General features: G+C 44.0%; 6 protein-coding genes and 1 long non-coding RNA gene across 11 annotated transcripts; 4 read left to right on the plus strand and 3 right to left on the minus strand.

Annotated features, from left to right (window-relative positions):
• Window positions 1–13,388: 13,388 nt before the first annotated feature.
• mast4 (microtubule associated serine/threonine kinase family member 4) lies at window positions 13,389–84,733 on the minus strand (the record flags this gene model as incomplete). Its single annotated transcript, XM_079289667.1, is given in 30 exon segments — window positions 13,389–19,190; window positions 19,281–19,465; window positions 19,680–19,816; window positions 20,226–20,348; window positions 20,608–20,834; window positions 21,272–21,472; window positions 21,878–22,092; window positions 22,298–22,419; window positions 23,029–23,138; window positions 23,684–23,806; window positions 24,256–24,357; window positions 26,178–26,343; window positions 26,431–26,563; window positions 26,663–26,801; window positions 26,917–27,125; window positions 27,344–27,435; window positions 27,563–27,624; window positions 33,682–33,814; window positions 34,525–34,539; window positions 34,541–34,627; window positions 35,153–35,362; window positions 35,455–35,530; window positions 35,613–35,767; window positions 37,198–37,276; window positions 37,896–37,965; window positions 40,051–40,139; window positions 53,666–53,697; window positions 69,129–69,256; window positions 73,397–73,550; window positions 84,527–84,733. Coding segments are annotated over 30 exon segments (7,356 nt in total). The 3' UTR covers window positions 13,389–15,615.
• Window positions 30,474–32,480, plus strand: LOC306792492. Its single transcript, XR_013772819.1, has 3 exons — window positions 30,474–30,614; window positions 31,147–31,240; window positions 32,170–32,480. It is a non-coding gene; the product is annotated as an uncharacterized lncRNA (long non-coding RNA).
• Window positions 84,734–90,736: 6,003 nt separating the features above from the next.
• Window positions 90,737–95,995, plus strand: LOC306792280 (leukemia inhibitory factor receptor; the record flags this gene model as incomplete). The annotated part of the gene is made up of 13 exons (XM_079289353.1): window positions 90,737–90,818; window positions 91,452–91,508; window positions 91,602–91,728; window positions 91,855–92,003; window positions 92,095–92,240; window positions 93,082–93,289; window positions 93,397–93,582; window positions 93,881–94,012; window positions 94,387–94,548; window positions 94,877–95,020; window positions 95,114–95,195; window positions 95,278–95,359; window positions 95,497–95,995. The coding sequence occupies 13 exons, from the start codon at window positions 90,737–90,739 to the stop codon at window positions 95,953–95,955; spliced, it is 2,016 nt and encodes a 671-aa protein (XP_079145479.1). The 3' UTR covers window positions 95,956–95,995.
• A 2,914-nt stretch (window positions 95,996–98,909) lies between these two features.
• srek1 (splicing regulatory glutamine/lysine-rich protein 1) lies at window positions 98,910–106,340 on the minus strand. Of its 4 annotated transcripts, none has more exons than XM_079289012.1 (11): window positions 106,099–106,340; window positions 105,825–105,958; window positions 103,707–103,822; window positions 102,868–103,017; window positions 102,160–102,338; window positions 101,892–102,022; window positions 101,704–101,800; window positions 101,478–101,582; window positions 101,056–101,127; window positions 100,792–100,906; window positions 98,910–100,104 (listed from the first exon to the last, which is right to left on the minus strand). In XM_079289012.1, exons 1-11 carry the CDS (start codon window positions 106,224–106,226, stop codon window positions 99,949–99,951), a joined length of 1,383 nt encoding a protein of 460 aa, XP_079145138.1. In that variant the 5' UTR covers window positions 106,227–106,340; the 3' UTR covers window positions 98,910–99,948. The 4 variants fall into 4 exon arrangements, with proteins under 4 accessions (XP_079145138.1, XP_079145137.1, XP_079145140.1 ...); XM_079289011.1 differs by having other exon boundaries at window positions 101,478–101,585; XM_079289014.1 differs by lacking the exon at window positions 106,099–106,340 and adding an exon at window positions 104,170–104,291 and having other exon boundaries at window positions 101,478–101,585; window positions 105,825–105,841.
• A 298-nt stretch (window positions 106,341–106,638) lies between these two features.
• On the plus strand, window positions 106,639–109,728 carry ankra2 (ankyrin repeat, family A (RFXANK-like), 2). The gene is made up of 9 exons (XM_079289126.1): window positions 106,639–106,730; window positions 106,995–107,329; window positions 107,399–107,557; window positions 107,647–107,712; window positions 108,138–108,235; window positions 108,333–108,458; window positions 108,628–108,694; window positions 108,851–108,931; window positions 109,149–109,728. The coding sequence occupies exons 2-9, from the start codon at window positions 107,050–107,052 to the stop codon at window positions 109,202–109,204; spliced, it is 933 nt and encodes a 310-aa protein (XP_079145252.1). The 5' UTR covers window positions 106,639–106,730; window positions 106,995–107,049; the 3' UTR covers window positions 109,205–109,728.
• Window positions 109,729–110,292: 564 nt separating this feature from the next.
• On the minus strand, window positions 110,293–114,269 carry btf3 (basic transcription factor 3). 2 transcript variants are annotated; one of them, XM_079289507.1, is made up of 6 exons: window positions 114,230–114,269; window positions 113,084–113,152; window positions 112,753–112,866; window positions 112,459–112,660; window positions 112,218–112,280; window positions 110,293–110,795 (listed from the first exon to the last, which is right to left on the minus strand). In XM_079289507.1, exons 2-6 carry the CDS (start codon window positions 113,150–113,152, stop codon window positions 110,749–110,751), a joined length of 495 nt encoding a protein of 164 aa, XP_079145633.1. In that variant the 5' UTR covers window positions 114,230–114,269; the 3' UTR covers window positions 110,293–110,748. The 2 variants fall into 2 exon arrangements, with proteins under 2 accessions (XP_079145633.1, XP_079145632.1); XM_079289506.1 differs by having other exon boundaries at window positions 114,167–114,266.
• Window positions 114,270–119,378: 5,109 nt separating this feature from the next.
• foxd1 (forkhead box D1) lies at window positions 119,379–120,796 on the plus strand (the record flags this gene model as incomplete). Its single annotated transcript, XM_079289537.1, has 1 exon — window positions 119,379–120,796. One exon carries the CDS (start codon window positions 119,379–119,381, stop codon window positions 120,405–120,407), a length of 1,029 nt encoding a protein of 342 aa, XP_079145663.1. The 3' UTR covers window positions 120,408–120,796.
• Window positions 120,797–144,179: the final 23,383 nt, after the last annotated feature.

Consider the following 144,179-nt stretch of genomic DNA (forward strand, 5'->3'; position numbering starts at 1 on the left):
CCACTCCACTCACACAGTACACACACACACACACACACACACACACACTTCCTCTCTCAGTTCTTGCCTCTCCCCCTCCCTTGTTAACCCTTGTCTGGCTGGAGCACTGTTGAGTCCACGTCTCCCCCATCCTGACACTTACAGCCTGCTGTTGAAGCGAGAGGCGGAAACATGTCACACGAAGCAAAAGAGGCCAAAAAAGAAACAGGAAATAAAATGGGCCACATCATGTGGAGGTACAGCACAGACAACAAAACAACAAACCAGTGGCGGTGCAAGCTCGTGTTGCACTGGAGGGCCCCACCGTTTGATGTGCGCGCACAGAGAACGGTGACCTAGTTCGGCAGTGACGTGTTTATGGCTGATGAGCACAGGCCAGTGATTTCGCCAGCAGAGATTGAGACCTCGCTCCAGGGCCCTCTCATTTGGAGCACTTGAGCTTCAAACCACTCCGAGAGACGAGACACGATTCTCGTTTTGGTGGAACCTGAATACTCCTCCTTTCTCGCCAGCCCCCTGTCTTCTCTTGCTTTCTCTGCGTCCATGTCTCTTTCTTTTACCTCTCTTACATTTTCAGCCATGCTGAGCGGCATGACTCAAGTCTGTCTGTCTGTCTGTCTGTCTGTGTCTGTCTGTCTGTCTGTGTGTCTGTCTGTCTGTGTCTGTCTGTCTGTCTGTCTGTGTGTCTGTGTGTCTGTCTGTGTCTGTGTCTGTGTCTGTGTGTCTGTGTGTCTGTGTGTCTGTCTGTCTGTGTGTCTGTCTGTCTGTATCTTTGTGTCTGTCTGTCTGTCTGTCTGTCTGTTTGTCTGTCTGTATCTTTGTGTCTGTCTGTCTGTCTGTCTGTCTGTCTGTCTGTCTGTCTGTCTGTATCTTTGTGTCTGTCTGTCTGTCTGTCTGTCTGTCTGTCTGTCTGTATCTTTGTGTCTGTCTGTCTGTCTGTCTGTCTGTCTGTCTGTTTGTGTGTGTGTGTGTCTGTCTGTCTGTCTGTGTCTTTGTGTCTGTCTGTCTGTGTGTCTGTCTGTGTCTGTCTTTGTGTCTGTGTGTCTGTCTGTCTGTTTGTGTGTCTGTGTGTCTGTCTGTCTGTGTGTCTGTGTGTCTGTCTGTCTGTCTGTCTGTTTGTGTAGCGCCATCATCAGGTCAAAATGTCACCCTGTCGAACAACTTTGGTTTATGACCAAATACTTGTAAAACGAATGACAATCCCGTCAGTCTGAGCTTTGTGTTTAGTGTTCACACACTGATGGTGAACATGGTGAACATTATAGAGTGCTTCAGAAATTACACAGAAGTGAGTCAGAATGTTTCCTCTTCTTTAAATCAATGTTTTTTTGAATGGGGTTTTGGGTCGACGTCTGAATTAAGGATTGTGTTGAACACAAGCTTGAGAGATTTTACCGTCGTGTTCGACAATATGAAGTACGACGACTAAACGTCTCTCGGACTCGTGCGCCCGTGTTGTAGTTCGTTTGTAGCTCAACGTTAGCTTTTTACTTCTGACGATTGCGTTCACGCCTCAAGAATCATAAAAGTGGTGTTTATTTGTGAAGATTATCTTGCGGAACAAAACTTGTAAGTCATTTTATTTTCTGCAATAACAGCATTTTTCGTCGAGGGAACCAGCACGATGCTAACGTCAAGGTTGGCCGACAAAAATACGTCAGCCCTGCAGCACTGTATACCTGCTTAGCATTAGCATGTTAGCATTGTCCTTGTGAGCATGTTAGCATGTTGACTTTAGCGTCGGTCCATCCCAATGTCCACAAAATGATTCTTTCTGGGAGGTCATTCACATAACTTGTATCTCTGAAATGACTTTTCTCAGATTACTGTCTGCGGGCTCAGTACTCCTTGTTCATCTCTATATGCGGTTTCTTCGTGGTAGTTTTCTTTTCTTGTGCAGGGAATGCCTTCGCTGGCTTGAATTATTAACCTTCCCTCCAACATGAGACAAATGCATTTGGCTCACTCACACTACATTTAAATCATATTTAATGCTGAATTTATAAGTTCACGGGTTCAAGAGCTGGAAGGAGTCCTTATTCCTCTGGCTGCTGTTTCCTGGTGTCCAAGGCCATGTGCGAGTTGCCACAGGGTGAGTTGCCACAGGGCGAGTTGCCACAGGGCCCGACAGCCTGAGCGCATTCATTTTTTTCAGATTTAAAGCCTCCGATGAAGAGGCCTGTTCTGTAATTACAGGCAACGCCACAGCCACTCTTTGTGAGATTCACGTTACCGGGGCAACAAGGCAGAGGAGAGTAAATATACCCTTGCGCTGTAAGTGTAATCTCGTTTGAAGTGCTTGCCACGACGCTCTCGCTGTGAGGGAGGAAATCATTCACAGAGATTGGATGAATAAAAGGGCAGAGAGGAGAGCGAGCCCACGGTGTCGTACCATCACTCAGAGGACGGGGAAGACGCCTTCGGTCCCCGTAGGAGCTTTTCCTTTTGACATTGAAAACACGGTGTACCAAACCACAACGGATGATAGTTTCATGTGGTCGACTTGGCCTCAAGATCCATTTCCACTGCTGTTGTTTCTTTCTGGTCAGTGGGCATTTATTTTGCCAGCAGTCGCAGGGTTGAATTCTGTCCGCTGCCACGAGAGAACCGGCCGACACAGTGAACCCTGCTGTTCAACCGCAGCTGTTATTGTTCAGTCGGCTGGTCAGGACTGAGATCTACCAACAACTCGGGTAAGATGAACGTTTGTACAGACGTTCACGATCACCAGAGGTTGAATGACTTTGTGGTCATCTTCTCACTTTTCCTCCAGAGCCACCATGAGGTTGACGTTGTACATTATGTTCACTTTAGTCCAGACAAAAATATCTCAGCAACTACAGCTGGGACGGGCATGATGAACACCAAGCTTAGCATTGTCACTGTTAGCATGCTGGCCTGCTGACTTCACCATCAGGTCAAAGCAAGTGTAGCCTCACAGAGCCGCTAGCATGGAGACTCCTTTATCAATATATTTTACAGCTACATTCATTTCTTTCATCGCTTGTTGGCCTTGGGACAAGCGTTGAAAGCCTGACACGACTGGAAACATGTGGCGACGGGATTTGACCCTTTAGCTCCAAGTTAAAATATGCATGCCATGTAATATTCCAACACTGCTCATAAGCATTGAAGCGTTGCTGTAGATAGTCCCAGCATGTCAGCACAGGCAACACATTGTTCTGCTCCTCTCTCCACACCAGCACCAGGGATCCGGACAGCTATTTCTCACCTACTTTTCAAATTCGTCATCAACACACAGCGAGGGTTTCAAAGTGTCGATTTGAATGACATGAGGTCAGATCTGGCTGCAAATTGAATTTCCCGGTAGATACTCAGCCATTACTCTGTCGCTGGCGCTGCAGGTCCGCTGTTACATTTTCAGTCAGATCGTGAGAGACGTTGTTGGAGAGACTCAGTGATCCGGTCCTGTGAGCTCAGCTATGTGAATAAATGTGTTAAGTTCTGTGAATATTAAACACTAGAAGTTATAATGCATCATGACATCAGAGCGTGCTAGTCTAATATCTTGAAGAATATTAAAAAGGGGACTTATGGTCGCAAAAGACACATTTATTGTAGGTGTGAAAATAGCACGATTGTGGTGTAATCGTGTACATGGGTCTGTTGCATTGTCATGTATGATATTACTGGCTTAGTTCGAGGCTGTTTCGAAGAGGATTTAAAGGGAATATTAATGTAAGAGTCACACACAACATTTAAACAATAAGAAAAGAAAAAATAGAGACAAATGCTGACAAGGGGAAATGAAGATGAGTAAATCTCTTGTAGTCCTGTAGTACACACACTGAATACACAGTGAGAGGTTCATCAGAAACATTCGTGTGACACAAACGTAAGCAGCCGTTTGCACATAACGGATATATGGAGATATCTGATGAAGGTGACACTCAGTGGTCTCATGATCTTATCGTGGTCGGTATGAACTCGTTGCTGCTTGAGCGGAGAGCTTCAGGAAACAGGCAGGAAAGAAAGGTGCAAGATATGCTGTACTGTGAGATTCCTGCATGTGGGAACAAGCGCAGTGTTGTGATTTGAGTCTGGAGATAACCTCGACACTATCGACTGTATAACCTCTAGTGTCCCCCGTTTAAAGGAACACAGCCCCCTTCACTGTACCAGCCTACATTTTATGGCACGAGAAGACAGAAAAAAGGGTCTCGAACGTACATTTGGCCCAAATCTGACAGCAGATGGCAAGAGAATCAAAACACCTGGAGAAGATGGCAGAAGAGCGACGGCGCAGCGAGGCTTTCAGTGCAGCGCTGACAGGGAGGTTCTGGGCTCTGGAGACCAGTCAAAGCAACGGTCTGAGCAATGACCTGCGACGTTCATCTGGACGGCAGAGAGGCCGCTGCATTGTGTGCAAGGCCGACCATCTGGCGTCATAAACAGAAGCCGGCAGCGGAGAGAGGCCCCACAGAGCGTCCATCGCACGTCGAATGTCTGTCACGTTTGACTTGTGGGTTTGTTTCAACGGCAATTTCTGTCAGAAGAAGTAGACATTCCTGAAATATTGGCTTTTTATTTCCGTATTTTAGCACTTGTTGACATGAACTGTGTAGAAATAGTTTGGGAACAATATGCTAATTAGAGTTAGACGAGAGGATTGATAACAGTCTCATATTTGTCCCTTAAACATGAAGATAGTCAGTTACATTAGCTTAGCTTAGCATAAAGAAAAAAAGCTCACTGAATAACACTTTAAATCGCAACTAAGCCTTTTGAGACGAGCAGACGGTTGTTTAGTTGATCAGTTGGAACGGAAAATTAACCGGCAACAATTTTAACAATCAATCAATCATTCAGGTCGTTTATCAAGATGACGAAAAACGCGCCATCTTTCTCTGATTCCAGCTTCTAAAGTGTGAGGAGATGCTGCTTGTCTCTGCTCTATGTTGTTGTAAATTGAATATATTTGGGTTTTGGGCTGTTTGGACCAAACAAACAATGTGAAAACATCACATGCTTTATGGGAAATTGCAAGAGTCATTTTTCTGCAGAATGAACTGCAGATTAATCAATAATAATTGTAGTTGCAGCCCTAAACGTGATTATCATCTTTATTATTTTATCATATTATGGAATTTCCAATGAGATCCTACACTTGAACTTCAAACGTTTATTTGCAAAGAAGTTGGTTTTATTACATTTGAAGAGGATTTTTTTTGCTGACCTCTCCTTGTAAGAGTAGCTCCTCTGAGCTTCCTAACTGTAGCCGGAGAAACGACAGAAGAAGCCACTGAAATGTTTTAGAATTCTTCTGACTAACAGAACCATTGTGCTCTCTAGGAATGCCCTCCATTAAACCTCCTTCTGAAAGGAACTGAATGTACTGAAGCTGTCGTCTGGCTTCAGCAGGCCGGGACACGTCGACGTGACTGGAGGCTCAGACTGAGTGAAACCCACACAACTGGTTCGGCTTTGTTTGACATGTAATATGAATCCAGAAGCGCGGTCGTCTGCCGGGCGCATGACTGACATTTCAGAACATCGCTCGGAGGCATTTCATCGTTCTAGGAAGATATCATTCTAGGAAAAATATTGCAGCTCGCACTGCGACTTTCATCACGACGGCAATTTCACATCTCCTCAGGAGAGTTGAGGCCTCGAGGGCCGCTGCAGGGCACCAGATATATATGTGCTAAGACCTCCAACACGATGAGAAAGAATCCATCGCTTTATCCATGGGAACGAAAAAGAAGATGAAGATGATATCACAAGTCGCTTGTCCGCTCGCATTTAAATTAGCCGGGAATGGCTTTGATACAGTCGGCCAAACTAAACATGAAATACTCTTTCCCAATGTTCAAGTCATCCTTTCCTTTTATATGGCTGGGTTTGATGTTTATGTAAGGAGCCTCAGTGTTTACGAACACATTTGGGGCTTTTAAAGAGCCGTGGCCATGCTCATGCCTGTGATCCGGTCCTCTCTTGGGACCGTCCCATGTCAGCTCTAATGCACTGAGGGTTCGTCAGAGGGTCACAGTCCCTGTTTACGATCAGACATCCTGTCTCTTCAGCCCTCTGGCTCCAAACGCATCGGCAAAATGTCCTTTCTGATATTACGGCCTCCCCAACTCAACATGACTCTGACTTCTCTCTCCTCAACATTCAGCACAGCATACAGTATTTTTAAACGGTGCTCGTTAACGTTGAACGGTGCATGTAAACACACAAATAACACCGTTACTGTTCTGGTTCACTCTCACCGGTCTCATCGGTGTCCGTTCCAGATGCTGCAGGCATGTTTTCAGCACCGTATACTGTCCGCTCAGCACCAAACGACCAGTTAGAGGCCAGCTGGTGAACGGCGTGGAGCACAAACCAGAGCTACAAAGAGAGGGAATATTAAGATTATTCAGATATTGCAACATTCATCAGATGACCAGAAACACGACATCAAACGAAGAAGGTTTCTCCATAACTGCTGCATGTGTAAATACCAGCTATAAGGTCATCTAAGGTCATCTAATATAAGGTCATATAAGGTGATAATATGTCAGCGCTGTGTGCAGCTTGTTACTGCTGCTCCAAAAATCTATCTGTGCAGGTTGAACCTTCAAGATTGTCGAAATGTTTTACGATCATATCTGTTTCTGGATTAATATTCCTGCTGCATTAATGTGTATGTTGCATGTTAACTCCTTCTTATCCTGTTGTCCAGTTTAATCGACATCAATGCATCATATTCTATAAGATCATCTGTGTGCTCTGTCCTGTGCCTATAATCTCTACTTCCTCCTTGAATAAATGTACTTAATGACCCGACTAGTGTTTGGAGACTTTGTTTGAAGTACAGAGTGACAGATATGAATAAATGTGACCCGAGATGAAGCGGAGCTGTGAGATCAACAGCATCAGATCGACACAGACGCTCTTTGTGGTCGCACACTGAAACAACTGCTGCTTCTATTGACAGCTGACATGAGCAGATCAACACAAGCAACCGCTTGTTGCTGACTTCTTGCATTCATCCGACTACAACGCTTCATTGTTGCTGTTTTTATAGTCTTGCATCTCTTTACAGATTTGTATTTTTCATCACATGATCTGCTGGCAATAACACGTGTGACCACACACGTGTGGTCTTTGTATCCAGGCTTTGCACAAATATCTACGATAAGACGCAACAAAAAGAGCGAGTTTGCTGGAGGGTGAGTTTGGCATTTACATCATTTGATTACCTGGACCTTTATTGAGCCCCAGCGTGGTTAATGCGAGTGAGGAGCTTTGCAGTCCGCCTCCTCTGGGAACACTGCAGCATGTTCTTGTCAACAAGTAGCAGCATGAGTCATCCATTAAAGAGAAGTGCTTCCTGCCATCTGAGCGCTACAGATGTTGGCGTGTTGAATGAATCGCTTGCTATCTGAACAAACATCTTCCTGCCATAGATGAGCCGTCTCCTTCTAAGAGATGGATGGATATCGGGTTGTATATATCGAGGATGTCGATGTCCACACCGGGATGAAAGGACTGGAATATGTTTATGTGTTAATCTGTTCCACATAAAATCACCGATTGAATGCTTTTGTTCCCTGCTCTCCAACAAGAGCTCAGGAAACCATGAAGCATTTAAATATGTCTCCAGCTCATTTGGACCACGCTTTGCTCTACGTAGAGCGCAGCCGCCAACATTTTTGGATGTATTCCAGCATCACATGCTCGGTCATGAATTCACCATCTGTTGGTAGTCATACTCCTCTTGAGGGGTTGTAAAACTTCATCTTCAGGGGGGATGAGAACTCTTTTTACAGCATCACTCTGCACTCAACACTGCGTTGGTGCAGCTCCGTTTCTGGTGAGTCATCGCAGTTTTCAATGCCATGGCGAGTAGCACCTGTCTCCTTTGGCCTTGCGAAGACGTGAGCCTGCACCTCGTGGTCCAATATTGCTTTCTTCGGGTTCTGCCTTGGTGAATTATTGAGCTGTTGACTCCGTCTAAGCACAAGCGGCTTCCTGGGAGGACTCCTCCGATATGTGGCCTTCATGTGCTTCTTCCAGCAGAGGTTCCCTGCCGTCTATTTGAGATTCAAAGAACTGCTCTGGCTCTCACTTGTGACCAGCTTGCCTTTGATTCTACAAGCGTGAGATGTGTGCAAGTGATCCATTGGAAACGGCTCCATCTTTGCTTTTATCTGTTCACAAAACATCACTCATATTCCTTGAATGTGCTTGGTTTTTCCCCTCATGATTTAAAAAAACTAATTTGCACAGTTTCCAAAGAATAAGGACAAAGATCTTTGCATCCGTGTCACAGTGGGACACTTGTAATGAGAGAGTGGACACATCTCCACCGAGCGGATTATTGCACAAGCCTGTAATCTGAGCACATCTGCAGCTTGAGTGGTCCGTCGCCGCTGCTCTCCACAGTGTGAGAAACCTGCCAGAAGCTTGAAAGAATGAGCTCAGTCTGGATTCGTTTGACAAAGGCTTGAATGCAAAGGATGCATTTACATGTGAAAGTCCTGCACTCCAGCTTTAAGTCTCTCAGACGCTCATTAATGCGGTCGCTGTGGGGCCACACCGGAGACGTGTCACTCTCCTGAGCCCAGACCCATGCCCTGTTTGACCGAGGGATCTTCTCCTCCCCCATCCTCCTCCTCCTCCTCCTCCTCCTCCTCCACCTTTTGGCCTCCGACACTCTTCACCCCTCCTCAGGTGCCTGTAGATACAGCAGCAGGATTGCACAACCGATCATTCAGTTGTACATTGACGTCTTTGCTCACACAGAGAAACAGTTTGATGTTGTGCATAACTTAAAGTACACTCGCATTCATATTAGTCATTCACTTTGTTCAGTTCTGGAGGAGAAAAGCACAACTTTTACTGTAAATCTGTTAATTATTGCATGTATAACACCTCTTATTGCTCAGGACACTCTCAGGCCTCAAAGTGTCGTCAGAGTTATGCTTTGCATCGCTGAGAACTTCATGAAAAACGCTTCTGTGGTCGGCTGCGCGAGGGACAAGACTGGAAACAGATTGTGAAGTTTGTATCGTGTATTATCCCCGCGTGTCCTCGAGGGTCGCACACAAGCATGCAATTTGGATTCTTTTCATTTGCAATCACTCATTGCAGTAATTTGACATGACCCAGTGACTCAATGACTCAGGAGTGTTTAGAAGAGTAGCGAATGGACAAAACAGAACCAGAATATTCTCAATGATTGCCGTGTGTGTGTGTGTGTGTGTGTGTGTGTGTCTCTTCTTTCCATTTCAAACCATGATGTTCTGGGTCTGACACTGTGTTGTGCAAGAAGCAAAGTTCACATCTCATCACGATGAATGAGTGACAGAAATAAAGCAGCAAGTGATGATTGGCAGAGTCAAAGCTGGAACAGTTGATCATCCGACAGCCATCTGTCGGCCGAGTCTGGTTGTATTTCTGCTTCACTGAATGCTTATGAAGTTTGATCAAGAAGACTCCTGTGTAGAATTGAACAGATTGAATGTCAATTAAAGGTGCAATTCCCTACAGATTTGGGAAAAGGTTCTATTTAAAGTAGTGTTACTCATCGAGGCCCTCTCAGACGCTCGTTAATGCGGTCGCTGTGGATCCGAACCAGGGACGTGTCGCTCTCCTGAGCCCGGACCTTTGCCCCGGGTTTGACCGAGGGATCTCACCCTCATCATCCTCTTCCACCTTTTGGCCCATCACACTCCCGAACCCCGAGGTACCCGTCAATACAGCAGCAGGAGCTGAACATCCAGTTGCACATTGACGTCTCAGCTCACACGGAGAAACAGTTCGATGTCGTGCATCACTTGTACGCTCACATTCGTCTGACTGTATCCTTCTGCGACAGATCGACCGTCATTCATTCTGTGCCGGTGATCTTTGAAGAGTAACAGTTCAGTGACATGGAGGCCGTACTCAGTCTGTCTGAAGACCAACATGAAGTCATTGCATCATAATACAAGCGGTGACACGAGCACATCCACAGAGCAGATCAACTTACAATGCGCAGTGACTTTGATGACCCGGCACCGTCTCTATATACACTTTAGCACAACCGCCAGTTAGCAGCCTGACACAAAAACCACCACATCATGCAGCCACGCACCATCATCCTCTCATTCCACTGTAACTACACAGGCCGAGAAGAAGGTTCTAATCGACGCGCTCTTTGTTTCTCTGCCACACAAGAAGTCTCCAAAGAAGCTTTTCAATTCCCAGAATCTATTTAAAAACTGGGCATTTCATCACAGCCGCACGTGATTCCGTTATAATCGAGTGTTTGTTTATTTTACATGTTGCAGCACAAGCATTTCCATGAATCTCTCAAAATAATGTTCTGTTATTGGTGTTCCACGCTGTTGACAATCTCCATATTGTGTACCTGAGCGTTCACTCGCCCACACAGAAACCACACGCCACCCAGCTAGACAAACACACACTTTTACTTGTGCTAGAGTTGCAGGAAGGCCTTTGTCAACACAGTGAACGATGTCGGATGAGGGACTCGGCTCCAGAACATACATGACAGTTGAACAGTTGCATAATCGTCAAGGATGTTTTCACTGCAAGTCCGTCACTCCTACTGAAGTACAGGATCACTGCAGCTTTAATGTGCAAAGAGGAATCCATGTCTTGCAGAGAAGAAGAAGAAGTAGGAACACAGAAAGTGAAAAGCACAGCACCACAGCAGAGGTTTTGAACATGAGATTGAACCCTGGCCTACACAAGGAGCTCGCCTCTCCCTGTGTGCGTGACGGGCCTGTGGCTGAGGACCAGAGCTCGGCAACAAGCCATCAGTTGCAACATGAGATATGAGAGCTGGGCTGGAGTTCTGGCTTCCCCCCAAGTCACAGAATGTACTTGAACAAATTCCAGCAACAAGAATTAATACAGGCCAGTGTGGATTCAGCTATCTGTGTCTCAGATTGCGTGTGTCTACATGAACAAGCACTCTTCCCACCGCTGGTTCCAACGTCTCGACTTCTTTGTTCACAAGAGTCGCTTTTCTCTGCTGTGGTCTAAATGAGCACAAACTCCTTCAAGAGGACCGCGGGATGTTTCGGGAGATTTTACCACGGCTACAGTGCATTGTCAACATTGTTGATCCCCCATTTTGCTCCAGAATTAAATACAATATCTTAACTATGAGGTTGATTGCCATGCAATTTGTTAAAGGCATTCATGGTACCCAGAGGATTCATCTCAATTCTTTTGTTGATCCCTTATTTTCCCTTATAGTGCCACTATGTGAGAAAATAATAATCTACAACACAGATATGGACACATTTTTATCATGGTCCCCAGACCCGGGTTCCCCTACATTTTCTCTCAAGCCAACTTGATGCTAGCTTCGTGAAATATCTCGGAAATCGTGGAAGATCATGAACATTTGGTGCAATTGTGGCGTTCACGAGGAAAGTCACGAGGATCATCCCTCTGGAAGTCCCCGAGCCTTTTCTCTTGCACCACCTTGAACTGAATATTTTAGATTTAGAGTTCAACAGATTGACAATCACGGAAATTCTTGGAAATTTGGTACAGACATTCATGGTACCCAGAGGATGAATCCTACGGACTTTGGCGACCTCGTGACTTTTCATTAGGTGCCACCAGCAGGTGTTTTCACTTATACGCGATATTATTTCAACAATTGTCTGTAAATGATTTCAGATTGTCATATTTGGCATTTCTTGTTCCCCACGAGGTGAATTATATGATGTTTGGTGATCTCTTAACTTCTCATCTAGCGCCACTATCAGGTCAAAATTGTAATTTGTCCATCAAACAAATACCTGCAAAATGAATGACATTCATCAGCCTCAGCTGCACTCGATGTTCAGCGCTCACAAGCAAATATTAGCACGTTAGGTTCAAATGAACCTCGACATTAAACCTTCCGAACATCAGATGTAGACCTTTTGTTTTGTGTCTCTCTACAATGTGTGTGTTTACACACACATATGCACACACCCTATTGATTACAATGCACACAGTTGGTCACATCATTAGTATTGATCAGTCGTTGTAAACGGATGACAAACCAGCAGCCCTCACTCGCTGGAAGCAGACGGGCGAAGAAGATTCATTTTATTATCCTCTCGATCCATCGTCTCTGCATGTTGCACCATTTGTTTTATTTAGTATGTGAAATTAAAAGCGGGTGAACGCTGACAACGGGATGGTTTTGTGCTGCGAGGATTGTGTTTAACTTCCTTCTATAACATAATAAAATATAAAAAGTCATATAGGAAAGTGTTCTCTGTATTTTAATGACAGTAAATGAGTCATCACAATGTTCTTCTCGCTGCAGCAACACCCTCTCCTCCTGACGGTTAACTCCATTCCTAAGAGGATTGTCTCCCCCAGTCAGTCCTCTGTTCAATGTGTGCTCAGTAACCACTGTGTGGACACTGATGCATCTGTGTCATTAACACTGTAATCCTGTAATCCTGTATGAAACGACAGTGATTGAACATCAAGAGGGACTTCTGCTCAAACCAAACATATTGGAGCCAATTTAGATGGAACAGAAATCACCTGGAATGCATCATAAACATATTCCAGGAATATAAATTCTACTCCATTGACAACATGTCAGGATGTTTGGAATTTTATTTTGAATACAGATGAACGTCCTACTGTTTGGAGGTGACAACTATTCGCTGTAAACATAATCTGTTTATCTTTGTCAGATTCATTCTGATCTTGGGAGGATCCTCTGTACTGAATGTTGCATTGAAGAGCAACAACCTCCGCAGCACACGGATGGCAGGATACTGCCCCCTGCTGGTGTTACACGATACCATGGTTCGGTATAAATAACTGAAGAGGAGTATGTGTGTATGAGAATAGATAAGCATATCTTTAAGATTTGTCATGTGCCGTTTGCAGATGATTCATCTATTGCACCTCTGGATCTTCTAGGAGTCTCAGACCTTCTATGTAAGGTTCATGGAGGAACTGAAGCTTGGAGACAACGGAATTGTTTTCAAGTCTTTGGGGGACAATGCATTTTAAGTGTCATTTCTTCATTTCCTGGGAAGTTTCCTAAAATGAATGTCTATTTTAGTATTAATTATTATTATTATTGGCAAAATAGGAATTCATATGACCCGAGTGACCCATAAACCCAATTAAATACATTAATATAAATAAACAAGTCATTTATTTACTCTTATTATTTATGAACTGGATTGGATGAAGTGGACCAATTGTACCACCGTCTAAACTGTTTAGTTAGTGAACTTCTAATTTTGCATAAAATTAGTGCAAATTATTTCAGTATTTTCAGGAAACGTTTTAGTGAATTATTATTCATAAATTATAGACTCGTAAGATAAAGTGTTCCCTTTGATCTTTCAATCTATGAACTCTGTCAAAAGAGGACCGAAAAGATGAATTCATAATTTCCATTTTATTTTCAGTATTACGCAACATTAGAAGTATAAATATCTGTTTTAATATACAACATCTATGACATCCATAGAGCTTTCCTTGGGCAAAATACAAAACTCAAAACACTTTTATTGCACATATTCTAAAAGACAAACCATCGTAAGCAAGTTCATCAAACACTAGTTCTGCACAGAGGACGAAAAGAAGAAGAGGAAACTGAGAAGACGAGCAGAGAAGGAAGCAGCTGACGTATGAACAGACTGATTACAGCACAAACACATGTTCTCATTGAACATCCTGGAGGCCGGGGAGCAACGTCTCACTACTGGAAACAACATCTCGCACACACAACACAGATTTGGCAAATCCACAATATACAAAATATACATCCACGATGCTTTGTGAACAAACATTGAATGTGCTTTGAGGATTGAAAAGTCAGTCACAGGAGGAAAGAGACACACGCGTGTTCAACGTGTTCAAATGAACACGTCAGTGAGTCACGAGAGGGGAACTCATAAACCAGTTCCATTTTCTTCTTCTCCCCCTCTGAACTGAATATTGTCAAACATTAAGGTGCATTTGTTCTCTCACACTACATTAGCAATACATTAACAATATCTAATGCAAAGTAAACCTCAGATTCATTTCACGCTAAAACCTCTGCAATCAATCTCTCGTGTCTCAGTTCCCGTCTGGGACACAGTGCGCCTGCTGTGAGGATGAACTCCACACCGCGTCACGTCTGACTCGTCAGCATGAGAGTACGCGGAGTGGACAAGGTTGTTTTTACAGCCAGCACAAGAGCGCAAACACTGCACGACATACTGAGTGTCCGAGGAGACTCCCTCGTTCTCATTTAGGGTTTGCAATTCATCTGCAGTATAGAAACGTGTGTGTGTGTGTGTGTGTGCAAGTTGCAGGCCTATACGTGTCGTACCAAGTATTTAACATCGAATGCATGTTGTGCACATGAAGTACGCGTGTGGAATCTTTACCCAGGTGAAGCTTTAATCCAGCTGCTGCTCACTACGAAGAGTCCTTTGAAACATCGAAACACTCACACACGACTTGAACAACACGAAGACCGAAACCCGACATTTAAATCTGTTGAAACCCCGACGGCGAAGCTCTCGGTGTACGTAATCTAATCTGATCTTCATCACGGGACCGGAGATGACGACCAAAGCCTTCAGAAACAAACTGCATCTCGTGAGTCAAACAGCAACAGTTCATAATGTACACTCAGCATCAACGGCAAAGACATTCCTGGGGAATGCCGACAGCCCTCACAGTTTTGTTATTTTATGCTACATTTTCAGAAATAGCCCGTCCACCCCCTCCTCTCTCTCTCTCGAGCTCATTCTGGAACATGTGGACACATGTTGAAAGTCACACAGAGGAGGATGCGTGTGATGAGACGCACCACGGTAGCTTACTTCAGACCACAGAGACATCCAGCTCTTAATACATACGAACAAATGACACCGCAAAATCTATACATATGGTACAAACGGCGATCATGTAAGCCCATGAATCCCAGTTTTACAGCGCTTTCATATTTACACCATATTGCATAAAAATCAAAAAAAAAATATATGTACAGATGTCAGAGGAATGTGAATAAACACCACACCTTGCTAAGAACAGCAAGTTTTTTTTACTTCCCATAATTCTAAGGCCCCCCCGCTAATTTAGGATTTGCAGAACCGTGAGATGGTTCTGTGTTTTTAGTTTTAGGTGAAAAGCACAGGGCACGGTGCGTTCCCTCTGTGTACCACTGCACGGAAACCCAACACACAAAGAACATCACTCCAGAGACACAATCGCGATACAAACTGCTGAATTGCTGAGCAAAAACTGCGCGTGGTCTACTGCATTTAAAGACTTCAGGCCCTCCGAGTCCAGAAGAGTGCAATTCAACATCATATCTACGGAGTCTACAGCGCGTCACACCTCGGGGAGGCTCCTCCTCCTCCGCTGCCCCGACACCGATTGCACAGAACCTCCAAACAATCAACTTGATGTAAAAAAAAAAAAAAGTAAAACACCAAAAATGATCAGCAAACGACTGCCTACACACACACACACACACACACACACCTCTCTACCAGCATGTAACAGCTCGCCGGTCCTCAAACTAAAATAAAAACAATAAGGCGGCATCATGACGTTTGCACAAACTATCTTCCGACGTTCTATCTGGATTCTCTGACGTCGGCTGCTATTTTTCCCTCTTTATTTTTTGTTGTTAGAACTTCGCGGCGACTCCTTCTGCTGCTTCCTGCCAGTATCTCTGTCGTAGGCGGCGGCTCTACAAGCGTCTCTTTTAGTGTTCTTCTGTGCAGACGCGACCTCTTGAACGGCCTCTTTTCTCTTCCTCTCAGCCTGCTCCCTCTTGCCGAAGGACACCTGTTTGTCGGGGGCGGTTGTCCGGGTATCCGGGCCCTTGGGACTGTCCGGTTTGAGCGTTTCAGCCTTGGGGCCTTCCTTGGACACCTTGACCGCACTCTCCCGGGGCGCACAGCCGGAGACCCGGCCCGGGTCGGCTTCGCTGCCCCGCGGTTCTCTTTTCGCCGGGGGATCGGGCTGGGAAGGAACATCTGAGGGCAGCTGATGAGGCGAAGCAACTTCTCTTGGTTTCGAGCCGTGATGGTTTCTCACGGCCGGGGCTTGTTTTTTGGGTGAGGGGTCTTTAAGTTTAGCATCAAGACCTTGTTTAATAACTGGTGTTGGAGCTACGGAAGTCTTCAGAGTTGCCGATGAAGGGACGGCTTTAGCAGGGACAGATTTTGGCTTCCGGTCGTTTTCTTTCACTGAAGTTGCTGCAGATATTTTGGGGTTCTGGGTTTCTCTTTGCTTCGCATCAGCAAGAGTTGGAGAACGCGTCGGCTGAAGCGATTCCTCCCGCTTGGATGGCGACGAGGCTTCTCTCCGTTTAGGGTCGTGGGTTATTTGAGCGTTTGACGTGGAGAGCACACATTCTTTCGGCGGATCTCTCCGTTTTGAACTCGGACTGCCCTTCGCCGCGGGGACGGGAGGAGCTGCACCGTGAGACTTCGTCTCCGTCCTCACGCCGGCGTGCGGTACAGGCTGCGGCTCGGGCCTCCACTTACTTTTGGCAACCAAAACACTTTCATTTGCAGTTGCCGAGGATGAACCTTTGAGCTCAGCAGCGGTTTCTTCTCTTTTAGAGGCGCAGCATTCTGAATCAGAAGATTTGTTTTGTGCTTTGCCAGCTGGATAGATTGTTGATATCTGCTCTGAATCCTTCACATTGACTATACTCTGTGTCTTTGGTGATGTGGGCTCCTCTGCTTTCTGCAGCAGTTTGCTGCTACTCTCTATTGCACCAACAGTGTTATCTTTCCTATTCAAGTTCAGTGTGACATTATTTAATGAGGCGGCCATGTTTACTTTAGAAACTTCTCTCTTTTGCTCCAATTTTGTGACGGCAGCACACTTCTTCGAGCCTGAGCTGCCTGCATCACCTGTATCAGCGACCGCTTTCACAGCAGATCCGTTACATTGTTCCTCACTAACAGACCCGACCCGACCGTCCGATTTCAAGCTGCAGGTTTCGTCTTCTTTCACAGAACCAGACGTTGTGATAGAAACCTGCGGTTCCGTATTTGACGAGCAGACGTTCGACCGCCGCTGCGTTGAAAGCACGCTCTCTGGAGCGCGCACAGATGAAGAGTTGTTCTGTACGGTCGCCTCAGAGCTCACGTTCGAGGTCCGTGCAGGAGTCCTTTCTTTCTCACAGCTCTGACCTCGATCCGAACCACAGTTTGTACTCCGCTTCAGCGACACGGCCGGCGGTTCACCGGCCGCTGCAGCCAAAGTTTTCATGCTTTCCTCCGGCTTTGCTGCAGTCAAAGAGCCCGCTGTGTCGGAGCGGTCGGTGTTCTGTGATGTGGCGTGTGGTGCGACTTCCTCCTGCTCCGCTTCATCCTCCTGATCTTCATTGCTGACTTCCCGTATGGAGGGTGTTTTTCCACAGGAGGAGAAGTGGGAGCTGTGTCGAGGGCCTCTGTGTTCATGAGCCAGTGATGAACTGGACTTCATACCCGTCCGGCTCTCTTGTTTAACACTGAAGCTCGGCGCCTCCACTTTGCTGGTTTGAGCCTTTAATGATTCACCGTGTCTGTCCTGTGCTTTCTCACCGCTTGTGCTTATTTTCACCTCCGCGGCTGCGTTATTCGACTGATCTTTGGAGGCCACGATGCTATTTAGGGAAGAAACCGCTTCGGGGCTTGTGGAACAAGTCAGGGGGCTCTTCAGCTTGTCTGTACTTTTCACTTGGGGGATGGTTATTTGTCTCTCAGTCGGGGTCTGGAGCCAAATTGGAGGACTCAAAGAAACACTGTCGCTTGTGTTCTCCGCCATCTTGGATAAACAGGTTTCTGTTTTAGAAACTCTGGGCCCTGAGAGCAGACCAATGTCCAGAGTGCCCTCCAGGGGTTTGAGAGAGGAGGCGTGGCGTCCTTCAAGTTTATATTCAGACGACGTCTTCCGAAGCGGAGACTCTGCGGAGGAGATGAGCTGGAGTTTTTCCACGGCGCTCTCTCCTCTGCCAGAGAAAAGCTTCGGGGACAGACCCTCGGGGCTGGAGTGAACACTTCCCAGCCCCGCCTTCATGTGCTCATGAGACATGGCCGTGTCCAGCTGGAGGCTCTTAGACCTGGTGGAGCCAAAGTGCAGGTTCTCGTGGATGCCGGGGGACAACCGACACATGCAGTCCTCTCGTTCTTCAAAGGACAGCCTCTTCCTGGTGAACTCGATGGTGGGAGCTTTGAAGTCCAGTCTGTCCGGCTTCATGTTATCTTTGCCCTGTCTGGAGTGCTGCCACTCGGGGAGAGCGGAGCAGAGAGTTGATCTGAGTCCTCCGTCACTTTCACAGCAGCCGCCAGACGTTTCGCCGATGCCCTCGGAGACACGTGTGCTGAGTTTCTTATACAGCACATCTTTCAGGGTTGTGCTTGCAGCTTTGGCCTCCAGGAGGCCAGAGTCTGGGCTGCTATGGGCTTTGATTTGGCTCCGGACCAGAAAACTCTCATCCCCGTCATCGCCACACACCGGGGACGACGAGTCAGCTTCACGCAGGGCGTCTTGCTTCTGTAGCGACTCCCTCCTCTCTGACCAGTCCTGCCTCTTTGCAACCATCTTGGACTTCAGCTTCTCCCTGTCGAGCTCCTCAACAGACTCCTGGCGGCCCATCTTGCGACCCACGGGCCTCTTCAAGCAGCCCTGCTCAACAGGTCGAACGCGGTTGACTGCCAGCGGCTCGCTGGTCGTTTCTTCCACACTGTGCAAGACGGTGTAATCCCGCTCCCCGGGCCTCAGATCCTCATCCTGCACCTCCTCTTGGGTCACCTCCAGGCTGTGCTTCCTGGGACACAGGTGCTTCTTATCTCCTGTGTAAGAGGGGGACAGCTTCTCCTCAGACTGGACACGTTTTAGGAGGGGCGAGCGCGGAGGCTCAGCACTTTTGGGGCGCACGATGTGGCGTACAATCGTGGGTGGGGAATGTATCTTGGCCGGGAAGGCTTGGCTCGTCTTGGAAACGGGATGCCCACTGAGAAGGGGAGAGGGAGAGCGCTGAGGAGACGTTGGCTGGGGGGTGGGCGAGGGCGTGCGAGCCAAAGGAGAAAGGGGAATGCTGCCGGCAGACTTGCGCCGCCCCTGTCGGAGCCTTTGACACGGCAGCTTGGGGCCGAGGCCATGGAGGGTGCTGGGACGAATGTGACCCGAGCCTGCGGGGGAGTTTGGAGCGCTGGAGCTGGGGGAGCTACTCTGGGACGAGTTGCCACCTGGAAGAGGACAGAAAAAAAGACGACATCAGTCATTTAACATACATGAAGTGAAAATAAACGGTACGATTTCTTAGACGAAATCTCCACCTGACTGGGTGAACTCTGGTGTGGGGCGGAAGGTGGCAGTAGGGGAACGAGGGGAGAGACTGTGGGTGGGGGAGCCGGGGAGACTCTCACCAGATGACAGCGAGTGGTTGAGGGAGGAGAAACTGCGGCTGGTGTGCAGGAGAGGAGACGGCTGCATGGCGAAGCGTCTGAACAGGGAGCGGCGCCTGGAACAAAGCAAAGGGAGACAAAGACAAATATTTGTTTTATTGTTTTGGGCAGTTTGAAAAAATGTACATACAAATAATAAAACAAAAACATGCAAAACACAAAAAAATATCGAACTGGTCACTTTCTTAACAAGGTGTTCATCCAATACGTATAGTTAGGACATTCACATCGACACTGATTGAAATGTAGGTTTCACTGGACGATTGGTACCTTTCGGGTGTCTTCTCCTTCTTGGGCTTCTTGGCACACCTCACCATCTTGCTCCGGTAGCTGTTCCTTCTGGCCGGACCAGTTTTTATCGAAGTGTTTTCGAACGGGGTTGTGGAGATGACCACTTTGCTGCCACTCTGAAAAGGCAAAGAGACGAGACTTTAGAATGTTTCGGGGTTAGATCAGTGTTGACGTTGTGTTTGGTGTACTCTCAGATTTTAACATTAATACTGTTCCTGTAAGTAGAGGATGTTTACAGAAGAAAATAACAGGATTATAGTAGTATAGTACAGTAATAAACTCAATCCAGCCACAGTGAAAACATTACTGCAGTCATATGAAATGGAAACCTCTACAATCATTTAATAAGCTGTTGTTTTTTATTATTATTTGTAATTGGTCCTACAGCCAATTTAACATTTATGAAATTAGAAAACTACATTTTTATTTCAAAATCAAGAAAAGCATCGTTATTAATCTGATTTGAAGATTATTTTCAAAAAAAAGTGACATCTGCAGTTTAAAGAAAGATATATTGTCAGTTACCTTGAGCAGGAGCTCCACCACTTCAGTGTGGACAAGACCGTGGACCGCTTCTCCGTTCACATGAGTAATGAGGTCTCCGGCTTTGAGTCCTGCTTTATGTGCAGCTCCACCGTCTTCTACATTCTGATTGACAGACGCAGAAGAGACATTTGATATCATCTATTTTGCCTTTTCAGGAAGTTTAACAGAAGTTCAGCTTTTGAATTCACGCTAACGTCGCATGTTTACTGTCATAAAATCCTGAACCAGACCACAATCCCTCCGGAAGCGACCCGCAGGCTTTGAGGCCGGTCCAAATGAACCGAACTAAATGTTGCTCAAACATGTCGAGTGTGAAAGCACCCCCACAGTCTCCTGCAGGCCGATACAGCCCCTCCCTTACCCAGACCATATGGTAGACGGTGTAGACGTCGCCGTCGCAAGCGTACACCCGGATCGCCCTCAGCGTGAAGCCGAACTTCTTCCCCGAGCTGTGGATGACGACGGGCTGCCGCGGGTTGGCGTTACAGAGGGAGGAGTCTCGGCTGGGAGAGGAGTCTCTCGAGGACGGGTCTGAGGAGAGGGAGTACGGAGACAGGGGGCTGGCCAGCGGAGACACCCCGAACATATCTGGAAAGAAACGAGAGCAGATTCTTCCATTTCATCAATCAGACGTCGGCCCCTCGAGTCAGCAGTGAGGTGTTCCTATAAAGCTCACGAGCCCGGCTCACTCGGCTCCCGCTGCGGGTGAAACTAATGCGATTTCCACTCTCCCGGCAGCGAAGACCTCTTGCTCCTGCCCTGCCTGCTTACTCTCATTAGCGGCTTGTGCTCGGCTACTTGCCCGCAGCCACTCTGATTAAATTGAACTCACGGCAGGTGTCACGCTGGGCCAATTTCACACAGATCTATACAGCGAGGCTTTCATCTCTTTCACGTTATTTGGACTAAAGGTGTGCTGCTCTTATTGCAATTCTTGGCACGCTGTTGCTCTGATATACTTCTAGAAACTGGTTGAGATGATATTTTTGTGTCGGCGCGTTGCACGTCTGCGTTCTTCGTCTTACCGCCGGGGATCATGAGGGAGAGGGCACCGGTTGAGACGGACTTTGGGACTTTAGCCACAGCTCCGGTCTTCTCTGCAGCGCTCTCGGGCCGCAGAGAGTTGGTGTGAGCGCCCTGGTCTGCGGCGGTATGGCCGGTGCCGTCGGGGCTCTCCACCTCTTCGCCTCTGGGTGTCAACTGGTCCAGATGTTCTGAGAAACTTCCTGATTATTAGAAAAGACGAGCATGGAGTGAGACACACAACTACGCGGCGCAAATGCTGACATTGTCAAATCATCCCGGTCATTTTTATTTGACTTTTTGAATGCATTTATTATGGATATAATTATTCTATTCTTAAAACAGAGAGGTATCAATCTTCTCATCTATCTTTCCCCAAAATGTCAAACTGTTCCTTTAACCAGGGCTGTCAAACCAGTAGCTTGGCTTAAAATGTGTAAAAATGCAACAAAGACAAACCTGCAAGTTATGAATATTATCATCTACACTATTCCACCAGAAAAAGCTTGGATCCCGTAGTTTCCTTTCAGGGACTTTACAACAAAGATGATCAAGCACATTTATTATAAAGTTGGGCACAATGAAACTGGAGACGGGTCATTTCCCACCAGAGAGCGTGGCTCCACTGTGCGTGCTGCCCGGAGTTGTGGCGTCCGGCTCGCCCTGCAGGAGCTCCCCAGTGGAGAAGGAGGTCTTGCTGGGGTCACCGAGGCCGGAGGTCTCGTCTCCTTCACCGTCTGCCGAGATGGCAAACTTTGGCAACAAGTTGGGGCGCTGGCCCGGATTCATTCCGTCCGTGTCCGTCGAGCGGGACAGCGAGGGCCTGGTGGAAGACGAGACGAGATTCTCATGAGACGAACAGATCCTCACTCCTCACAGGGATGATTGGAGTAGACCTCAACCGGTATAGATTTGTTTTTGTTACCATGATCTTCTCATCTTGTGTTTAATATGATTCAAGCCCTGAAGTGCATATTGGATCTCGGCTACATACTGCATGGTGTTTATGTTACAGGTTTAATGCATACATTTCAGCAAAGTCTGGCGTCCAGCTGAGGGAGTCAACAGTCAGCGGGCTCTCGCTCTTCTTGCCCTCGCTCTCGCCCTTCTCCTCCAGGAGCCCGCGGGACAGATCCAGGCTGCTGTAAACCTGACAACCACAGAGACGCAACGGTTCACTTTAGTGCACGCAGGCTGTGGAGGCAAGATGACGACACGCGCCGTCGCGCTCTGAATAAACTACACAGATTGATGAATAAATGCAGAGTATTCTGTACAGACAATAAGGAATGCTCAATACATCAGGGTTTCACAGTCAAACGCTGTGCTGTTAATGGGAGTTAATGCAGACTTCATCGTGTCTTACGAGCATGGAGCTTCAGTGCTGCTCAACACTTCCTCTGAGACGCTGCTCTTTGAGACAATGCGATGCTTTGATGTGAGCGGGGAGCATACTGCAATGCAGCACAACAATCGCTCCCAGCTGCTTTCACTGCGTTGTGTGTATTTGTGTTCCACATTAACAAAATACAGAAGAAGCAGAAAATATATGCAAAGCCGACATCTAGCTTTTAATACTGCAGGCGTAAAGGGACAGCGGGGTGTGCTTTCCAGACACACATTTCCATATGAAATACCGCTTCGCTTCCCGTGAGAAGAGGAGCAGGACGGACGAGGGCAGCAACTCATTTACATTACCAACACCTTCAGGCGCTAACGATGAGGTATTTTTGTGTCAGTGGGAGATTAAAGGACGCACCTTGGAGAATCTGTGAGAACAAGAGGAGAACTGCCGCAGCTCCACATTGAAGTCTTCATCGTTTGTGTCCTCTTCCTCTGTCTCCAGGTGATGGTACCTCTCAGAGCGAGCTGGGGATGATGGGAGATTCACTCAGTTATTAAAAGTGCCACAAGGTGATTTAAGTAGATGAAAATGGATCCTAATCAGTTTTCACTCCTTTTATTCATTTACAGCCTTGTATTGTTTTTTTTAATATGTGGGTTTGTCGTGTGATTTGTACTAAAATGTGTCTGTGTTTGGATGTTTTTTTTGCCGAAATGCTCTTTGGGAGTCGTAGTTAACATTTACTTTAATCTTTATAATCAAAGAACCAGATGTTTTCTAGCCCAGTTATTGTTTTGCGCTGCTGATTCATGTTTGACGGAGATCCAAGCCGTCGAAATGCTCCGTGTTACATTGTGTAAGACAAAAAACAATAAATGGGACTTTCACTTTCAGAACAAAGTCGCCCAAAATATCGAATAGAAAACACCAAAAGATTATGAGGCGAGATCCTAAGTTGTCAGGAGCGAATCTTTTCTATGTTTTATAAGCAAATCTATGGACACACGTAAAAAATAAGACATTGTGAACCTTTTTTGAGCAACAGCGATGCTTTGGGTAGATAACTCACTGTCGAAGTAGCTGGTGTCGTCTTCAGACTCCAGCTGAGGAATGAACTCGGCCTTCTGCCTCAGCAGGCTGTTCCAGTCCAGGTTGTGGAAGAACTGATGCTGCTTCACTTCGGCAGCTCCTCCTGCGGATGGAATAAATGCAAATTTAAAAAAACCAGCGTCAATACATTTCCTCAGAACAAATGTGAAAATTATTTGTGTAGAAAACGCTGACAACGAAATGGCTCAGTGAGACCCAGGAGGCGAAGAAACGCGTACGCTATGCATTTTTTCCCTGGTGGCTGCAGGCCAAACCGATATAACCATGAATTATGCAGGACAATGTCCTGGCCTTACTGCTTGATCATGCATGGACCTAGATTCATGGACCAGCAAAGGAAATAATTGCGATTGATCAAAGGTAAGAGGTGAAGAGGTCACAGGATAAACTGCCTTTCTTCCCCCGGCGACTTGGAATTATGAGCGCTGCTGAGGTGGCACTCGGGGTCACGTGATGATTTATGTTGGCCTGCTGAGCCTGTCCGGTCCTGACCGAGTTACCGGCCTTTTTGTCGCTCTTTGCCGTCTGTACCTGTGCCGATCCTCTCCAGAGGGTTCTGTCGGAGGAGCAAGGCGATGAGCTCTTGAGAATCAGGAGGCGGGGCATCTTCTCCCTCAGGCCAGTTGATCTCGTCTGGAAACAAACGATGCAAACGATCAGTATTTCAGACATGATGTTAAAACATTAAATATCCAGAAGGCTGTATTAGTAACTTGTGCAGAAGGTAACTTTGGGACACCTACAGGTATTTCTCGCTACCTGTAGAGCCGACTGTGTGCGTCTTGTTTTGCATTATCGCTGCTACTAGCCGCCATTTCTCACTAGAATTGTATTTGTCGCGTTAGGGAGCTCGAGCCGACAGATGTAATGAGTCTTCTACCGCCATGCTTCATGTGCATGTTTTATTGTTTGTCAACGGGAGACCTGTTCATAACAACAATAACATTAGCATTACAAGAATGAAGGAATGTGAGATTTTGTATTTTTTTTTATTCAATTGATTTAATGCCGTTACCTAATTGTCACCCCACTAAGGCCGACATTTACCAAGTGCTCTTTTTAAAATGGCTTCACCAGCGAATTCAGACAAAACAGAGTTCGTTCTGAGGCGTAAGCGTTACGTCGAATGAGACCATTTAAATGTGCTCCGGCTTTGAGTGAAAAGCCTCGTGGATAAGCACTGAAAAGGGAGAGCAAAGCCCGTCTGTGCCGTGCTGATTGTCTGCTCTGTGCACCATTTGTCCCCATTTTAATCAAATCTGGGATGGGAGCTATGAATATGTATGTGCGGCCTGAGGCCACGGTGGCACGCATTCAGTGTGTTCAGGCCCCTTTAATTAACAGTCGCTCTCGGAGGCTCGGTACGATTTGATTGAGAGCATAGCAAATCGGTCATGGCATGCCATTTATTTCCACGCCAAAGATAGAGGCTGTTCAACAACAACTCCAACAATTCATCCGAGCCACAACGCTGACAGGATAAAAGCCGTCGTTTGTATTTTTAAGAGTAGGATTTATCCCTGTGCGGCTGTCACCATGAGACTACAGGAAGAGGTCAAAGTAACATCATCAGAATTATTAAAACTTCACTTGTGGTCTAAAGTCAAGCTGAATCCGCCTCATGCCATCTGCTTTCCTACGGGCCCTCGGGGGAAATCTCCGTCTCCAATAAACTGAGAAATATGCACACGGACTAATTCCACGTGGTGACTATGTAAATGTGTAATTCATATCTGAATGAGTATTTGGGAATTCCTCCTCATTGTGCTCAACAGAATCTAAAAGCCAGATGCTGTGAAACCTGCGGAAAATGCGTCTCGTCAAATTATAGATTTGATAAACTGACCTCAGTTTATTTTCATCTTTAAATCCAAACATCAGAGGCAGTTAATGTTTCCTCTTGATTAACCGATGCCTCAGTGAAATTTCATGCTATGCATTGTAGTTAAAATACGACATGTTTTCATGAGGAGGGAGGATGTAAATATTGAAAGGACACTATTTAAACATTCATCCTTTAACACAACACTGTGGTACGGGTTTCATCTGACACATTTCACTTAATGCAACGTTAATGTGGTCATTTTAACTTTCCCTTAATTCAACGTTATTTAGCTATCGTCTAATTTCTTTTATTTATCATCAAGTATCAATCAAACCTCCTTTATTTAGTTTTTATTTTCAGATTTTATTAATATTTTCTTCATCAGTCTGCCGGTGTTTAAAGATTGTGTTGTTGGTTTTTTTATGATATACTTCTGTGTTGTTAAAACTTAGAAATTCCCCCAAAATGTGTGGTTTATTGTCCTAAATTAAGGATTAGAATGAAGGAAATATTCTGGACAGAGGATCAAACACCAGTAAGGTGTGAGCAGTAGTCTTTATTCGGCAGAAATATTACCAAAACAAAGCCTGTTTTTCACAATCTGAGGAGAAATAGATGCAACACTGACCACTGATGACCTGTCCGAACAGCTCCTCTGGTGTGTCTCCAAAGAACGGCACACAGCCCACGAGGAACTCGTAGAGGATGATGCCCATCGCCCACCAGTCCACCGGCTTCCCGTAGCCTTGTCTCAGGATCACCTCTGGTGCGATGTACTCTGGGGTTCCACACACCTAACGATCAAAACATAATCAATAACCAGAACACCGTGTGGTTCGTGGAACATGTTTGGTCCAAACTGTCGGTTGAACGAGATGCACCTGCTTATCAGAGAACTCCCTGGCATCTTTCTCGATGTGTCCCTCGTACAGGTTGGTGGTCATGTTCATCAGCCCGACTTTGGACAACCCGAAATCTGTCAGCTTGATGTGTCCCATTAACGTGACCAGCAAACTGTGAGGAAGAGGACAAGAGCCGGAGAACGGAAACATTACCATGAATTGGGATCATGAAAAACGACAGTTGGCTGCTATGACGTTCGGGAGGTCTCACTTGTCTGGTTTGAGGTCCCGGTGGACGATGCCATAGTTGTGGAGATACTCCAGAGCCAGCACTGTCTCTGCGAAGTACATCCTGGCCATGTCCACGGGCAGCGGACCCATGTTCTTCAAAAGGGTGGCACAGTCTCCACCTGTCAACACCAATGGAGTGATGTGATCGAGAGAAGCACACAGGAGACATTGTTCAAAGTGCTTTCAAGCTGCAGCACTGCGCACTAAAGAAAACAAAAGAAGCTAGCGGCTGACCTTCCACATACTCCATGACCATGCACAGGTGCCGCCGTGTCTCAAACGAGCAGTACATGGACACCACGAAAGGGTTCTCGGCAAAGGTAAGGATGTCTCTCTCCACAAAGGCCTGCTGTATCTGATTCCTCAAAATCAGGTTCTGCTTGTTGATCTTTTTCATGGCGAACCGCTGCTTCGTTTCCTTGTGACGGACCAGATAAACAGCTCTGTGGAATAAAAACGGTTTACCAGGACATGAACCGATCCATTGAATCATCAAATCTGTTTTAATGTCTATTGTTATTAACGTCTGGAGGAAAATGCGGAGGGAGATAACCTGAAAACAGGAAAAGAAAAGGTCAGTTCGACCTGAAATAGTTGGGGCTGTAACAAACCATCTATCATCGGAGATTAGACACTCAGATATAGATTAAGATGTCCTTACCCATAGGCACCATTGCTGATGAGTTTTGTCATCTCAAAGTCCAATTCACAGGGTTTACGCCGGCACCGCAGGGCCGTGCTGAGGCTCTGAGACTGAGGGCGAGAGGAGACACAAACGCCAGAGCAAATCAAAAAGATAACATCTGTACTTTGCAGATACACCTGCGGTGAAGATGGACGGAGTAGATCAATGCAGGAAAAACAATCCCCGAGCGCTCACAGAGTCGTCCGTTTCTGGTGTTTCTGCAATGCCGCTGTCACAGCTGGTCAGCTGAGCGATTTCTACAGGAAGAAATAAAGAGAAAACAAGCAGTTTATACGTTAAAAAAGGTTGTTGGCGTATCAAAAATCTATAACTTCATGTGAGGCCGACGACGACATTCTGCAGAGCAGTTTTTGAAACAAATGTAACGTAAATGCTGAGAAATCAGGACCCGTTCACGAAACGAACAGCAGCCTTTAGTGACCCATTAGGCTCGAGGTGCTGACTCCGAGATAATCTGAATTGAGAATAAATGGGGCGGAAATCAGTCGTGGCAACACAAACACATGTCTAACACCCATTTTGAAAATCACCACTCCAGAACAAGTGCTCATTATAAACCACCTTGCATCTTTTACATGTTGTTGTCCGTGTGTGTGTGTGTGTGTGTGTGTGTGCAGCCACGCCAAAGTCCATGTGTGTGTTTTTCTCGTCCTTCGAGAGCCCGTAAACACATTTCCACCGCTGTTTAACATCTGTCCTTCGTTGCCAGGTTTGCTGCGGGCACACGAGGCTCTGGGCAAAGCGAACCACGGGAGACTCTCGGGGGAAATGAAGGGAGAGGTTGGCTGATGAGCCAGCCTGTGCGGGTCTGTGGGGAGGCCATTCCTTTCTAATTAGTCATAATGGATGTTGTTTGTAAGTGACTCTGCACTCTAAAAAGCCCAACTTCAAATTTGTTGTACTAACACCTTTTTTAAAGTTGAGTCAACAAATCCCTTTGGAAAAAGTTGAGCTAACTCAAAATGTCAACTTTACTAATAAGGAGTGCAGTCCACTGAAACTTTTAAGTCGAGAAAACTCAGCATAGTGGTTTGGGCATCTGCTGAGGTAACTAAGGCCACTGTGCATGGGTAGATTTTAGTAAATATATACATGTACATATATGTATGTATGTGTGTATATATATATATATATACTATAATTATATATTTTAAATAATAAAATAAAATAAATAAAACATTATTTTCTTTAGCCCCTGTTAAGATACCATTATGTTTAAATACCTTATTTGTTTAGATTTTATTTGATTGACATTTACTTTTTATACCTAAATCTTATATGTGTAAGAATGTTCATGATCTGCTGAATGTCTGTTGACAATGTTCAATAAAGTTCAATCAAGAAAAAAAAAAAAAACCAACCGCCACAAATTCAGGAGAAGAAGAAGAAGCAGCAGCAGTAGCAGCAGAAGAAGAAGAAGAAGAGAGGGAAAAAAACGTCACTGCGCTACACCAGTGCCTTCGGTTAGAGATAACGTTAGCAAGTCCACGCTGGTCCACGTCAGCTCAAGTGTTGCTGCAGCATGCTGTCTACCTTGATCACAAATTAACAAGGTAAGGCTGTGTATGTTCTGGAGTGTGTTTGCTAACGGGCTGGTCAGCGAACATGTTATTTTTTTAATGCAAAAGTTAACATTAAGAAGTTTACAATGTGACGGACCCCACCCTATTTTTCACGTGTTCATAATGTCATGTGTAATTTAACGATAATGACCCGCGGCTTGCGGTTTTGCATGGTCGAGTGAATTTGCACATATTAAAGTTAACGTCTGTACTAGCTAAAGCTACTACGTTGTATGCACGTGCACAATGTTATAGCGCCGTATGCTAACGTTACATTGGTTGGTTTCTGTTAGCTAGCTGACATGTTGCTGCAAAGTGCTTCGCCGTTCGTTAGTGTTGGTGGCGTTGAAACACGAGGGCTTTAGCATGCTAGTTTAAGTTACTCGCGCGCGTGTACCATTGAGGTGCACTCGATACCTTCCAGGTAATGAAGTAGGCATAAAGCAACACGCCGTTCTTTTGTGCACCCAATTTATTTGTGTTACTCGTAAGACTCCTTGACCTATGCTTTTCCTTCCCTGATGATACAAAACAAATATGCATGAATACTCATTTAAAAATACTCAGCAAAAGGGGGGATGAAGGTTCTGTTGCTTTTCGTGGTCACCCCCTTCCTTCCATCACTCATAGTATTGTTTGTCATTATGATAAAACCATTTTAATGACTTGCAAATAGCTCCTTTACACACTTAAGGTAAACATAGTTAGAGGTTAGTGGAATCATCTTTTACATTCTCAGTTCTCAGTGTACATTTAATAAATCATGGCAAACTGCTTTTCTGTTTTAGTAAAAAATGTACCATTACTCCTTGGCAATAAATATTTCCCATCTTTGAGCAACTTTGAAAATAAGGGGATGTGAAGCTGTTAGGTTTGCATGGAGTTTTGACAACTATGCACATTGTTAACATGTTCTTATCTTTCCTTCATAGGATTTGGATGCAAGTTTTTCCACCCCAGTCAAGATGTCCTCTGAAAGCATTACAGACATTACCAGGCGTGACTCTAACCACTCCCGTGCCTGTATACAGCCTGCACCTGAACTTTCAAGACAACTGGTGCGTTAAAATCCCACCTTTCAAGAGTACATAAACAGTCTGGTAAACCTAAAGTGCAGGTCACATTTTGTTGTGAATTGTGTGACTGTAAGGTCCTCTGTGCTCCAGAAAAATGCATAGGCCATCTCAGGGCTCATTTGAAGCAGCATGTGACTGTTGTCCATTCAAAAACTGTGAATTTACAAGTAATGTCCTTCAGTAGTCATGTAAGCCGGTAACAAATCCGGTAAGTACAAATCTTACAGTGTTAATTATTTTAGATAATCTGTAATATCTCCAACAACTCCAACTGATCTACCAGAAGCAGATGATGAATTGCCTGCAGAGTGCAATGATCCACAGGCTACTGTTGGTTGTTCTGAAATAGAAAGCAGCATGTATCTAATGCCTTTGGACAATTGTACAATTGAACATAAACTTGCATCATTGTTTCTTTACATGCAAACTCTTTTGTGCAGCGTTCTACAGAATTACTCGAGTGGACCTGAAGAAGATCTTCCTGTCATCATTGGATGCACACTCATCGCAGCTTATTAAGCTGTACAGATCACGCCGCGGAACATTGGAAAGGACATGAGGATCCTTCTAGACACCTTTGATGAACAGGTAATCAATAAGTAGGAAGTGCATGTGGTATAGCAGGGGTCCTCAATTCGATTTGAACTGGGACCAAAAACTGGGGGACAGACGAGGGGCATTTTCACAATTATTTAGTCCGACACAAGACATAAATTATGAAACTATGCAAACCATAACATTGGAGCAGAGCATTTACCATCAGATCACCCTTTAATATTCCAGTTTGTCTTACAAAATAAATATGAAGACACGTTAATGTTCACAGGTGTATTGTATTGTTTGACTTAATTGACATTTCAAATTGGTGATTTCGGAGATGAAAAGCAAGAGAGCGTTACTGTGTTTTCACCCTTAAGCTGTGTCCAAAAACATGATGCCCATATATACAGTGGTAAAATATAGGTTAATTTAGTTAGTGAATACAGCCAACCTGAAATGCATGCGACAATGCTGGAAGCAGTTTGCCAAATGCCTTTGTCTTCTATAGTTTGCATTGAATTTTTTGAATTTTAATTATTATGAATATATACATTTTTAATCTTCATTTTGTATCTTTCAGACAACTGATGTGCTTGCCCACAGAAACTCTACAGCTCTATGGGGTCTACCGTTCTTTGATGGCGAAGCCGGACGGCTTTCTGAAGAAATATCTGGTAAGACTAATGTGTCAATGTCATTTAGGTTGCACATTGAGCAACAAAACACGAATGCAAACTTTCATCAAACCCTCATTTCTACTTCACTGTTACTTTGTTATTCCACCTAAATAGTTTAATAAGTGTAACTTTACAGTTTTTAACATTTCATTTCATACTGGCAATATTACTGTAGCATCAAGGTTACATGTGAGTGTGGTGCCTGCATCACATGCATTTTGTAACAGCAATTCTCCTTCAAATTTACTGGTAACATTTATAATTCCAAGCCCAAATTAGTCATGGGTTTTGAGACCTCGTATACAGTGCATTCAGAAAGTATTTAGACCTGTTGAAGATTTGTCTGACTTAAAAATGATGCATGTACATATTTGAGTGTTTTTAATTGTAAAGTCATTCTCTGTCAGTGCATTTTCAAAGTCAAAATACCTTTTTGGTTAGCTAATCTTTTTAAGAAAATAAAACTAAAAAAGTCCCTACACAACATTAGCACCCTTTGCTGCTACATGTCTTTAGAGTAAGAATCTGGCAGATTTGGAGTGATTTTGTCCATTGTTTTATGGCAGATTTGCTCCAGTTCCTTCAGGTTTTTGTCACTTATTGAATCGAAGGAAGCCTGTACAGTGAGCAAATGTTTCCCTGTATTCTGCTCTATCTATTTATTTATTTATTTAATGACAAGACACGACATTCAGAGTATGAATATTTAAATATTAAAATACTATAATACAAATGTGTAGGGGGTGAATATGGTATGAAAGTGGTATATTTTTGTTTTTAAAATCTGCAGAAAATTTACCAACCAAAAATGTATTTTGACTTTTCAAATGTATTGTTACAGAATGGGAACGAAAAAAAAGAGAATTTTAAAGAGGGGGTGAATATTTATGAAAGTCTCTCTATGCTTGTTTTTCTTTAAAATACAGACCCGGAGGAATTTTGCGTCAAGGGAGTTGAACTTGGAATATTCAGTTGTTGAAGATGGCGTTGGGGTGGTCCGCTCAAGTCCAACAACAATAAGCATCGCCCTGGTTATTGAGGAACGGATTGTCCTGGAGGATGTATGCGACTTCCCAACCGCATTTGCCCTTTTGTTTGGGCTCATCCAGGCTCTTAACCTGGACTATCCGAAGGACTTACGGTACACATTTTTTAAGTAATTCAAAAGGTGTTCATGAACCTTGGTACCCAGTGCTCTACCCGGGTTCAGGCCTTAAAGAACAGTTTGCTGAAGTAGCCTGCCATATGGTCTTGACTGGATTTTCATGAGGGACTGAAATGTCACCAATTTGACCAAATGCCGATGGTATGAGTTGACCAAATTGGTCAACACCCTTAAGTGTTAGATGTTTAACAAGTTTGTTATTTGTATATACTTTGTATATTACAGCTGAACTATCCACTGCTGGTCCTGCGCTTTAGGTGTATTATAATTTTAGTTTATTGTTGTTACTGCCACATAGCGCCATGCAGACACATATTTGCATTTATTTTTGTTTTGACTGAGTATTAGGACGGAACTTTAGTATGTGTCTTTGGGTTTAAATGGCATGAAGTAGAGATTATAAGGATGTTGACCCCCTGCTGTCTACTATTCAAGTGTTGAAATTGAAAGACAATATTGTTTTGCAAGCAAACAACTTATTGTTATTAAACATTTTGTGTTTTACGATGTTTTTCTTTTCTTTAACGGTGTACATTTCCAATTAATTAAAAATGAAGGCTGTAAAGAAAGAAAAGTTGAGTATACTTAAAAAGGTTAAGCAACCAGCTGCAAAGGCTTTTTTGAGTATGCTCAACTAAGTTGTGTCAACTTAGGATAAGAAGTTAACTCAAAGTGCTATTTTAAGTTTCTCAAACTTATTACTATTCAGACCTACTTATGTACTTAAGTTAACATAACTTAAAATATTGAGTTTGATCCTCACGTCTACTCATGTACTTAAGTAAAGAACACTTGAAATATCAAGTTTGAAAAACTTAAAATAGCACTTTGAGTTAACTTCTTATCCTAAGTTGACACAACTTAGTTGAGCATACTCAAAAAAGCCTTTGCAGCTGGTTGCTTAACCTTTTTAAGTATACTCAACTTTTTTTTTTTTAGAGTGTGGAGCGACAGAGGGTCATTAGAAAGACGGTCTGTTCAGTACAGGACATTAGTCAAGAGTATCTTTGCCTTTTAGTTCTTTCATTCCTTTACAGCCAGTTACTCTGTATTCTTATATACCACATCACCGACAACGGCAATACTCAGCAGTCCTGTGGAGTTATAGGAGAGAAGATGCGTTCTTCTTCACAAGCCTTTCTTATTCTAACGTTTTCTGTTGTTCTCTTTGATCAAACTCCTTATTTTAGTGTCTTGTTGACGGGTGCCAGCGGCTCTAACCACAGGTGTTTGTCTTGTATCATCACTGATGATGTCCATCGTCTGTCCCTACCTTCAAGAGGATCTCTGGTGAGTCCCAGCTGGCTGATGATGTAACGAGGGATGTCCGTTTTGATGCCCTGGCCCTCTTTAGCGTGTCCTTCAGCGGCCTCCAAAAGGTGGTAAAATTCTTCTGGGTCAAACTCCTGGAGACACACACAGCAGCACGCTTCAGCACATGAACAAAAAAAAACACACATCTGTAGTTTTTGTGCCAGGATCAGGTTTGTGGTTTTCACGTGTTTGAAGTTAGAAGTCTGAGTGTGAAGTTTGAAGGTTTGATGAATGGTGATAATGTTGTTAACTACAGGATGTCTGAGGGATTAAGTAGCAGCTCTGCTGAAGGTAGAGAAATACACATTCAGGCCCTAATCCGACAGAGCGTTTCTGCAGCCCGGGGCGGATTCTTGTAATTCTCTTAAAAGGAGAGTTGAGCGTTTTGCATGCTGCCTTTGCGCTGCTGAGCACCTGGAGCTGGAACATTTTGTTTTGCATGTTTTTCCTCACTGCTGTGATTTTTGCTAGATACGACTTTTCCAACTGCAGTTACCACGATCTGAACAGAAAAGAGCGGGAGGCAAATTAGTGCAGTGTTTGAATTTTCATTGATTTAAACTGTAGCAATACTTGTAAGGTAGAGCACAGTTCATGGTTTGTTCAGCACTCATAGCTGCCTCGCATCAAGAAGAAGCAACACACTATAAAAAGAAACGCTCGGTTTGATCGGCCGTGTGGTGCATCTCACGTTTCCCACCTGCAAAACACTCCTTTTCACATTACATAATCAATTGAACTCATTTAAAGATAAAACAACAGAAATACAAAGGTAAACATACGGTGTATTTTAGAAACATACCAGACATTCCAGCAGGGCGAGCGGGTCGGGCTATGATGATGAGGATCTTCTTCACCAGCTCTCTGATGACGTTCACATCCTCGCTTTCGGATCTCTCCGTGGACTAAAGAGCAAGACACAAGATTTCAGTTTTTCACACGCTGGACTGGGAAAATGCAGCATGGTTCTCCTTTATATCAGTGTGCGCCTCACAGTATCATCATCAAGCTTGAGCTCGAAACATCTCATTTTCCATCGATCTTTGAAAGACCCAGAAGGGCCGCTGTATTTCTTCAAGGAACTTTTCCCACACCAAGTTCTTGTTAACTTTCACAGAGGAGCAATAGAGAGCATCCGAACTGAAGACATTACAAACTGGGTTGGGATGTGCACGGCCCAGACCAGAAGTGCTCTGCAGCGGGTGATTAAAACCGCCCAGAGCATCACCGGTACCCATTCTACTGAGCATCGGTTATATTGGTGACGAGAGGCGCCCGCGCAGAGCCCAAAGGCCGTTAAAAGGCAATGCCCACTGCAGCCACAGCCTGTCCACCCCGCTGCCATCTGGCACGAGATACAGAAGTATCAGCTGCCTTCAGAGCTTCTCTCCTCAGGCTGGGCAACCCCTGACTCCTGAAGACGCGCTCACCTCTTGAACAAGCCTCTCCAGCTTGTCAGTGAGCTCGCAGAAGTAGCTGGAGGTGACGAGTCCGAGCCGGCTCTTCTCCAGACAGTCGCGGGCCAGTTCAATTATCTGGTGGTGGGCAAAGCCGAGCACGCCATCTGCCAACGGGAGGACGCTCTCTGGAGAGTTGCTGCGGATGATGTCCTGAATCCTCTCCTCCATCTGAGCCGTGGCCTGCAGGAAGAAGGGGAAGGTGTCAGTTTGTCAACGCTTAAGATGCTTAACGGCCAGACGTCGGCTGTAGCGAACATACTGCGAGCTCTTACTCTGGGAAACCGCTCCTTGTAGACGTGATTCATCATGATAATCTCATGGTCGTAACACGATGGAGATCTTCCAGGGCTGACAGAGACATTTGACAATCAGTACATGACGGTAAACGTTACCACGTGAGGACGACGTTCACGCGCAGAGGTAAATATACCTGAGGCTGCGTGAGCGGGGTCGCATGGCCGTCGCTCTGCGGCATTCGTCCCCGGAGATGCTCTCCGTGCAGAAGTGCCTGGAGAGGAAGTGCAGTTCGTCCGGCGTAGGCTGGAAGGGCAGCTGGTGCAGCTTCTCCTGTGATGAACAGGATGACTGGAAATGAAACACATATACATTCAACATGAAAAGAAAAAAAGAAAAAGGGTTTTTTTGTGTGGGGATAAAGAAAATACCAGAATAACAAAAGAATCACGTGTTTTGGCAATTTTCCCCTCAAATAACTGCAACATTTTAAGGAATAGTACATTTCAGTTTTTGTACATATTAAACTAACAATATAAAAATGCGTGAGTCAGTGAGCTTTAGAGGTGCAGCTGGTAGGCCAGGCTATCTGTTTCCCCCTGTTTCCAGTCTTTATGCTAAGCTAAGTTAGCCTGAAACTTTATATTATACCAGACACATGAGAAGGGTAATAATCTTCTCATCTAACGCTGAGCAAGAAACCAAATGTTTCATAGCAACACACGGGACAGATTACCCTGAAATACAACAAAATAATAATCAATTGTACAATAATTTATTAAAATACAAGGAGTATTGCATTTTCAGTATATTAAACATATCATAGTGTTGTACTCAACAACTCAAACAAGGAGCCTGACCCTTACCGCATACCAAAAGCTGTTTCTAGTCTGACTTGACTCATGACTGATGTTTAGAAACAAGGACGCGCTTCCTTCGATAGATGGCGTGAATAGCAGGAAATGTACGAGCTGACTAAACAACACACTAAACAAACACACTTCTAATCCCCTGACTCTGTAATTCCTGTGAATGTTAGTGTGCGTGCGTATGCACAAGCTGTCTGCTTCCTATAAACACGGATATGAATACAACTATGTCAGAGTGAAAGAAAGAGAGCGTTGAAGACGGAGGAACGACACAATGAGAGTGATAAATGTGTCTCGTTTCCTCCAGAAACAATCTCTCATACGATGTTTCACGACGAGTGAACAGAGAGAGCCTCAGGGGCGAATACCAAACTGAACATTAACTCACAATCATGTGTCAGCATTATGAACGTGGGTTTAATTAGTGCCGAGCGATTCAGGGTTTTTATATCAAAATAATTGAAAGAGTGTGATTTCCAAATGGCAAAAGCTGTTTTAATTAGAACTTTAACAATGAAAATATGCCACAACAACATGCAGAATCATCACCTTTACTGTTTCTGGTGAATTTACTCAGCTGGTGTACGTGAAAAGGTTTCCGTGTTCATATTTTCACTCTCTGCTTGTCGTGTGCCGTGTCTTTTGATGTGTTCATACGTTTCTCTCGAGTCAAGTTGACGCTTCACCTCAATTTAAGACCGACAGCTGAGAGGTGACTCTGAACCGAGTCTCTCCTGTCAATCTATCTGAATGTCATGAACATTTGAATATCATTTGTTAACGACTAGGTCTGTCACAGCACTGGTTCCTCTCATAGTACGACCGTACTTGTAACTACTCTGTTGTGTCGGTGTCTTTCGTTGTGCGTTGGGTTTTCTTTCTGGTCAGATTGGGTGAATGTTTGACGCTTACCGAGACGGTGGAGCTGGGCGTGTTGGTTCCATATCCAGAGGAGGGAAGGGAGGCCAACGACCAGCGGCGACCATCGGTCCTGTCACACAACAGCAAAGCCAACAAATTCAGATGCTCGTCAGTGAGAAGAATTAGTCAAATTGTTTTTGGAAACAATCCCAATGATCACAGCGTTTTGGATGAATGGGGAACTTTCATTGCTGTTGTTCAAAACGAAATTAGAGAAACAATAAGTGAATGTAGAAGTGAAACTTCAGAGTCACTACGAGACAAACTAATGAACGTGGGGGGGGAGGGGGTTATGAAAAATAATGTCTGCCAGCGACATATGTGGGGTTGTGAAAAGGGGAAAATGAAAGCCTGACATGGTGGTGTTACCTGTCTGCTCTGTGGCAATGACTGTGGATTATAATAAAAACACACCATTACATGATATTGTGTTGAGAAATGTCATAAAATAAACATATTCATGCTGTTTTTTAAAGCAGAAATAGACTTAACAAGCGGAATAGTCAGACTTGTTGTGGCAGAGAAAATATTAAGGTCTTAATTGGCTGACACTGTTGAATGGCTACAACTCTAAACACAGTATATTCTGTTTGTATATATTTTGATGTAACGGAGAAGCCTCCGGCTTGTCTTCACTGGTGGATTTGTTCAGCAGCAAATCAAGTAAATATGGACGGTTGTGTGAATACCTTCGTGCAAAGGAGAAATGAGCAGAGGCACTCGGAGAGAAATTTCGAGGACTGTCTTGAGGGCTCGTTCCTGCCAGAAAAACACAAAATACAAAACAGATTTAAGAAAGGAAAACAACTCAATAAGACTGGATTTCTATTTCACTTTGCAGACAAAACAAAGACTTATTATCTGCAATAAACCACCGGTGGCTGCTTTCTCACGGTTCACAGTCAACAGCACAAACATGTTTGATGTCTGGTCATTTTTCACTTTCTTGAACTCTTCCTCAAAAGGATAAAAACGTGTTAAAGTTGTGCTATGAGCTGGATGTTAAAGGGACTGTGACGAACACACATGCAGAAACCACTGTTCTCATTGCAGAAAAGTATCCACATAGTGGTGCGTTCTTCGTGAGTAGTTTTCCTAAAATGTTTACTCTTCTCACTGATCCTCAATGGTGAAACTTCTGAGGCACGTAGTGATCAACACTGCCTTGATGTTGCTCTACAAACTGCAGGTCTTTCATGTGGGCTGTACTGAAACGAAGCGACGTGAACATCAGCGTCTCTGCACGCGTTACAGGTTAATATACATTTAGTGTATTACTTTTCTACTCTGGACTGCAGCCGCAACATTCAGGAACGTTGTTCGCAGGCTACCGGCGCAGCAACAAGACAGCTCCCCCAAAAGTGAAGGCAAAACATCTGGATCGCCCCCTGAAGGCTGCTTGTTACTTCAGGAAGCACTCGACTTGATGTGCAACGGAGTTTTCCATGAGCAGAGCTCGCATTTTGACCGGCAATATCAAAGTCGATCGCGTTCATCTCATTCGCCACAATCGTCATCACGATTCTCATTTGATTAATTGTGCGGCCATATGCCGCACAGACCAAAAAGGGGAGCTTTAAGCACACACTTGAAAATGATAACGGAGTCGGCTTCCCAGATTTCCACGGGGAGTTTGTTCCAAAGAAGAGCAGCTCCATAAAAAGATCGAAGGTACATACTTGATATGTCATCTGTAAACGGTTTGAAGAGGATCACTTTGCACCTAAAGAGAGAAGTATCTCCACCAGTTCCTCCGACAGACATGCAGGACTCTCTCTCTCTCTTTAAATGCATCAGTAATACTGTACTACATTGCTGGTTACAGCAGCTCTGGGCCACTGAACACATCACACTGTAGGGACTTTCAGAAAGGCACCAATTAGCCGTCCTTATGGTCCGGCATTAATCAGAACATGTTCCATACTGGGCAACAGTGACAGCGCCACCGAGTCTTGTTAGTGACGAATGTCACCTATTTAATTGTCTCCTTAATCACAACCAATTAAAGATGAAAACCTCTTCCTTTGGGAGTTAGACTGCACCTGAAGACACAGATTATCTAGCGACTGTTCAGAACATTGTCTGAGAGAAATAACAAGGATTAAGGTTCAAGGGAAGGTCGATTATGAAACTGTTCATGATCTGGAACAAGAGTTTGATCTGCTACTTGACAGAAGTCAGAACAAAAACATTACTGCGGTAGAACCCTTCTTAATTATTGCGTGTACGTCAATGTTCTCAGTCATCTGCCTGCTGCAAAAAGGAACTGAAAGGATGTTCTTCTTACCTTTGGTACCAATATTACGGCTGAGCCACAGCGTCAGGTCGTCCCAGCGCTGAACACATTGATTAGCAATAACGTTGTGGTTTTGGGATTGCAGCTTAAAGACCGGGCCCCTTCGTTAGCGCCAAATACAGACCAAAATACAGAGCTGAGGCTCTCACTTTGCCGACCAATGGCAGGAAACAGACCGCCCTGTGGTACATGAGGCCTGCCCTCCCTCTGCCGGCCACCACTTCCTCACCCGGCACAATCGCTGCCCTTCAGCTCGTCACCGTACCGTCTGATTCTCAACAACAACACCACGGAACTGACCCGACAAGCATCTGCATCCTATGTTGTCAACACAAATGAATGTGTACATTGACTGTGTTTTTGTACATGTTATAATATCTATATCGTACGAAGGTGCCTGATAAGTGCTGGTTCAAAGCTACAGAGAGGATTATGCTTCTACTTGCATTTTCCAGTATTTTGCATGACAGCAAACATAACACTGGGGTGCAAAAACAGTGTTCACACATTAACTAATAGACACGCACATGTGCTAAACACACACTTACCCGTTAGAGATGAGAGAGGCGAGTGAGGGCGCGGTAAGCCTGAAGACTGACCGCTTCCTATCAGGCTTTTTCTGTTGCTCGTTCTGCAGCTGTGAAACCACAGAGTCAAATATTAGTCAGGACAACTGGACATTATCACATATTTACCAACATAATGTACTAAAACTACAGGAAAATATCAGCGAGGGACTTAAATGTTGGCTTATGTAATGTTTGCCTTAAGTACATTCGTTATTGTGGATCTAATGTCACTCTGACTTACAGAAACAGGTCTTTACACATCCAGTTACACATATCACAAACACTCAAATTGTACCAAAACCTTCCTTCTCTAACGTACTCGAGTGTTTACGGTCCTGGAGGTCATATCGGTGCATGCAGTGCTATGAAAAGAGACGGAACGTCCTGGTTCAGGCACCAGATTGAAGCCGGTTCTCTGCACAGCATTCAGGATGCTCTAATGTCGGTTGATCATGTTAATACACGACTGTGACTCACGAGGGACCGCCGTGATCAACAAGATGTGACTCATACATCGTAGCCCAGTTTTTAACCTTGAGAGAAAAATGAACTCTTTCAACGTTAAAAAAAAAGAAAGCATCTTCAGTGTTCAGCGTCCCGATTCGTCTCGTGTTTATGTTGAATTAGAGGCCGTCAGCGGAACACATTCGCTTCAAGGCCAGAGACTCAATGACTTCCTGTTACATAAGCTCCTCGGAGAACGCAACCATTTTTAAGTTGTTATTCAATAATAATTTCCATTCAGTGCATAACACCACAAAAGAAAGCATATTTTCTGTCAGTGTTTGAAGATTGAAGCTGGTGTGTGGCCGTGCTCCTGGACTTTACTGCAGCATTCGATGACCATCGTATTCTTATAGCCAAGCTTGACTGTTTTTCACCTTTAGTTCTTGTTTGGATGAAGAGTTTCCTCTCTGGCAGAGCACAGTGAGTTCATTACAACAGAAATAAAGCTGTTGTTTATACAACAAGTGTTGCTAGGATCTTATGTCACAGAGTCTCCATGCACCTTGGACAGAGGTGAAGTTGTGCCGGAAATCCCTGCTCTGCTTTTGCATGTATGTTTGCATGTGTGTGTGCATGCATGTGTGTGTGCATGTGTGTGTGCATGTATGTTTGCATGTGTGTGTGCATGCGTGTGTGCATGTATGTGTGCCGATGACTCAACTTTGTTCTGTGCTTTTGTGACATTTGGTATCAGGGCTGCACTTTGGATATTTGTTCGTTGGGTAGGTATTTGGTTTTCAATTTGGGGATTTTTGTATTTTTAATAACCAGGTTATATTGAGGTATATAACCTACCAAACTAAGAATAAAGAAGCTCAAAATATGAGAAGCAAAATCACAGTGATGCATGTCTACAGTGTGGAGTCCGTTACTGCAGTGATGGAGATGCAGAGTTGGTCACAGGTGCAGCTCGCCTGTCTGTGTGTTGCTGCATTAATTGCACAGAACGTTCAAACACACATGAGCTCCTGCAATGATGCAGACGTGTGAGCATGTAGCCTTCATCTCTTTGTCAACACAAATTCTCTTAGCTAATTCTAATTCGTCCCTTGGGTGATTGTTTCGTGCTCTTGGTGGAGATTAACTCACAGATTTGAATGATGACTCCAGATTGCTCAGCGGACGGAGGAAGAGGCCTCGCTCCGGCTTAATGTCTGAGCAATTAGCCGCACACTAATGTCTGACGTGTTGATGAATGTACGAACAAACAAATGATCAGAAGCTAAATATGAATCAATCAGTGGCTCAGTGCTCTCGTGATTAAAAACGTAGAGGATGCAAACTTTAAATGAAGTTTGAAGTTGCAGAGAAGATTTATGTCATTTTGGATACTCAAGAAAGCAATGAGGTCGGCCATTTATCAACAACAAGTCATTAAGGATGTGACCTGCTCGAAGAGGAGATGATTTCATATGCAAGATATTGCTCTTCCGACTATGATGTGCAATTGAGTAATATGAGGTGATTTTAAGCTGACAGACATTTGTCCTCATGCAAGAAAAGTCATAAAAACAGATCTGTATCGTACAAGACATTTGAGTCAATGTGCTCGTACTTTGAATTTTCTCCACTCGTATGTAGTGAATGAAACTGGAAGCCTTGATGGCGTTTGTCCTGTTAGGAGACTTTGGTGAAGCCGACTTGTACGAGTAAACCTTTCAGTGACGAGTAAGAGATTCAGGACAAGAAGACAGAAATGTTCTTGCATGCGCTTCAATAACTGGCAACAGAAGCACCCCAAGCTGCTTGCACGTTTGATGCCAGGCTGAGCTGTGGTGGAGGCACCTCTGTGGCCAAAAAGGGTGAGTGAGTGAGTGAGGGGAGGCCAAAGGAAATAAAACCGTGTCGCTGTAGCGAAGCTTTAAAGGAAGGATAAAGAAGCCCTGGGCGACGATGACAGGGAGGAAGTAGGCCAGTGTTGTATGCTGTACTGCAGATGTGTGAGATTCCTGGAACAGATCCATCGGAGCGTTTACCCGTCTCGCGTTATGCAAAACCCTCAACCTCGCCACACCATTGTGGAATTACACGTGAAATCTCCACACGCTACAAATAAAGGTGTTCATCAAAGTTGGAGAAACTTTACATATCATTGGTTAAAGTATTTAACAGTGCTCATCTTACCTTAACATTCACTTCATTTCTACGCTGACCTAAATTACTGAAGCTCCTTTATTGTTACAAAAGTAATCCCAATCTGTCAAAATAGATTTCTTAGACTTCAGCTCGCTTACTTATTTTGGGTCCAGGAAGAGGCAAAAATAGATAAAAGCCTTTGATTCACAACACTCGGATACATCTCAGCATGTCCGACCCACGGCAAACAAACAGAAAAAGCCACGATTCATCTTTTTCCACTTCTGTGAGTTTTGCTCCCTTGTCAGAGCTGTCAGGTGAGCTGACGAAGCAATGCCACATAAATCGCTGCTGACAAACCCGAATTCAAAGTCACTCGTATGACACACGAGGATATTAATAGTATTTTAAAAAAAAGCTCGTTTTTTTTTTGCCACTGAAGATTTTCTACATCTGAGGATGTACAGTGGGACTGGGATTTTTACACCACCAGACTTTTCTAGATCCACGAAATCCGACAGCGGTTATCAAATAGGAAATATTATTTATGCACAACGTCGGAAAAACTGCCAGTATTTCATGTTAAGCGGTTTTACCGTATAAAATGGGTCAGGACTGGGATTAATGATAAATATCAGTTATATCAGCTCCACCAAACCATACACAGACAAACTGGGATCAAGTCAACAACAATCAGTAGCGTAAATTTTAAAAAAACAATCTGCGTTTCCACTTTCCAGCTCTTAATTAACGGGGACGGCATACAGGAGAGTACACATCCTGTGCACGAAACATGAGACGGCCTACACAATACACTTTAAATTACCATTTGACTCACAAAGCAAAGAACACACAATAGGCTAGAAGGCAACACCCAGCGTCTTATTCACGCCGGCCTCATGAAACAGCTCCGCTGACGTACTGTAAACACTATACATGCAAAGTCACTCCTGTGGTCGGACAAGACACTTTTTGCTCGGACGCAATCATTTATGGATCCAACAAAGAAGCCCGTCTATAAAGCAACACACAACACTTCAAACTGGTGTGAAGGTTTACCTCTTGGACCGGCGCAGACGGGCTCCACTGAAGTAATGTGGCGTGTTAAAGTTGGACAGTACGGTCCACAGACTAGAATCAGACATCGTGTCCGAGTCATGCCAGAGAGGGAGGTGTAAAGGGGGCTTCTGAAGGCCGAGCGAGGAGAAGCGACGGCTTTCGGGGTTCGGGGGGATGCGACCCCCGCCGCAGTCCTGACAAGTGCCCCGACAGCAGCTCTCCATGGGTCCAAACTTCCTCTGCACAGGCACATCTGCAGCCAGCTGTGGCATGAACGCACCGGCAGAGAGGACGCCTTGTCCTCCTCGGTCCTCAAATGAAAGAGTAATCCAGGGAGGATCCTGAAAGGCACACAGAGCGTGTGCGTGTGTGTGTGTGTGTGTGTGTGTGTGTGATCCAGGTCAGGCGTCGACAGCCTCCACTGTTGCAGGGGAAACGACACCCAACACCGGCTGACTTTTTGTTTTCCCCGTCTCACTGCGACTGTGCTCCATTATCCCTGCTCCCTTTGCTCAACATGCTTCATATCATGTAACCGGCATCTACCACTTCGCATCCTGTGCAGGGGGGGGGGGGGGGGGGTTGCGAGGCAGTGGGGGCGCTGCATCATCAGCAGACGCTGCCGTGCACTTGCAGCTTTCGCAGACTGGCACCCCTCCAGACGGTCGGTGGGTCAGTGCATTAGGCAGGACCTATTTGAAATGGAAATGCTTCGCTTTTGCATGGATTTCATCTGCTGCTGCATAAATTATTCCCTCAGCCGTTCCCTGCGCAGGCTGTCCCACTCCATCCATTTCAACACAACCTCATCACCTTTGATCATCGGCTCGTGCTTTCTGGTCGGCAGACGAGCAGCCAAACACAAACGGCTACTGAAATATAATGCATATCTGAAGTTGAATCCTTGTTGATCCACTTATTGATTAACAAATTGCCAAATGAACCAACTTCAGGCACAAGGCATCGATTACCTCGATCCAATGAGCGTTCCCCACAGCAGAGAGCAAAGGTCAGCCCTGCAGACGGACACTCGGCTGTTCTGCAATAACAGAACTCAAGAGCTGCGATAAGAGCGTCGCCGTTAGTGTGTGTGTGTGTGTGCGCGTGCAGAGTGTGAGGTTGCTGCAATCACATGATTGATGGAGTAAGGTATACATGTCACTTTCTCGATCCAGCTTCAAAACATTTATCAGGGCTTATCGGGCTCAACAGAAATAGAAATAGACCTCGTGAGCAAATAAAAACAAAGATAAATGCATCTCACATCAAAAGATCTCAAATAACCCGGTCTTAGGTTTAATATTTATTATTTTAAATGCCTAAAAACAACTGGTTCCATATTTTCTTGTGTGAATATTTTCGAGTTTTCCTTTAACTCCTTTGTTCATGAACTTAATTGCCGAGTTCTGGACTGTTGGTGAGACAAAACAAGCTGTTAAAATATGTCAACTTAAAATTTATGAAACCAAGACAAACATATTTTCTTATTTTCTGACATTTTATGCACCAAAACCAAGCGATTAACCAAATAATTGAGAGAGTAAGTGTCAAATAACGGTCAATAATTATCATTTCTTGAAGCGCGAGTCCCAAATAATTGTCTCTACTTGACTCACTGGAGGTGCGTTTGTACAACATGTCTCTGCTACCGTGCCACATTGGCATGTCTAGCATGACCAATAACTGCCTCATTGGACAAAAGGAGGAACACGACCACGACCGGCACAAAACCGTTGGTTCTACCAACGAGATAAAATGTTACCGGAAGCCGTTTTGCCAGTGTTAAGTCCCTGTGTGTGTGTGTGTGTGTGTGTGTGTGTGTGTGTGTGTGTGTGTGTGTGTGTGTGTGTGTGCGTGTGTGTGTGTGGCTCAGTCCGGCTCCCCACAGGCCAGCGTGACAGCCTTCACTCTAATTATGGCTCTGCTCCGTTTCTGCGTTCCACATAAGAAACGACGGTTCAAAGTCAAACTTGCATGGAGCAGCATGAACAGGGAGGTCAGCGGCTGCACACACATCACAAGCACAACGATTTGGGTTTTCTGTCCTCTTGTCTGAAACAGTCTAACAATGACATTAGTTATGAAGTCACAGTGTGTGCAGTATGACATGTTTGCATACAGTGTTACTGTATTATCAGTCTGGAGAATTGTGTGAATGGTTTTACAAACATGATGAATGTGCTTCCTGGTAAAAAGATATGCATATTTTAAATTGTGCAATGTTTACAATCGTGCTAGCTTCTTCTTTGTTGGTGGCCCAAATGTAGATTAGGTTGCTGCAGAGTGCTGCTGTCAAACGGTCCAACACGGTGGCACGTTAAAGGCTCATGGCCTCGAGAGATTCAAGGTACTGCAGCAGTTTCTTGAACATCTCTCTGTACCTCGTGAATTGCTACATGATGGAATAAAAACTGAAATTGTCAACAGATAAAAACACCTCCACATTCTCGTATGGAGCTGACTCACTTATTAAATGCTCCACTTCATTCTCTGAGAAAGCTGAGCAGAGGAAGAGAGGGTCAGAGGTCACATGGGTGGGTGTTTCGCGCTATTCATTGACACTGAAAATTCTTCAATATTTCGGTGTTTTGAATGAGCTGGAGAGAAAGAAAATCAAAGTTTCATTCCAACTATTTGTCTGGACAACATCTCGTCAGAAGCAGCTCGAATAAAACCAGCGGACCTGCCAAAGAGTAGACTGTGACTCTCTTCAGTCCAACAAGCGTTGCATTCATTTTGATCCATTCGTCCAAAAAAAACACAGTAAAAGCACCAGTTAAGCAACACAGAGCCCCAACAAGATTTGGAAGTGAAACCCAAAATGAGGCTTTAGCATAAAAAAACGAAACAAAGACCTCCGAAGAGGACGTGCTGTCTCAGAAATCACTGATAAACACAAACCCTGTGGATTAAAGTCATAAAAAGGGTAAAAGTCACAAAATAATCCAAAGATACCACACAGATTTTTAAATACTGATCATAAAATGGTGGAGATACGAGCTTGCATAAGAAACCAGTGCAGAGAAATCCAAAACCAGCTTGTAACCGGTTTCAGTAAATGAATCAATCCAGCCGGGATTCAGACAGATTGAGACCATTCTTCACTTTGATGTATTAAATCCTACTTAGCACATGAAAGAGGAGCATAAACCTCAGAACAGAGAGGAGCAAGATGGGGGGGGGGGGGGGGGGGGGTACGACGACACTGTTAACATTACATAAGCAGCATCCTCTTTCAATGTCACTTCAATGGCACATGATTTTCGGGGGGGTAAACGGAACACGGATGCACGACGACTAGACCGACGATCGAACACGCACCAACAGGCCTCTTTAGACACAAGACGGGCTGAAGAGCTCTCGCTTACCTCCAGAAATGAAATGCGTGCAGCGGGCTGCACGGACTGCAGGGGCTAGTGGGAGTAGGACTCAAGCTCCGGGGAGTCAGGCTGGAAGTTAAATGGAGTGCAGTGAATAGTTGTCCTTTATCACACACATGACAGAAACACACACACACACACACACACGCACACGTCTGTCGCGCGCCCACATGAAGACAGCTGCATCATGAAGAGTAATGATCCCTGTCAGGTGAACCAAAATTGTGTTTAAAGAGCAGGTCCCCAAGGTGTTCTCCTGGTTCTTTTGTTTGACGTTGGGGATGCTTCAGTTCAGACTAAAATCAAAGAAGTATGAGTGTAGCTCAAAAGCTACAGATTATGACGAGAGTTACAGATTGACCTAATTTCACACACTGTATAGTTGTGATACGGTTCGCCGTATCTGAATCATACACAAAGACCTTCACTTCATCACGTGACGTGATGGATCGAGCCCTTTTATTAACAGTGGCACTGCAGAGCATGCGGTCACATAGAGGTGAGTAACTTTACTGCAGATGCAGTCAAAAACAGACTTCTTAAAGGATGAGTCTGGTGATTTTTCTCTTATTTTCAAGACATTCCCTGAAAAGACCGAACTACGACTGTATGACTGTATGACAAACACACACACACACACACACACGTACGCCTCTGTTGCCTAGCTGTGAAGACTAGACTTCCAGATGCTGCTGCTAATGCTAACACTGCACAAGCAACAGTGAAAGACAGCAACAAATATGACACAAAGATGAATCCACAGACTGCAGGGGAGCTGCCTCCCAAGGACGGATAACGGAGGAAAATACTCACTCGAGCGTCAGCCCTGGAATCCTCAGCCTCTCCCGCTGGGCTTTCATGGCTGAACTGTGCTCGTTTGCTCTATTGTGGTCATGATATGCATTCACGCTGCCTGCCGCCCTCCCACCCCCTGCACTGACAAAGAGCCAAAGCCAGCCACCACAGTGCGATGAGACGGATTGGTTTTCTCTCCCCCCGCTAAAAAAGGGAGGGGGTAAAATCTGAAAAAAGGGGGCTACGGTTCTTGTTTTGGTCTTTCTACTTCCCACCTTGAAGTTGTCAAATAAGATCCTCAGTAGCCTGCGGAGGGCATGGAGGCAGGACAATTCCCTGTCCTAAGCCACGCCCCCTGCTCCCTCACAAACGCATGCACATATCTGACCCTCTCCTCCGCCAGCTGGTAACTTGCTACGTAGCAGAAATGAATGCAATAAATAAAATCTACATTTTGCCTTCCCCCTCTGAACACGCAGCCACCTTGACAGGATGCTAACACGGGGCACGTGCCGCACGATGCAATGTCGCCACTGGCACGGGGATGATGTCATCCTGGATAGAAAAAAACATAATGCACCACGACCTGTCACTCCACGTCAGTCGGCGTACAGCAAGACAGAACGCACTCAGGTCCTTCTCACACAGGAAATCACACAGATACAATAAAGAAGAGCTGAAACATGCATCCTGCAGTGGAATCTGTTTGTAACATTGAACCTTTCAGGCAGCATGACGTGAGCGTGCTTCGCTCAGAGAGGCATGTTTGCTGTGATTGTGAAGTCAAAGACCGAAACCCAGAGTCATGAAGCACGATGACGCAGCAGAGTGTCCTCGCCCCTGCAGGGGTTCAGCAGACCCCAGAGGCTGCTGCTCATCAGTAAAACCTCCCATGAGGCATTTCATCCACAGTTATTGTTATTCGGACAATTCACACGACTACAGTAGCTGCTGTGTGACGAGGCTTTTTGTTTAAACTGGAATGATGGGAGAAGTGTAGAAAGCAGGACGGACGGACAAACACTCAGCTGCTGCACTCACTCACTCAGTCAGTACACCAATTAATTCTTTATTACTCTGAGCATGTTTGAGGAGCCAAGAGTCACTGCAGACGACACCAACCACTGCATTAACCGTAGACCTAGTAGCGCAGGCAGGACCTGGAGCATAACAAGATGTACAAAGCAGGTCAAGAGGAGACTGCAAACCTCCTTTTTTCCTCCTTTTAAAAATACATGGATTGAGCAGGCTGCTGTGGTAATGCATTCTGCCCTAATGTGTCTTGGGATATGCAGTGGATTCAAAAAGAGACGTACGGTATAATAAACTAAGGACTAGTGAGACAACTTGTTCAGAGACTGCACCCTGATGTACGATCAGAGACGAGAGTAGAGACGAGAGCAGAGACCTCCTACGATCCGTAAGAACAGGCGAGTATCAGCTCAGTTTGTGACATCAACCGCGCTCATCACACAGAGCCATTAGCACCATAGCATGTAGCATCTTGAGGCTACATCCACATGAATACGTTTTCATTTTAAAACTCAGAACTTTTGCTACATTTATGCCTAGCGTCCATGTTTCCGGACCCCTGAAACGAAGTCTTTTGAAAACACTTTATGAAAGCGGTGACGCAGACGACCACGTTAGGATTCCTGATTGGGTCTCATCGGTCACAAGGCATCCTCTGATTCGTCACAACCCGAAGCGTCACGTGACACTTTTCCACAAACAAAAAAAACAACAACATCATCATCCTTGACTACCAGTGGTTGACTAAACATAACAGCCAACAGCAGTTAAACTCTGCCTCCATGTGCAGGAGGGAAGCTGTTATTCAAGTGATTTGTGATAATTATCACGTCGAGCGGCGTTGCCGGCTTTTGGTGACTCGCCAAGGTCTTCATGACAATACACAACCGCTACTGTACCTGCCTCACAGCACAGAGCTTCTATTGTTCAGCTGGAATCCGTGGAAGAGCAGCAGACCTGCAGTCTGATCTTTAGGGATTCAGAAAGCCGCTCGTTTGCACGTCACTAAACACCATCTTCTTACTCATCTTTTGATCTGCAGTCAGTGTCACATGCGCCACGTTTACACCTTTTAATTAACGTCACAGCTCGCGTCTTAAGCTGCTGCAATTTCTTGCAACTTCTTGTAACCATATTGTTTAATTAGGGTCACACTCACAGAGCACATTGTTGGCGTATATCAGAAAAAAACTAAGCATTCTCATTATGAAAGCACATACTGCAGGAGACGATGAGGCAACTATTGCAAAGAACTTTGTGAAAACAAAGATGAAGAAGACTTGTTATAATTGGGGCTTGGAGAAATGTATTTCATGTTCGTTGTGGAGCAGCCACTTCTTCTCTTGAGCGTCTGTTTTGTGAACGCCGATCACGATGTGTTCAAAGATAACGATGCTCTAGTGTTGATGTTTAAACATTAAAACTAATAACCTCGTTGTCAAATGTTCCTCCTGGTCAATAAAATGATTGAAACACGATCACTTCAACTTGTATGAAGCCATTTCTGGCCAGGTGGGGGCAGTGCAACAAGAACCACAACAACAAAGTGTGGGCTGCAAAACCAAAACAATGAAGTGAGGAAATGCTGAGTCGGTGATATTTATCTTACAAGCGACACTTTCCCCACTGAGCATCGTCATGTGGTCCATTGCGAATACACCAATATTGATTTGGGGCATCTTTCTACAACAAATATCTTTAAGAGGTGAAAGAGTTGCTGTGGAGGCAAATCTGCCTTTGCAAAATCTGTGAACTGAGCTTATGATTGATTTCAATGCATGAAACATTATGAACATTGTTTTTTAAGAGAGAAATACCAAATATCTTGTTAGTCATCTGCTAAACTCAAAATCAGAAGTTACTCCAAGGACTAGATATTGTCCAACAAATAATTGCAATAAACAATAAAAAAAATTGAAACCGTTTTGCCACTGATATATTGATAATATATTAACATAATGACGCAAGCATACCTTTTCAAAGAGCAATGAACTTTTAATTTCTCAGAATATTCAGACATCTGAATTGGAGCGTGACAAAAATAAATAAATAAAAGTACACAAACAGATGATATAATATAATATATAATAAATAAATATATAATAATATATAATATAATATAATATAATAAAAACTTGCAATGTGTCCACAATGCCCAAGTCTTACAGAGGCGAGCAAAAACCCTGCTGTTAATTCTGACACCATGTTGGCTGAAAAGTCTGTGACATTCTTGTGTAAATGAACACAAATGATGGAGTTCATGTCCACACATTGTGCGATACAGTAACTATTGTGACAGGCCGAGTTTTGGTTGATTGGCTGATCAATTCAGCAACAGCAAGATATATTTCATGCTCAAAAAAAAGGAGGTATTGTGTGTAAATATAAAAAATAACACTCATAAACCTAAAGGGTGAACGTCCAACCTCTTTATCTGCAGCGATGAACAACATCTGTTGAATTCAATATCACCGTAAAAAGGCCGCGTAACAGAATCTCTGTTTGAGACAATTCCTCTTTGATATCCTGTTGCAGGGAAAGCAGCTCATGTGTTCGGACGGCACAACAGTCAAACCTGCAACCCGGCTGTGCTGCGCTTGAGAAATAAGAATCGAACAAAAATGGTCAACAACTCTATACGAGTGCGCTTCGAGTTGCCAATTGATAATATTTGACCCAGCGAAAGACTCCCAGTTATTAAGGTCAGCCTATAAACAGGTTCCAGTCATCACACAACCAGAGTGACTCACGCTGAAAACAACTCCACAGATGACATCATCCTAGAAGATGCAACCCAACTCTTCCTCGGGGCAGCGGAGAGGATAATTAAACAATAAATCCTGAGCCGTAACGAGCTTGTGGAAAAGGCTGACCGTGGTCATGTTGGCACCAGGCGGCACGCTAAGGACGCTGAGCCGAGGTGGCCGCAGAGTTAAGAGGAGTTAAGTTCTTCCCTCCTCTCCTCCTGCACCTGTCACTCCATCTCACACCTCGACATCAAGCGCACGAGCGGCACAGCAGGCACAGGACAAAGCGGGAACACCAAATCTGACAAAACACGGACGCTCACTTCATTATCAACTTGACAAATTTATTCCAAGAGATTTATCGTATCGAAACACCATTTCTATGGTTACCGAGGTCACCAGAGGCTCCGGCGCTCTAAATCTAAACGCGGTGCGGTTGGTGATCTCACTGCAGCCCGTTGGTAATTGCTCACCTCTATTACACCGGGTAACCCCTCTGGTGAGGTGCCAGCGGGAGCAGCAAGGTGGTAAATCTTTCTCTTCCGCCATTAAATGTTTCAAACTAAAGCAAAATCGATAACCAGGAAGTATATTATGGCTTCACCTGGCTGTAAACTATGTAGTTCATCATCTTTAATGTGCGGCGGCCCTGCGAGCTAAATGCACGGCAAATTAATAGGCATGCAAAGAGATGCAATAAGCAAATGAATAAACACCTTCACCATTCTTGAAACATAAACTTAATTCCTATCATCGCACACATAAAGCCTGATCTCTGCAGTGAACCCACGCTGAGCACTGAGGAGCAGTGGGCCGCTGTAAAGCACTCAGGGGAGCAACTTAGGGTTTAGTGCCTCGCTCAAGGACACTTCCACATGCGGACGGGCGGAGCTGGAAAAGGGCGAGGACGTCCTGCTCTGGCCTCTGAGCCGCAGACGACCAATCACATGCTCGGCATTTAGAAAAAAACATCCTCACCAACTTAACGACGTCATAATTTATGTACATTTTCCATTGTTATCAATCTACAGGAGGAATAAATACTACCTACATTATGATTCTAAAACCAAGTATGCATATTTAACAAATTCAATTATAGAATATAAATAGTATTTTGCTTCTTGAGACGCTGATTTACATCATTTTACAGCCAATTAAATGTCATTAATTGACAGCCAATTAAATGTCATTAATTGACAGCCAATTAAATTTCATTAATTGACAGCCTCGTGCATGATCATGAGTCAATCTCTGAAACTAAACATCGTGCAAACGTCATCGCTCCTGATTCAACAAACTGGATGAGTCACAACACGATCTGCATGCATGCTGCATATTAAAGTCATTCATCTGAGTGCTGTTCACAGAGAAACAACCATCAGCAGATATTTCATTGTTTTATGTCCTTTTTGATATATTATACTTTTGTAATACTTTGACAAATCTTCATTCACGTTAGAATATATCTGAGTTCTCTGAGAGACAAAAACAAGTTCCTTTATATATTTGAGGATTAATCGTTAAAAGAAGCAAAAAATAGTTCTGTAGAACTTTCACGTAGAATATAGAGAGGGTGTGTGTACTGAAATAATACTTTTATTTTGCTCAGTCTAGGGCGACAATAGTCCCATGTGGCTAAAGATGAATATGATAAGAAAATGGCACAAGTGTTTTGGTATCTATGAATCTTTTCGCGTTTTCAAAAATCCAGACCAAATATTGATAAAGATGCGATTTTACATGTGATCTAAAAATGTCAGTTTTATGTTTGTACCAAATTTAAAGACTTTAACCGGAACAGAACATATAATGTTGGTTATTTTTCTTTATCATACTAAATGTAGTCTTTGGGCTTAAATAGGTTAAAAAGGTAGAACTTTTACACATGAACCTTTATGCAAATATTAATTCAGCTAATTTGAGTATCTGCGCGAACAACATATCGTGACAACTGGATGAAAGCAGATGTCTGTGTGTGACACACATGTGGATACTTACAAACTGCCTCTTCTAGGAAGACTCAGCTCTTTCTGTGAAGGAGAAGAAAAGAGTTATGAGGACAAAAACCCAAAACAAAAATCAATCAATCAATGATACAAAGCTGGTGAATCTGCCAGATCTGATGAAACCCACATATATATATATATATATACACACACTCTAGGGCCAGGCGATATGGAGAAATGATCTGATAAATAATCATCTTTAATGTGTGTATGATGACTACGTGAGTAAAGGCAAATAAGAGAGCAGCTAGAACATTCTGGTAAGTGGATCACTGAACTGTAATGCAGCCTTAAAACCAGGAACCACCACAGTATTGATATAATATCGATGTATTGCCCAGCCATACCCACGTTTGTGTTTTTTTTCCCATTTATATAAATGACAGCCAGCAAGCTTGTTCCAGCTCCAGAAACACCACAAATCAATGAAGGACACTCAAACTACATTGAAATTCACAGAACAAGAGTCACTGGAAGGACAGAGTAACCTGACAGAGTAACCATACAAGGTTCTTACTAAAAAGGAGAATGCTGTTCAGCTTCACACAAAGTAAAATGAGAAAACCAATTAAGACACACCGAAGAAGAGATTTCTCTAAAAGCTGTCGGGAGCGAGTGAGTAACATACATCGGGGCTCATTGGCTGCTGCAGCATCTGTTGATTTGTGCAGCGTGGAAACATCAGCCACGGAGACGGACGATCACTTCGTCCCCCACAGAGTTAACACCAGCGCTTGTGTAATTACAGCGGGCTCTTGTGAAGAATCAAGTTGTTTTATCGGCCTCACGACATTTCCCTCCAAAGCCCTCCAGCTCTGATTACGTCTAATCTCTCCTCACCGGGTCTGTTCTCTTGCTGTAAAGAAGAGCACCGGTAAACACGCAGATTTGATCGTCGGACATTTCATTGTCTGATAACAAGCCGATAAGGGCGAGGTCCTTTGTCTCCACCAGCGTGGGACATTGAGTAGATGTGTATTGGCTGCTCCAGTCAGCAGAAAACAGTGCTAAGCCCCACTCTCCCTTTGCTATCAATTAGGGCTTAATGTCTGGCCTCCCCTGCCGAAGACCAAGGGCACAGCGCTGCCTTGGGAGACACGACCGCAGCTCACACAACACTAATTACCAGCAGGGAATGACCTACAGTTGTGGGATATCCACCAATCACAGCACCGAACAACGGAGGGAACTCTACAACAACGGCGATCTGAGATAAAAACAATCCGATGATAGTAAACCGACATATATTCAATGAATCAGATATTTACCAAGAGAGGAATACATGTCTTGCTTATTTACGCTTTCTGAGGAAGCAAAGCTCGTGTAGAGAAAGCGGAGAGAATGTGACATGGTTTTAATGAAACGGAGTGATGCGAACACGAGCCCTCCCGCTGACTGAACTTTGGGTTCGTCTTTCCCCGAGATTAGGTTTTCTGGTATGAATAAAACTGAAACTCTGAGCTTATAGATCTTCCCCCAAAACATGAAAGGAACGACGATAACTCGTTAACATTAAGGCCCACTACTGGACCTGCCACTCTAATCCTCAAACTCATTAAATCCATTTACTATTTTTTTAAATGTATTCACATTATGTAATTGCCTCTTGTACCCTTTAATTGTTACTGGCGGGGTCCACCACGTAAACCAGCATTACTTTTTGTATTTTTATCTCATTGAGCATCTCTGTCACACCTCTATCGCCGTATTAATGTGAACTGAACATTTCCTCGTGCCGACTAGTTCCACGAGGAGGCTTTAATTAAAGGCCGTGGTGTTTTGTGTGATGCATTTTTCTTTTTAAACAAGTTATTTAATTGGATTATTGTTGGTTCAGCATTTTCTCAAAGGATTCTAAGACTAAATAACAGTTTAAAATAAGACACAAACCTTACACTTTTCAATTAAGTCCTTCATCTAAAAGGTTGTAGTTTACTGATATCTAGCCAGCCTTGAGTTCTGTGCAAATAATTACAAACAAACAAAACTTTTGACGACATCCAAGATTGAAATAATGGCCCCAATGTGTGTTTTTCAAAGTCAGCACAATGCTTAGCATAAAGACAAGTATTTCCATTACATTTTATGATCCCTAAGAGGTTTAAAATCTGTCAAACAGGCGACACAAACTGAGTCATTGCGTGAAAAGCTTTCATCTTCAGAAGTTGTCCGTCAGGAGAACGAACCGGTGATGAAAGTGAACCTTGTATGTTAAATCATTGTTTATCCAGTAATCCTCGCAGCACCGGAGAGATAACAATTGTGACACGATGAACCTGAGATAGTTTATTGTTCCACGGGATAAATGTCAATTACTGGTTTCTAGCAACACCATTTCATCCCCGCGGCGGCGCATCAAAGCCGCAGCGCTGCTCTTGTAGAAAGGCCGATGTGTAATGGTTCATTCATTATTCCCTTTCATTTGTTTTGGATTTTCCTACATCTCAAGATCAAAAGGGTACTTGGTTCTACGGAGGTTTGCTGCTGACTGGCAGGAACACCTTTAAGACATGTCATCAAATCAACACCGAGCGGGACATCAGAGTACCAGAAGTTACTCTCATCATTTAGGATCGACTCACTGACATGTAATCAGAAGCTCATCCAACACGTAGCAAATGGCTAACTTGAGCTACATGTCATTTTGACGGCGAGAGAGAACGGAAGAAGTCCAACAACCCGTCAATTGATCAGCATTTTAGCACTTCCGGGTCCCTAATCTCAAATCAACGTTTTATTCAAATGTTCTTTGGTTAGACGTCTGAGATAATGTCTGTGATTCACACAAGTTCAAGAGATTTTAACGTTTTGTTCTACGGCATAAAACATGTCAGTAAATACCCCTCTGGTGAATTTTGACAAAAGGTTGACCGAATATGATAAGAACTAACTAGAACATTTGACACAGGACTAAGACTGAGTCTCAATAAAAATGAACACAAGATCCTAATTAGAGTCCTAAATTAAAATGAAATCGGAGCTTCATCTAATCGGTCATAGATGCTGCTTCAAAGTCATAGACCTCAAGTGTGTCTGGAGATCAGGAGAGGTCACGTAGATCAATGCGGCTGCTTATCTGCTTCCAACACATGTGCAGTACAGGAGTCAGACAGAATGCATTATAAACGGATTGAAGATTATCTCACAGTGCATTTATTGACCTCACGTAGCAAACTGGACATTTACAAACAGCCAATGAATGAATTTGGAGGGTACAGAATCTGACTTCTACTAACCATGACAACTACATCAGTAGATCCAAAACGACTGTCAGTCTGCAGTAATATTTCCCACCATTATGCCCGGCACTATGTGAAAGATATTGATTTCTGAGCCAGCAGGGGGAGATTCAACAGCAGAGCACACATTCAGCATTAGAAAGCTTTGCCGATTCAATCTGCCGGCATCCTCTCATCTATCCTCAGAGCAAGATGTTAGGCGTCATAAATGCTTAATCCACAGACTCATCCAGAGTTGTGAAAGGCGGAAACAATTCATTTTGAGGCTGGCAGGGAGCTTAATGTCCCGTTGACTCGATATGATCTCTCATTTTTAATGTCACGATAATGGACTCTTAAAGATGTTTACAACTGTAATCAGTCTTACACATGAATAATAATCATATTTTAATTGTTGTACTTTGTGAGTCAAATCTGAATCTGCGACGTAGCCACAAACATTTCTCTGTGAGGTAAATATATGAGAACAATGTTTTCCTCTGAAGCAGAGGCACGGCCGGTTTAATGCTCGGGCTTAACGGGACTGGATAAATCCTTGAAGGAGTCGTAGCCCCGGGGCCCACGGTGCTTTATGCAGCCTCGAGTAGAAGCACGCAGTAAGAACTACACATTTCAGCTGCATACGTTGACGTGGTTTTGGGGCCTTTTGTAAAATATGTTATGGGTACAATGAGTTAGAATAGTGAGATCATTCAATAATTGTAATATGTAATCATCATAATACATCTTTAGCCGTTTGGGGCCCCTGCAGTGTATTTCACGGTAGTACAGGATCCGTGCACGGCAGGTCTGTTGCTGAGGAAACGCAGCAGCGCCGTGTTGAGGCTGAAGTTGTTTGTTAGAAGCGTTCTAGAGAAATCTGCAACAGGTTCCGAACAGGCATGCTTCAAAAGCCAATGCATTCGTATCGACAAAGGAGTTGTCAAAAACGTGTTGTTTAACACTGTTGGATGATGCAACATGTTCATCCGTTTGATAATTGTGTTCATGAATGCATACGGTTACACGTTGAAGCATATTAGCAACTGGCGTTTGCGTCCAACCGATGTCTTCACTTCACTCGCTGGCATCTGTTGATGTTCCACAGAATGCAATTGACAGACGTGACGTACAAACCCAGGCGACAGACGGGACGAACAGCTGGAGACGACGAAAGACGTCTGTCCAGTTTGAACAGAAGGTGAGGACATCAGAAGGACGGGACGGGTACGACGGTGTAGTCACTGACGAGTTATGTGGTAGCAAATAAATTTGTAACAAAAAAGATGAAGCGCTTCTAAAACCATTAACAGGACTAACGCAACCTGATACAGCCAAGTCACCAGCTGGTGTCTCATTATTCGTCCTGCATGAGAAATATTCTACTTTTATGGACACATTTCACCAAGTATCCATAATATTAATGCATCAGATTGGGATTCATCCATTACTAGGAAGACTCTCTCCTCCTAGACATGGTCCATAGACAGACACAGAATATCTGGCATGTCAGGATGATAGTAAACGGTGAAGCAGAAATAGAGCTTCTTAGTCTTTATCTGCTGGAAGAGCAAACCAGACGTAGCTCCTAGGATCCTCACCAGAGGCTGCTATTGTACACACTTTAACCAAACAGTTCTGTGCACCTCATCTTTTTACTGGTAACTCATCGTGTTTGCCCACTGTAAGCATCCGGCTTTGTGCTCCATCAACCTTCATTTCCCAGTGACGACGGACATTTTTCTTTTGCGACCTTCCTTCCTCAAGGAGAACTTCTATTTCTTAATCCGACCGCCTTCTCTCGGCATCAATGAAGTGCTGCTGGAGCTGAAAGAAACTCACCGTTTTGCACAAGGACCCTTCAGCAGAGAGGCTGCTCAGCTTTGGCTGAAGAAAGGTCGTCCTATTCACTGGTCCCTCCCAGATGAGAGCCGTCCCCTTGTGCTTCAGTAGAGTTTCCTCGTCACATTTGCACACAAAAACAACATCTCAATGGCTCTGTCTTGGGATTATACATGTCTCTTCCTTACAGTTACGGCAATATGAACAGGATTTATGACCCAGCCTTAATAAAGTCACCAACCACGGGTAAGTAGACGGCCTTTGTGGTGCTGCACCATCATGTTTTGTCAGCCTGGGCTGTATCTCACCAGCTGGCTCACACCATTTCACACAAACGGCTCTTTGGAGGCACACAATGGCACCGCACTCGTCTGGATCGCTACCTTTTCTTTACTTGTTATTATGGCGGCAGCAGTGTTGGATGTCTGAAGTACAGTAATGCTCCTAATTAAGATGAAGGCCATGCTGTAGGCATCATTCAAATCTACAGAAAACCAACACATTTTATTTAATGAGGAAACATGGCGGCTATAAGCCCTCAGAACCAGAACCTAGTGAGACGCAACCATAAAATAAACGAACTAAAGGGAATTATCTTTTGTTCGACACAGGAGCGGTGATTGCAACACTTTTTTCAATACATTTTGTGACTCAGAAATATCGACGAAGTCGTACAACAAACGCAAACAAAGTCTCCTGACACGCTGCAAACATGGACGTTAAAGTAGCTACTTTAGCCATTTCTACAGGGCATCGCATGAATCTGTCAATTCTCTACTCACTTTTATTTACAACGATAAAATAAGAGTACATCAAGTGAAATGCAGAAACCCGGGAATCAACATTCTACAGCATTTACAAACAAAACAAGGAGCTCCTGTAACTCTCACTGCATCTCCAAACATCCAGACGAGCAAAGAGAAGCTGCTGACGATGCAGACAGACTGAGCAACACTTTAGCAGAGCGATGTATTTAAAGAACTCATTAATGCATCTGATGCTGAAGCGAGGATTCTCCTGCGTATTGTTGGTTATTCTGCTGTTCTTTTTTTCCAACAAGTTGAAAATAACTTCTGCACACGGTCACATTCATGAGGCTTCAACACGAACACTGAAGCTCTCTCTTCTGGTTCTTCGTGATCGAGGTTCGAGCCACACTGGGGACTTGTTTTTGCAGCATTTTTACAGCAACACAAGTTCCAGTGAACACAGTTAATGCTCGTTAGTTATTGTGGATATCTTCTCTACACTTTTCCATATCTTTGTAAATGTTGCTTTCCTCAAACTCAGAATGCAGACGTAAACACACCGTGAAGATAAACACCCGAGGGTGTTCTGCTGTTAAAGGAATAGTTCGATATTGTGGGAACGTTTGTTTGCTTTCTTGCAAACAGTTAAGAAGAGAAGATCGATACCACTCTCATGTTTGTCTGTTAAATAACAGCAAGCAGCCAATTAGCTTAGCTTAGCTTAGCACGAAGGCTGGAAGCACTGCTTCTGACCAAGAAATAGTCCGGCATGTAACAACAAAAATGTACAATTTGGGTTCAACAAACCAGATTTAACGTGTTAACTTGAGTTTTAGAGGTGCTGGCAGACACATTAAGCTACTTTTGGATAGAGACATGCTAGCTGTTTCCCCCTCCTTACAGTCTTTGTGCTAAGCTAAGCTAACCATCCGCCGATATTTAACAGTCTTGGAAGAAAGCAAGCAACAAGCCGCACTTTTTAAAATGTCAAACTATTTCTTTATTATTTCTGACTGTACGGATTCAGAAAATTATACCAAACTATTTTTAAGACCATGAAGTTTGACTGAGACCAAGTTGTTAATCTCGCAACATTTAAACTTTTACAAGCTTATTTATTCCTGAACAAAAGGGAAGCAGTGAGACGGGTGTCATGCAGAAACACGTCAACGTCTTTCCCTTGAAGCCAAAAGCACCGACACCCTCTGCAGTTCTTCACCTAAACAAAAACAAGGTCCGACTCGGATGATGTCATCTCTTCCTGGCCTGAGAATGAATGGGGGAAATTGTGGACGAACTAACTTCGGCGTTTCCTTTTGAATGCGAGAGTCAGAGCGCTGCAGCAGCCTGATCACAGGAGCGGCCGTTGTGTCGGGGTTTAGTTTGCGTGCGTTTGGGCGCATAAAGAAGTCTTGTGAGGGAGGAGAGAGGGAGCAAGGGAGGAGAGAGGGAGCAAGGGAGGAGAGAGGGAGCAAGGGAGGAGGTGGTGTCCAACAAAGGAAGAGAAAGATTCGGGCAACTGTGCACAAAATTACTGTTTGGAAGCTTTTGATCAACGTAATTACAAAAAAAAAAGTTATTGGTTTTTCCAGAGAAATCCATTAAGACCATCAAAACAAAGAATTCAAAGAGCATAAATTAAAAGTCAAGAGCTCAGCTGTCTGATTTTCAGAAAGATTAATAATCACAGAGGAACACATTGACTAAATCTGTGAACATGAAAGTAAAATGTTGCCAGGCTCCAATCTTTAAATTAGCTCGACAGCTAAATGAATAAAACATTACAGAGAAAGAACTGAGCTCTCAAACACGCAAACGTCACCTTTGTTTATAATGAAATGAACGTTTGAGCATAAAATCTGTTTTACTACTGCAGCCTAATTAAAACAAATGATGCATACTATGGATCACAGGAAGTTTGACACATGCAGCTGTTTGAGCCGAAGGTTTTTCTATAAGTATCCCCACGAGAGAAAGCGGCATTATCAATCCAATTTACACTTGACTGTAACACCTACTGCAGCGGATATGATTAACGTGTGAAACGGATTCCTACTCCCTTTCCACCTGCATTTCCACCTCGCGTTACGGCAGAGTGATGGCAGCAGTAATTTGATTGAGTGCGTCGTTCTTTAGGACCGTTGTGCCGAACGGAGGTTTTCTAAAGCTTTACAGTCCTGATAATCGATCATCATAACAGAAAGTAAGAAAGCCTGCATCGATCCAGCTCCATTAGTACACATCTCCCCGTCCTCCTGCCGACAACCAACACAAATTAAATGTGACAAATTATTTTAGGCTATTTAAAAAAAAGTAACAGTGTTTGGACACAAACCATTATTTCCAAATCCGTACAAGCGATAAAACATTTGCAGCCGGTTAACTATCCTAATCATCCTCTGAAAAAATGTCCTCACAGGTCTGCCAAAGGATTCTCTCTCATGAAGCACAAATCAACAGCAGAGTGTTGCTCCCTCTGTACTGCCAAGTGTTAACACACACACACACACAAAGGTCTCAAAGTCCTAACTGTGTTCTGTTAAAAGAGCAACACAGGAGCGTCACGAGCCGCGCATTCATACCGTACGGCACAAAGTCACCCTGCAGCTCAAACACACACACGGTACATTTGCTCGCTTACCTGTAGCCCCCGTCTCCTCAGAATGCTGGACTCGTCCATGGTACGGAGCCCCGACTTATCATGCCTCCCTACCGGCGCATAGCCATGCTGCACTGCCTCGCTCCAGCCTCCTGCTCTCCCTCTCTCCCTCCCTCCCACCCTCGGGCTAAATCTGATTTTAGCAGCTGCTAAACACTTCCATCAGAACTTATCCGATTGGAAGGAGGCAGTCAGCTGACGCCTCCTCTTGTTCCTCTCCTCTGTAACTTCAGGAGTGAAGGAGAGATGGAGCGAGCGAGAGAGGGAGAAGATAGGCAGTTCTAATTTAGCGTAGCGACGGGTGGGGGTGAGTGGGTGGGGTAGAAGGGGACAAGTGGGAGCCCCAAGACTCATTTCTCTGTGCAGCCACGCTTTTTTTGGGCACCCTAGATGACCATGAAAATGAGGATATCCTTCCAAGCATTGTTCTGCTCCGACCTCAAACAATGACTCTCTCTGGCATCCTGTCTGCGGCAGGCGGGCGAACCGACCTCACCGGCCTCATAGCAATCAATGAGTCACATGAAGACCACAAAATACACACTTGAAGGTGAAAGAGGCATGTGGCCGAGACAGCGGAGAGGGAGGGGGGGGGGGGGGGGGGGGGGAGAGAGAGAAATAAATAATAGCCAGGCATGTTGCTTGAATGAAAAATGTCGCTGCCCGAGACCTTTCAAACCTGCTGTGAAAATGTCACACAAACTGCTGTGGGCCAATTTGTTCGTGCCCTCATCCCAAAACAAGCCACCACTGAGTCATTATCATGCTGAAATCAACCGCACCTCCCTGCACAGCCTGCTCTGTATACAACTGCATATCCTGTGGCAATTCACAACAAATTTCACGTCTCCTACAGCTCTGCACGGAGATGAGTTTTGAGGCGAGTTGACCGCAGATCTTCACACTCACGAACTCGACGTCCCCGCACCCTTTCGGAATTATTAGGATGTGCAAAATAAGTTGCTTCCGATGCCGCGCTCTGCCAATTTCTATCCTGCAAATTTCGCATTCTGTTTCAGTCTGTTTTTCTTGCCCAACGCCCCCCCCTTCATTCACCCTCTCTTCTCTCACTCATTTCCATTCACTGTGGTTCTGCTCTGTGAATATTAAGCGGGCCCCCTTCCATTCTCCTCATCTCCAGCCAAGCTCAAATGATTTCTCTCAGAGAGAGTACGAGGCTCGGTAATGACAGGTCCTCACTAGCAGGCGGAGGTGGAGGAGATGCATGGGACTGTCAGACAGGTGGCCACCGCATCAACTTTTCTCATTTTGAAAGCTGTACAACAGAGAGCTGATGGAGTGTTGCTGGGAAATAAGAAAGCCGGGAGTAGACGGCTCAGGTCTGCACTCTCGTAATCAGACTGTTCAAATAAACCCTTAAAACCCTTCGAGGACGAGAATTACGGTCGTCCATTTTTTTTTTTTTCAGCTGGAACAATGCCTTCCAGATTACCTGAGAGGATTAAAGAACCCCGTAATGTTCAACAGTCGGGTCTCGAGTCAGTGCTCAGTCTGTGGCTGCTTAACGGAACAATTAAGTAAATTCCATATTGGACTGAGAATGAAGATGTGAAGCTGCAGGAACACAAGGGAGGGGTCATACGAAGAGATGAAGCTCATTTCTGGCTGTAACAAACAACATGCTAGCGCTGAAACAACAGTTCAACGAATCGATTCATCAGATCGAGAGAAAAGCATTTATCGAGGGTGTGCAGCCATGCTAGCAGCTCTGTGGCAGTGACACGCTCACGTTAGTGGTTCGAATGTTCACATCTTAGTTGAGCATGTTAGCACAAAACACAAAGTACAGAGGAGGCTGATTGGAGCGATATTTGCTTTTCCAGTTTTGGACGAATTTCAATTTTGACCATCGTCGTGTCCATTTTTGGGCCAACTGCAATGAGAGAATGTTGAGATATTTCACAGAACAAGTCAAAACTTTGGCCTGCTGGGGGCGCTAGAGGAAAAGTCAGGAGAGTCTTTAGGATTCTGGGCATCATCTGGGGGCGCTAAGAGATCAACTCCTGTTGATTTCCGCTCATTAGGTGCATACGGTCCTTTCAAAATAAACGTCCGTCTTCACAGGAAACTCTGTTGGCTTTAGGCAACAAAACTATTTCATTAGGTTTAGGAGGAGATCGTCGTTTGGGTTTAAAGTGTCGTGACTACATTGTGCAAGTTAAATCAACATTGACTTCTCGTCTCACGCGGGGAAAGATCTCTAATTTATATCATTATGAATTCAATACCTTTGGGTTCAGCACAACTGGTTGCTTTTATAGACTAAACTATGAACCATTTAAATAACAATTTAGTTTGTACTTCTAGTCCCATTGCAAAATAAAATATAGCAGATCAATAAAGAAGCTTTTAGAGAAACGCACAAAGCAGCGGCGCTGTGAGTCGGGTTCAGGGCAGCTCTGTAGCACAGCTCACAGAATAGCCTGAAGGGAAAAGTCCAGGGGTTGCCTGCGAGTCATTTCCTCCCAGCAGGTGGGCAGCTGAGGCGGTTTCCTCTGCCTTTGGAGAAAAAGAGGGAGCGCTGCCACTGAAAGCATGCAGCGAGTGCTGATTGAGTGACCCACAGCCTCTGCTCCGCCCGAGCTTATCGGACCAAGAGGCGACCTGCAGATGCGAGGCCGGCAGAGGATGGACCCGGGCCTGTGAAGGGAGCGCTGAGGGGAAAAGAAAGAATCAATTCCTTGCACACAAAGCAGTGCAAAGAATCCATCTGACCAAAGCCAAAGGAGTGAGAATATCCAGCCACGATAAAACCCTGTGGAGCAAACCTCCATACGGACGAGGCGAGGCTTTAACCTCGACAACAAGCAGGAAAGAGTCACCTACGACACCGCTCTCACTTCCTCTCTGGTTTTACAATTTGCTACAATCGCAATAGACATGCAAATGTAAGCATTCAGGAGATGAAAATGATGTCGGCTTGAGTCCACTTGGAAAATCCAATCGTCTTTCTTCACCAATTCATTTTCAAATAAACACAAAGTGAGTCTGAGCGCAACAGCGTCGCAGTTTGAGTCCGAGAGGAAATTGTATCTCAAGCAGAGCGGACGACAGGGGTTCAATGACTCAACCGCAATTACTTCATCCGGAGTGACAGTTTCATTTGAATATCACACCCGTATGTTTACAGGAACAAACCGCACGCGTGGCACATTTCTTGGAATGCGTTTCCAAAGCTATTCTGTGGAACACAAGAGGGCACGGAGAGAGGATAACACACGGGGATGGAAGCACCTCATCAACGCTTTTTGTTTATTTTTATAAGAATGTTGCTGAAATACAGACACAACCTCTTCTAACTAAATAATACTCCCTGCAGGGACGGGGAGGTTGATTCAGCTTTCATCTTTTCCTTCTCTACGTTTGTGTGTTTACAATCACAGCACCGCTCAACCTTTAGAAGTACGAGGAAGGAAAGATTCATTTCTCTCATCTCCATCGCTATTATGGGGCAAATTTAAACATGAAGCTGAAATCCTGAAGGGCACCACAAAACAAAGACAGATACCGCAGACAAACCGATCAATAAGGTGCATGTGAGTAACTTATTTCCACTCTCTTGTCTTCAGGCTGTTTATCAGGTGGGCTGATATAAAAAAAACTGAGATAATTTTGTTTTACTGCCCAAACAACACTATGTTTGTACAAATAAACTGCAGTTCCTTCCTTTGCAACAACGAGCTGCTGCGACATCAACGATATCAGTGAAGGACATCGCCGACCGCCATTATGAGGGAGAGCGAGGGTCCACAAAGGCACAACATCGGGATTATGACAGTCTTATCTCCATATCACGCCACAAGTGAAGTATTGATTTTCTGCCACAGAGCATCACAGTCAAGAGAGATGTGCCACGCTTGTAGAAGAGCCGTGCACACCCAGGGGCATGATGGGAGGCTTAAAGGACGGGGGGGGGGGGGGTCCTGAGAGGCGGAGGAGGGCAACGCAAGACTGACAACACCAGAGGAGTCTTAAACCTCCAATGAAGGTGAGACAGGAAGGAGACAAGGGGGTAAATAACTAATAGTTATATCACTACTCAACAATATCCAGAGGTAATATGGATAACAGGGGTTTGAACACATGAACACTTATGCGTGTCACTAAAGTGGAGCTGAAACAATTGATTCGTCACATGTGATAATTGTCATTATTCATACAATTATAAATTATTGGACAAAACAAGACATTCAACAACATTAATTTGGGGTTTTGGATGATTTTAAGACCCATTTTTACGGCCTTCTGGTGGTTTTCAGAGTGACCAACAGATGAATTGAGAACGAAGCACTAGAACATCCAAAGCAGTGAGGCCGTCACGGTCGAGCGGCTTTTCTCTCATTCTGGTTCTGAATAGAAATATTTGACAGCTTTGAGAAACGGAACCTTCAACACAGAGATGTAATCCGAACAAACCTCTGGCTTCTTTAGCGGTATTAGAAAAAATGTGACGCAATGGAAAGAGAGTTTTGCTCGGTTACATAACGATGAACAAAAGGCTGAATTAAGCTCTACGTGTTTCTAGAAGTCCTCGCATGCAGTCGTATAAGAATACTTTCACTTCTCTCGTAGAAACAAATAAATAATGAAAATGTAATACAGCCTGAATGTAAACCAACCACATTTTAAAGTTGCCTGTTTCAAATTCATGAACAGTAGCCAAATTCAACAGCCAATTCAATCTTTACACACATTAAAATGATTGCAATGCTTCGACAACAAATCTAAATGCTGGCAGCCGTCCATTCATTCATCGTCACCAAAGCCAGAAACTAGTGTAGGGTGCTTCCCATTCATACAACCATCAGCAGGACAAATGCCAGTCTGCCTGTATAACCGAGATGTTGTTTGGATCCCATGTATATTACACAATTGTCCCTCCGAAGCAGAGACAAACTTTTATGATTTTCGAGAATTAAAAATCCAAGAGGAAAACAGAGAAAAACAGCCTTCCATCTGGAGGCCATGAAGCTGCGGAGTCAACCAATGCAGCATCTCTGCTGAGCTCGTTGTGCAGGCGGGATAATTCAGCGGCTGCAGATGAACCCCCGAGGCGTCAGAGCAGCCGACTCCAAGAGAAACTGTTAAGATGGAGCGAAACACATCAGCCAGTCAGCTCCAATCGACGCAAGACAATATCCGAGCAGCGGTCACCGGTATCCAATTTTCTCGTGGTGCCCACCGCGGAGTCACCGGGGGGGCGTGCAAACAGCGTGGAGAATAAGAATAAGGATCAGACAGCATTGGAGCTGCACATTACACAAGATATTTCATTTGCTGATTTCATCCACACGACTGCAGGGAAGAGTGTGGGAATACTTCAAAGCAGAACAAATGTATAGAATGAATAAAAACACACGGCGATGGAGGGGAACCAGTGTAGCCGACTGACGACCGGACCGGTCCTCAGAAGAGCGTTTCAGTTTGGAATCTCCTGCAGTAAAGACGTGCAACGAATTATTTTCTCACATGCCAGTGGATGCACTAAATTCCAATCCGTCTCATTTCTTTCATTTTATTTCTCCCGGAGGTGGAGTGGCGCACAAAGTATAGAGGGCACGCGACGCACCGCAGGCATGCGTCGCACCCCGATGCCCTGCAATCGGCAAAAAGCCCAATTTCGAGCATCTATCTGCAGCCCCATTTGCTGACAAGACGTCTGACAAGAGGAAATGTCTCCCCTGGGTCCCCGTGACCTTACAGCCTCGTCTGAGAGGCGAGAGTAGAGTCCTCGCCATTCACGGCTCAGAGTACACCAAGAGCAGCACTTATATCAAACACTCCTTCTGCCAACAAGACCTGATGATTGTGACACAGGAGAAGTCCTCGTAGATACGTCTGGACAGAGAGTAAGGCGGCACAATTAATCAAATTGCTGTTGATTTAATTTTGGGTAAAAATGTTCGGTAATTTGTTCTATATCAGCATGGAATGTAGCACAACATGGAAGTGAAAGCAGTGCTCTCATTACTTAAATGTGAATGTGCAATCATAATAATTTCTCCTTGAAAATCAACGAGAAATCGTGATAAATAATCGTGATCCGAATATCGACCATGATTTTCCTTTTGACAGACGTCTTTGTCTCATTATTGCTGGGTAGGTGGAGGAATTTACTTGCAGCTTAGAGACCCTTCACCTCTCCTGCCGAAGTGTCCTTGAGCAAGACACTCGATGCAGTTCTGCTGTGCAGCTGAGCTCACGCTCTCACCTTCCTGCGAAGGCTGGCGAGTCCAATAAACGCCTCTCGGCGACCAGTGGAGCATTATTATTAAAACACAAAGACTCATTCAGGTCATCGAGTTATGAAACTTCGAATTGAATCAACACATCAGCTGGAGGACAGTTACGATCATGTATTAAATCACTAAATAACCAAAGGGACTTTCAAAAGCACAAGGACACACGTCTTACTTTTAAACACTGAAGATGCACCAGCGCCCCCCAGTGTACAGAGCTCGGTCAGATATATTTGATCACATACCGTGTTATTATTGTGTTGTTGTAAACAGGATCAGCATGATGTCATCTGAGCGAGAGCTCGAGTTCAGGCTACAGTGCCTTTTTCTGGTCACTAATGGTGTTTGCGTCAGTTACCAAAATACACAGTTTGCAGTAAAATCCCCCGCACAGATACACGTACTCATGCACACATGCCTTCTATTACGTTAACCTTTCCTCTGACTGATGGGGAGGACATTTTGGGAATGACTCATAGCTGCGCAGCATTGGATTAGCCGCTGCCTGCGATTGCATCTCACTCCTGAGACAACAAGATCTCCAGGAATCTGTTTCAGAAAGAAGTATCCTCTTGTAAGATAAGTATAATTACATGTATTCAGACAACGTTATGAGGAAGTGACCTGTTGGAAAAAGTCCCTTAAAACCGAACACAACTATTTGATGCGGTAATGGGAGCAGAAAGCAGAATGGCGAGGCGGGGTTAACGGTTGAGGAAGTACTCACCAGGCTGGAGGTGAGGGAGGGGTCCGACTTCCCGAGGTTCAGGGAACGCATACGGACCAGGTTCGAGGTGTCGGAGGACGGCTGCCATGCCGTCTGCTGGTGGTATGTGGGCAGGAGAAGGTACTTTCCTGCAGAGCAACAACAGGACAAGGTTCAGTTCATGTGTCACGCTTTTGGCAGTTTCTCCGAAGACAATTTAATTCATAAAGATAAGTTAAAGCAGAAAACTTTCAATTGCCACTTTAAGCAAAGGATCTGAACACTGTGCAGTCGTAAGGGAGTACAGGTGAAATGACAAAGCAGTAACACAAGACAGTCCCAGCCGTCTGCTCTTCTTCGGCGTTTAAAGATAAAGCCTCTGACCCTGTGCAGCCCGGGCAGGCTGTCATAACCTAAAATAAAATCTCCTGTTTCAGCTCCCAGGGCTGGCAGCTAGATGGCACTAAATGCTCCTTTCATGTGCTCTCTTTAATCCTAACGCCTCGGAGGAAACGCAAAGATTCAAACGCAGCATAAGGAGCCCGAGCGTCTGAATCAGCAGATCTTATTGCAGCGCTGGCACTCCGTGGATTGAGAAATCATTCGTGGAAGTCTTGTCATCCTTTATCTATGCGTGTATATTTCCATTTCCTGTTTGAGTAAAACAGTCGAGGAGACGGAGAGCAGGATTAACAATCAGCAAAACCTGACAGAAGAAGAGTTGCACATGATGCAAATCCATTTATTTCCTGAAACAATAACAATCTGAGAGAGCGATGTAAAACGCACGTCACTCAAAAACACCCATTTAGAATTTTGTACATTATAAATGTCTTGCACTGCAAACAGTTTCGTGACAAGTCCCCGGTTTGAGTCCAGCTGTAGACCCTTCTTGTATTTCAGTGCCTAGTCTGTCACTGCCCCCTTTTCTGTCAACCCTCTATTGTCGACTCAACTCGAGGCATGAAACGCCCCGAAAAACACTTAAAAATTGAATTAACAGCTTGGAGCTGCAGCAGTTTGCCTTTGTACTGTAACTGGAGAGGGATGAGTTGAACACTGCCCCCTTCTTCCTCACTCTCCACAGATGTTAAATCTCAAAGACAAAAACAAAACGCAGAACAAACTATGAATCTGACACATACTGTGCTACAGTTATTGCACTGTGCAGTAAAATCAAGAGAGTCGAAGAGAAACCAAACAGGATGAGGAGGCAAAGTTGCGGTCCTTCCTTCCTTACCGGCAAAAGCTTTCCTCACTAATGCCCATCACATCCCAGAATAAAGGAAATCTCTCTTCACCAGTCAACACTGTGTGAAAGGAAGGCTTCAGGACAGAGGAGGAGGAGGAGATTACTATCTTTCTACATTCGACGCAGGTATTCATGAGGTCAGACCGCTCTGTTCCCGGCCTTGTGCAGACGCCCCGGTTTCACGCAAACCCCTCCTGCATGAATCATGATGCGGAAAATAAACCGGCCAAATCAAAACTCTCCACGCGCGCCGTCGCTGCGTTTCATCCCAGAGGTATCAGAGCAGAGGTAATCTATTCTCACTCAGCCGGCCACATTCACCAACGAACAAGTTTCTGGCTCAAGGACGTAAAACATTTAAACTTTATTTTGCCACACTGTCGTCATCCCACAGAGAGAAAACTCTTCATTCCTCAGGGGGGTTAGAAACACAAGAGCTCTTTTATTTACTGTATTATGAGCTGAATGAAGCGCTTTTATTCCAACATATTGGAATTATGAGACAATTCATTTCCACCACGATTCTAAAGGAATAACGTTTGTAAAGTCTGGGGTTGAGCCTCACTTCTCTGCTACATGAGTGAATTCATAAGGAGGCTGAAATATAGGTTTGTCTAACTTTCACTTTTAAGTTGAACCTTTAAATAGTAAATGATTGTGTTTTTCGTGACGTTAAAGCATGTCTAAACCATTACAGTATTTGCCCTCCAGTGCTGTTCCAGCTGCAAGCACAGACTAGCTGCACTCAAACAACAATTAGGTTGTTGTGCTGAAATCCACAGCAGAGAGAAAACCCAATCTCACTCGCGTGGCTTTAACGGCACAATCAAGTTGATGGAAGTTGATTTGCCTTCGTCTGATGTTTGTTCATCCATCTTGTGTTTATGTGGGCCAGTTAGTGAAAGGGTAATGCATTCATTCAAAGCTGCAGCTGATGGAAACACAATCTTTCATCGACTGTGGAAAGGTCAACATTTTAATCAGCGAGGTGAAGGTCTTCAACGTCTACCTCACAAGGAGCCGTTCAAGGCCCCAAAGCGGTCTGAATGGAAGTGAACAAGGCTGCGGTCACATGAGCAGAGCAACACACCTCCAACTGTCCAGAGGGATTCATGGATCTATTCTCAGGTGAGCCACACTCACTGGACTTCACCCAGAGGCAGAATGAAACCATACAGTTATTCTAACATCAACTGGCTTTCCTCAACACAGATTTGTAAGATAAAATGATGAGGCTGCAGAAGAATGCTGAAGCACAGGCGTGTAGCACCAGTCTGCACGTGTGCAGTACGGATCGGCCAGTAGTTACGGATCGGGTAGCGACTCAAACGCGTTGTTGTTCCTGTATAGCATAAACGAGCTCATGGATGATATGAGAACGCACTCCCTGATACCCGATCCAGCATTTTAGGCAACATCGGAGGCATTTCTGATACTGGTACCTGTATCGGAACACCTCAGAGAGCAATGCGCTTCTCTATCCCCTTGTTCCTGAAACCTGGATGTAAATTGGATGTGCAGTATGTGCAGCAGGATTTACTACCGACTTAAACCTCAAACCATCACACAGTGAATTTTACAATTCCAAGGGGATAGCTCTCTGCTGACTTGACACATTCCTCATCACAGGGACGCAGTCTGCTTCATTGTGTGGGCAGCACACAGTAAAGTGATCAGCTTGTCGGTTCACGTATTCTTCCTCATATCCACAGACTCAGTGTTGCTGCAGAAACTCTAAACCCATTGGACATGTTTGTAACCCCCGGTGTTTCCACAGACCACACTTCAGCCAATCTGGTGATGCATTTACAGTTATAGGTCAATAATGTTGCTGCAACAACTTGGATTGTGCAGTTTGTTTCCCACTAACGTGAGATATTGATGGCTAAATAAACAAACAAGAGTCAAAGTTGAAGTTCAGGGTACATCTTTAGTTTTTATTTATCAAGAGTTTAACCCACAAAACTACAACCTCATAACTTCGATGCTCAAAACCCCACAATCTCAGTTTGTTTCAAATACGGCTAAATCCTGATTGGTGCTCTGACGTATGCGACGTCACCTTTTGTCCAACTGTGTCCCGCCCCCTTTCAAACCAGCAAAGGCAGCTTTGACAAACCAGCATGAGGAGAAAAGTATACGTTCTTTTGGTGCACAGAGAGATGCTGATTGAGATGATGCTCTACAGGCCTGGAGGGCGTCCAGTTAGGTGACATCTGTCCTCGTCTCTGCCGTTTGCAGATGATGATGTAATCCTATTTGGCTTTGTCAAACTTATCTCTGATGCACTTTTCAATTGTGGACTGCCAAGTGTGACACTGCCATTGCTGCTTTCTCCTCGGAGCCAGTTGTAAGTGACAGATGACAAGTGCTCATCACTACCAGCTGCAACTGCAAACAGTCGTACATTTGAAGTGCAGTTTTACTTCAAAGCATGTCCTGAGGGAACTATTTCCTCCACGAAAAGGTAAGAAACACGAACAAATGTTCACTGTGGATTATCATTTCGGGGATTTAATTCCCCATTAAGGTGCATCCATGTGGATTTGTGGCCATTCATGTTATGAAGATTAACACAAACAACTTGTATCACAAATAATCACGATAGATGACATTTACAAAGTAAAAGGATAACATTAAGAACTTCACCGAGCCTTGCTCTCATTCATAGTTCTAAGAAACGGACTAAATCTGACTTTTAAAAACTCTGCAGCCGCCAAGAAAATTGCAATCGGCACTTTTCGATTGCTCCATTGAGATTAGTGACAGTAAAGATGAATCTGTCTGTGCAGGAGTTCCACTATAAACAGCAGGAAACCATGATATAACCAAGACAAACTCTCCTCCCAAGTAGATTAAATCCATTGAAGCTCTTATTTCACACATTTACCATGTGGGTGCCAAGTTTGCGGACTCAAGCTTTTATTGTAGCAACATTAAAGTATATCAAAAGCAGTGGAGTGGCATTAGTTACGTATAAAAGCATCGATGTGGTTCTCTAAAGCTAAAATGAGGAGACCATTGGTGAAGCGATTACCTGTGAGACCTCCCCCAAGGCTCCGCCTCCGAACGTTTTTTCCATCCTCACCGAGATGTCGCCCGAATTTGAGGGCGGGACTTAATCCGTAAGTCAACTCGGGGTTACTGGACTTCCTGAGGTAGGTGGAGGGAGGGTAGAGGATGTGGTCCAACTGGAGGAAAAGATAGAAATAAAATACATTTAATGCATCCAGAAGTTGTTCTCATAACCAGGTAAGGATGAGGTCGTTATTCTTCTATGCGTCGTTCAAAGAAAGCCTACATTTCAGCTCATTAGACCTTCATCAGTGTGCTTTTTGTGCATACTGTCGTTACAATAACCGTTGAAATGGACCACAACTTAACGGTGCACGAAGGAGGCATGATGTACAAAACTATGACAAATCCATGAACCGCAGGAACTTCTAAGGGTTTAACTTCTTCAATGATCTCTAGGAGGGAGATTCTCCATTTGTTCTCAAAATGATGTTCAGCTTAGAGTTGAGCACAAAATGTAGTTTATGAATCACTCGACCAACGCAAGACTTGTAAGGTTGCCACAGCTACGGCTGTTATAAATACATTAAACAGGTTGCACCGGATTGTATTCTGAGAAGATTTACTTTACAAGAAGCTCGGACCACCTAACAATGCCCGGTGGTGAGGAAGAGGCCCTCCCTGAGAACACAAAGATACACATGGCTCAGAGCATTCTGTGGAAGGAAACCCTCTCTGCTCCTCTACGGGAGGACTCGTGATCCCGGGACAATCGAGGACAACGGAGACCAATTCTTTGCGGGGTGGCTCGACCTCTCCACGACGATAGAAATGTAGCGCAAGTGTGACTCCGCACAGACCGAAATCAAAGTAACGCTTCTCCGAATAGCAAAAACGCAGAATGCTATGCAATGAAGTTGATCTTCAGTCATCACTTCTAAAATCATGAGGCCGTTGATATTTTGCGGCTCCGCCTTCAGCACAAATAGACACTCCGACATCAAGATCTCATGACCCCGACATGTCCGAGCTCTGCAACAGTGCCGTCCATTGTTCCTCTGAGACGCTGTGTGTGATATATCTGTGCATGCGTCTACAAACCTGTGTGATCTGTGAGCTCTCACACACTCACACACACACACACACACACACACGATGAAAGGAAAAGAAACCATTAGCCGGGAGTTGGAACATGCATTACCTCTCAGCTCAGATCTCCCTCCGTCACTTCTAAAGTAGCGATAGCAGAAGATGCTCTAGAGATAAGGAACTCTCCATTTGATTCACATGGCAACTAATTAGGCTCTGTGCTGATTTTATTTTCTTTGAGGAATTTTGTGTTTTCATTATTGTGTAAAAAAAAAAAAAGACAAGAGAATGAATGTAATATTTCTGTTTTGTTGTGCTTTACATGAAGATCACATTATTTTAGATATCACTACAAGTTGACTTTCAACTCATAAAAGGAAGTAAGACGATCAGAAGTTGCATCTGTGTGCTGGGCTAAAGTCTGAGGTTTCACTTGACTACGCAAACATGGAATATAAATCAATCGATATTTTAAGAAGAAAAGAAAAGACATAGCTACTTGAGGGGCAGTATGTGATGCTTTTACCTTTCACAGGACCATGAGGTAAATACTTGCTGCTTACTTGGAATCACCAGTGAGGCAGCACACACAGTACAATCAGACAGATTTAAACCCAACACACACAAACACACTGCATGAGCCTTTTGCCTTCATCCTCTTGACACAGAAAACAGAAAACCTGTGGAGGGCTGCCAAAGCTGAACAGAGTTTCTCATTTGTTTTGGTCCGCTGAGCTTGGCAATCATTATCAGCCAATTATGATACAATCATCTGGGTGATCAGTAAAGACACATTTCCTGTTCCACGCATATCTGAATTCAAGCGATGTATAAGTTCGCTCCGTCATTAGGTCCAAAACATCTGCATTGATGTTAAAAGTGGGCGTCAGTGCTTCAAATGCCAACTTGATCACATGGAAAGCGCTACAGTGAAGCCAGTAACAGTTAGCGCTCTGTGTGCATACACACACACACACTGATGTTTTGGCAGCTGCCAGAGCCCTTTCACCTACCGGTCCTCCCTCATGCAGCAGAGAGCCGCGCACGGATCCTGAGAGCAAGATCAAACCTGAGCTGGCCCTCCCGCCTCCACACACACACGCACACACACACACACGCACACACACACACACACACACAGTGGACAGTACCAACAACCCTCTGTTGTCAAAGCACAAGAGAAACAAAGAAGGCGGACTGCACAACACACAAAGTCGGTTGTGTTTACCAACTGAAAGATGAGGCAACCTGAACCTGTATAAAGAATGTTTGACACACAATTTAATAATGTATTCTATGTTGGTGTGTTTTGGTTTATTTGCCGTTAATATTTACAAAACAAGCCTGTCCCTTTGATTGCATCCTGACGCCCCTGTGGTTTACGGCATCGTGTTGACCACAATATCCGCTGAGCACGAAACAACACTTCCTCTGACTCAAAAGTGCATGAAAATAATGCATTTTATGCCAATAACTAAGACATCAAACCTGCAGTTACTGATGTCTTTGGGCACTTGGAGGCAGCGGAAACAAGTTAGGAACACAAAACTCATCACTGTTAAAGTTGAACTTAGTAGCAAACAGTTACCTATTTTAACATCCAGCAGTTATAGAGGAACATCAGCATTAGCGTTTCTGACCAAGCGGTACCTGCAAATCCACGACTAACTATCTTTAAGCTCCGTCTCTAACTCCTGAGAAAACTATCTGGCTATTAAAGAGAGTCATTAAAGAACCAGTTGAACGATGGAAACTGAAAGAGCCAGAACCAGAAAAAAGGGAATCAACAATGTGCAAGAGAAAGAGTTTGCTGAGAGCAAACACTCGTTACAAGTTTTACTCCAGCTGTTTACGTTTACCAGTCAAGACTACGTACATTTGCGGCAGCGAAAGACACTTTTTGTATGCCAAACACAAACAATACACAGCTACCGAAACAAACTTACAATCAAAAGGACAGAACAGCAGGAGGAGTTGTAGATCCTACAAAAGGCAGATTGAAGGATGAAAGAGCAGCTAACGCGAGGCGGCACACGGGGACATCGTCCTCAAAGTCTAGGAAGAAACACTGCAACAGCCCAAGCAATGCTTGTGTGTGCACTACGCTACGGCAGCACGAGGCTTGGCTACGAAAACAGCTCAAGTGCAAACACATAAACACCAATTTCAATATTTCTTCCCCCACTATTGCATTGTTGTTATTGTATACTTATTGTTATTGTATACTTCTCCAGTTTGCATGGTTCTGCATTACAAAGGTGAAGAGAGTTAAGTCATGATTTCCTCATTAAATAAAATAAATCTAAAGCAGTTGCACAAAGTGAGAATTAGCAAACGCATTGACACTCCGGGATATTAAAGTGCCGTTTATCATTTCACTGAGATGGATGAGAGGAACCTTTTCCAGACGGGAACAAAGTGTCATTAGTGTCTGTCTTTGGTTGCTAAGACACAATGAGAACACACTTACAATACAGCAGGAAGACAGACCCCATACATCAAGAGCCTTCACACTCGTTCCAGTCCTCGCTCGCCCTGCCATTGTTTCTCTTTCACATCCTTGTCTCATCTACAACTGAGAATAACATGAATATGCGAGTCATCGCTCACTTTCCATGCATGCCAACATACAGCTGACTGAGCATTTGTACCGGGAATGAAACTTAAAGATGACCATCGAGAACCCCCTCTATCATCGGTTTCCAGCGATAAATATTAATTTTCTCAGAAACAGTTGAGACTCTACACTGAAATACAAAGACCTAAAAAAAAGCTTTTAAAACCAAAGTATGTAGATGTCCATGTTGTTGCCTTCAGCAGCAGAGTGCTGTTACATAATCTCCCTTCATCAGGGTTGGTATTTTGCTATCTCAGCCAACTGGGCTTTTTTTTATTTGTTATTGTCATATTTTTGCAGGGAGCCCGTTGTCATGTAGGGCAGGTAGGAGAAAAAACAACCACAGAACATCAAATACACTGAATAAAACAGCACAAAACACACAAGTCCACAAGTGTGGGATGGTAAACATATTACATTTTACCCCATTCTAGTAAGTTTCAAAGCAGTTTTCCACATTAGTGACTATGAGACCCTGGGGGTGCGCGAGCTGCCTCTAGGGGGTGCGCGAGAGGAAAAGTGTAATGGCGGTCTGATGGTGTAATAATATTAAATATTTAAAAAAAAATGTAATTTAAAAAGTGGGATTTTTCACAAAATAAAAACATGAATTATAAAAAGTCCCTTTGTAAGATTTAAAATTAAAAACATGCAATTTAATAAATGCACTTGAGCTCCTTCCGGCAGTCTTGCCGCCTGCCGCCAGTCGTACACGCTAGCCAGCCTAGCTTGTGCAGCTAGCGTCAGCTAACAGCGAACTTCATGCATTCAGCAACATTCATGCAAATATGCTAAACTGGCGGAAATCGGGGAAACTGTCAGGTGGGACATCTGAAGCTATCAGTCGTAAAAGAGGAGAGGGAGGGAGAGAGAGGAATCGGAGGCGAGGGGAACGGAGAGGTGCGGGTTTTTTTTATTAAGGGGGGGGGGGATTGTTGCTGTAAATTGAAACATTTCTCATTTCATTTTTAGTAGCCTACAAAACAAACATCTGGTGTGATTGTGATTGCGATGGTCAATTCCTGCAATGCTTCCATCTTTGTGAACCGTACTCGATGAACTCTTGAGATGGGGAACATGCTCATCTGCCTTTTTCTCAGGGTCAACTGCAGTAGAGAAAACTATGTTCTGGCCGACCTCGTCACCCAACATCTGTCTACTTCAACTCTCCCCGAATTCCACTCTTCCTTTGCCCTCTGCTCTGAGGATCTCAAGCGTTTGCTCATGTGGGTAAACAGCACACTTTAAAGTCTCACGGCTAAAATCCAAATAACTGTACGAGGGTTTTCCACATTTCCGTCACCAGACGGACACTTCATTTTTCTCCTTACATGGACGCTGTCCCTTCGTTAGCGAAAGAAAACCTTTGGGTCTCAGCGTTTGCACTTTGTGTGCTCTCACAGGGGAATTGCGTTTCCTGTGTTGACGTGATCTACAGTTGGAAAAATACAGCGGTGCTTTCCTTCCCCAATTTCATACGACTGGGACGATTTCTTATCTTCCGCATGTAAAGGATCAAACCATGCGTTACGTCTTCCACCAAGGAAGTCACGGGGGGGGGGTTTATTCTGGCCTTAGAGGCTTATTGTATGCATTCCATAAAATGTGGTGTACCGAACACGTTGTGCATCTGGGAACAAGAAGGGTTGTTTTTGTGTCTCTGATTCAACCATGAAACATTGGACATGCGGTTGTTTTTACAGGAATCTCATTGGAGCCCTACTCGTTCATTAAAAAGAGAAACGTCTCCAGAGTCAGCCGGGAATCATGTTTGAAAGAAATGTCAGGAAAGAGTAAATGATATGTTTGTTTGACTTCATAATCTCGTTACTGATATGAAATGTCTCAACAGTTGTGGCAACAGTGTGTGACTGGAGGTCAGTGAAAAGTAAAACTCGTAGAGATATTACAGTCTGATTTGCTACATGACCTTCTTCCTACTTATTTACCGTGAAAGTGTGTTCATTCACAACCATTAAAATCAAGTCAAAATCATTTTCATACACGCTACGATAAGAAATAAATACATTATGGAATACATTACAGGAGCTTTACGTTCCCCCTAGTTTCTAATCCAGTCAACCTGCTGGAGTCTCTCACCTTGCTTCCCTCCGATGATGTCCACTGACATGAAGGGGAATTCCGACCCAGAGACATGTTTCGATATCAACAAACTGAAGCTCCTGTATCACTTCGAATGCTCAGACATCCAGAACTGTAGATTAAACGCAAACGTTCACGCGTACAAAAGGTCAGCGAAGAAGAGTCAGAGATCAGAGGCGGATCCTGGAAAGACCACAAGTCCACAATAGGAGTGAAAAGAGTCTTAACCAGATTGTGTTAATCCTCTTTGCCACAAAGCATGCACTGCCACTGGATGTCCCTCTAATAACCCTGACTGGCAGCCTGACGAAATAAATGGCCGCTTATTTCGGGGCACAGCACGGGAACTGAGCCGTTGAATAAAGAGAGCGTTAAATGTTGTCAAACGGAAGCAAATATTGATGCAGAAAGAGCACTGGTGCAATGCATGACTTCACCAGGTCCTCGTGGAATAAACCGGAGGCTCATGTGTGATTGAGAAAGAGGATGCAGAAAGGAAATAGACCAACAGCGTGACTTGATTGTTTAAAATTAAGAATTTAATTAAGAATACCCAACGAAGATTTGATCTTTTCATTTTTGTTAAAATATCTCCCATAACCAAAGTCCCGCTGGGTTTTCCCTTCATCCGACATCAATGAGCACCGACGTCATTGTTTGCCAGCACAGACAGTTTCCTGATACTAAGCGCATCAACGCCCAACCCAGCAACTAGCCTCAGGTTTCAACATTTTACTTGTCCATTCTTGTTCTCAAAATACTTTTGATCTCTCAAAAAAAGTCCCAGCTTTCTAAGCACTCGAAGCGTCATCAACACAACGCATGGAAACATTGCACCAAAATAAACTGCAGAGTTTTAAACTGATGAATGTGCATTTCTTGACTTCAAGTCAGCCATTGGTAACGCTTATTAAAGCACAACCTCCGGAGACTTGTTTCGTCAAAGAAGCTAACAGTGCTAAGAGCAACAGCGCTAACAGAGCTAACAGTGTGCGGTACTGTGCATGGCAGCGGCCATGAGCTAGCCACTGGGGCACGCTCACATGCAAAAGAAGCTCGGATTACAAAACACACAGAGGGAACTTCATTCTCTGCTCAGGCAGACTCCTCTATATCTTTACACAGCAAATAGTTGTTTGCTGCAAAGTATTGCTCTGACTAATGATCCTGTATAATGCACCTTTAAGGATACTGGTGCCTGTTAAGTGCTATCCAGCCCAATACAGCTGAGAACAGGGACTGATTGTAGGAAAGATGCTCCATCAGTATATCAATACAATGAATGAACTGCTGTCTGAGTCTGGCATAGCCCCAGACAACACGTGTGTAAAGTATGACTGGTCACACTATTGCATAAGATGAGCAAACACAGACTAGATCAGTTTGACAGTGCGGTACTTTGGGACGGCATAAAGCAGGTCTGATCCTAAAGGGCTGCTCAAACCATTTAGTGCTGCTCTTCTTTATAGTTGGGGGCTTGTTTTTTCATTTATTGGATTATTTAGTAGGGATAGTGCACATTAATAAAACATTGCTGTAAATGTGCCAGAGTTAGCCAAGAGGCTATTTTTCATCACGTCCCAGCTGCAGATTACTAACGACCCCTTTCATGTTGTTTTCACGTTCTCATTTCTTACATTGTTGAAAATATCGAGTAAATCCGCTTTAAAAAAAAAACTTTACCCGCGTTCTTGGGTGGCATGGGCTGTGCATGACGCAATGCACTTTCCATGTCACCCCACCACTGAGGAAGTCCTTCAGTTGATGTTGGTGCTCGCTCTGTGCACTGAAGATAATCCACCCGACCGTCAAGTGACTACTGTGCTACACAAACATCTGCAGGACTGTTATTATTACTTTTCATACCGTGGTGGGGATGCTGGTTTGTGTTTTGGCTGAAGGTGTAACATTTAAGGCTTAACAAAATGGGATCCTCTGTGGGAATACGAGGATTTGTTGTTCCAGCAGCAAACATAAATGTAAGAAAACCAAATAGGAAATGGTGTGATTAAGCACAACAGACTGGCAGTTCCCATACTCCGCTATCACAACACAAGAGGTAGCGATGATAAAGTATGGGAACAGAGGATTTATGATTATGGGGGATATAAAAGCAGCAGGACATATATAGACAAGGAATACAATGATTAACACACTGACAGATTGTGTACCTTGGCAAGCAGCATTATCTCAAATCTACAATGATTTATAACAGTCATTTGTGCAACTAAAGCAGAAAATAAAGCCTCACGTCATGTTCAAACATGTGCCCGGCATGAGGATCAAAACAGTGCTTTGACACCATGAATCCTATTTAATTACTTAGATTAAATCCCGCTCGTAAAACGTTTTTTTAAATTGGACTAGAGCTGCCAAATATTCTCTGGTTCCAGCTTTTCAAAAATGAGGATTGTTTTTGTCATACGTTATCGTGAATTAAATATATTTTGGGTTTAGTGTTGCAGCGATGCCCAAATTGATATTGCTAGTGATGATATAAGCATGTTGAAGAACAGAGAGTATTTAAACTGTGAAATACATATTGTACTTGTGAATAATATTGCTGTCGTATGACTGATTTAACTGTCCTGCCCTGCAGGAAGAAACTGTCTGGTGGTTCTGCAGCGCGGCGGGGGAATCCAAACCGCACAGTGATGGATGTTCACAGAGCAGACGGGATAATTGCAGAGTGAAACTGGATGAGCGGCTCTTGAGGCAGGTTGAAGGAAGTAAATCCTCTGCTGGGGCTTTGGGTGTCCATGTTGGAATTCCACTTCAGCTCCTGAGAGACGGTGGATCTAGTAAACTTGAAGAACGCTCACGGCGCAGACACGCCTTTGTTCAGAATATTGATTGTGGGGGCATGAATCAGCAGATTCACCAATCATGAAAATGATCGTAAGGTGTAGCCAGACTAGAAAATGTCAGAAAATATCAGCCACAATGTTCCGCAAGTCTTGAAATTGCTTGTTTTGTCCGACCAACAGTCCAACGATATTAAATTCACAACGATATAAAACAGAGAAAAGCAACAACGATAAATACTCACAATTGAGAAGCTGGAACCAATGAACGTTTGGCCCTTTTGCTGGAATAAAATGTCATAATGCACAGCAACCTCTAGCTTGCAATGCACTGTGCTTCCTATTTCAGTCTATTGCTGCCATCTTATCCTGTGGATGGATGAAAGGATTACGCGTTCTCAGTCACATCCCACCACGCTGGACTGATTCGCATGTCTTGGATGGACAAAGACGCAGCACACACACACTGAAATAAACACTAAAAAACTCCATGAAGCGCCACCGCAGGACGCGTCTCACTCCTTGAAGCACTGGCCGAGGCTAAGTCTGGAAAGGAGACGTCATGCGAGTCCTCAGAAGACTTTCCTTCTTTAACGCAGGGCAAAGGTCGGCTTTCCCCGATTATCCCTGTAGTAATTCCACTGCAAGGCGGCTCTTCGCCAGAAGGTCAGCTTACCTACTTTGAGGTGTTTTGGCCAGTGACGTGATGATTTAGTGCAGTAAAAACGGGTCAAATTACATTTCGTCTTCTGTGGCCAAGTACAGAGAGGCCAGTGGTTTTAAATGGACTTCAGACTGACCTTTCCAAAAAGGGCTCAGGAGGAGAAAAGGGGGACAAGGTTCATCCAATAGAAGCTGCTCTGGCTTTTGAAGTCTGCTTAACTTTTGGTTTGATTTCAGCACAACCACGGGGGAAAACAACACTGTTCTAATAAAAGAGGCCGGTATTTGTCTGCGCCTCACTTCTATTTCGCTAATGGTCTGTCAAACTGTGACTCAGCCAACCCAAATTAGTCAAGAGCCAGTGGTATGTGATTGCTGGGGAGTCTGATACACTTACAAATACTGGTTTTAACAGTCGCAGTGAGGAGAAACAAACGGATTCTTTTTGTGAGTCCTGTCTGTGCAATTCCAACTTCCACGACAAAAAGAGTTATTACGATATTTTGAGGCATGTGTCGCGCCAAAATGTAGATTAGCTCACTGCAACACTTTGGAACGTTGAATCTCCCAAAACACACACGAGGAAAAGTGTGAAGTAATACATAACGTTGCACAATCTTCTGTATTCTCCCACTGCTTGCATTAGACTTTATAATAGATGACAGACTGCCACACCCACAGCCTGAACTCATGCATGATGTTGTGCTTTTTGGATGAGTCGTGTTTGCAGGTCAGGCAGTTTCTCAAACGCACCCTTGCAGGCATCAGGCTGCATCACGCTCGTCTGAGCCAGTCCAACCAGTCTGTGAAGTGCTTTAAAATAAAAGGCTGAGTGAATCTTTGTCTTCCTCATTTTCTCCATCTGTTTCCTGAATGAACACCGCCACAATAACAGCACCCCCCCTTTATAATATCAGTGTGTCTACTTGCCCCAGTATGAGCCTCTCATGTACCCTTGCATTCCTTGTGAAGGTGTTTCATTGAAGAATAGTTTCAGAGATGCTGCCGTTTCTGGTGCTGTTGAATTCTGCTGTTTTACACCGAGTGGTGTGTCTTATATTCGGTATACCTTCATTGATATAAATGGGGTGGACAAAATATTAGAAATACCGTTTCAATAACATGCAATACAATTCAACAGCACCACAAACTGCAGCCTCTAAAAGTACCTGTAAAACTAATTACTACCTTTATTAATACAACATTCTGCGCAGGACTGTTGTATTAGACAACTGGCATTCATTTTAAAATATTTTTGTTCATGTTGTACAAATTGAGCAACAACACACACACAGTATGTCTGGCTACCATTTTGTTTTGGATAAGGAAACTTCGGAAAATCTTTCCTTCGTGAAGCGGATTTTTTTTTCAATACGTTTGCAGCAATGACAGTAAAACCTGAGAGGCACAAATTGAGGCTGTAAAATTAGGGAATCATGTATTATTAGCACCATTAAGACAAACATCTACTACAGGTGACTCATCTCACTGCAAGCAGAGCAGCAGTTCACATGCATATGTCCTGAGAGACTCAAGAGCATATTATTAATAATAATAATAATAATAATAATAGAGTGCATGACGTCTTAAGAAGCTCACAGCATGAATCATTCCTGGGACTGTGAGCTGCACTGACTTCATGACGTGTGCAAAACCCAAACCAAACACGAGCTCATGCAGGTGCTTGTTTACAAATATTTTGACAGCAGGAGATTAATTAATGGAAGTCTATTACCGACCACGGAGGCGTTTAAAAAGGACTACTGGCACGCCTCAAATTCAAAATAAAACCCATGCAGTTTGAGTTTTCACCTCACATTGCAGTAATGCGTGTGTGTGTGTGTGTGTGTGTGTGTGTGTGTGTGTGTGTGTTTACCTTTTCGTCTTCGTCTTCACTCTCCTCGTCCCTCGGTGTCTCCTTGTCTTCCTCCGCCTCGTTGACACTCTCGCAGTCCGAGTTGTGAGCATCATCTCCGGCAACTTTGACGTCCAGCTCCGGCGTCATTTCTTCTCCCTCTGACAGGGTGTTTGAACCGGACGACGACGACTCACTTCCACACGACAAATACTGTTTATGCTCCATTTCTTAAATATATATCAACTGCTATCGCCAATTTCAAATCAATAACAAGCGCATTTAAAGATGCGACGTCACAGCAAAGCCTATCTGTTAATTAACCTGTCAACGCACCTGTCCGGTGAGTTCATTTTCGCTATGAGTCGCGAGCCCCCATAACAGGATACCACTTCTTTTTTTCTATCGATATTAAAATACGTATCGACCGTGTTTGATATCGATGCACGCGCTGCGCAAGAGTCTTCAGTTAAAAAGTTGCCTCTGCTTGATATCTTGTAGCGCTTCGACTTCCCGGACGGCGTGACTCCATGCTGTCACTGCCTTCATAACACACGAGCGGTGCGTCCGCGAGACCCTAAATTGAGCCCCTCCCACAATGTGCGAGGGCCGGCCAATCAGATCACCGCAGCTTCCAAACGAACCAAACAGAGGCGGATGAAATACACATGGGAGAGGTTTTGCCTTCAGTGCTTTTTTATTCATTTGTTTTTGTTTATGTTTAGAGAACACGGCTGTTTGGTTAAGGACAGATCGTGGTTTTGGATTCAAATCAACCCTTTCAGGCGGTAAAGTTAGTTGTATTATGATTGATTGTTTTTTTATTGTACATTATTATATTTGCTGGCTGTATGCTTTGTTCTATGTATTCATTTTTGTAGTTTTGGTGTGTTGGGAACATGCTGCATGGCGATTCTGCACTTTAAATCAAATTGATTGATTGTTGAAGTTTGACATATACCCAAAATAGAGTGGTATTTTTGCTAGTGTTATCCTTGAACCCCTTTTCATTCCATTCTGCAGTTCTCATCTCTGATCTTACTAATACTAGTTTAACAGTCGTACTGTGGAGAAACAGAGGAATGATTCCAGTGGGTTCTGTTCGAACTTCCACGACAAAGCAATTATTTAGTTTTTTGGATTCATGACGAGGGGCTTGTGTCAAGCAAAAGAGTACAGATTAGCCAGAATTCTTTGGGACATTGAATCCCCAAAAAATATGAAGAAATAGGGTGTGAAGTAAAACATGATGTTGCACAATCTTCAGTATTCTCCCATTGCAAATATTGGACTTTAAAAAAGGATGACAGAGAGCCACACCTACAGCCTGAAGTCATGTTGCATGATGTTATGATTAGAATCAGGATTCAGCTTTCCGAAAGCAGGATGTGATGTTTATCATTTTTGACATGCCCAAAATAAAGTGGTATTTTTTGGCCTTTATTCTTTCCAGGAACCCCTTTTCATGACGGTTCTGATCCGGGTCTCTCCTGGAAGGAGACTCTTGCAGTTTTAGCTGAATGTCAGTATTAGTGGAAGTGATAATGAAACAACTTTACAGAAGTGCAAACAAGCTGAACATGTAAAGCTTTCTCTCTTTTTCTTTAAAAATGGTTATCGCCATTTGTTCAAAGGTTATTTATCTATTTACTGGTTTATTTAACAGGGACAATGCACCTCTATTAATAAAACTACAGATTATCAAGACGGTTAGTCCATTATAGTGCAGCAATAAATACAGCATTTAGATTGATTTTGTATTTTTTCACGTAGCCTCGACATTTATCTAATTTTCTGGTCATTCTGTCTCTGAAACCAAATCTACACTCTTGTTCAACAGCATACAGCACAGTTTATCATCCAAGATTTTACAAACACATTTAAAACATGGACTGCATAATGAACCCAATACACACCAAAACACTGCATTCATAGGACCAGCTGACAGTCCACTACACGCACTGTCCTCTGGCCTCGCTGTTCAGCCTGGACTCCTCACGCAGTGAGACGACAACGAGCTTCCTCCCTTCATCATCCTCACCTACCATATGATGTCACGCTACACTGGGCTTCATCGTGTAAACAGACGACTGAGGTGTTGAGCCATTCTACTCAGTTTTGTTTGATCTAGTGTTGTCTATCTGATGTGTCAACAGCTGAAGAGTGTTGACATTCACGAGGGGCATGTGCAAAATGCAAGCTTGCACGTTTGCTCGCCATTCTCAAACCCGAGCCTCAACGCTGCCGTCAGAATGTCAGCATGCTAAACTAAGATGCTGAACATCAAACACTGAGCATCAGTGGGCCTTTGCTCGTTTTAGAGGCGTTAAAACAGTTGTCTTTGGTCTTTGATTCAGGCCCGAATATTCATTTTATCTCATCGATATTTGCAATACATTTGAGACCATCCAGCTGCTGAATCCCATTCTAGAACAGCTGTGTTGTGTAGTTAGTCGTGACAGTTGAGGTGCAGACAGCAGCACACATTGAAACAGCAGCGAGTGTCGTCATCATCCGGTTCACCGACTGGTCCAAGCTGCTGGAATCACTTCCGTCCCAGTGGATGTTCTTGTGTTCCTCTCACTCCGGACTCGTTCTCTTGGGTGCAAAAAGTCCAGTTTCAAATCAAAACACGTTTTTTAATTCACGGCCGAAATGACACCAAGGAAAGAAAGAAGAAAGACAAACAGGATGAAACTAAAGACAAATAAAAACTGAGACAGTAAAATAACTTTGATGATCCCTTTGACTTCTCATCTAGCGCCATCATCAGGTCAAAATGTTTCATATAATCCCCATCAGCCTCAGCTGTACCTTGTGTCGAGTACTAATCATCAGATGTTCTCATCATCCAAACATGACACCAGCAAAACCTCACTCCACTTATTGATGAAGTTACACGAACTAACTAACACACACAAATGATCATCCTGTTTCTCAGCATTTGTTTTTCAGACAAACATCAACATTTCTGTTCACTGCAGCGCAGAAAGTAGTTTAAGACAAACACACGTTCAGACATGACCTGCTGTCGGATTCATTCATGAGAATCTGTGTTGGAATGATGAATCCCACTGTCAGGCCGACTCGAGGTACTTTACTTGAACAGTTCCATTTTCATCCTCTTCCTGTCCAGTGAGCGCCACGTACATCCAGATGTGTTGATGCTGAATGTTTGGGATGAACTGAAGGATGACGTGTTTTCTTTACGTGTTGAGAAAACGACTTCTTCAGACAAATGAACCATTTCACAAGAACATTGGATCAGCTGAACAAATGCATCGTTACGAAGCTGTTAATCCACAAACATCAAATATAACAGTAAGACTGACAGAGTGAGTAGTTTTACTTTTGATACGTTCAGTACATTGCCGATAATACTTAAGTACTTTTAATTAAGTGTGGTTTTGAATGCAGGACTTGTATTTGTTGTGGAGTATTTTCACAGTTTTACTTATTCTGTTAGATTCCACGTACAACGTCTGAGTTCTTCTTCTGGTGAAAATGACATCAACATGCAGCATGTGTGTCTCTCATGTTCTATTTATTTATCTTTTAAATATATATATATATATAGATATAAATATATATATACTGGTTAGTTCACAGATCCTCCACAGGAAGGTGCTGTTCGCTGAGGTTACTGGTCGACTCATGTGATCTGGATGTTGCTGCTCAGCTGTTCATGTTGTAGTTTTGACTCTTGTTTTGTGCAGAATCCTGGTAAAATAACATGCTGCCAACCTTGAACCCTTTTCATTACAGTCCAGATCCTGGTGTCTTCTGAAAGATGACTTTTTGCAGTTTGCTGTCAAAATTCTGGTCACTTGAACGGTCTTGAAAAACGAACTTAATCACATTTAATAACTTTCAGTGAACATCTCTTTCTAGGTTAATACAATCTAGATTCATTGTCTTATTGTGCAGATGCATTTCATGAATCATGTGTGTGACAGCAAACAGAAGACATGATGAACACCCGTTTACTGTCGACAGGATTACTAAATACTGTGCTCTCTGGTAGCTAAAAGCAAGACTAAAGGATTGTGATCAAAGCAAAGCACCACCAGAGGAACTCACACAAGCTTTCAACCTTCGTAGCCCACAAGTGAGTTCCAGCACCTCGCTGATCTCAGGGATGATAAGAGAGGTGGGGAAATTTACGCGTGAGAAAAACATGAGCTGGCAGGCATCTGCTTCGTTCAACGGAAATTAATTTCCTGTGGCAAAGGATCTGTAAGATGTTCTGCTCTTATTGTAATCACTGCTTTTGATTTGAAACATGAGATCCTGAACTACATCTCCAGCAAAACCTTTCTGAAAATCTTCTTGATCTTCTTCACGTCGAACTGGTTGACCTTTTCTAACTTGGCCACACCTCGAGTTAAAAGCACGGCCATCAACACACAACGACCAGCGAGGGTTCAAGCTTTGCTCTCCAGCTGCTACGGCGTTGAAGTGTTCAGATCAACAGCATGATGAATGGCGTTAATTATGTTCTTTTGGCCTGAAGTCAGTGAGGTGAGAACTGAACTTCCTGTGTCTTTACAGTTCAGCCCTGAAGGAGGAACATGCAGCTAAAAGTACTTACAACTGACGTCACATAAATGCAGCCGAACATATTCTGCTGCTGCCGTTACTGTATTTCGTGTCTCTTTACTGAGACCTCTCTCACTGAGCGCAGATTAAATGTGACCTTCCCCTTACTGCAACTCTCCAAGCAAGGGGTGGCATTTCCTGGCCTTACATTTAAAACAAAACCACCCACGCAGTAAAACAGTAGGAAGTAGACTTCCTCGAAACAATGATGAAAGACGTTTCTTAAACTTAAGAACATTGCCTGAAACTCGTGTAAAACAGGGAACTTGCGATCACGCCTAATTTGACTGACAGGGTTTTTAATAGTTATTTTAAAGTTATTCATTCATGAGTTTCAAAGGGTCATTAGAGTCTCACCACCAGGTCCATTTAGTGGCTGTTCCGGAGCTTTCGATCACATCAGATGTTACATGAAACAATTGAGAAACACATAAAATGCTAATTTATATGTACAATATTCATAATACGGGGGTTTTTTTCATTAAAAAGTTAAATGAACTTGCTGAAAGGTGCTAAATAAAAATTCAGCGCAAATCTATTGCCTCCATGTGGCTCTTAGCGTGGCGGCTAGCAGCTAACGGTGCCGACAGGGCTACGTGTGTTCACGTAACCGCCGTATCAGCGCAGTCTTCCTCCTTCAGCACGATGAAGGTGAAAACAGCCTTCTAGCGTCAAACTCTGCACAAACACATTTTCGAGTGAAGGAGAACTTTCATATTCTTAATGACACCATGTGGACAGGGAGAAGGAGGGGATCGTCCAAATGGGATTTTTATTACACAGAAATCTGCATTCTTTCTGGTTTGTCTGTTTTTGTTAAGCAACAGAAATGTATGACTTGAACAGATTTAGGGAAAGTCAGACACAAATGCTCACTAAAACCCTGAGTCTTGAACTTAAACATGTTATTCTCTCTTAAGATTCTGAGAAACAAGAAGTACAAAATGTACGTTGTTGTTATTCGTTGGGCCTTTTTGATTTGTTAAACTAAAGACAGAGTCTTGCAGGCTATTAATTGTCCATGTAATGCAGTGAATAACATTTAAACTAACTTTCTACAGTGCAGGAAAACTCAGTGCTCTCTTCATAACATGACATTTTAATGCTCCTACATCTCCCTCATCCATTCACTTATAGGAACCGATGGGAGCACGTCTGTTCTCTGATCCAAAATGAAATGCTGGCGGCGCAATTTGTGATTTTTCCAAAATGAAAACGACATTCAGTTCTTTGAAAGCACAACGAGCGTGAAGAATTTCTGAATTCGCAGGACAAAAACAAGTCATTTGAATTCATGCTTTGAGTCACAGTGAACGTACGAAAGCTTGTTTTCAGCAACTGCTCAGAGAAAAGAGAAATTCATTCAGAGATCTGGTCGCTCAGAGTGCTGCTGTGGTACAACCCCACATGCTGCGCAGCTCTATTTGTGGAAAGAAGAAGTACAAAGTGACTCCTGGGGACCTGGCGTCGGTTTCTCGAGTCCTTTGAACTGTGTCAGAAAGCGTCTCCCCGCCCCTCACAGTGTGGAACTCAACATATTTCCTTCTGGTTCAGTCTGAGCGAGCAGCTCCTGTGTGCATCATGACTCTGGGTGGCAGCCGCATGTGGGTGTGAGTCTGTCAATGTCTGACAATGGCTGGCGGCGGATTTCATTTGGATTTTCTTGACTCAAAATGTTCTTCCTCTGCACGTCGTTCACGTTTTGTCATCTTTGGTAAGTTGTCTTTCATGTTTCCTTTTGCACTTCATATTTTTAGTTACTGTTGGATGACTATATCGAACTGTTGACAGAGAAGAAAGTGAAGCATTTACATCTTTTTTTTGTCGGTGTCTATTTAGTTTTCTTTGTAAAATATAAATTACTAAATTCAGTTTCGAGAGCTATGGAGGATCTTTCTGTAACCTGCTGGATTATATCATTGTTACACATTACGGTATATATCAGTCAAACAACTCCAGTATTTAGTGTTCAAGGCAGATTCCCCTTAAAGCTTCCTTCCTCTGTTCAATTCAAGGTCTGATTATTGTTTACTACACGACACCCTCCTCTCAGGTTCAAGCATCAAGTCAAGGTATTTTACTTTTTATTATATTTCAACTTATTATTCATCAGACTGCTGCTCAAATATCAGCGATTTCATCACATGATCTCTAATAAATGGTTTCACTGATTTTTCTCAAAAAAAAACCAAAGAAAATGACACAAATGCCATCAAACAGATGTCCTAAAAAGTGGAATCATCTTGAGTGTTTCTCCGCTGTGAGACGAAGCGTTCTTGTAAGAATGACACAGAGAGAAAGTAACACCTGATCTAGTTTCACATCATATTCAAATTTTATGTTCCAGTGAAGTGCAGGTCACAGAACATTTCTTCCAAATATCAGCACTGTGAGATCCACCCAGGTAAAAAACAAACACACACATTTGAGTCATCCCAGATTGAATCATCAGCTGTTTAAACCTCTCCACTGTTTTTGCACTCCGCCTCTCCTTCAGATGGAGTTCGTGATTTGGATTGTTTTGGGGAAAATAAACGACACGGCCTGAAAGTGTGCGTGTGGAAACCTGGAACGAGCGCATCAGAAAAGACGTACACACTCATCGTACGACAACAAACGCGCAGGTAAGATTTCTCCTTTCTAGCCGAAATTAAATGACACACATTGTTTGACATGTAAAAAAACAACACACTTGCAATGATTTTTTTGACAATTGACATCTCATCTTTCAAACCACGTCTGTTTATCAGACCACAGTGCAGAGCTCACCACAACATCACTGAGTTCTCTGAAACCATCACATTGTTTGAACGCGTAAACGTGGTCGTGGAGGTTTTGGAAAACAGCGAATCAACAAATTGCACAAAAGCAGTTTTCAAGGGTTCACCAAAGACCATGTGTAAGTCCATGAAATCGTGTTTCTAAAAGAAAGTTTCTCTTGTTTTGATGTCACATCTCTGACTGAATATAGTTTTGTAATTATGTTTCAGTGCGATGCGGTCCTCCATACAAGGTGTCCTTCAGCCGCCACTCTGGAGGCCTGGTTGTGAACGTGAGCTGGCCACAGGAGGACATCAAGGCCATCGAGTACTACTCTGTCAGCTATAAAGCACCGGGCAGCCTGTCATGGAGCAAGGTCAGTTCACAAACCATGCTGTGAAGTGGTCAAACTTCAGAAAGCTCTCTTCCAGAGCTACAGAAGACATGTTTCCACAGGCTGAGTCGTGCTCCTTCCTACGGGGGAACGGACCTTTATGAGTCAAACCACTGGAGTTCCCCTTCCATCTGACCTTAGAGGGGCCTGTTGCCGTTTCTTTCTTTTACGTACGTCTTGATACATCTCTTTAGCAAAAGAGGATGTTGTTCTTCTCGAGATTCGCTGATTGAATAAAGGTTATGGTTTTAACAAGACATCTAAAAAATCTAGAATTTATGTTTCGAATAACTCCTCCTGGCATTCATTCACAATTCATTGTGTTCACAGACCGTGCAATCCCAAAATGCAACCAGATGTACAGTGGACAATCTGAACTCCTCGCTGGTCTACACTGTACAGATACAGTGCGTCACCAGTGAGAAGTGCCCGCAGTGTGCAGCGAGTGAAGCCTACACGGTCCCATCAGGTCAGATTGGTTTAAAGTCATATAACGTACAAATATCAGCAGTTTTTTATATATTGTGCGAGATGAATGCTGCAAAAACAATGTGTTTTTACTCACAAGAACAGGAGAAACAAGTGGAAATATTGCATCTTATATCACAATAAATAAATCTTTCAGAACTGACCACTCAGCCGGTCCTCGTCAACCTTGAAGAAACTGACATTCTTGGAAGAAAAGGCTGCCGGCTGCTTTCTTTCAACTGGAAGGTCATTTTTCACATCAACTTTTACTTCCACATGAAATATAATCGGGAGTATATCTTCCGTGCAGCCATGGCTGATGCCTTCATGATACTAAAATCAGCCTGTTTGTTAGTTCCCTGCCACGGAGCTGCATGACGGCTACCATGTGACCGTTTGGAAAGCGTCAGGAGAGGCTCCACGTGAGCGGATCAGCACCACTCAGCCCGGGATCAGACTGATCCTCTCATATTCAGCTTATCATCTCAACATCAGTGCTGTGAACAACGCTAGCACCTCCCCAGCTGTCAGCCGGGCGATACCGCAGCGAGGAGACGCGGCCCGTGAGTACTCACTCGTGTACTTCTGTTTGAACCTGAACAGGAGTCGCTTTTGGAGATCCAGCCTACGATATAATGAGAGTGGGTTCATCATGAACTTGTCCTCGCAGGTATGGGAGCCGGGATGCTGAACGTGACAGTCCACAGCAACACATCTCTTACCATCTATTGGAAAGACAACCTCATCAAAACCTATGTCTGCTATTCTGCGGAGTGGACGAAGGAGGGACATAAAGCAACGCACATGTCCTTCTATCAGAACAAAAACAACTATAAGACCGTATCTTCGTTACCAGGTGTGTAGATATTCACGTATTTTAGTCCTCAAGAAGTTCTGTTTACGTGCTACTTATTTATTTTGCCGACTATGTTTTGAAGAAACGAGTGCTTTGAGTATTTCAACAAATGCTTTAACTGCTACAAGCAGATATTTGAGGGTGAACAAATGAAAAACATTGCCAGTGAACCCTTTGAAGAGTCGTTCTGTGTAAATACGTGCCCCTCACAACGTCACTCAGCTGGTGATACGAGTAGTATGCAAACATCATTTATGGAAGACTTTGGTACCTGATGAAATACATTTCAAATACCCAGAGCCTTTGGAGCCTCACAAGAGATACAGCATGGCGCTGCACACACGGCCAGACAAGGACACCTGCAACATGAAGCGCGTGAACAACAGCGAGAGCACCTATGGGACAACACAGTTCTATTTCACTCAAGGATGTAAGTCACAGTCAATACACTTTCCCACTATTACCGTATGTAACGTGATTGGAATAGTCACACGTGTCTGTGTCAAATTTAAAGGGAATCCATCCAACAGTTGTGGAGACATCACAAATGTCAATCTGCTGGTGGCGCTGCAGGAAAAGCCAAGGGATCCACAAAATCTTTAGGATTCATCCTCTGGGGACCACGAATATCTGCACAAAATGTAATAGCAGTCCATTAAACAGTTGTTGAGATAATTCACTCCGCATCAAAGCGGTCGACTGACCTAGCATGGCGAAAAACAAGGATAAATATATGATCTATTCGACATCGATTCCCTTGTCCAGAAGAAAAGGCTCTGACTTCTTGATATTGTGCTCTCAAAGCTCCCGTCAGCGCTCCCGCAAACATCAGCAGCGACAACGCGACGCTGAATTCAGTGGCGCTGCAGTGGTCGTCCATCCCGGAGGAAGACATCAGAGGTTTCCTCCTGGGTTACGTGATCTACTACAATGAGTACCACCACGGGAAGTCAAGCACCGAGAGAAGTGAGCGTCCTCCGCCTTACACCGAGTTACACACAGCCTCTACCTGCAGCACTCTCAATGGGTTTCCTGTCTGCTGTGTTTGTTTACCACCGCCTCGGCCTCTAAAGGTTTCTGAACAACTTTGGCAGACTGAACTTCAAATGCTGACAAGTTGTAGAAACGTTATCAGTAAAAAAAAAAAAGAAAAGCCACAGCATTAGCAGTTGGTCTGAGGCTTCAGTGATCTAATGCAGACACCTCCAGCCTAAAGATCCTTTCTGGTTCAGTCCAACTTCAAAGCAGATGTGTCAACGGTGAAATGCTGAAAGGTGTCACTCTTTGATTGCAGATGTTACAGTGGATCCAATGCTGAACAGCTGTGAATTGGGGAATCTCAAAAGTGGCACAGCGTACGAAGTCCAGATATCAGGTTTCACCCGAGCAGGAGCAGGAGTACGAAGCACAGCGAGCCTGTTTAGAACCAATGATCAAGGTTGTATCCATCAAACGATGCATGCAATTACATTTATGATGCTTCGGTTTGCACAGAAACATCCCGACTGACTGTGTTTTTGTTTTTTCGTAGACGTTTCTAACCTAAGTGGCCTCATCACAATCTTTGCAGTTGTGGCCGCTGTGCTGATATTTGGACCTCCGATAATAAAAAGGTACATCCGCCGTCTTACACGTTAAACAAGCTGTCACACATTTCTTAAAGGGATAAATATCTAACACATCTCCTCTACTTAGAGCTAAAGTCATTCTGTGGCCGAGCATACCGAACCCTGGAAAGAGCGATGCAATGCAGAGAATAGAAAAGCCTTGTGAACTGGTCAGTGTCCATCTGGGATTTCAATAAATGAACGACCAGTTTTAACATCGTGAAAGCCAAAACGAAACCTCGAGTTAGCACGAGTGTGAAGAAATGAAGTGAGCTTAATAACAAACTGTTTATTTCACTTCACTCAGGATCTGCTGGAGTCCATCGACACTCTGAGGGTGGAGGAATGGGACACCAACAGCCTTCGGCTCGTTGAGAAAGAAGATGCGACCCCTGCCAGCACATCGCCATCAATGTTATCGCTTCTCCACGCGTCAGAGGACGAGGGAGACTCGCCAGAAATGACTCGCGACTGGATCCACCGAGACACCGAGGATGCAGCTGGAGATGTCCCGCCTGACAGCGCTGAAGAAACATCGCCGGACATCCGACGGACAGACACCCAGAGTTCCCCTTTCGCCTTTTCTAGTGCATACACAACATTGGATATGTTTCAGCGGGGCACGCCGGCGAACACGTCGGTTAGTCAAGCCATGGAAAGCAAACCAGAGGACACAGACCCGACTGTGGGAAAATCAGGATTGGACTACATAAGACAATTTAGCACCAGTCCGATAACTGACAGAAAGATGGCCACAATTTTGTGAAAACTGTTTAGAACAGGACTGCAGACCATGAAGAGCCAAGAACACGGGATCATAAGAACCATCATGCATCCATGTTTTCATGATCCATAAAGACAGAAGTTAAGTTCTCCACTGTCCATGCACATCCACATCTCTGCTCATTTCTGTAGCACTTTACCTGCTGTACATCCCTGAACATACCGTACTTTTACATCTGAACACCTCATGATGGAAACATGACTGAAAATGCTTTAAGAGCACGAGCGTATCAATGTCGTCTTTGCAATGCAGTTGTCCCAATGAGCATCTAATATCAGGGCAATGGGCCTTTTTCACAGGAGACACTTTAACTCATATGAGTGAAAGCACTCACGTCTAGTGACATTATGCTGCATTCACGTGGTGTCCACGTTGTTTCCACATTACGGCTCAAATCTCATGAACACACAGCTGAAGAACTAAGAACAGGTGCGTTCCCACTGGAGTCCAGAGGGAATCACCTCTCGGTTCAGTTGCAGCATTAAAACTCTGAACATGAGTGGATGAAAAGTCTCTTTATTGAGTGTTGTTCAGGAAACAGGTGAGATGTATCTCTCGTTTCAAACTGAGGACCACAAACAAACATCCAAGTTCTTCAAAAACCGCGTTACCAAATCTTTACATCGAGTCTCAAACACAGACTTCCCCCACCAACCGTCTCTCCTGTAGACACACACGGATATAAAAAATAAAAGTGGTTGTGTTGGAAATGTTTGTTTTTTCTTTTCAAACGTCATCACTTCAAACTGAAGCGTTGTGAACACAAAAAAAAGCAGGAAAATAAAAAAAAGACATCGGGGGAATTTAAGTTTTAAAATATATCCAGCTTTCCAAGAAACGTAAAAAAATCAAATAAAAACTGATCTCAATATGTTTGCGGATGCATTTTTGACACGATCACAATACTGGAAACCGAAACACCAGAAATGACAGAGAAACAAATGTTCAAATAAAAAAAGACAAATCCACAAAAGTCCCATGAATGTTCAATCTACTCTATTAATTACTAAAGACAGCCGACAATACTTAAATATATAACGTCTCATTAGTTTTAGCTATTCAACATCCTAAACAATAACTCCAGGCTGCATGTCAATAAGTCTCCATGTGTTATTAGAATATTCTGTACAATCTCAGTCACTTAGGCACTTTTGACCCTTCTGTGCTCAGTTAGACCTGCGACACATCCGACAATCTGGGTTTGGTTTGCGCCGACAGACATTTTGTACACCGCCAGCATTTCTCTTTTTTTTTTTTTTTTTTATAGTTCAGGCTTGTTTTGCATCTATAAAAACAGTAAATATTTTATCTCACAGCATTACAACAATAAGAGGAAAAGGAAGATGATACATCGTCGTGACGAATCGGAAATATAAAAACGCAATAAAATGTACACCCATAAAACAGAAAGTAAAACGACGTATTCTTGTTGCCCGAATGAGTTATGCAACAATATATTAGGTTGACAGAAACGGTACAATACTGTTCTGCACTCTCATGATTACAGCACTTCAAGTCTTAAAATCAACAGCGGACATTTTCTGCAGGACGTTCCAGAGTTAGTGGTGCAGAGCTGCGTGCACGTCTAACAGCACACAAAGGGCAGATGAGCATTTTAGCTTCCCCGATTTAGAAGTATCCGTACGCTGAGGGGCCCTCGTGTTCCTACACTCAGAGGATACGTATTAAATATGTAATGCACCGTTTGTTTCCTTTAATGAAAAAAAAAGAAAGCAGAATATGCGAAGTGGCCGTCACAGCCACACCGAGGCCAGAGCAGCAGAATAACAAGGGGCGTCGATAAGAGAGATGAAATACCTGATGATCTAAATGATGCTTCAGTTGGTGAGATCCTTGTTTTGATTGGCATTTCCCCTTCTTGGTGTGCTGGTGAGCAGCAAGTCTAGACACAGAACCTAACATGGTAACGGCCTGGATTATACTATTATTATCATCTATATTTTACAACAGGTCATTTCTTTCATGTTTTGTATAAAATGCAACTGATGCAAACTCCGTTGCTTTGTGATAAATGAAGCTATGTGAGAAACTGACTGTATGGACAGATTATTAAGGATTCACTGCAGTACTTTTACTAGATTATGAAGGATTCACTGCAGTACTTTTACTAGATTATTAAGGATTCACTGCAGTACTTTTACTAGATTATTAAGGATTCACTGCAGTACTTTTACTAGATTATTAAGGATTCACTGCAGTACTTTTACTAGATTATGAAGGATTCACTGCAGTACTTTTACAAGATTATGAAGGATTCACTGCAGTACTTTTACTAGATTATGAAGGATTCACTGCAGTACTTTTACTAGATTATTAAGGATTCACTGCAGTACTTTTACTAGATTATGAAGGATTCACTGCAGTACTTTTACTAGATTATGAAGGATTCACTGCAGTACTTTTACTAGATTATTAAGGATTCACTGCAGTACTTTTACTAGATTATTAAGGATTCACTGCAGTACTTTTACTAGATTATTAAGGATTCACTGCAGTACTTTTACTAGATTATTAAGGATTCACTGCAGTACTTTTACTAGATTATTAAGGATTCACTGCAGTACTTTTACTAGATTATGAAGGATTCACTGCAGTACTTTTACTAGATTATTAAGGATTCACTGCGGTACTTTTACTAGATTATTAAGGATTCACTGCAGTACTTTTACTAGATTATGAAGGATTCACTGCAGTACTTTTACTAGATTATGAAGGATTCACTGCAGTACTTTTACTAGATTATTAAGGATTCACTGCAGTACTTTTACTAGATTATTAAGGATTCACTGCAGTACTTTTACTAGATTATTAAGGATTCACTGCAGTACTTTTACTAGATTATTAAGGATTCACTGCAGTACTTTTACTAGATTATTAAGGATTCACTGCAGTACTTTTACTAGATTATGAAGGATTCACTGCAGTACTTTTACTAGATTATTAAGGATTCACTGCGGTACTTTTACTAGATTATTAAGGATTCACTGCAGTACTTTTACTAGATTATGAAGGATTCACTGCAGTACTTTTACTAGATTATGAAGGATTCACTGCAGTACTTTTACTAGATTTCTCTGATATGTTATTAAAGGATGCCTGAAGAAGTCAGTCAAGTTTGAAATGTGTTGCAATCCAGATTAGATTTTGCCGTTCAGTGCTCATATGCAGCAGATTCAATTTGATAAAATAAACTTCTCCGCATAAAACGATAACCTGCTTTGTTCCTTTATGCACGACCGACTCATTTGTGAACCTTTTTCCACCGGTTCTGACGCCATAAAAGGAAAACATTTAAAAACCTCTCTACCGTAAGATACATTTTTATTACTGTTAACGCAGACTGTTGCTGCAAATAGCTTTTTGCAATATCAAGACAAAAACATTGTGTTCGTATGAAAAGGCAGATATACTTCTAATCTAAGAGGCATGAAAGGCTTTTCAGACGACTGAAGTGTGGTCAGGATGTCACAGGAGGAATGGACCACGGCGACCAAGAGGAGTTTGAAAAGCTCTGCAGCTGCACATTGTTTCTGCCGGGTTGGGTGACTACAGTCTGTGTCTGTACAGAAGGAATAACAGGCTGACTGACACACAGAGGAGGTGGACAACCGTATGATATCATGCAATCCGATGCGTTTGTTTGGGACGCGTGTAATGTCCAGCTGCTGTTGAGGTGTCGACTCAACTATTTAGTGTCTGCGAAACCTTCAGCCTGCCTTCTAAAAACGGGAAACGCTGCACCGAGTGCTCACCTGCCCTTTGAGTGGGGGACTGAACATCCGCTGAGTCACAGGATCCAAAAAAGTTCAAGAAAAGTTTTTTAAAAAACAGATCATGAGATGACGACGATGAGGAAAAACACGCTGCTAATGAGTGGTTATCGCCCGGTGTTTATACGCACGCCGTACTGCGCTGAGATGGGACGCGGGGTGAGTTCGTATGGTGCTGCAATAATCACTTGGAGCTGCCCAGATGTGCATACTCGGCGGTGTGAGTCTTGTAGCTGCCATTATGCACGGCGCACGGCGATGACGTCATGTCCTCGCTGAGTGCGTCTTCTCGTCCACTCTCAAAGTCTTCCTTTTCTTCCCGGTCATAGTCCTTTTGCACCTGAAATGTCAACGAGTAACAGTCAGACCAGACCTGGTGGGCCAAGAGTTCAGGCACTAATGATGCAGTCACTGTTAGATCTTTTCACTGAACAGAAGTTAAAAAATACATCGGACTCAGAGGAAAAAAGCCTAAATCACCCGAAGAATCACAAAACCAACACCACAAGGACACTCTGAGATACAACACAAAAACAACCTAAATTCTAACTGGAACCCCGTTTAGCTTCCGCCTTCCAGCGGTGTCGGTGTGATGTTCATCGGACCAGAAACACGCCTCAACTTGAGCTTTATTCTCCGCTACGAGTAAAGAACGCTGCATAGAGTTTGGGTGGAGTATCACCTACGATAACTGAAGTAAAGTGCACGAGACGACTGTACGGCTGCATTATGCAGATTATCGACGGCAAAGATGGAGCGTGACAAGTCTACAATGTGTCGCCTTTTATCTCTCGCCATCGCCTTTGTGTGATCTTTATCGTAAACTTTCAAAAGTAGGTCAGCGTTCGCGTGGTTTGATTCTCGAGTTTGAGAGTGAAAACATTCACCAAAAAAACAGTTTCTGAGGTGGGTGGGGGGGGGGGGGGGTCTGTTGAGGACAGTAAAGCAGAGATTTGCAGAGCTGCAGGGGGACCCAAACAGGGAGGCGTTATTCCAGAGAGGTGTTCCAAAGTGTGAGCTTCTTTACCTTCTTTGGCTTGGCCTTGCTCTTTATCCTGTCCTCGTCCTTGCGGCTCCTCTTCCTGGATGCCGATCGGTCCTTTTTGTCCCTGCTGCCCTCCCCCCTCTTGTCTTTCCCACCTCTGAGAGGAGCCAACGAAAAAAAGACACCGATCACAATCTTGCAGACACAAAATCACTGAAATGTTTGTGAATCCACCAAACAGAAAAGAAACGGACCGAACATCTGGAACATCTCAGCAGTGTTCTGAAGATGGAGTGGTGGATTTACCTTTTCGGGGAGGGTGATCTGACTTTCCTGCGAGGGCTCCTGGACCGCTCCTTACTCCTCTTCCTGTGGCCCCTGATGACAACACATTAACTGGATCAACTACATTTATTAAGACAATATAATCTATTTACGGAAAAAACTGCAGTGTGCAAGTACATAAAAACATAAAGGTAAACATCCATAGATGCATACTTTATAGTATTAAAAGGTTTATTAGATAAAAAGACATGTTCCACACAACAGGATCCAGGAAGTTACTAGACTTATGAGGAACATGGGGCCCTCTAGTGCCCAGTGCAGGGATAACATACAATACATTATCTTAAATTAAACTACAGAAGCAGATGAAACCTCTCCAGAGCACTGAACAGCGTAGAAACGGATCATTTTGAGATCGATGCCTCGTGTTGTTCCCGACATACCTGGAGCGACTCCGGCTTTGTCTCTTGTCTCGGGAGCGGGAGCGCCGCTTGTGGGCGCCTCGGGGATTGTGGGTGTCGGTCCTCGGGCACACTTTCGGCACCGGTCTGCTCCAAGAGGAAGAGAAAGAAAATAAATAAATTGCTAATCACCAACTGGACACAATCAATCATTCCATTACAGCGTCATGCCAGTGAAGCCTCACAGCTCCGAGTGCCAGCTGATCACCTGTGTTTCGAACGGGACCTCTTCCTTTGCGTTCTTGAGCGGGAGCGGGACAGACGGGTCTTCCTCGACCGGCTGGAGGAGCGCTTCTCTAGGTCAGCTAGAGGCAGAGCGGCAGTCTCAGCATCAGAACAACTTCACGAATCCGTTACTAAAACCGTGATACAATGCAGCCGATCAAAAAGCTGTACCTGGATCTATGGCAGCAGCGATGGTGCACTGGGCTTCCCTCACCCTCTTCATCACACTTTCTAGCTCCTTAGCGGCGGCCTGTGGCGTCATCTCCGGGGGTTTTACGATGGCGTTATTGGAATGATTAACCCTGAAAGACCAAACGCTAAATCAGCTGACACAAACAACTAAAAGACATTCAGAGTAAATAAATGACACGTTTCTCGATTTAGATTTTCTGTCCCTGCTGTACATCTCTGTAAGACGATCTCTCAACACATCACGTACTTCAGGGGTCTGTCTCCGAACATGACTCCGTTGAATGTCAGGGCTCTGCCGACGGAGTCCTGCTCCACAAACTCCACGAAGGCGAAGCGTGTCGGCTGAGTCTCGTCTCCGGCCATTCGCACAAACTTGACCTCTCCCACCTGCTTGAAGAACTCCAGCAGCTGGTCTGCAGTGGTGGTCTGTGACAAAAAAATAACTGGATTGAATGACAACAAGTTTGCAGCTACAGAATGTGAAGCTTTGATTTTTTTTGGGTGCTGGAATCGGTTGAGAGTTAACGTGTTAAAAGGATTTATTTTATTGATCTGTTGATCTGCACTTGAAGGCTTTAATATCTTCTCTCGTGGGTACAGATAGCTTATGAACAGAATTTGGCTCTGAGCATCATTAGTGGAAACTGTAATTTGTCCTGATGTGTCATGAATACGTCAAGCTGTCTGGAGAAAGACAGAAATGAGGCATCTTTCACTGCAATAGGAATGAGGGAACGGATGGTTGCTACTTAAAGTACAAGTCTGGTGATATTATGGATTTTTCTTATTCACACCAAATCCTACAAACTGACATTGATTTCAGTCTACCAACAAATATTGTCTGTGTATACAAGACCGATATGTCTCCTCCCTCTGTGCCACAGAGCTCTATTGTTGTTGTTGACGTTAAATGCTCAGTAGGTTCGGTGTGAACACAGGTTTGACATGACGTTACCTGTGAGTTCAAGTTGCCAACGTAGACGGTCCTCCTGATCTCATCCACTTTTGAGGGATCCACATTCCCCATGAGGGGGGCCTGGGCGCTCGCCGATGCTGCTGCGGGGTCCAGGGCAGCCGACAGCCGATTCACTACGGGAAGGTTCAGCTGCGGGAGTGAATCACACACTCAGGTTTTACTTAAGCCTAGTCCACACCACACCAGACCCGGTTTCTGCAGCTCCCTGACAAAAGACCCAGATCAGAGGCAGATCTCCGTTGGCTTGGCGCTTGCAAATTGGCGCTGGGAGGCAGAGAGGATCGCCGAAGCATCGCAGACTCATCCCAGATGTCTAAACATATGGACCTGTCATGGAGTCTGTTGGGGAGCTACAGCCAAGGAGAGAGCAAGTCGGGCCGTTGAAAGACTTCCGTGAAGGCTGCTCTCGTGTGTCCTCGCTCATGGCTCCTCAAGAGATCCCTCCTCTCTCCTTGCTTCTCAGAGAAGGAGCGAGGAGAGAGCTTTGAGACATCAGTCAAGATGGCGGAGCAGAACAACTTCCGGTTCAAGCAGGGAGCGAGGAATTGACAAAAAAAAAAAGACTTGGGATGTACCGTATAAATAGCAAAGACATGGAAACAGTTTTAATGACAAAACGCAGTTTGTAGACCTCATCTGGGATTCTACCCGGTGACAGGTCTTGTCATGTGCGACCCCCCCCCACCGCCGGTCCCTCACGTAGTGTGAAAACCACAACGAATTACAAGACAGAAAGTTGCGTAGCGTGAACGGCGCAGCGATCTGAACTTGGCTTTACATGACGGACAAACAGACAAGAAAACAAGATGGCGACTCACATTCTGAAGCGGAGCTGGAGCGGGAATCGGTAGCAGTCCGCCTCCAGGAATCAGACTGGGTACTGGGGCGGCAGGTGCCAAAAGTGACAAGGCCTTGGCCTCTTCTGGGATTCTCCCTGCAGGACAGAAGCAGATATTAGCGAAGGCAATAGAGGGACGCTTCACTCTGCCTCCTCTATGTCTGCACAATAAGCCCACTGTATTCTAGAGAGAAAGAGAGCATACACTTCCCCAAACAACCTACAACGTGTTCTAGTGTCTACTGCTGGAGACCGAGCATCCTTACTTTGCTTTTGTTAAATTATTCTCCTCAGTCAATCTGAATTATCATTTTCAATAACAATCTTAACTTTTATTTTTCTCAGAAACAAAAAGAACACAGATTTTTGGCCTTGGTCTCTTTTCATAGATCAAAAACAAAAACAATGCAGAGAATGAGTCAACACGTTGATGCATGGGTCACCTGTACTGGAAACATATTGGTCATGAACCATACGATATCAAGCATGGGCGCTTTTCCGTGTGGCGATCGTTTCGCAGTGTTGGAAAGGTGTGCAACACAAGACAACCCCAATGGCTGCATCACTAATAGCACACAGGACATCAGATACAGAAAAGAACAACAATTGTAAGAACTGTGGGAAATGTTAGCCAAGACTTAGCCATGAAAAAAAAACAACCAATTAGGTATTTTGCTGATTCCACTCTGGACTAAAGTCAGCTGCTTCTATAGCTGGAGAAGAGAGCTACGTTAAGACCAGCAAGAAACAAACTCTGTTCATTACAGCTGGAGGCACTCAGCATAAAATGATGATGTTGAATGGAGAGTTGCTGTGTTATTGTTAAACATTAAACATCCATACCAGAGCTCTGTGATGTAGTAATGTGAGGGGGAGAAAAAAAACCTTTTACTACAGATTTACGGCACAGATGAAAAGCGCAAATAGAATTTTAAAAAGGTTCTACTGGGTCTCACTTTCAGAACGTCTAAACCCTGGCTACGTCAACAGGAGGAGGTGACAAGAGAGTAAAGTGTTAGTGATCCTCTTAGCATCCCATGTGTGATACACATCCCACCGGTATGCCGTAGCAACCTGGACAGAACTCAATCACACACAAGCCGCAGCTGTAGCGGAAAGAGAGAGGGGGGTGGGGGGTTGGACAATAATCAAAACAACAAACCAAAATAACAAATATAAAAAACACAAAGCTAGAGATAAGCAATACTGTAGTTTCTAGATAGAGACAGTAGACAACATGGGAAAGGAAAAAATAAATAAATAAAAAAAGAGACAAGGTGTCCATCTTGGAAGGTGCAGCAGGCTATTCTCCTGGTCACATTCCCCCTTGAAGGCTGCGTTGGCCCGATCGGGGATAGTGGCTTGGAAAACAATGCCTGACTCAGGCTAGTGTAGTGTAACAGCTGGGCCAGTCTAGTCATCTGATATGCACACATAATCACACAGAAAAAACATACAAAACCAAATTAATAAACTCAGTAGCCATCCAGCACTAAGTCACGTGGACAAAAAAGCATCAAGTTAGAGGTGATATCATTTTTTTCTTTTGACTGTACACAAAGGGGACAACAGTGGCACCAAAAGGGGGGGGGGGAGGAATTTAAATAAAGGGAGCACCAAAATAAAATAAAAGAAAGAGAGAGAGAAAGAGGATAAAGTTAGCTGTGATGGCATGAACTTATTTTGGTAATTTCCATGAAACGAGTAACATTAATGGCAGCTTCTTATGGAAAATACACAATGCTACTTGTTCCAGAGAATCCAGTGTTTACAGTGAGGTAAATAATGTCTTGCAGCTTCAAAATAAAAAACACATTCAACATATCTCTAGTGTCGTCTGTAGAAAGCACCTGACAGCAGACAGACAGGGATACAACCAGCCACCTGTCTCAAGTACTTGTGACAAAACAAAGTGGCTAAAATAATAAACTACCCAAATGGCACAACTTGCCAATTTTTCCATGTGAGTAATAAAAGAAAACAAATAATCCAGAATTCAACCAAAACACCAAACGGTTGGATTCAAAACGGGGGAGGAGGCCCACTGAGACAACTCAAGACATTTCATTCCCATTATTTTTAAACGAAACACACTCACCTTCCGCACATGGCACTACTATCAAGGCTCTGTCAACAAAAACAGTATTGGTGAGATGTTGCGCCACACCAACACTGGCGGGGTCTCGGTACTTTATATAGCACACTTTGGAGGAGAAAGACAGAGGGCCATTGCTGTCAAAGAAAACACAAACAGAGAAGAAGAAGAAAAAGGTTAGCTGTGTTTCGCTTTGGTCTTGATTTTTCATGTTTACGTAGGCCGCAAGTCCGCGGTGTTGCCTAGCTAGCCGTCGCCGGGGGCAGGGTGCTCTTACTCGGGCGGGTAGAGCCGCAGCTCCTCGATGTCTCCCAGGAAACCGAACAGAGTGCGCATCTGCTCGCTGCTCACGGCCGCGGACAGGTTGGTGACCTGGACGACAGCGGTCCCTGGTATCCCGCTCATTGTGCAAACCGGTTGACAATCTTTAAAGTGTGGTAATTTATACAAGTATGTATTTCTTAGTGTCCCCCCCTCCACCACTCGGTTCTATGCATAGTACATCCAAGCGGGCGGAACGAGAGGTTTCTTTGGCTTCCTCTTACTTTCAAAAAAGGAGTTGACAATAAACTCGGAGGTGGATTACCGCCCCCTAGCGTGGTGGTCGCTGCATTACAGCCTCGATGTTGCATTACTGGCAGCTTCAGGGTTAATTCTCCCTCAGTATGTATGTATGTATGTTGATTGTTAGCATTTTATGTCTGCTTAAGTGTTTATTATTTATCAATAAACTTAAATCTGTTTGGCAGCAGCATGATGTAGAGGTTCCGGAACTAAAAACGGGGGAGGTTAATAGTGGATGCACCCTTTTGTGGACGCCACTAACTGCGCATGCGTAAATGTGATCAAAACACCGAATGAAGAAGGGTGACCGTATGAGGATATTTAAATAAAACAATGCCTTATCGAGTAAGAGAGGTCTTTATTTCAAATAAATACTAATAGAAGCTTTCATTTTTTTCCCACGGTGTATTATTGTGACTAACGGAAGGTTACAATAACAGCTAGCATGCTAACTGATAGTTAACAGTTTATTAGGCATTTAATATCCAAACATGTTTTTAGGTTAGCTTTGTCAGCCACAAGCTAGCAAACATTAACGCTATACGTATTGTGACTAAATATGTATTTGTTTTTATATATAACGTTATACGACTTGTTTCCGTGTTTCAGGCGCGCGGTGGCTTCAGTTTAATCTCAGTGTGACAGCTCGGTGAGGGATCAGAGAATGGACGTTACCTTGTCAGCCTCCGGTGGGACATCAGAGGCCATGGAGGGGATCTGCGTAATGCCCGATTTGAGTGTCATCAAGACCGAGCAGTCGATGGGCGCGAGCCCAGATGACACGGGCACCCAAAATGTGGCCATGGGCATAAAATTCATCTTGCCCAACCGCTTCGACATGAACGTTTGCTCGAGATTTGTCAAGTCGCTGAACGAGGAGGACAGCAAGAACATCCAGGACCAGGTCAACTCCGATCTGGAGGTGGCCTCTGTGTTATTTAAAGGTAGGTTTTTGGTTATCTTGTGACGATGTCTGACTTCAGTGAGCTCACTTGCCTCAATATGTGTTTCAGCTGAGTGCAACATCCAGACGTCCCCCTCCCCGGGTATACAGGTGCGCCACGTCTACACGCCATCCACCACCAAGCATTTCTCCCCCATCAAACAGTCCACCACACTCACAAATAAACACCGCGGCAATGAGGTATCATCCACGCCTCTGTTGGTGCATTGTAAGTACCAAAGTCGTTTTATTTACTTCATGTTTACAACACAAATCCAGTCCAAATGTTGATAATTACCTGCATGTTGTTCCTCTCAGCTTTGTCCATTCATCAGCTTGCAGCCCAGGGGGAAATGGTGTTTCTGGCCAGCAGGATTGAACAGGGTAGGTAAACTCATGTGGGTTGTCGGGTAGAGTTCCTACTGGTCATGCAGTGGTGAAATGATCTGAAACACCACTCACTATCACTGGTGTTTAGAGCTGCAGCTAATTATTATGTTCATTAAAGACGAATCAGAAAATAGTGAAAAATGGCCTCTGCATTTTAGTAGAGCCCAGTGTGACGTCTTTAAATGTCTTGTGTCTGAACAACATTTCAAAAAACAGCGATATAGCGTTAACTATCATATCAGACTAAAGTAAATCAGACAATATTCTTATTTAAGAAGCTGGAACCAGAAAATATTTGGCAGGTTTTGCTTGAAAAATGACCAAAAAATATTAGTTGTGTCGAACAGATGCACTCCTGCAAAGGATTGTGGGTATGGAGATGCGGTAATCACATTGCTTTTCGTGTAACATTTTAACAGAGACTGTAATCAACCACCAAGACGAGGAAGGCTTCACCCCCCTGATGTGGGCAGCCGCACACGGACAAATCGCCGTCGTCGAGTTTCTCCTCCAAAATGTACGGAAAGCTCGACGTGTCGTTCAGATCTCACGGTTTTATTAATATTCCATCAAGTCCTCTTTATTTATTTGCTGGTCGTCACTCTTCGCCGTAGGCTGCTGACCCAAACGTCCTGGCCAAAGGGAGGGAGAGTGCTTTGTCCTTGGCCTGCAGTAAGGGATACACCGACATTGTGAAGATGCTCATCGACTGCGGTGTTGACGTCAATGAATACGACTGGGTAAGAATGCAGAGCTTCTATCTCATGTTCTGCTCTCGTAGAATAGAACAACAAATGATGAGGTTATGCTATTAGGGAGATCTCTCACTCACGTTGTGCTGGTTTAATGTCATCTTGCCATCTAATGAAGCCCTTTGTGTGTTTTGATGATCCTTCGTGTGGCTTTCAGAATGGAGGAGCCCCTCTGCTCTACGCCGTCCATGGGAACCATGTGCGCTGTGTGGAAATCTTGTTAGGTGAGGACAAATGTTTCACTGAAAGTAACACCTGTGGTCACAAACATCCATCCGTCCCACAGGATGACCATGAATGTCTCGTGTTCCGGTATGTGTTGCTGCTACCCATAAACATGTGAAATAATAAAGTCCGGGGTTTGTTTGTGTGTCTTCCAGAGAGTGGTGCTGATCCGACCATCGAGTCAGATTCTGGATTCAATGCGATGGACATGGCCGTAGCGATGGGTCACCGGAATGGTGAGCGTAAACGAAGCAGATAGTCTGAGCCTAAATTTAATGGGTTTAAAACATGGAGGTGCACACAGACTGAGAAACAGATCTTGACATTACTGGAACAAGTTGTGCTTTAAATAAAAGGTCATTTTTTGTCTCTACTCGGTAATCTCAGTAGATGAAAAAGAAAAAATGACCATTCTTCCATGACTCACACACTGATGTATGTTTCTCTGTTTAGTTCAACAGGTGATGGAGGCACACCTGCTGAAGTTGCTGATGGGAATCAGAGAGTGAACTGTAACAAGTGACGGCTCTGGACAATCACGTAGCGCGGCTGGGCTGCGGGCCGGCACGATACTCTGTTCCCACTGAGTGATGTTTCAGTTCAACATGATTCTGTTGGCGTGCCGCACATGAAGGTTTGTGCGGTGAACCCACCTTTCTAACCGTTTTACTTTTCTTTCCACGTTGAATGTGGAGTAGCAAATCTGATCCAGATACAACCCAGCATGCACTGCTCTCTCTGTAGTATGCTGCATAGCGTGGAGTGCAGTGTAGGATTGATTTTGCATTAAAGCATGGAGGTTTTAATATTGTACATGTTTTTTACCGCCATGTCAGCGGTTTATTTTTTAAACGAACTTATTCGCCATAAAAAGAAAGCATTTTTAAAAGAATACCAATGTAATATGTTGAATTGAAAATAGGTTTTTACAGACTGTGCTTTTATGACGCTGCCAAGCTGTTTGTCATACCGACGTTATTTATTTGAGAACCGTAGTCAGTGTTGTAATGTGACTAAAGTATATCGATGTGAAGTCTGTTTGGTTTCTGTGTGTTGTGATACTAATGTTTGCCGACGTGTTGTGCTTTCTGAAATAACCTCACCTCATTAAAGCATCCAACAGGGGTCTTGTGGTGCTGTGTGTGCGTGTTGGTGGTTCATACCAGTCATAGGTGGTGTATCGACAAATACCTTGTACTGACCACCATGAAAGGTCAAACCACTGCTTAGTCACTGATATGAATCTGTTATTTAATTAAAATATCTTTTTAAACTGGAAAAAGAGAAAACACTTATTTCGTACTTGTTGAGTGCTGTACATGGAGTCAGAGGACAAGTCTATCACTGAATATAAAGCTTTAGGAATACAGTTATGAGATAAGAATATAATAAACTGTTTCTTGCACGGCATCACAATTTTACAATACATCATAAATCCTTCAGTGATGTATTTTAAATCTGCATGATGTTTTTCAGTGACGTGCTCCTTTAACTGAGTTGTATAACAATGTAACACTTCAGGACGCCGACCAATTTACAGAAGAGCAACATTTTTTCAGCGGTGGAAATCGTCCTCGAGGAGGAAAAAAACAAACAGAAATTGTGTATTTTTTTGACAGTAGCAAAGGTTTATTCCGGATATGGTGGTTTGAGCGAGGCCACGAAGAATGAAGGTTCAGTAACATGGCAGATGTACAGCGGGGGCCTTAAACACCACGTTTTACACGCAATCTCTCACTTAACTGGACACACGGAGCACAACAAGCATGTGGAAAAGAGGAAGTGGAATGACTACGAAGATACCGTACGCTTCCCCGGGTTTTTAATACTTCACAGTACTATTCTAGAAAATTACTCAAAAATAATTCATAAGAGTAGGCAAGTACTTTGTTCAGGTGTTGCACATTTAAAAGAACACTCGCAGTCAAAAGTTGACCGATTATACATCTTCTCGAGTACTTTTAACGATTAGCTCTCCACCTCTCCAAATAGACAGCAAAACATCTTGGGCCTCACATGGTCCCGTCAGACACGTCAGGGAGTCCCGTTTCCTCTAGTTAGCCTCATCCTTGGATGCTTCATCAAAATTCTCCACCAGATCTGAAACAACAAAAGACTCCGTGGTGAGCTGATTGATTCGGGGGGGAGAGGCATGTCCATCTGCACAAATCACTCTCCGAGGTGCCGGAGCACAATTCAGGAAAAGCGTGTTTATCTGAAACGTGATACTCGCTGCAGCGCAATCCAAATGATTTGCTCATCTTTCCCCCACTCCCACATGGGCTGCAATGTGCTGGACAGATGGGACCCTTCTCAACTACTGAGAGCAGCTGTAAAAATGATGGGGGGCCGAAGCATCAAATGGTCGTCTTCAATTCCTCCCGTGAAATGTGAGAAATCTGCCTTTCAAAGCCCGGGCTCAAAGGGTCGAGGGGTTAAAATGGAAACAATTCAAAAAGGTCTGAGTGAACATGTTCCTTCAGAGGGATAACAAAAAGGAAACTTAACTCCAATAACAACATGATGGCGATGGCTGTTAACCCCTGAGCCACCGGGCTGCTCCCACTGCTGAATACATGTGTAATCGTTTGCTACATTAGCGAGGACCCGAGAGACGTCCTGGGAAAAGATGAGGTTGTTGTAATGGCAACCTCATGTGTTGGGTTCATTCTCCTCACATAGAAAAGCAAACTGGATCTTAAGATCTTATAAACAATGAACATGAGATTTAAATACTAAACCCTGCGTTGCACCATCACTCTAAAGTCATTGATGAAGCCCCTTCATGTGACCCCCTTTCACGAGCCAGAAGAAAACAAAGCTGCCACGGTTATTTAACTGAGGGAAAGACATCGTTCCATAATGGACAAGTGTGAAGGAGCATTTCCAAATAAGGGCCTTTGTCCACAGTCTTTCTGAGCGCCAGCGTCTTTTTTCAACTGTTCCCAATGAGAAGAGAGCGCTGCTCCCAGTGTCTTTTTTTCGGAGCGCTCCGTGTTTTTTGTGTGTCAAATTGAAAATCCCTGAACTTTTCAGGAAAAAGTGCTGATGATGTCACCGTAGACGTTATGGAGGAGAAGCTTGTTTTGGTCCATCCTGAGCTTTATACGTCACACAGACACCATCACAACACACACATTTGTGAGAGCAGATCGGCCGGGCGCACACAGAATGTTGCTGGTTGTGATGATATCTTCTTTGCTCTAAAGCTGTCAGATCAAGCGTTAAACTATGGAGGGCAAGCATCCTCTGTCTGATTCTAATGATGAAAAACAATGTAAGACAAGGGGAAAGTGGACCAAATACATAATAAAAACCTAAGGAGCGATTCAAGTCTGTCATACAACGGAGATATGAGTTGTGATATGTCGTCAGAGCAACATAAAAAACAAGATGAAGCGGAGTGCTTTTCTGCCAGCTACGTGGACACAGACTAAGACTGCAGAGGAGGAATCTATTGTTTTGAATGGTGGAACAAACAATTGTGCATGTAACGCAAAAATGAGACATGTAAGCACTCACCTGGAACGTCATCATCTTCGTCTTCTTCTTCTACTGTTGCAATCGGCGCTTTTCCATCTGCAGCTGCAAGAAGAGAAAACGATCAGTGAGGAGTTTAAACGGTGGAAACAATAAAAGGTTAAATCCTGAGGGCAGCGAGACTCATCTCTTTAAACACGGACAATACAGTTCTGAATCCATAGTGTCATTCACGCTAAATGATGACTTCATTCAACACGCTGTGGTGCGATAGGTTACTGACCCTGTTTGGGCAAAGCCTCGGCAAGTCTCCGGAGGCTCGTCAGGCTGTCGGCTCCCAGCTGGTTCAGGATACCCGGCAGCATCTCGGTCAGCTGCTTGGTCTCAGCGTGGCCGGTGATGGTGAAGGTGTTGGCTGCGAGGGAGGCCTGCACTTTGGGATTGTTGAAGTGGATGACTGTTCCCTGATTTGTAAACATGTTAACCTGTAAGAGAACAAAGTTGTACGCTGTTAACGAGCAGAATCAGATTCACCTGTAATCACAGTGGGACAGCTGAGAGGAACGTTTTTTCCTACCTCCTCAATACCGGAGATGTTGTTGACACCGAGCTTCTTTAAGGAGAACTGCAGCTTCTTGTCGTCCGCGGTGGCCGTTCTGTGTACAACCTTCTTCTTTCTGCGAGCGCTACCCTACGGCGACATCCAGCCAAACATCTGTGTAAACCTCCAGTTCTTCATGATCTATTCATGCTTCATCCTCGGTATCGTGCTCAGAGCTTAAGATGGATTTAGCAGCAGAGCCTGAGCAGGTCTTACAGCATTAGGAAACAGCAGAGACGGCAGGGCGTGTTGCAAACAATAAAGCACGTCATGTAACCTGTGATAATGCGTCGAGTTGGTCACTTACCTTTCCGCCGATGCGGACTTGTGCCTGTAGTTTAGCAAGTTTTTCTTGATTCATAATTGATTCTTTCATCTGGAAAAAGAAAGAAAGCACATTATATAAAATGTATCTTAGTGCATATTTATACTGACAGCATTCATGTTTGACAAACTCTTTAAATATATTTTGGATATTTGAAAATAAATCATGTGAAAACCACATTATTGTACATCTCATAAACATCACAATCTTACAATATCAATAATAAACTGCTAAAAATAACAAAAATAACGTGTTAGGGGTAATTCTGAAAAGACAGTACAAAGCATATCTGTGCCAAAACAATCTAGAAATCTTAGTTTTCTGACATTAAGTAACAAACTGAGTTTAGTGCATTCAGTGACTTTAACACTGGTGTGATCTGGTGAGTTCATGGGCTTCTGATCCAGAAGACAAAGAATATTCCTTAAAGGTGTGTAACGGATCATTGTGGGAAGACAAACGCACCAGGTGTAGCTGAAATGTGATATCCTTCTAAAACTGTTATTCTGCAAAAAGTGTTTGTTTTCATCCCTCATTGAGGTGCTTCTGTGGCAATAAATAATTATTACGAAGAAGTGATACTTCCCCTATTGTAGTTTTTAGTCATGCACATGTGCACACTTAAAAAGGTTATGATCACATCACTACAGTGCTGCATGTGCACATATCACATTATCATACTCCTGTATAATGTACCGGTGAATAACAGCCATGTTAAACATATATCTGCACCTTTTTTCTTCGCTTCTGCTACCTAACGGTTCCTCGTCTATGTTGTCTGTAATGTGGACAACAAAACGAAGACGCATAACAAAATAATGTGGCGGGCCAAACAAAGTAGGGCCATGGGTATCGCCAGAGTGTGTTACGCTAACGTCCGCGGACTAATTCAACCAACCGTTGTACCGAAACAAGGTGTGGTTTAGCTTTTGTGCAATAACTTGTTAAGCTAACTTTAGCTAGCCTCTTATGCTAACTGGGAGCTAGTGACACACAGCGTCGGCAACGTTAGCTTCAAACCGCGGCAGATATTCAGCCATCTAGTCATAAAAGGCTTTCGTTTACCTCCTGCCGTCTGATCGGGGCAAAACAGTGGTGGGAAGAAGGTATTTAAAGCTCCTCACTGACCTGTAAACTAACAGCAGACACATGCGCGGAGCAAGATGGACGCGAGAGAGGAGGGAGGAAGTGACGTAGGGCGAAAAGCGCAATACAGCATTTAGGGCTTTTATACCCCGAGTTTAGCTTTGCAGGCAACACTTTCTACCACTCGAAACGGTCCTTATCAATACAATAGGACAGTTTGGATTTTGGGCTGCCCCAGATTAAAAATATATGCACTATTTGTACATAAATATTGCATATAACTTGGAATGCACTGTGTTGCAGTATGACGAAATCAACATACTTTTTGCCTTTTTTAACATACATAAATAATGACCGATTACAGCCATTATGTACACTTGTAATGTCAAAACAAAAGTATTAATTGAATCTGATCAGACAGCTAATTTACTGTAAAAGCCCTCCAATAATGCTACTTAATTCATTACTTTAGTCAGATTATCCATCTCCAAGAGTGGAAGGCTTTATGACAGATTATTTAGGTCTCACTAAGAGAGCAAATACATACATGTATTGAATGGCTATAAAAATGTGTGTCCTGCCCATTTGGAGCAATATTTGACACCTTGATCACTTCACTCAGAAGACGCCCCATTCAGAGGTCTTCTTGGCTGTGGATGATTTGGCAGGCGGGATGGTTATCAGAGTGTCAGCAAGTTTTAGCTTTTATTCTATTCTGAGGATGACATTTTAAAATGTGTGCAAAGGGCTGTGGAATAAACGCCACTCTTTGTCAAAAGTGTGTTTAACTCTGCTTGAGTCAAAGGGAGGACAATTCACCACTAGAAACTGTTCCACCACCTTGTTTGTTTGGTAAAAGACACATTTGAACATTGAAAAGATACATTTACATATTTCAGTGCTGGAATGTGGCCTGTTTTTGCATGATAAAGTAGACAGTTGTTTGGGGATTAGAAGGAGGATCATATTCTATATTCAATTATTGTAATTAATCTAAATTTCACAATATAAATAAAGAGAGAGAGAGCTCTTTAATTTGAGTATACCATTACAGACACATGTTTCATAATGACGATTAACTCTAATTAATAAATGATCCTCTCTATCTATTTATTCATAAACATAAGCATACAAAGGCAAAGTTTGTCCATTGTACCCAAATGTGCTCACGGTAGCGGTCGTCCCGTCACAAACTTGCACCTGTAGCGTGAACCTTTTAACCTCATTCAAGCTCAACGGTTTGCTGCGGTGAAAGTGAAACAAAGTAAGAGTGAGCGTGTGCTGGTCCTGTTGGGTCACACGGGGAATGATATCATTGTGCCGTCTCTTTGACTTCAGAAGGATATTTCACCTCAGATCAGCTTTACTCCACCAGATCCCGAACTGTGTGCGTTTGTCTTGTGACTGCATTGCATTCTGGTCTATTGAGGCTGTTAAACTACATTATGTGTGTGTGTGTGTGTGTGTGTGTGTGTGTGTCTGAAGCTTTCCGTCTGTAGATGTTGAACATTACAACACAAAATGAGTCTGAAGAGAAGCATTTCCTCTTTGATTCTGAAGGACTGTCACTAAAACCAATGAAGCAGCCACCTGTTTATCACAACTTCAAGATCATTTTACATATAGCCGTTTAATTAATCTAATCTGATCTTTCTAAACATATTGTGTGAAGAACAATCAAACTACAGAATATAATGAATACATTCCCACAATGATTAAAAGCCATATTCGTGATAATAAGGATCAGTTCTCTTTACTTATTTATTTGGGATTTAGTTGAAATATTTTTTGCAGACATATCTGCAGCACATACTCAACCTTTCACCCAAGACACTGAAACGTATCCAAATAATGAATAAATGATGAGCTGAGGTGCAGATTCTAGAACTTTATGAGGACTTCAGAAAACATGTTGGAGAGAGTGAGAAACCATCACTGGCAAAAATAATCACAAAGTTTGGTGTCATCAAAAAAATACAAACTGCAACAAGTTTTGACACTTATGTATTTTTCTAAACATAACTATGAGTTTTAATGCATATTTAAAACATTTTAAATTGTATTCAAGCTATTTTTTTTCTTACATTTAATTGCGGATGGTGTCGTCTTCGTATCAGGCTCTCTGCAGTCCACCTCCCGCTCGGTGCCTCGCACTTTGTCTCGCCTCTGCTGCATGTGATGCGCATTCATCACATGGCTCGCGGACCCCTCGCGGACCCCTCTCAGGCGGTGACACTGTGGGGTTGTCAGGCAGACAGGCGGGTCGCGGGTCGCGTTTAAGCAGCTAAGTGCTTTCTTGGTCCTTTCGTGGCACAGGAACAGCCTCGGATCGCAGAGGGGGGATTTAGAAACACGTTAGAGGTGGTTTACCACACATGCGACGGGCTGCTGTTGGAAGAAAGAAATATTCGCCTAATTCATTTTTTTGATGCTGACTTTTATTCATCCTGATAATGTCAGTCAAGGCATTTGGGGCTAACTTTACTTTATTACATATACAAACTCGTACTTTTGCTTTTGAACGGTTTCTAATCAGTAAATTGTAACTTTTGGTATAAAACGAACTTTTTGGATGTACAAATGCTCGAGAGCCATTCGCCATATATCGCGCGTGCATGCTTCAAATAAAGGTCTGAGGAATAAGACAGGGAGAACTAAAGCAGGCTTACATTTATTTTCAATAAATGTAATAGATCCATGGATTATTTTTACTCACACACATCTTAAACCATTTTATGGATTACACGTGTTATGCTTATTGATTATTAAGGTAAAATCAATGAGGTGAATGACTTGTGAAAATGTATCAGACAAAACTATTCAATTAAAACAAGTCTTTTTGCAAAGATTCCTCTGAACAGCAATGATTCATTCACTTTATTTTAATCACAAAACTATAAATTAAATTATTAATCAACTTGCATGTGTGTCTGTTGATCAAACTATATTTTGTCTATGCATTACAAAACAATAATCCATATAGTATATTGTGTTTATTATATAGTACAGATAATATCAAAAGTGGTGGATGAATAAAATAAATACAGCCTTCAACCAGTTATAACAAAAGCAAATCAGAGTAAACAGAAATTACAGTGAAAACTGTTTGTATTTTTCCCAAAAAACTTTGTCATTAATTTTACAACAGCACAGTTATATTGCATACACAAATAATTATTATTTATAGACACCAGTAGAATATTTTAGAGCTTTTAGAGATGATAAGTCAGTTGTACTTTACATCAAACTCTATACTACAAATGGTCGGTTTATGGGAAGTTAGTGCTAAGTTGTTGGTTGTGACACACAGCTGTAACAGTTTTTTTTCTTTTATGGGCCATAAGTGTTTTAATTATGAGACAAGTTCACCGCTAGATGGCGCTGGTCAAATGGGAACCTCTGAAAAGTTACTGAAGGGCTACAGAGTACCTGTTTAAATCTAAAGTCATCATAACCTCATGTATAGATTAGAAGTGTGATTACAAGCAATCTACAGATGACAACGGGCTCCTCTCTTTAGAACGAAACAAAAGGGAGAAATGAAATGTGCAGAAGTTTGGGAAAGTTGTTTTTTTTCCCCTAAATAATTTGATTAAACTCAACAAGAGGGCAATATTTTTGGAAAATGTGATTACTTTATTTTAATTGTTTTGCTAAGATAAAAAGTACGAGTATGTCTGCTGTTTTCTCTCACAAACAAAAGAGGAAAAAGTTGCAAAATCACTTTCAGCCAAACATCAATAACATTTGAGGGCAAAGCTGAACTGCAGCGAGAATATAACCAAGCATAACCTACTCATACTGTATTACCTCACTCTTATTCATATTGATTCACCAATCTGTAAATTAACCGTGAGACTAATACTAGTGTCAATTTAACAAACATGAATGAGCTTCACGTGTTTTATTTAGGGTCCATTTCAATAAGCAATCTAGACATTTGGATTTAAATATATATTATATAGGCTATCATCATACTTTTTAATGGTTCTATACACAGTGAATTTAATTAATTTAATATATGTTTTTATTTTATGTGATTTACCTGTACAACTTTGAGATTTAAAAAAATATTTTTGGACCCCTCTAAAAGTTACATTCTCGAAAATAAAATGGCATTAATATAAATGTCCACACACACACACACACACACACACACACACACACACACACACACACACACACACACACACACACACACACGCACACACGCACAGCACCATGCTCCAGACGCACGGCAGAGGCCTTATATCTGGGGCTTGCATGCTCTGCGTGACCCGTGACTGATTCGAGTTAACAGCTGACTCTTTTCCATTACAAATGGCTCGCGGATAATCGCGATAACTACCGGATCACGCAAACGAAGCTGCCTGGACACGGTGCACCACGTCTCCGGCACTATTTCAGAAGGCAATTCACATTAAATACCGCAGTTCTTTAAGATAAACTAAATGTATATATTAGAAGAAACAAACACCCTTTAAAATAGTAATCCCAAGTATCCGGAGGCTTTGTTTACGAACATTAAAAATGAAAATGTATGCTTCGTGAATGTAACTTATAAATAAATACAACGCTGTCAAGATATCTGCTTCGATCTTATCATTGGCCACATCAGTAATTAGACTTTCCTAAAAAAAATTTAATCTATTTTTGCGCAAAAGACTTTGGTGGAATAAAAACGTCGGATTATTGCGGACCAAAGGTCACCATGAATGACAATAAAAAGATTGTACCAAACTTTTTTTCTTTTTTTTTTTGACAACACTCAGCTAATTTTCAAAGACCTTTTTTGTGTTATTTATTTATTTCGCTCTCTTTTCATTTGCCTCGCTGACGTTTGCTCCCCATGTGACCAGGGCTCTGGTATAAATAACGGGAGGAGATCCGCCCCCTCTGTGATTCAGGTTTTGGCCCGTTTGCAGGTTTGCCAGCACATTTTTCTCCGCCTGGCATCGACGGGACCGCTCGTTAGACGGCGATACAAAAAAAAATTAAAAACATCCTGAAAACATGTGGAAATAGCGAGAAAACAGGGGGACAGCTCTCACCGACGGCGACACGCGCTCCTCTCCTCTCCTCCTCCTCCTCCTCCTCCTCTTATGAGTTGTTGAAGAGGGAGGGCAGGGCAGCTCGTGCATCTCATAGTCTTCCTCATCTGGCGTCGGGAGGGCACAGCCGTGTGCGAGCCATGACTCTGAGCTCAGAGATGTCGGATGCCTCCATCCTGTCGGAAGAGACCGACATAGACGTGGTCGGTGAGGGGGAGGATGGAGACGGCCAGACGCGCTCCTACGTGGACGAGGTGGCACAGATGCGCGACGGAATCCTGTTGTCCGGCTCTCCTCCTCCGTGCCTGGACGGCTCCACCTCCTCGAGGGACAGCTACAAGCCGGCGGGCAAGAACACCCTGGTGAAGCCCCCTTACTCCTACATCGCCTTAATCACCATGTCCATCCTGCAGAGCCCCAAAAAGAGGCTCACGCTCAGCGAGATCTGCGACTTCATCAGCAGCCGCTTCCCGTACTACCGGGAGAAGTTCCCGGCCTGGCAGAACTCCATCCGGCACAACTTGTCCCTCAACGACTGCTTCGTGAAGATACCGAGGGAGCCCGGAAACCCGGGGAAGGGCAACTACTGGACCTTGGACCCGGAGTCGGCCGATATGTTCGACAACGGGAGCTTCCTGCGGAGGAGAAAGCGCTTCAAGCGGCCGCAGGCGCAGGACTTGCTGCGGGAGCACAACAGTTTTCTCCCTGCTGCTGCCGCGTACGGGTACGGACCGTACGGCTGCGGGGGATACGGCATCCAGCTCCAGTCCTACCACACGCACTCTGCACTTTTTGCGTTTCAGCAGCAGCAGCAGCACTCCAGGCATTCGCACGCGCACACGGGGACCGTTATCCCGGCTCCGTCTTTGATGCCCACCAGCACGGATTTAGCCAGGAGTCGCTTTTATCCCCAGCTCAGCTCCAGTCTGCAGGCTGCGGCCCCGGTGCAGAAGTCCGGCTCCCCGGTGCAGCGGTCTCCCTTCTCCATAGAGAGTATCATCGGGGGGTCGCTGAGCCCCTCCAGAACTTCTCCGGCCGTTATCTCGGTCCTACCGTCCTCTTTGGGGCCTCCAGGGACCAGCCGGCCGCAGACCGTCCACCCCGGAGCCGTTTTACACCCGGTAGAACACTTTCCGAACAGGGTCGTCAGCGGCACTAGCGACTGTTAAATGTCTTAACAAGAAACTTTTTTTCAAGAAACTTTTAAAAAACGAGAAAGAAACAACAAAACAAAAAAACGCCCCTCTTTGAAGGTAGGATTCTTTTTGTATGTTTGTTTGATAGCACGCAGCTGAATGATGGACATAAAAAAACACTATTTGTGCCTATATTCATGTTGTTTAAAAAAAGATCTATTTATTTTCATTGTTTTCGGTGTGAATCAGACTTTTGACCACGACCTTTCTTGTATTTTTACCATGAAGTAATTCGTTTCAGTCACTGTTTAGGGCGTCTCAGGATAACGACTTAAGGGCAGGTTATAAATGATCACATGTTTTGAAAAATAGGCAAATAATGTATTTGTGTCAAACACATCCATGTTTTTTTCTCTTATTAGATTGGCAAATCAAAACACTTTTTTATGGTTTTGATTTGAACTTTGTATTGAAAAAAAACAACACAGAGAGCAAAGTTATACATTGATAATAATATGCAGTGTGTGTTTATTTCAGAAATAAAACATTGTACATTTTTTTGGAAAGTATTGTGTAATTGAAGTGTGATATTTTTACACAGTTTGTTTTTCAACAAGAAATAAATTTCTTTTTGCAAAAAAAAAAAAAAGGTAATTTGTTTGGAAATACATTCATTAAATGACGCTGAGCTTGCTGGGTCTGCATTCTGCAACCCCAGGGGTTATAATTAACAGGAAATTAGGCTAAATAATATTGCAAAATAACTTTAAATGATTTTATCGTGTGTTTACATTGAGATGGTGCTAATTGATCAGCTGATTTACAGGTGAGCACCTGTATTACTTTGAGGTTTGGAAAGTTCAGAAAAGCGTGTGTGAGCCACAAAAAAATATGTAATTCATTCATCTATTTGTTTACGTGCTCAAACAGTTTGTTCAGATCTTTGCACTCTCGTGTCAGCGTGGGACATGCGCACATGAGGCCTGCGTGTCACTCTGACCTCTCTCACACTCATCCTCGTAATTACGGTGAGCGGACAGGAAGGCGCGACTTTGCCTGCTTCATGTCGGTGATTACACTGATGTCGACGGTCAGCTCTTGAGAAAACACTCCTCGTGTAATATTTCATTATCTGCTCTTATTTGACACAGTTTTTTTTTGTTCCCCGCTCACCAGAGAAAATGAAATGTTTGCTGCTTGGAGTCGCGGACATGTGGGGTTGGAACCCCCTCACCTTTGTTTGGTGTTTACTCACCTTTATTTTGGCTCCCACACGGGGAAGAGCATCGTTTGCATTATGATGACACAAAAAGCCAAATGGAGTGGCATTTTTACGCAGAAGCACACATTGGCAGATAATTACGCACCAGATTACTCAATATTTATATGTTAATAATCTCCGAAACAAATGTCAGTGCCAAGCATGGTGCTGCAGAGCTGCGACCCCTGCGTTGATTGTGTGCGACCCCTTTTCTTATATTTAAATATTTCATGAGCTCTGCAGCCTGTGGGCCAGCCTATAGACGTATTACTGTACAGGCGCGCTGCTTCCGTGACTGGATGTGTGCGCCAATTGACTGCGTGTGTCTGCATCCCCCTTATTCAAAGCAACGTGTGTGTAGTGGATGGCTAAATTGGTGCAGCGCTTGGAGCCAGTTCACTAGGCCACGGGAGGACAGCTATTGCGTGATGATGTAACACGCAACGAGAGACAGGAAGGCGCGCGCGCACACGCACACACACACTAGAGAGAGAGAGAGAGAGAGAGAGAGAGAAGAGATGGAGGTCAGTGTGGACTTGTTTACAAATAGAGGAGCTTTAAACGGAGAATGCAGGAATAATTCACGCAATAAGGTAAATAATAACTTGTGTAGCCGCGCGGGATATTTCCCAATTGCTGTACTTTCACAATAAGAGTCGTACAGGGATTTACACTGTCTGTGGTCAATTGTAATTCATAGTATTTTTATGGAATATTTCAATAAATCACATCTGGGTATTCCACCTATACCAATAGTGTGTTTTACCTTTTTGGAGGTATTAGTGAATAGCCTGTATTATCGCATGCGTGAAATATTCCTGTTGTATCTTTATAATGTGCGATATTCTGAAGGATTTCCTCTGAAATACTCAACTAAGAGCTGATTGAACAGTCTAACATCGCCTCTGCATGGTTACTCTGCAATTGCTTTTTAATTTGTCAAATAGTTCGTTGGGGGGTGATAACGCCAATATGTGGGCCTATTGCATCAGCCTGCAGCTTCGAATCATTTATAAACGTCATTGGGAAACACCGCCTTCATACCGAGCATTCAAACGCCATGTTGAAAACACGTTTCATGAAGAATGAATGAAGCCAAACTCATCAGAACCTAAAGCCCATCATTGTGCTAGAATAATGAGCTACGTTCTACTTTTTTGTCATGTGACTTATAGGCGCTGCTTTAACTTGGTTGAATTAACACAATAACAAATAACAATAACGTCTGCGCACATAATTGACGACCGGGATGGTATATCCATCCATCCATCCATCCATCCATCCATCCATCCATCCATCCATCCATCCATCCATCCATCCATCCATCCATCCATCCAGTAATAGTTTGGTTGATGAAAATAGAGTAAAAACTAAAATCTACCAGGTTGAATAAAGATTTCCGTTATGAGAAAATCGGCTTACACTCATTATTATACTATTATTAAAAAAATGATATGATCATGTAATGATATTGTTAGCCTATATATTTAATAATTTTTGTAATGATTATTTGCTCCAATTTATATTACTATTCTTATTACTACTGCTATTGTTATTTTGTTATTATGTGTAGCAGTATTTCAGATTCAGCAGTCTGTTTGATCAGCCTCTCTGATTATTTATGAATTCATTTTCAGTGTAGTAAAGTGCAGACAAACTCATGAGGAGTGTTTAAAGTGGAGCATCACAATGTTTCAGGGTGTTGGTTGTGCTGGATTCAGGTGCAGAAACCTTTCCAAACCTCAGAGAATCAGAATCAGCTTTACTGACGCTGGGAAGGAATTTGACTCCTGTTCTTCGTTGCTGTCGTGTAGTTTGTTCCAAGAACACTTCATACAGAGATATGCAGTCAAAGAGCTGAACAAGGACAACAACGAAGATCAGTAAAAACAAACAGAGCTGTTGGTGATAAAACGTCTGTAATGACCGTAACTCATGATTTGGTTGGTTTGGCGTTTTGTTATCAGCAGAATATTTAGGTCGTCCTGCAATTAATAAAAAGGGTCTTTTCATGAAATGTCATAGATCATGTGGGCATCAGCCTCCTTGAGCATGACTGAAGCTCAGTTAGCAGTTTATCCTGCTGGGTCACAGGTCATGAGGAGAGGGGATAAAGCACCGCACTCAGCCCATAAAAGCCATTGGGCTTTGAGTAAATGTGTTGGAGCATTCGCGGCTGCGAGAATAATCTATATTTCAAAGCAAGTCGTAAAGACTTTGGCGACTTTATGAACGTAGAGGCGAGTAAACGGGTCATTTTGGGCCACGTTCGGACACCTACACTGAATAAATGAGTCTCATACGGAGCTCAACAGCGTCACATCACTTGACGAAGCAGAAAAAGTGTGTCGCGAAGACAGAAAACCAGCAACAATGACTGGGAATACAAGTTGGACTTGCATTCAAACCGTTCCACGGATAGGATTAATGTGTGTCCTGGCTTAAATGCATGCTCGGAATAAAACAGACATATAATGCACACATGTTTAAAATATCTTCCTCTCCTTTCAGTTGATTATTTTTGTATAAATGCGTCACCACAGCATCAGCACATCAACTCATATGAACCCATGATGTAAAAAGTATCGGACTTTGAATTCCGATGTAGTTTTTCCTCCAATGTGAAACATTTTAAGGTTAATAAAAACACTGATATGCGTTTAAAAAAAACAACATTCACACTTTTATTATTCTTCAATAATAATTGGTCTGTTCGTTTCATTTAGTCTCACTAATAACAGTTCACGACGCAGTTTAACAGTAAACATGTTTAGTTTCTGGCCCCGTAATGCCTCGAATAAAATGTGGAACCAGCCAGGTGCATCAACATGAAACCCAAAGTCCTCTGCTGCACCAAGCTATTTCTATGCTGTTTGTATTGATCTTTATAACAATAAATGGTCATAAAAACAATCACCATTATCGTTATTTATAGCACAAATCATACAAACTAATAATAAGTAGAACAATGTGTTTTAACCTCGTACAAATAAGTATAAGGAGAGACATCTTGAAGGAAAGACACTTTAAAAGATCCCAAATAAATAGTTTGTGTATCTGGACATTCGATGCATTTGCTATTTTGAAGTTTACTTTTAACATGAAGGTCAGAAATGTATTCTTATCTATGCATGTTTGATTAATATTAAAGAAAAATAAATAATAATAACAGTGATAATAATAATCATAACAGTTTTAAGTCTTTTGTATGTTAATTCATTGATTAAATGCATTTACGACAGGAACAACATAGATCAGCAGCAACGTAAATGTTGTCCAAAAGACGACATTTCAACTCTTATCAGATCAGATTGTTGGGCTCTGACCATGTGGCTTAAACATGTGCTGTGGACAAAGACAATCAGGCCTTCACTTTGTCGAGCAAAGGGTTCATCCTGATTGTAGTTTGAGGAGAACAAGCCTCCTCTGGGTAAAATTTCACACTCAGGTGTGAATTCCCCCTCCCCCCCAAAAAACCATGGTAACCGCTGCAGTCTCATTGGCCAAAGGCCAAGAGACCCGAGGACCCCTGTGGTTCAGCCGATGTTCTATAAAACTGTTTTTAGTTCACACCTCCTGGCTTTCCCCCTTCGACCTCGGTTGAGTTAGGAGGCACACACCGCTCTCCTCGCCCGGACCCCCCCCCGCTGTCCAGGCCACAGAGAATCCAGCTTTTCCCCCTTCGACCTCGGTTGAGTTAGGAGGCACACAACCGCTCTCTTCGCCCGGACCTTCGTCCTGGACGCATGAAGACACATCGGCCTCTCCTCCCCCCCCTCCAGCACGACGAGGCCACGAGGAAGCAACGGCCCTTCAACCCTACTCAAACCCTGACAAGCCGTTTCGCTGGATGAAACAGCCCGCGATAACGAATCTGCTTCAGCGATCAGTTCAGCGCTTTTTGTTTCTTTTTCTTTTGGTGCACACATTCCGGCGAAGGAAAGACGACAACGCCTCCCTCCTTCACCGACGATTCCCGGTAAGACGCACGCCGTCAGCCGAAATTAGATCACCCTCCCTGCCGCGAGGGCAGATCACGTCTGCGTTTGCTCCAGCCGAGCCACGCCACGACAGACCGAAACAGCGCCAGCTCAACGCCGCGCTGAGAAGCACCCCCCCCCCCTTCCTCTCGAAGAAAAAGGACAACTTTGCTCACGAACCCTTCAACGTTGCAACGAAGCATCTACAAGTAAGATTCTTGGCATTTGGGCATAGCTTAGCTTAAATTAACGTAAGTTTAATTCAGGCCATTCATTTATATGTTGATATTCCCGTGTTTTTGTGTGTTTAAGACTGTCGCGTGATATTGAAGTATTACGCAATCATTACGGAACTCCTCGCGGACGAGAGAAGCTCCGCTGTATTCGTGTATTAACTGTGACTGTTTGCTTGGATTTATTTGATTTCTTTTCATTGGTTTTACTACACTTCGTGTAGTATTCTCTGCTCATTAAATCAGCTCTGTGAGTGAAGTGTGGAATCTCGGCTATCGTACATAACTGCTGGCAGTTCTACCGACAACGGCACGTTATGTACGATACGCCAGACACCCCCATTATCACTACAACGCGGACAGCACGCAGAAGCTTGATTCATGACCCCCACCTTTGCTCTCTCTTTCTTCTCTCTGCCCCGGGAGAAACCCCATTGAAACGATCGCCTCACATCACGTGCTGCCCAGGCACACGTGAATTACATACAGCAGCCCCATTCTGCCATTTTGTCCGGGTCCCTCGACTCCGCCATCTTTGTAGTTTATAGCTGTAGTTCTTAAGGCCCCTCCCCTTTGGCCAGCGTCACTCGACGCCGCCATCTTTGTAGTCTTTAGCGTAGCTGTAAGACTCCTTCCTGTTCACCCACACACACACATACACATACACACACAGACATACACCCTCATCCACTTTATTCATTCTTTAGTTTAGGCATATAAAATTGTATGATAACGTTTGTTGGTTGCAATATTAATTGATTTGATCATTTATTATTTTGATTCAATAAACTCTGTTATACTTTCAGGAGCAGTCGTCTGTGATTACTTGTGCATATGTATTTGATAAGACTGTATGTAGTAGCCGGTGCTCGAACTTAAAACCCTTCACTGTCACTGAATGTATAGTCATACGCAGACTATTGACATTATGAGTGACTACTAATTATGAGACTTAGTTTTATCGTTTGGTTATTGGTCCCTGTTCGCAGGGTGGTGCCCCGTTTATATTAATAATCATTAATAATTGTTACATACATCAATAATTCTATTGATGTCAAGAATTCAGTTTCTTAAATGCTGATAACCCAAACACGCTCCTTTAGATCCCAACATAATGGTGCCCCGTGTGAGGCTACGTTATTCCAGTTTTGTTACAGTATATATGCACATTAATCCATAATTAATTTTGAATAATTAATTTTCCAAAAAATATTTTTTTTCGAAAAATTATTTTTTTTCTTCTTTTGAATGATCCAAATTCCTGAAACTTATTTCCCAAAATAGGTAGGCTTTGATCTTCAAAATCTTGTCTTATTGTAATTAAACTTTTGATTTTAAATCCAGATTTTTAATCTTAATCTTTAATTCCCTTCTCGAAATTTTATTTCGTTTCCAGGTTTAATTATTCGTTTCATTTCTTAAACTAACAGCCAGCTGTGTAGTAGATTTGATCGTTTATTTGTAATACCTTGCTTGTTTTCTTAAATCCCTCCAAAGAAGTTACACACAGCTGTCACAGGCCCAAAGTGCTAAACCACATTAGCATTTTCGCACCTCTGGCTGCAAAGCAGTAGTGATACCTCAGAGCAGCAACAGTAGAAACGTAAGTCACAGAGCTAGACATTTCACTGTGCGCCTGCATGAACCGTAACACTAACAGTAATAAACATCTAACAGTAGAAATCCTAAGTCACAGAGCTAGACATTTCACTGAGAACCGTAAACACGAACAGTTTCCGTTCTAACACTAGGGAATTAACAACCACTGGGAGTCGCACTCATTAGAGAGAATGAGCGATGAGAAATCCCCCATTCCTGGAGCTGTAGCTCCAGAAGACACCGCATTACGAGATGCAGTGGCTGATGTCCTCGGACTCACAGCAAAGGAAAGAGAGTACTTTGAAAAATACACGGCTGTCCTATGCGACGAGCAATTAGAGCAGCTGGTGGCTTATGTAAATAACCCAGCAGGTAACAGAGAGCGCCTGATTCAGGACGTAATCGGCGAAATACTGCTCATCTACCATCAGAAAATGCAGCTGCAAGCTGCCCGAACCCGGGCACAGAGCGACGAGCAGCAACGCGAGATCTGGACACTCCGAACAGAGGTTCAGGAGTTGTCACGTGACTGTAGAGCCCTACAGTCAGAAAATAGTAGCCTGCGCAGTGACCTCAGAGAGGTCAACCTAGAACTCTCTAAAGCATCAGAGAGTGATGACAAACTGAAAGCGCTTCAAGGTGTTCCAGCAACCCCGGTAGGTACTGCTACCCCCTACCGAGCCTTTCAGCCCAGTCATTTCTTGGTCTCGGCTCCCTCATTCCCCGAGACCCGAACCACCTTGCATTTCTTGAAAGCGACATCCCCAACCAGGAGGAGAGAGGACCAACACCAGGTCCTAGTCGGCCCAGGTGGCTTCAAAACCACCTCAGGCGAACGAGATCCTCCACGCAGTTCACGAGCGCGACAAGAACTGACCCCATCCCCCTCAGGGAGGGAGGATGATAGTCGTTACCACCATCGCGAGTATGGAGACTCAGACGACTCGGACGGCTCAGGCCCCATCAACCTTGGAGGCCTGCGTACTCGACAGATTGAGTCTCTGGTAAAAGACGTAGAGCGTTTCAATCCCGATAATCACGACTCGAGCATCGATGACTACCTTAGGGAGATCGATCGCTACCTCCTCGACCTATCGCGGCCCTCATCGCGCGAAAAGCTAAAGCTAGTGTGGAAAACCACTGCGCGAAGCGTCCACGCTTTCGTGGAAACGCTCCAGCCGAGCATCCGCGACTGCTATTCATCCCTTTGTCACGCCCTTAGGGAGGAGTACTCCCTGTACACCGACCCAGCTTCTGCCACCCTCGGCGCCTTTGCCATTTCCCAGGAAAGGCTACAGTCTCCGAGAGACTACTTCAGGCGTTTGAGATCTGCGTACTTCCAAGGACGTAACGCCCCAGGTCTAGAAGAAGACCATGCCTTCAAGTCGCTATTCTTGCACAATCTCCACGACAACGTGAGATACGATGTTACTATGCACTGCAGAACGAGTAACCTCACCATGCCAGAGATTAGGAAATACGCGCAACTTGCATGGAAGACACGCGGACGGCCGACAAATCGGTACGAAGACACCGCCATAGTCTTAGGCATCCAACAGTCGAGCGACTCCGACCTAGCGTCGGAAGACGACGAGAGGACTTGGCCTAGCGAGCCCTGGTCACCCCCGAGGAACAAACGACCCTGGCGGTCGAAAGACCAACGGAACCAGGGGGGTGAAAGACGCCCTCAAGGGCAACACATCAGGTAACGCTGACTCGCAGCCCACCTGACTAAGCCAAGTGACCTTTCCCCCTGCTGCCAAGTCGACATGGTAGGGGGGGGGGAGAGAACTCAGCACACTTCCGGAAACGACCACTCCCATTCTCGCACCTCGTTCTTCAACCTTCTTGGGCGACCTTGTTCGCAAAGGCAATGCCCGTTATGTATATATCTATACATATTCTTCAGTCTTACTGGGGGGTCATAACACTCTTGCTCTACCCGACTCCGGGTCAGAAACGAGCCTCATGTGTTCCCCCACCTTTTCGCATACACCTCTAGGGTGCCACAACCTTAGAGGCCCTTCGAGCACCCTTTCGAGTAGCTCGTAAGATCTTTCGTCAACTAAGCCTTCTTCTCCTGCTCTGTCAGCATGAGCCACCTCCAGCTTGTTCCACGAAGCCACCGCCTTCTTTCAGCCGAGTCATCGGCCGGTTCTGTCAAGTCGCCAGTGCCGTAGGTAACTGAACTTGACCTGTGCGCCGGACCTGTCTCCATCTCTAATTAGGAGGGTGGGGGGAGGGAGATATCACCAGCCCGCCATGACACACTCCAGAATGAAACTGTTCGCGACGTTTCCCTGAGTGCTGGCGGTAACGTGGGGATATCCGCCCTCGCCACTTGAACAGCGCGAGGGGGGTGGGATCTCTGACAACAGAAACTTAGAGAGATACACTTCACAGGAAGTACACTCTAATCTCGCCAGTGCCGAAACCAACCGGCAGAATGGCGGCTTACTATTGACTACTAACGTTTAACTGCATGCTCCAACTCACCCTGTAGACATGCACTAACCGCTAACACATCCAACTTCAACCAGAACAGTTGCATGACCTGACAAACCATTGCGACTGTAAACTGATGCTCCACTCTCATAGAGAACCCTTTGCATGCTTTATAGACTCTACCAGAAGTAACCAAAGAAGACATAACCTCTGCCGTAGCAGTCAGATTTAACCCAGGACCTCATCCGAGAAGGCTCAGCTGTCAACAGCTGGAGCAGCGAGAGACCAGCCTAGCTAGTCACACTAGCCGTGCTAAGAAATCTGTAAATCTGCTACCACTACTGTTATGCAACCCTCACAGGTACCTCTGGCCTATAGTCTTGGCAACGCAACTCCAATATCGATAGATTCTAAAACTTAGACACAGGACTCGCTCTAAATCTACCGATTAGAGAGAGGTAGACGCACATATCATGTACTAATAGATCCAGAAGCGACAGACTAACTGGATTCCCTCCTATTCATAACACCACGTAGCCAACCTACGACTGCTCCGCCGACGGACTCCAGTCCTGTCTAGGAGGTGAACCAGTAACCACTGTTTGCCCCTCACCTGCTTCTTGTCTTTCTATTCTTTCCTTCTCTCTCTTTTGTGTTTTGTTTTGTTTATTTGGGTTGTTACTTTCTTTGACACTGTGCCGCAATGCTAGATTATCACAACATCATAATAGCGATTGAATTATTTGGGAATAATGTTTTGCTCACCTATGATTTGAATTGTGTATGATAGTAGATGTAGGTAGAAGTAGTTAAAGTCATCTGCCCAGATGCCACCTTAGTCACCTGCCCAGATGCCAATGAACTCTGAACTTGAACACCATGAACTTGACCACTATGAACCTTGAACTCTATGAACAATGAACACTGCCTGTTTTAACCACTGCTTTTGGTCTCAGGAACACTTGGACTGTCTCACCTCTTCAGGTTTCCCCACCACATGGATGCACATGCCAGCCCTTGGTTTGCTCTAAAGACCGAAGCCAACACCTCGCTCTTCAGAACAAAGGGGGGATGTTGGGCTCTGACCATGTGGCTTAAACATGTGCTGTGGACAAAGACAATCAGGCCTTCACTTTGTCGAGCAAAGGGTTCATCCTGATTGTAGTTTGAGGAGAACAAGCCTCCTCTGGGTAAAATTTCACACTCAGGTGTGAATTCCCCCTCCCCCCCAAAAAACCATGGTAACCGCTGCAGTCTCATTGGCCAAAGGCCAAGAGACCCGAGGACCCCTGTGGTTCAGCCGATGTTCTATAAAACTGTTTTTAGTTCACACCTCCTGGCTTTCCCCCTTCGACCTCGGTTGAGTTAGGAGGCACACACCGCTCTCCTCGCCCGGACCCCCCCCCGCTGTCCAGGCCACAGAGAATCCAGCTTTTCCCCCTTCGACCTCGGTTGAGTTAGGAGGCACACAACCGCTCTCTTCGCCCGGACCTTCGTCCTGGACGCATGAAGACACATCGGCCTCTCCTCCCCCCCCTCCAGCACGACGAGGCCACGAGGAAGCAACGGCCCTTCAACCCTACTCAAACCCTGACAAGCCGTTTCGCTGGATGAAACAGCCCGCGATAACGAATCTGCTTCAGCGATCAGTTCAGCGCTTTTTGTTTCTTTTTCTTTTGGTGCACACATTCCGGCGAAGGAAAGACGACAACGCCTCCCTCCTTCACCGACGATTCCCGGTAAGACGCACGCCGTCAGCCGAAATTAGATCACCCTCCCTGCCGCGAGGGCAGATCACGTCTGCGTTTGCTCCAGCCGAGCCACGCCACGACAGACCGAAACAGCGCCAGCTCAACGCCGCGCTGAGAAGCACCCCCCCCCCCTTCCTCTCGAAGAAAAAGGACAACTTTGCTCACGAACCCTTCAACGTTGCAACGAAGCATCTACAAGTAAGATTCTTGGCATTTGGGCATAGCTTAGCTTAAATTAACGTAAGTTTAATTCAGGCCATTCATTTATATGTTGATATTCCCGTGTTTTTGTGTGTTTAAGACTGTCGCGTGATATTGAAGTATTACGCAATCATTACGGAACTCCTCGCGGACGAGAGAAGCTCCGCTGTATTCGTGTATTAACTGTGACTGTTTGCTTGGATTTATTTGATTTCTTTTCATTGGTTTTACTACACTTCGTGTAGTATTCTCTGCTCATTAAATCAGCTCTGTGAGTGAAGTGTGGAATCTCGGCTATCGTACATAACTGCTGGCAGTTCTACCGACAACGGCACGTTATGTACGATACGCCAGACACCCCCATTATCACTACAACGCGGACAGCACGCAGAAGCTTGATTCATGACCCCCACCTTTGCTCTCTCTTTCTTCTCTCTGCCCCGGGAGAAACCCCATTGAAACGATCGCCTCACATCACGTGCTGCCCAGGCACACGTGAATTACATACAGCAGCCCCATTCTGCCATTTTGTCCGGGTCCCTCGACTCCGCCATCTTTGTAGTTTATAGCTGTAGTTCTTAAGGCCCCTCCCCTTTGGCCAGCGTCACTCGACGCCGCCATCTTTGTAGTCTTTAGCGTAGCTGTAAGACTCCTTCCTGTTCACCCACACACACACATACACATACACACACAGACATACACCCTCATCCACTTTATTCATTCTTTAGTTTAGGCATATAAAATTGTATGATAACGTTTGTTGGTTGCAATATTAATTGATTTGATCATTTATTATTTTGATTCAATAAACTCTGTTATACTTTCAGGAGCAGTCGTCTGTGATTACTTGTGCATATGTATTTGATAAGACTGTATGTAGTAGCCGGTGCTCGAACTTAAAACCCTTCACTGTCACTGAATGTATAGTCATACGCAGACTATTGACATTATGAGTGACTACTAATTATGAGACTTAGTTTTATCGTTTGGTTATTGGTCCCTGTTCGCAGGGTGGTGCCCCGTTTATATTAATAATCATTAATAATTGTTACATACATCAATAATTCTATTGATGTCAAGAATTCAGTTTCTTAAATGCTGATAACCCAAACACGCTCCTTTAGATCCCAACAAGATGATTGAAATCAGATGCAAGAATAACGCGTCCAGACCTCAGAACATCTGCTGAAGTGAAACGTGCTGCAAACAGAGGAGCAATATGAAGAAGAAAAGAGAGCAATTGGAAAAGGGGTGAGTACAAGGAATAAAACTGAGGAAAAAAGAAAAGAATAAAAGAGTGAATACCTCCCAGGGAGGTGCAGGATCTCTCCATCTGCTATTCAATGTATGGAACAGTCGCTACACTTATCCCCTCTCTCTAAAAGGAGCGCCGCTTTCCACCCCATTAAAAAGTTTGGGAACTAATGCCACCCCTGAATACTCGCCTAATTAGAGGCCGCTCAGAACTGCAAGGACCTGCTACACAAGAGAGGCTTCTGGATGGATTCTGCTTCTCCCCCTCTTTTGTAATGCCATCGTTTTGCTCTCTCTTTTTCTGACCCATTACTTTTCTTTCTTTCTTTCTTCTCCTCTCGCCAGAGCCCGCTATAGGACACCAAAGCTTTCATCATGTTTTTGGCACTTCTGATCCACAACTGCAGAGACGTGGAGCGGACGGCATGTGACGAGGCCGCGCTATGAGGCTTTTACAGTTGCAGTGACAGCTGTATAGCGATGCATGAAGTGCTGTTTGACAGAGGAATTAAAGACTGCGGCTCCAGACAGGCCGGGGGAGCAAACGCTGGGCTTTCACCACTTCATGAAGCGCAAGCTCACGCGTCCTTGCACATCATTTATTGAGCCAAAGACTTCCAGAGGTGTTTTTATTTGTTCTACATCTTGCCTGTCTCACCCCGGCGTGAACCCTCCGATCCGGGATCTGCTGGCAGAATTATATTGTGTGCCTCTCACTGCATTTTTCACTTTCCACGTGTTTGCTTTGGCACGCTATCCGCTCCTACAAACAACCGGGGCCCCCGTCCAGCCTTATCCATCACGCTTGTGCAGAATGTGATGATAAAATAACAGGCGGCTTGAAACAAACCATTTGTTACAGCGGGATTTATTATTCTGTCCACTTGAAACAAAGTACAGAGGTTACCTAGACATCTCCTACTTAGGTTACAACAATAAATACAGCATGCTGGAAAGTCCCACATCCATGGTCCCTGAACACTCCCGGGGGGGGGGGGGGCTGCGTGACGTCACCCCTACTTCCGCTGACGTCCTATAGGCTACACGCCACCGTTACAGGCGTCATGCCGTTACCGGCCGGAAGGCGCCCGTCTGCCAAAAGAAGCGCCGCTCGTGACTACCGGCTTTCGGGGGCCCGCGTGAGTTACATGCAACAACGCCTTTCGGTCGTAAACACTTCATCGAGCTCCTGCAGCGCATTCGTCATCGTGACACCCGCAGGTAATCCACACCGACATGGGCTGCAGCTGACACAAGGCAGAGCCCCGAACATTTCCTCCGAGCCGCTAAACACAGACTGCCAGCACAGCAAACACACTCACAGGATATAAAGGAGGAGATATTCAAAAGCTGGTAAACCAGAGAGATGGAAACCTTTTGCATGTGTGGTGCATTTCTGTGTGGGGGTGTGGTGGTGGGGTTAGTTCAAACTCTGGCTTCCTCAGACAGCTTCCAAGTTTGAAATTTCACTCTGCATCCTCTGCGTTATGTCATCGATTCCTCAACGACGACGGCCTCATCACTCAAATGGAACCAACGTCAACACTGGAAGCCACCCATGTAGGCTCGCTCACTCCTCACTATTCCTTTTCCTAAATATCCTTCACCCCCCCCCACCCCCCCGAACATTCCCTTCCGTTTGTATATTTCTTCCTCCCGCCCTCGACCCCATCCTCCTCCTCCTCTCTCTCTCCAGCTCTCCGCCTCATTGACTTGACCACAAAGTGTCCATGGCAGATGACTCGGGTCTCTGAAAGGAACAGGGAGACGCTGGAGCTGAGCATTTAAGTGGTCGGTGTCGAGCCGCCCCCCCCACCTCTCTCTCTCTCTCTCTCTCTCTCTCTCTCTCTCTCTCTCTCTCTCTCTCTCTCTCTTCTGGAAGTTTGCCCCGAATCCGTCTCGATATTTTGACATATGCTCTTCTCGCACACCAACAGATCGACCCACAATTAGATCCAGAGATTCAAGGATACACTCGCAAGCACCCAAGACTCTCGGATGCGTATGGCCTTTGCCAAAATGTGAGCCACATCAAAAGACACAGCCGTGACCCTCTGCAACATATTAGGGAGTCGGAGCTTTGATTCTGGGATCACACGCTGCATGGTTACGTATGACAAAGTCGAGGTGGTGACAATCCCTTAGAAAGACACGTTCTTAAATTGTCAACTGCGCTATGAGTCATGACTCTGGGTGGGGGGCGAGTGAGAGGAAACACAGTATATGTGAGTATTTGAGTGTTCATTTCCCAACTGCATGTGTGCACAGCGCTCATGGCCTGCAGTCTTATGTCTCATATGAGGGTTTTTTCCCCGAAACCTTCTCCATTCCCTCCACAGGTTTGTTAAAATAATGGAAGAAAACGTACACCTAGTGTGCAACAACAATGTTGACTCTCTCAAAGGGAGGAAAGAAACTGTAAAAACACAATGTATGCTCCAGCGAGGTGCTGCTGAAAGCCTCTTTTTGTCTGGAGCGCCGGTGGTGAAACATCTAACTGGCAAGATCTCACCAAAGTGGAGAAAGAAAGAAAAAAAGAGACGCTGTTGTATTTGATACTTCCTCCCAAGGCAGTAGGCACTTCCTGTTCCCCGTCACAACATTTTCAGGGGCCTCTATCTAAGTATGGCTTCGCCGAAGGGGGTGCCCAGCGGCCCCTGTGCTTCAGGGTGGTCAAGCCCCACCAATGCCGAGCGGATCTCCGTTGGACGTGTGAAGCGGCTCCACTGGCAGGAAACCGGACGCATATTCTGGGCACAGCAGGGCGCAGCAGACCCGCTGAAACGCAGCCCGACTCCAAGTGTTAGCACAGGCTACACTTACACGCTGCATTTTCATGTAATTCGACCGCTAACACAAGCTAAATGTTCCCGATCGGGACCAAAGAGCTTCTCAACAGTTCACAGAGGAGTGAAGAGGTCCATCTCTGTGTTTACTGAAGTTCCATCATCTGAGCTGGCTTCATGGATCCCAGTTGATTTTTGCAATCACTCTGGTGAGGACTTTTTTATTTTTTCCACATGTTTTACGCTCAGAGTGTCTCACTCACGCTTCCATTTTACCCTCTCGTACACAAAGTGGCTTTTACACACCCACATACCGTCAGTGCACACACTCTCATGGGTACACCGAGACTAATTACCACCATCCAGCAATTCAGAGCGATCGCTCTCCAAACAGGAACATATCTGTTTTAACAGGAAACAGGACGATGGGGCCACTGGTTAAACTACCAAAGCGCTCGCTTCATTTCATATTTACAGGGTTGACATTTCAGGTTAATAATCCAAAAAGCAATTTAGGAGTTTTAACATCCTGAGGGGGAGTTTGTGTTCCGCAATTACACGCCTTTGGTTTTGAGGGACGATTCCTGTATTTCTTCGACTAAATCTCATATCTTCAAATTGGATTTCATTTGGTAAAATGTGTGGCGTTACATCCAATCAGAATGAGTTTCATGGTGGAGTTGCTCGTCGAGGTTTTGGTAGCTGTAGTCAGAAATGTCGTTGGTGGGAATTTGTATTTGTGACAATCTTATAAGTGCTCTGGTATTTTTAAAGACACGAAGCACCTGGTAGTGAAATGAAAGACAGTGAGAATAAGTCTAGCTGCACGCAGCCCTCCACTGTATTTCTATTTTCCTTGTTTCTTTTCAATTAAGCAACCAAATAAAAGCCAAATAAATGACAGCAACTTGAACCCGAACCATAAAACATTTTGACATGTTCTCATCTCCCTCTCACAATATTTTGGGAACAAAATGCCGTGCTTCGCTAATTGTGCTCGGCTGTATGCGAAGCCTAAGACAACAATATATAAATCACTTTGAAGCCTGTATTTGTTTCTGTAGCTGAGGACGTCTCTCAAGCGATGCCCCGGATGCTCTTCAGTGGATTCTCTCTTCTGATTCATGAACAGCGCTGCACAACCGATGCAGCCAACTCAAACAAGATAGAATAACACGTTTGGAAACTTTCAACAAAACTGGTTTACAGAGAGAGTTTCTGTTGTAAAAGCAAATATATTCGGTGCCAGATAAACATAGTTGAGAATATTAACAATAAGTGAGAGAGCTCGGAGGAAAATAGCTTGAAAAAAGGGGCGTGGTTTGTTTCCTGAAAGTGATCTGGAGGATGTTTTCATTGATGAGAGATAAGCTTGTGTATTCCTGAAACCCACGAGACGTTTAACTACTGAAACTACAACAAATCCAGGATGAAGTTGTCGTGTGCAGACAGAAGCCACATCTCTGACAGCTGTGACTTCCCTGCCTGCACGTGCATGTCGTTGTTTTCACAGTAGCTTAATTGATTCACTGGCCGAACACCGTTCTCCTCCTCTTCATCTCCATCGTCTCCCGTCACTCTGCACTCGGGTGGACCGAGGCGGTGGGGGGTTCCAGGACCGGGTCTCAGTCCGGCGTGAGCACATATGCTACACACATCAGCGTGTTTCCATTTCTCTGCCTTTCACCAGCGGGGGGAGGATAGGGTTACCGTGTGCCGATGAAGGAGAAGAGGTGAGATGCAGTCGGATGGTGCTAGGAACGCATACATATGCTTCATCTGAACGCTGGTCATTTGTTTAGCTGTGATGCTTTTCCTCCCACATGTACCTCACACCTCTCTAACCCTCCTCTCGCGTATACAACAGTTGAATAGCCGAGGTAAGTTTCAGAGGGGATTTTAGATATATATTTATATATATGTTGTATATATATATTTTAGTTGGAGTCAGACAAATTCATTGCTGCCCTTCCTGTGGCTCAAAACGTACCATAGACTGTATATAACGGAGTAACCCTGACGACACGAAAAACACTGACCATTACGGCGTGGTAGTGACCTGTCAATCACAAGGTAGCCCCGCCCTAAAGCATACCCTGCTTTATGTTTTCTATTTTTCTATTTTACTCTAAATGGGACCAAAATGACTACTTCTCTCTTGATTTATTACCTCAGTAAACATTGTAAACATGAGTTTATGGTCTTAATCTCTAGTTTCAAGTCTTCTTCAATACAGCATGATGTTTTATTATTATTATTTTTTATTTTATTTTTTTATTTTCTCTGTGTAGATCATTTATTGACCCTTGGGTCACATTGTGTTTTTTATGCTTTTAAATGTCTGCTCTGTTAAGCACTTTGTGATACTACTGTCTGTGAAAAGCGCGATATAAATAAAATTCATTCATTCATTCATTCATGTTCATTTAGGACATTATGGTCCCTCCTCCACAGTCCAAATATGGTCACTTCTGTTCACTGGCAAAAAGCCAAGATGGCGACATGGTGACTACGTTCACTTCTTACAGTCTATGGCACAAATAGGAGAGTGGCATCGATCTTCTCATCTCACTCTCGCAAGAAAGCGATCACCCACATTTCCCAAAATGTCTAAACTACTCTTCCCCGTCAGTGTGACACTTCTGAAGGCATCGAGTAGCAGACGAACCCGACCTGTGGTTCCCTCCAAGCTCAACCAGGAAGTAAGAAAGCGTTGTCTTGTGTAAACGAGAACAAACAAGCCGGACATTTCAGCTTTCGAAGACATTCATCTTCCGCCACATTTTGACCACATTGGCAGTTTATTGGCGTACGTCCTTTAGCTCATACGACACATATGACAGTACTTTCCACTGCTTTTCTTTACCTGGTTTCCAGTTGAGCGTACAGCTGAGGGTGAAACCTTCCTGACAGATTGACACTCCCTCGTTAATGCTTAATGACTTTCTCAGTCTAAACAAATAATCGGTCTCTCAGTAGCAGAGCGGGGGGGATCAATTCACTCTTCAGGGGTGTGGGAGGGAGGGATGACGGGAACGAGGGCTGACGGGCAGTGGAGGAGTGGAGAAGGGCTTTGCCAAAGAATTTATCCTCCTTGTCTTCGGCTGCTAGGAGGGCGGTCAGTGTGGTGACCTCTCCCCGGCAGGAGGGCTTCACTGGTGACCCCCAGTATTCCCCCCGCATCCCCTTCCAGCCCCCGGCTCAATGCGGGCCATTCATGAGTGCGTGTTTATCCTAGTGATGCTCCGTAGGGACGGCCTGCTATCCGCTGCCATTTTTTATGGAGCCTGAGGGGCAGGAGGAGAGAGAAAAGGGAGCGCGATGGAAGCGTTTAACTACTTCACTCACACTTACTCACAACAACATCACTATTCACCCCATTCGCTGCTTGTTTGTTTTTCTTCTCCCGGCATTGTAATGCACTCGATTCCTGATATTCCCTCTTTCAACGAGACACCTTTTTGGCTTGCATGAATGTAGAAAGGATTGATGTGCGCTGAAGAACAACACAAACTTTCACTCTCTCGCACCGCCTTAGACAAACATACAGTGGAGGCGCACCCACCTAGAGAGCGAGAGAGTGTTGAAATGTGTCTTACGGCGCTCAACCAAGTGAACCTTGAAGTTATTCAGCTTCCTTCAAACAGAGCATCTGGGCCCCCCCCCCCCCCTGACAAAAACCTGACTCCTGCAAACTCCCCCCCCCCCCCCTTGCCAACAGCGGCCTCCAGGGAGCGGCCGTAGGACAGGGCGCGGAGGAGGAGATGAGTACGCGCTCTGTTTGTACAGCTGAGGTCATTAAAGTTGTACGTGCGGGATTAGACAAAGAGCAGGACGAGGTTGGCGACGGCTTCAAGACAAGATTCTCATTCATGGGAAAGAATTCGCAAACTCATGACATGTCCCTCATGCAGAACAAGTGATCTGCATCATGTTGCGAGTAATCTACAGCATGTGTGTGTGCGAGTGTTTTACATAGGAGGTGAGCTGGATGGGAGTCTGGCTGAGGTGTGGCTGTACAAATAGACCATCCACACGTCGAACACTCATCAGAATGAATCTCCCTCCATCATCTGTGATATGTGCCAGTGCAGGTGATTTAATGCTGAATGAATCCTGGAGCACTACAATACTGGGACAAGTGACATGTGGTCTCATGTTTCACATACTCGCTCGGACCTTTCTGATTCAGCATCATTTGGTTAATGGACTTGCGTTAGTAAAGCGCCTTATCGTCCTTCCGACCTCTCGAAAGCACCGTCGTTATTCACCCGTTACACCTTTGGAAGGCACAGCCTCTGGAGCCATTTGGCTGTTCCAGTGTCTTGGAGGAGCCGGGGATCAAGCCGCCGATCTTTCGATTGGAAGACGACTCGCTCAACCTGTCTGAGCCGCAGTCAGTGTTTGACATGGGTCAAACTAAATAGGACTTTGGTCTGGGAGACCGCCGTTCGTGTCCCGTATGAAACCAATGGAACACTTTGTCACGAGAGTCAGTGTTGTCAGTCACGTGACTCCCGTTCGATAGCCAAGTTAACGCCGAATACGTACGTCCAACACAAGTCCTCTCACCATTGTCTTATTGACCGGACTCAACGAAGGTCTAAAGACCAACATGTCAAAAGCACGGATGATTTCTTTGGTTTTGTTCTCGTTCTGTTGTCCCAAAAATGCTGTTCGGCGAACTTTCATTCAACGTGTGGCTGCTGGTGTTCAGTCATCAACACATCTCTGAACCAAATGAATCATTTTACGATACTCCAACTTTATTTATTGAGTCTGAACCTTCATTTTAGTCCACACTAGTCCAGCTGTATTTGTCTTTCTCTGTGTAACTAAAAATCCTGTGATAGTTTATAAATTGATGTCCGTAATGATCAAGTTGGTTACTGCACGGCGTGGAACTTAAAGACCTTTGTTTTACGGATAATAATGCCATCCATCATTGTGATTAAACCACAATTAAATTACGTCGGTTTGACAGGAACATTGCTGACCAACACACACATATACACACACACACACACACACACACACACACACACACACACACACACAAACTAATTAAAACATATCCTTCAGCTGCAATCGTGGAATAACTGTGAATAGCAATTGAATTGATTAAGTGCTGTTTTGCTGTTCCCAGTCAAGCTCATGCTCTGTTTGTGTTATTTTGCTGATCGGACATGTTGTAGTTGTTCTTTTGGGTTGTTTTTCTTGTTTGTCCTGTGTGTGTGTGTGTGTGTGTGCGTGTGTGTGTGTGTGTGTGTGTACTGGAGAGCACCACCAACAACGAACAAAATACTTTTGACAAACATGAAAACAGCCTGATTACATTACTCACTCATTACACCGGCTCCCACTTCACATTTAAAATCATTTCTTTCATTATTTTAATTACCATTACTCAGCAAAGCCGCAGTGTACGTTTTGTATGTGGTCACCTGACGAAGGTCTCCCAACTGTCTCACCAACGAAAGGAGCTTCTGCGGGTTTGTTGGCCTCTGAAAAATCTCATGTTAAAAATTCTTTTGATAAATCCAATTAAAAATGTCACTTTTTGAGTTTGGCCAGTGTTTCTTAAACTGTATTCACCGACAGTATTGAGATTGTTTCTTATGTATTTTGTTCCTTTTAGCTTGTGTTTTCTTGTCCTGTGCCTTTGTTCTTTCTACCATATTATTTTGTTTTTACTCATATATTCATTCAACAATTTGTGTGTTCTGTCATTTATACATAAATGAAGCCTTTTTTCCCCCACTAGTAGCAGTAGTAGTAAGGATTTGAAGCTTCGAGTTTGGCATTTTTGTCGTCGCCATCTTGGTTTTGGTCGGTGGCCTCAATGGTTGAAGTGAGAAGTAGAGTCCTTTTCTTTTAGACGTCTATACAACCAGAGGAGTCGCCCCCTGATGGCTGTTAGAAAGAATGCAAGTTGAAGGCACTTCAGCGTTGGCTTTACTTTTCAGAACTGAAGGTTGCAGCCGGTTATCGACAGCTTACAGCAACAATCACAGCAGAGGAAAAACGTGTACTTCTTTTATTGTGACGGGACGAGGTGACCTCCAACCAAACATATATAATGTTGTTTTGGCTCTTAAAAATCAGCAAAGAACAACATGGAGAGGTTCTGCTCCATATGAAGGTACTGTGGCTACAATGATGCCCCGGGACGCTTGTTTTAGAAGGCCCATAAGTGAAGCTGTCGGACAAAGACCAACCACAATCAAAGCAACCTGCACTTTAAGGATGTTAAAGCCAGACGCAAAAACAACTCACCAGCATCATACACGCAGCTGCCATAACAAAGTGTAAAGTTTGGAATTTTGCTGTACCAGCGATGATTTCTGCCTCCGCTTTGGTGTTTTCTTCTCGCTGCCGTCCTCACAATATAAACTTTATGCAACACCACAACCATTTCGCAAGATCACATAATTAGAAGGCGAGCAGCCGTGATTGTGAAAACAATGAAACAGACCTGATGTTTTCGGTACCAATCCCAACAAGCTTTATCGTACTTGAAGCACTGTGCACGTCTTTGTTGCGCTCAAGCCTTTATGCGTACTTTACAACCCTGCTGTCTTTAGTTCCTTTGGGAATATCGCAAGAATGCCGAAACTGACCACTTCCATAAAACCTCCTGCTACGGTCCTCCCACTTTGAGGTTTCTGGCTTCAACATGCCGACATGCTTCAGTGAATATACTTCATTTTTTATTCTTTCTATACAAAGCCATGCTCTTCAAAAGGGTTCAAATCTTGTTTGCCAACCCCTTTTTACTTGTTGAGTTCATTGCCAGGGAGCCATGACCTCATGCTGTAATTTTAGTCTAATTCCATTTTGGGGAAAGGGGGGGGGGGGGGGGGGCAGGCCCTTGATTCAAGACCAGAAAGGTTAAGAAACTACCACTGGCTAATAGCAGAGGTAGGGATGCTTAAGAAAATAAAGATCACTTTTTGACCTTCTTTACTTCCTCTTTCAATTGAGGCTCTCAATCATTTTTCCCTCTTAAAGGGCCGGCTGCAGATGTTTTCATTTATCAGAGATTATTCTGCTGCTGTTCAGTCACTGGAAAGGGATTTTTTTCAATTTTTTTTGATCCATCCACAAAATACACATTACAGTGTACTTAAACATTTAAAGTAATGTGGTTATTTGCTGTCTTGTTGAGCGTTGGATGTGAAGACGGTTACAACTCGTAAATATGATGCTACCACGAGCAGCCGGCTAACTTAGCTTAGCACCAAAACGGGGGAAACAGCCTGGAGTTACCTAAAAGTAACAACAAAACGGCACCTAGTTGGACCTTTTATTAATCACGACTACACAATAATATTATTTATAGTAGCATTACATTTTTGGTCTCATAGATATCTATAAATTAAGCTAAGCTTGATTTTTATTGTACTTAACTTCTAAACTGCATGACGAGCCATCGACTCTTGGTAAGAAGAAGAATTTAACAGTTATCAAGTTAAGCTATTTAACAGTTGCATGGGAGAAAAGCGGTCCATGACAAAATGTCGAACGTTTCCTTTAATAAAACCAGCAGATCAATAACACTGACCTACAAAAATAGTAGCACAAACAACCTGAGAGCACTCTTAGGTGCGTTTCTTCTTTTTTTTTCCTGCTTCAAGAGGTCTGGAAGCCGGCTGCATCACAAAGAGGAGGTCTCAAACCATCTTGGCACAGCAGAAGAGGGGGGGGGGGGCGGCCTCGTCAGAGCTGTGAGGTGTACGGGTTGAAGTCTGGGTGTTAGTCTGCTGTCACTGATTCAGTGGTAATGAACCCGCTGCTTGGGCAAAGTGCCAGTGAGCACAGACCAGCCACCAGCAAATCACCCCACTCTGAACCTCCTCAATGGGCTAGAAAGGGAACAAAAACTCGTCCTTATTTTCAGGACACATTCTAACACATCAAATACATCGTGTTCCTCAGGAGCCTGTTGACTGTTGCTGTTGGACGTCCACCGCTCCCCTCCGAGCGTCGTCGTTGTTGCCCTGGTGTGTGAGACTCCTGAGTCATCGCTCCCCCTTCTCCATCCAGCCAGGTCTTCTAACCTCCCTTTAGCCCCAAATCACATCCGTAATCCTATAATGTGTCTGCTTGTCTATTTCCATCTCAAAGACACACACACACACACACACACACACACACACACACACACACACACACACACACACACACACACACACACACACACACACACACACACACACACACACACACACACACACACACACATGCCTGACACAGCCCTCTGCCGGTGCTCCTCTCCCAAATCCATTCATCTCA

The sequence above is a fragment of the Melanostigma gelatinosum genome (genome assembly GCF_949748355.1).
Source record: "Melanostigma gelatinosum genome assembly, chromosome: 18".
NCBI lineage: Eukaryota > Metazoa > Chordata > Actinopteri > Perciformes > Zoarcidae > Melanostigma > Melanostigma gelatinosum.

Coding starts and splice junctions, on each gene's coding strand:
- ankra2 (XM_079289126.1), top strand. CDS start 107,050: ATGGACGTTACCTTGTCAGCCTCCGGTGGGACATCAGAGGCCATGGAG. Junction 107,713..108,137: donor GGCCAGCAGGATTGAACAGG/GTAGGTAAACTC, acceptor ACATTTTAACAG/AGACTGTAATCAACCACCAA. Junction 108,932..109,148: donor AGCGATGGGTCACCGGAATG/GTGAGCGTAAAC, acceptor TTCTCTGTTTAG/TTCAACAGGTGATGGAGGCA.
- btf3 (XM_079289507.1), bottom strand. CDS start 113,152: ATGAAAGAATCAATTATGAATCAAGAAAAACTTGCTAAACTACAGGCA. Junction 112,867..113,083: donor AAGTCCGCATCGGCGGAAAG/GTAAGTGACCAA, acceptor ATGTCGCCGTAG/GGTAGCGCTCGCAGAAAGAA. Junction 110,796..112,217: donor CGAAGATGATGACGTTCCAG/GTGAGTGCTTAC, acceptor TTGTTGTTTCAG/ATCTGGTGGAGAATTTTGAT.
- srek1 (XM_079289011.1), bottom strand. CDS start 106,226: ATGAGCGGGATACCAGGGACCGCTGTCGTCCAGGTCACCAACCTGTCC. Junction 102,339..102,867: donor TTGGCAACTTGAACTCACAG/GTAACGTCATGT, acceptor TTTTTGTCACAG/ACCACCACTGCAGACCAGCT. Junction 101,801..101,891: donor CGCTGCTGCCATAGATCCAG/GTACAGCTTTTT, acceptor CTCTGCCTCTAG/CTGACCTAGAGAAGCGCTCC.